This window comes from Sphaerodactylus townsendi, linkage group LG03 (assembly GCF_021028975.2).
Source record: "Sphaerodactylus townsendi isolate TG3544 linkage group LG03, MPM_Stown_v2.3, whole genome shotgun sequence".
Taxonomy (NCBI): Eukaryota; Metazoa; Chordata; class Lepidosauria; order Squamata; family Sphaerodactylidae; genus Sphaerodactylus; species Sphaerodactylus townsendi.
In genome coordinates this window covers 98121093-98265271 of record NC_059427.1, presented here as the reverse complement: position 1 = coordinate 98265271, position 144179 = coordinate 98121093, and the positions used below count along the sequence as shown (strand labels likewise).

The 144179-nt window shown below is 41.8% G+C and overlaps 1 protein-coding gene and 1 non-coding gene across 3 annotated transcripts; one reads left to right on the top strand and one right to left on the bottom strand.

Moving 5' to 3' along the window:
- Window positions 1-30962: 30962 nt before the first annotated feature.
- Window positions 30963-114463, bottom strand: ADRB2 (adrenoceptor beta 2). Of its 2 annotated transcripts, none has more exons than XR_007244090.1 (2): window positions 112507-114463; window positions 30963-32379 (listed from the first exon to the last, which is right to left on the bottom strand). XR_007244090.1 is itself a non-coding variant. In XM_048491746.1 (2 exons), exons 1-2 carry the CDS (start codon window positions 113979-113981, stop codon window positions 32345-32347), a joined length of 1239 nt encoding a protein of 412 aa, XP_048347703.1. In that variant the 5' UTR covers window positions 113982-114463; the 3' UTR covers window positions 30963-32344. The 2 variants fall into 2 exon arrangements, 1 of the variants encoding a protein (XP_048347703.1); XM_048491746.1 differs by having other exon boundaries at window positions 112778-114463.
- Window positions 114464-125242: 10779 nt separating this feature from the next.
- Window positions 125243-125344, top strand: LOC125430383. Its single transcript, XR_007244163.1, has one exon. It is a non-coding gene; the product is annotated as a U6 spliceosomal RNA (small nuclear RNA).
- Window positions 125345-144179: the final 18835 nt, after the last annotated feature.

Genomic DNA, 144179 nt, shown 5'->3' with positions numbered 1-144179 from the left:
GGTTTGCAGGGAAAACATGCTAATTTTAGATAGTTCTTTAAAGAAGAGACTGTGTTGTCTCAGAGGTTGGTTTCTGATAAAGAGTGGGAATTTTGAAGCAACTCACTATGAGATTCCTATGATTGGGAAAAGGCCAAAAATTCACCGCAAGAATAAAAATTTGGCTAACAATCATCTCTGCATCCAGGAACTGACAACTGAAACATGATAAATGTATGAGCTAAACAAATGCTATGTGTTATACTGGTATATAGTTTTACATCTCTTTACTGGCCACATTACTTTATCAAAGAACATTAATAAAGGTTATTGTTTTTTTCCCTGTTTACCTCAAGCCTCTCCTGAAATTGCTGCATTTAGAAGCCACTAGATTTCAATCTGTCAGGTAGAGGCTGAGATAGAGACCACACTGGTCAAATAGCACACTACATAATAATCCTCTGCATTTAAAACTCCCAACTTTACAACTGCCACTTGTATTTGAGGCATCTGACAGAGAATTTCATCTTTTAAAAATTAATTAAAGATACTTCCTCAACAAGAATTCTCCATGTTTCAGTCACCTGATTGATATACTTCAAATTTCCACATGGCATCACATATAACAGCCCATTTCTTTCCACATTCAAAAAACTGCTTTATTTTAAACCTGTAAAAGGCAGTATTTCCTGGGCTATTGGCACCAGCAGTTTCTTATATCTGAAGGGGAAGCAGAGGAATTGCAGGAGTTTTGTGATTCACACTGGAATTGCATCAGCAACCAGACTACCGTGGAAAATCCCCCTGGTGTGGAAGCAGCCCAGGTGAACCAGACCTTGTCAATGTCTATCTACGGCAGGGGTAGGGAACCTGCGGCTCTCCAGATGTTCAGGAACTACAATTCCCATCAGCCTCTGTCAGCATGGCCAATTGGCCATGCTGGTAGGGGCTGATGGGAATTGTAGTTCCTGAACATCTGGAGAGCCGCAGGTTCCCTACCCCTGACTACGGTAATTAAAAAGAGAAGTGTAGTACTATTCCTGGATAAATAGAGCCAAGAGAGAGGAGACATATATACATATTGCCCTCCAAATCTGTTAAGAGGCATCGTCACTTCCAAAATGGGGCTCCCACAGCCACACGCCTTGCATCTTTGATGCCTATTCCTAATTTAGACACAGTGTGACTATTAAAACCAATGAAAATAATTTTAAAAGCTCAGAACAAAATTACCATTGATGGTCCAGGTACGCTTATAAGAATGGGACTTCCTCAGAATTTGAGGAAGAAAGTGAGAGCCGGAATAGTGAAGTGGCTGCAGTGCTGAACTTTGACAAGGGAAACATAGGTTCAAATTTCTATTCAGTCATAACGCTCACAAAATGACTGAGGCTAAATCACTTCTGTCAGCCTAATCTACCTCACAGTGTTGTTGTGATGATAACATGCCACTCAAAATGCCTCGGAGGAAGGGCAAAGTAAACATTTGGCTGAAGGGCAAGATAAACATTTACAGAATCTGTAATAATTGAATTAAAAAGAAAGTGAAGCAAGTAAACTGCTTTGGTTTGCCTTGAGGAACATAGGGAAACTCTCTGCATTTATTGCACAGAGTGGCAGATTACAAGCTAACATATATTGGTTCTGCACACTGAATATCTGTCATTGTTAACATCGAAAGGGTTGCATACCCCACTCCCCAGCACATAATTCAGTTTGCTTCCAGTCAAACTCTAAGCAGATGGATAGGAATTCAGAATGCCATAGCTGCCCTGATTCCATAATTAGGAGTGCTATCACATTCCCACAGCTCCCATACCTTCCTCCATCTGCTGACTTCTTTTTCTTCTTCTCTTCATCCCAGTATCTTGGATACTGTTTCAGCAGTATCCAAGTTGCATACAGTGGCCCAAGGAAATATAGTATCAAGTGTCATATACGCTGAGGACTACGTTTCTTAAGATGAATTGAATACATTTTTGAAGTGCACTGTTGAAACAGCATCAATGAGGGTGAAGGCTCGCTCACCCCCTCCAACAGCTAATTAGCCAACTGCTTCTGCTGTTGCCAGTGCCTTTCTTTGAAACAGCAGCACAAATAATTCAGGTGGTAGGAAATGTGAAGGAGAATGGAGGGAAGGTTGGAAGGTTCTTTGAAACACAATGCAGCTAAACCACAATTTGGGGCTATAATGCTAAGTTTTGTATGGATGGCGAGTTGCCAAAGTCTATAATCTGAGTGCAGGGAATGAGAATTTCAGTAGCTATACTTTTTAATGTGGTTTATGGGTGTGGTATAAAAAGATATTACACTTTCAGTTTTTTAAAAATATATACTGCTTATTTTGTGAAAGCAAGAACATTGACCCAATGCATCCCGCCAATCATCCAAAATAATGCCCAGCAGGGCCAAGATTTTAGATTACATACCCTGAGGGGGTAAATGTTGTTCTCTCAATGTATTACAAATTAAGAGTTGTATTTATCTGTCCATTGACATTTGCTTTAAAAAAGCAGCAAACAGCCCTGCTTGAGGAGGAAAAAACTGCAGCCAAATAACTTTGACTGTGAGAGTGATTTTAAAATAACAGCTGTTGAAAGTTCAAGAGCATTCCCAGTCTTTACTCTCAATGGTCTCAAAATGTAACATGGATGTTGGGAGGCAGTTAGAAGCCAGTGAAAGCTAGTGGAGAACAAGGCTGGGGCAGCTGCTCCACAAAGTGTTTCATTTTGATTTGCAAAGGGCTGATCACATTCAGAACAGGTCTTTTATTAAAAGCCATTTTTTACAAAGTTGATTTGTTAATTGCCTTCATTGCAAGCAGTGCTTACTTGGAAACTTTAAAAGCAGCTCTATCCATCTAGTTTTTATTCATTCTTACTTACAGAGATAGGTAATGACAAAAGGCTTTTTTGAAAAACATTTTTTTAAACGCTCTGTGATTGGAACTGGCCTTTGAAGATTTTTAATGGGCAATAATCTACCTGAGAATCCACCAAAAATATAGATGATGAAATTTCTTTCTCAAAGGCAATCTTGGTAGAAATATTTGCTATAATTGTTGGTTCTGGAGAATGGGTTAAAGAATTTCCCAATGTGCACTGCAACATCTATCGTGCCTGAGTCTCTTTCCTGATGAATGAGACTGGTATGCTTTCCTTGCTGATACACTCTTTATCACAGCACATGCTCCTTGTAGGAGCTTCAGCCTATCACCCAGTGCATTTAATTTCATCCTATAGTAGTTCTGATACAGTTTGAATCTTCACAGGAGCATTTTATGCTCTCAACCTGAAAAAAGGACCAGTAGCTGAAAAATGGAATAGGTTTCTTGTACTCTAATGTCACTTGCTGGTCATTGAAATATTTTGTTATCATTAGAATTGTGGGAACAGATGGTTTTTATCTGGTATGGTGCATTTATATTGGCCTGTACTCTCATTGTTCTATGATGCAGAGCCACGTACAACTAGAACATGACTTACATAGACAGGGGATTGAATCCAGCCTGCTTTTTCACTCGTTCTCAGCCAGGTTTTCTCTTTAACATAGCCCCCTTCCCACATGGCTTTTGTCCACACAGGTCACATGATCCCCAGAAAACCTTTTTTGGATGGTGAAAAGTTTATCTCCTTTTTTTACCAGCCAAAAAATGTGTTGGATCTAGCTCAGGGACTGAAGTCATTATTCAGTACTTGCCACAGCTGGAGAGAGCTGCTGGACCCTTTTCTCCATAGATGCTGAACCTGATACATATAGTAGTTTATCCTACTCAAAGCAAGACTCTAATAGCAAGTCAGAATAACCTTTGAATAGGACCCAAGATTGATGGTAGTTTGGGGTAGTATCATGAGTCACTTTTTCTTAGATGTCAACTATGAGACTGATCTGAACTATTTACTTTTTTATTACAAGTTTTATTATTTTTCCTCCACATGGAGAATGGATATCATTTTGTGCTTTGAAATGAACTTCACACACTGGGCACATCAATATTTATTCTCCAGTCAACCTAATCTGCCCCTGCTGCTTGGAGCCACTTCAAATTATTCATATTGATTCAGCAACTGTTAATGATTTAATACAGTGTCCCTTAAAGCTAGCATTTAACAGGGAAATTTGATTGTATTTGTTGTGTTATGTCTCACAGAACATTCTGTCATTTTGTAAATGAAAAATCACCTGATTATCTTTTTAATACAATTTTCTGTCTCTGAAGAATTTACATCTTGTCGCTTAGTTGAATGGTGTATTAACATATTGTACACAATTTCATGTCCACACACTTAAATAATGATGCAAAGCCACTGAACAAACACTATCTGAAGCAGATTGGTATATTTTAGGGGCCTCCAGACACACTCCAACATGATAAAATTCTCTTCTGTGTGGTAGAAGGACTGAAGCAAATAAATGTCAAAGCTCAGCAATGTTAAAATAGCACAGAGATCTGTTACGTTTAGCCACAGGAAGAACATGTTGGTAAAATACCAGTAATGTTATTTTGTTGTGTGGGTTGAATTCTAGAGACAAAATGTTAAATGGTTTGAAGTTATACTATCCCAATTGCTCCTACTGTATCTGGAGATAATTTTTCTTTCACTCATAGTGTTAGACCAACTGATAAATTTGGGTTTAGAAACAAAACCACCATGGATCACGAGAAGAGGAGACTAGTAAGAAGCTATGGTGATATGTTTATTCATAGCTGTAAGCTTGGTCGAAACACATAATGCTTATTGGAGTTATCCTGACAATACCCTCCTGGTAATAGCCATGTTTCTTGATATATTGGAGGCATTTGTTCCTTTGACAAGTTATTGGGAACTGCAGCCCACTCCTTTCTCTTTGAAATTTTTGCTAGAATCAAATCTTCATCTTTGCAAGGGAAGGCGAGGGAGGGGTGGCATGCAAGGGAGGGGGCCCAGCATCTGGTCATGGCCCACCCACCCTAGCGGAGGGAGGAGGAGGGGTGGCATGCAAGGGAGGGAGGGGAAGGGGCTGTCAAGAGTGCTTTGATTGCATATTCCTGCATGGCAGATGGTTGGAGCTGATAGCCCTTGTGATCTCTTCCAACTTTATGATTCTGTGCTTTAAGGTACCACAAATCACCTGTGCTATGGTATCAACTGTTGTTTCATTTTCAGTTTATATGCACACTTTGCTGTGCATGTTCAGAAGACTGCCAGCACATGTTTGCCAGTGTTTGTCATGGCACTTGAGCAGTTTTAAACCAGTTATTGTTGTTTTGTGAAGAGCCCTACTATTTCATGTTTTCTAAGCATTCCTCATTGCATTGGTCAGATTCAATAGCCTGATGCAGTTGCAAATCTTCCTTTAGACTATCAGTCAGGCACTAACAGCCGATTCCTACAGGCACACTCATCACTGGATGATGGCAAGATCAAACAATAACATGAGTATATGAACGTACTATCACAGATGTATCACCATGAAAAGAACTCATCTCACATTGCCACAAACATGTTTTTTGGTGTTGTCATTTTATCTTGGCAGCTACCAATCATCAAGTAACCAGTGAAGTGATAAGAAATCATGTATTTACATGTGTAAACCAGCCCTGGCTAAGGAACTTGCGAGCATAATCAGGCTGTGACCTCTACTGCTTTTCCATTCTTGTCAGGTACATTCTTGGACTCATCGTAACTAAACTGTACACAGAATTGTCCAGAGTGCCAGTTCAGAACCATAGCTCACATTTCTCTGGAAAAAAAACCCAGCCTCTTGATAATAATACAAATTTATTTGGAAGCCAGATAGCGAGAGGTGAACAAATTCTGTTATTGCCTGTAATGGGGGCAAAGAAGACCACCAATAAACTCCAGGGTCTTTAGGCAGAGGCAGGCAATAATTGGACTCAGCTTGAAGGGCCTTTCTACCATGACCACCAGGGACTCTGACTTTTGACAGTTTTTTCATGTGTGGACAATTCACAGAATGCAGTCCACTCATGTAATTTAGGAGCAGGGTCTACCATCACAACCCTGTTCTCCCCTTGTGACCATGTTGTTCTTGTATATTCCTTTCCCCTTAATTTTCTACAAATCGTCATGAAACCTTTCATTGGACTTTCTTATTCATCAGCACAACAAGATACAAATTAGAATAAAATTAAACCTCTCTTGAAGGCACAAGTGATTTAATAATTATACTTCGTCCTCATTAAAGACGAAAAGTGGAAAATATTTATTCACAGATGAGTGAGCCTGGCTGGATCTAGCACTGCTTGTTGAGTAAGAAATGAAAAAGAGACTTCTGGCTACAGCCCTTCTTACTGTGGGTTTCAGTTGGGACCTACATATTAGAACTCTAATATTTTAATATGTATCTATTATTTATTATAATTATATCCTGCCTTTCTTTCATTATGAATCTCAAGCTGGTATGCATAAAGTCCCCAAGAGTTCTTCCACTCAAGCTATATCCACATCCAAGGCTCCTCAAATTTGAGCAAGCTTGCAGGGTCATGTGACTTTTTAACCACACTCTCAGCCCCCAACCGTTTACAAATGTCCAATGTCACTCAAAATCTTTTACTGGCAGTTGACTGTGTCTTTTTTAAATCAGAAAATAGGTAGGGACAAGGAGCAGAGCCTTTTTGTGGAGGCTCCTTCATTATGGAATTCCATCCATTAAAGTCCCATAAGTGTGCTTGCTTATTGCTGATCAATTGGTGAGACCAGACCTGCAGAGACATTTTTAAGGGAGAGAGAAAGATTCATATTTTATATCTATATTTCAAACATGTATATTTTAATTTCTCTTTTAAAATGTGATATGAAATGAATGTTTTAAACAGGTGTGAAATAACTTTGCAAAATAAATAAAAATAACATTAAATTGGCAACATAAGTCTGGATGTGTATAGATGAATGTCTAAACGCATTCCCTGCCTCTATAGGTCACAATCATATTGTAATACAAAATGCTCCTTACATCTATGTAGGTGACTGACTCTGCTAACTTGCACTACTGTCTACTGTGGAATAGGAATAAACTGGAATACCATGAAATGTTTACAATGTTCAAGTCTCATGAACTATGTTGAGAATATACTTTTCTGTGCTTTTTGTATCACCTTGGATTTATATGTGTGGTTTTGTAAATACTTTATACAGTAAAGTGTGGGTATTCAACAAGTATTGTTTCTCTGTGGTCAACAAGAGGGTCCTACTTATTTCTCTCCTTCTTAGCCCCTTTGCTGAAAGCTCCAGTACCTTCCCTATATGTATGTCAGTGATGTCAAGTTGCAACTGACTTAATGGTGTTCACAACAAAGGCCTTTCAAAGCAAGTGAGAAGCAAAGGGGTTTGCTGTTGCCTTCCTCTGCAAAGTCTTCTTTACAGGTCATGCTAGCTTCCCTAGCCCCCCCCCCCCTCCCCACAGGGCTCTTGAAAAACAGGTAAAAAGTTATATAAACAACAGCCTCATTGCTTATGAAGCCAGGAGAATTTTTCATCAAGCTGGAGTGAGGTCTGACTGTACATGACAGAAGAAATATTTTTCTTAGAATATCAGGATAGCATCTTCAGAATTCTCAAGAGAAAGGGCTTTTTTTGACTTGCACCTGGCTAGGGAAGACTGGTGCCATGTTGACAGACTTAGAAAAAGAACCATGACTTCAGAAACTGGCTAGCAGAGAGCCAACAAAATATGGCAAGAAATTCTGTAAAATTAAAATGATATCACTTCTGCCTTAAGAACATAAACATAATATGGTTAAACCCAAGGAAAGAGCATTATGCTTGCCATTCCCTTTTATTCATGCTTTGCTCAGCAGCTGCAAGACATTTTATTTTGCTCACTATGTAGTTTTTCTTTATGTAATCAATATCTTTAATTACAAATGAAGGCCTTTTAAAAATGAAAGTTGTGCCTCATTGTAGTAATTTTACCAAACAAAAACCTAAACTGCGTACATGTTTAGAAAGAAACAAAAAGAAGGTTGGAGAAACTCCTTAACTCCTGCCTGGGTCTGAAACAGTAAATGGGCCAGGCTATAAGACATGCCCATACTACACTCATTGTATATTGAAGGGGGAAGGCAAGGATGAACATAAGGGTGAACATACTTGAAGATTTTTATTGGGAAGGACACTAACAGTCAAATCCAGAGTGGTCTGGCAGATGGAGATGGCACTGGTTCGGGGCTACCCGCCCTCTCCAAAGAGCTTTCCTGCGGCATGGGAAGGCCAAAACAAAAACAAAACCAGAATCCCCAGGGAGAATCTCCCATATGGGAAAATAGAGATTCACCATGGAAAATGTGATGCATCTCTGTGTCCGGCCCCCCAATGCATAAAGACTCGGTTGGTAGTGGAAGTTGACTAAGATTGGCTCCACCCCCAGAATGACGGGCCTGGGAAGGGATGGCAGCTGCTGGGTTGGGGACCATGGAGCTGCGTGGCGCCTGCCTATTGGGGTAAATCTCCCCTCTGCTGGCACATTTGTCCCTTGTGCCAGCAGGGTGGGTAACCTTGCTGGCACAGGCCTGCACCAGCTCCTGTGATGAGTCCAGCCCTGCATCCTCTGGATTGGGCTGCCCAAATCATAGACCTGTCATTTTACTTGCTTCTGATAATGTCAAATGGTGAAAGATCTTTTTTTCTGTTGGAAATTGTAGAATGTAGATTGAAAAAGCTGCAGACAATTGTAAGATTTCAAAGAACTAGGAAATTAGCCATGTAACCATGGAGAGGGGAGGCTGACTTGCTTTTTGTGAAAGGTGAAGCACCTGTTAAGAAGAAACTGCTTTTGAAATGGAGACACATTTTCAAAACAGTTGGCATCAACTGTCCAGGGGGGAAAGGCAAATAGTCAGTAGTACTAGTGTAAGCTCTGATTATAAATTCATGTTCAGCACATGAAGCAAAAAATGAATTATTCCTTCTTATGTATTTCTATGCTATTTCGACAATCTGCTCACATGACAAAAGAAAGTATCCAGATGCTGCTTCTGATGCCTCAAAGCCCAATTGTGGATAGCTATATGTTTCTTAGTTTGTCTGCAGAGTGCAGGTTGCTATGGCTGTGAAATTTGAGCCACAAGGCTGATCTGGTCACTCTTGCCCTCTGCAATATGACAAACATCAAGAGGTGTGAGATTTCCATTACCTCCTAGTGAAAAACATCACATGCAGCAAACACTGTCCAGGAAACAATATTTCAGGGCCTGATTTTCAAGATAGAGAAGACACATAAACATTGTTGTGGACTCGTTCCACATTTCTCCAGTGTTCCATTCCAAACGTTTGGAAAGGCTACCTTTTCCTCCACAGGGAGTTTCAATTCAAGGGGGTATGATAAAACATCCTCATGGGCTGCTTTTGAAATCATAACATTGGTGGTGGAAAGTGCCATCAGGTCATGGCCATCTTACAGTGACCCTGTAGGGTTTTCAAGGTAAGAGGTAGTTTGTCATTGCCTGCCTCTGCATAGTGATCCTGGATTTCCTTAGTGGTCTCCCATCCAAGTACTCAGCAGGACTAACCCTGCTTAGTTTCTGAAATCTGACAAGATCAAGCTTGCTTGGGCTATCCTGGCCATAACGGTTGGACAAAGGAAATAGGAATTCATCTGGATTCATTTAAGAAACAGATCTTTCCTTTATCGATTCTTGTTTTTTGGAGCAAAGTTTTTGGAAAAAACTGTTTTGAAAGTTGGAGCAGGAAGAAATTAGTCGATTATTTCAGTAAGTCTTCTTGTACCGTACAATTTACATTGTAAACTGCATATATTGGCTGTAAACAATCTCATTAAAGCATCATACCAGCATTATTTTATAAAATAAATTATCTTTGCGGAAAACATTTTGCCAGTTCCTGGGATTTTTTGCTGTAATTTCAGAGATGCAGTGATTGAACAGAACCCAAGTTTATTATACAAGGAAGACAAGTTTGTATTGATTTCAAATTCCCCTTTGGACTCTATTGTTCACTAGTGGCTTGGACTATGTTACAATTCAAAACACACAGTCACTAGTGGCCATAGCAGCCCTGTTTTTGTGATTCTATACTGGGACAATTATCTGAGACTGCCTCACGTAGCCATATAGAATTATGGAAGTTAAACATAAATCTCTTATAGAATGAGTAGCAGGGCCAAATGTTTGATAAACTTCTAGCCTTACCTTCTTAATCCCTTTAGACCTTGCCCACTATGTTGTTTAAAATAAAAAAAATGTGTGGATTCATATCTTGGCAATGAATTGCCTGCTGCACTCACTGCATGTACAAAGGCCTCAGAGACAGTGGTGCAAAAGACAGGTCAAGGTCCAGTGTTAGAACTACTTTCCTGTAGCCACAATATTGTGAACCTGGGAAAATAATTAAATAATTAATACTAATAATTAAAAAGCTGTTTGCATTATGTATGAATATAAATTTATCTACTTCATGTTTACTCCGCCTTTCTTCCCTATAGGAATCCAAACCAGTGTTGTCCACTCTTCCATTTTATTAGCATAACAACACTGTAGGTTAGGCTGAGGGAGTATGTGACTGGCCCACATCCTAGTCTGACAGGCTGACCACTGTACCACACTGGCAGGCCCTCACAAGTACCAGCTTCTTCATCACAGGGAATGAGGAAGTTACTCATTCAACTCAAATGGGAGCTGCCAACAACATTCCTCTTTCTGCACTCTACTTTTCTCAAGGTATTTGACAACACTAGCAAATCAGTTCTCCGTGATTGTGTCTGACCTGAGGATCTGCACCCAGAGTCTTCTCACATTTACAATGAAATCCTAAGCAGGTTGACTCAGAATCTTACTAAAATCTACTCAATGGGACTTACTCCTAGGAAAATATTCTTAGGATGGCAGTGATACGTTCTTAAAAAAAACTTAGCACCAGTACTGAGACTCTGTCCCTCCCAATAGCTACAGAAGGAACTAATGCCTCTTATGTAAACTCTGGGTTAATAAGGCTTAACAGCTCTCTCCCCCCCCCCCCGGTTCCTGGTAAGTGTGGACTGAACTTGGCTTAATGTGGTTTACAAGAAATCATATTGACCAAATTAATAGCACAGACTCCATAGGCAAACATAACAGGCTGAGTAAGGGTAAAATAAATTGGAATAAATCCTCTTTTTCTGACATTGCAATTATTTCTTAAGATGGATATGAGAGAAAAACTATCCAGATCTTGATGTTTCATTCATTTTGGCACAAAAGGGGGGGTTTCTCGGGTTCAAACCCCCATTACATGTCCGAAGCTCCGCCCACCCCCCCTCCCCCGTTTGTGGGGTTTTTGTATTTTTAATTGTTTTTTTATTTTTGGTCTTCAGGGGGCGTAGTTTTTAGGCTAGCAGCACCAAAATTTCAGGATTTGTTGGGAGACTCTCCTGATGATACCACCCAGGTTTGGTGAGGTTTGATTCAGGGGGTCAAAAGTTATGGACTCTCAAAGGGTGTGTTCCCCTCCCCTATTGTTTCCAATGGGAGCTAATAGAAAATGGGGGCTACACCTTTGAGGGTCCATAACTTTGGACCCCCTGAACCAAACTTCACCAAACCTGGGTAGTATCATTAGGAGAGTCTCATAAAGACACCCTGAAAGTTTGGTGCTGCGAGTTTAACAATTGCACCCCTGACAGCAGGTATCCTGCAAATTTCCCCAAATTCTCCTTTTAAATCCACCCCCTTCGGCATGGATTTAAAGGGAGAATCTGAGGTCCCCAGTTTAAACATTGAAAGTGATGTTGCTTCAGCAACATCAAAACAGCATCACTTTCAATGCTGTTTTAACTGGGGACCCCAGATTCTCCCTTTAAGGTGCATTTAAAAGGAGAATCTGGGCTCCCTAGTTTAAACACCATTGAAAGTGATGTTGTTTGGGGGTGGATTCTAGTATCACAGTGGCTGTCCATTGGGGGGGGGCATGCAAAACTCAGGTTTTGCACCAGGCTCCATTTTCCCTTGCTACGCCTCTACCCAGAGGGGAGGGCAGAAGGAGCTGCCAGCTGGGAGCCCAGTTGGTGGGGTGGGTGGGGCAGGGGAGTTTGCCATCCCTGGCCTTGGAGAGCTGCTTTTAGAAGCACTGAGGCCGGGGGTGGGGCTTGGGGAGCCGTGGCCACACCTCCAGGGGCAGGTGGGGGCATGTCCCCACCCTCAAACCACCCATAAAAATCTATACCCACATCACTGCCCGCTTTCTTAATATCATATGCATTTCTGTGGCATAGAATGGCACCAAGGAGATGGCCCATTACCAGCTTATTTCATAACCTTTCTCCTGCTCCCCTAAGGAGCAAGGTATAACCATTGTTCCCACACAGGCACAATTACCCTGTAAATTTTAGTACTATACTCCTAGAATGGAAAGCATTTTACCACAACTTTTCCACTCAATCAATCCCATTAGACATAACATACACCTGTAAATGTATAATATATATCCAATTTTGAAATAATGTGGAAATCTGTAACATTTTTGCTCTTTTCTGTATGACCCCTTTATGTGTAATCTCTGTAAAGAGAACTCTCTGTCATGTTATGATGTGATGTGTGTTATGCTGCCACAAACATACACACAATCTAGCACAAGAGCCTCTCTCTGAACCACCAATCAACCCTGCCTCTTCAGGGTACAATTGCCATCCAATCAAAACATACTTCATTTATGCATTAGCCCATCCCCTCTTTTTTGTAGTACACACACACACACAGACACACACACACAAACACACAAACACACAAACACAAACACACACATGCAAACAACAGAACCCCAAGCACAGATCATCCAGTGGATCATATATTGGTCCAACTGTCATGTACTTCCCATTGACGAATCCAAGGCTCAGTCTACGAGGAAGACCTTTGCATACACAGACATATGTGTGTGTACAAATACATGCGTGTTTGGATTCCATGGTATTCATTTCCAAGGCAGAATATCTATAGATTTTCTCTGGGTAAAGGCTCATGTCGTATAAGAAATGCTTCCCTGCATTGCAAATTCTTTCAGAGACCTTGTGTTGATCTGCCTTTTTGACCCTTTTTAGGTACACACCCCACCACAAAGGAATCAGAATGTTCAGTAAGAATTGTTGCCTAAACTTAATTGTGTTTGTTCTGTTTGAGTTGGTCCATCTGAATTCAATCAGTCTTATTTCCTGGTAAGTGTGCTTTAAGATAACTATCTTGATAGTTTTGAAAGAAAAGCACATAAACAGACTGAAACAAATTGGGCAAACTTCCTCTAGTCTAAGTGAAGACTGAATGAATTTTCCTCTACATTTCTCAAGGGGAAAGATCTTCCTTCTATTTGCATGCCAAAAAGACTCCAAATTAAGCAAAGCAGGTGTGTTATTTCTCTTTGGAAAAGTGCATCTAGACAGCCAAGTATGTGCTTTTAAAGATTATGTTGCAATTAATTTCATTTGATGTAAAAATCTCTCCTTTTCTCTTCCAAAGTTTTGTTGAAATGGAACTGTCTGCTTTAACATAGCTCTCTCTCTAATGTAGGAGAAAATTATTGCTTCTCACCATTAATTTCCATAGTAACCAATTCACCAACTGCAAGCTTTCACAAAGAAAGACCATGAGATGCAAATGTATTTCTTTCCTGACAAGGACAATTGTTAGCCTGGGGGACACAAAATGAAAATAATATATCGGTGTACAAATTTGGTCTCTTCCCCATAAGGAAATTCAGATCTAGGAAGAAATGGCCCGATTGTGAAATGATATAATAGTCTATTTTCAATGCTGGCAGAAGCAATACATGGTATACTGCTAGGTGAGGTATAATACAAAAGTGGAGATTTTCCATGCCCTTCTTGGCCATCAAATAGTGATTATCATTCTTGAATTGTCAGTGGCAAACCTGCAAACATCACCAAAATTTATGCTCCTGAAGTATATTAGGCCTTGTAGAAAAGTTAGAAAAGTTATATCTTGAGGGTTTTGTATGGCAATTATTTCCACATTTTATGAACTGGACAAAGGAGAAAATAAATTAACTCGCTAAATGCCCATCAACTTGATAGGCTGAATATGGGAGATCAGGTTGAGGAGAGGAGCAAAAGGAGGAAGTACATATCCTCTCCTGTTAATCCACGATGATTCTGAAGAGACAAAACATGATATAAATATTATAAATACACACATATATACATATAGCTTGTCAGAACTTTGTGGAGGCACAACAAGACATAATCATTTCTTAGTTTCAGTAGTTTTTCTAGTCTGCATATCTCCTCCAACTGAAAAAGCAACTATCACCAAATCATGAAAGCTGTGAAACTGCTTTTCTTGGTTCCAGTTTGCCATTCAGTGAATTAAAGGAAACTTCTGCTTGCAATTTTTTCTACTTTCCCACTGCAGAGTCCCTGGATTCATTCCATCCCAGGCTGCTTGCAGGGTTCCTGAGAATCAGTGTTTCAGATGCTGTCAGAGAATGGTGTCTGGTTTCTAAAAACTGGCCAGCACTGTTGTTCAGACAAGGGTGATGTATTTTTAAGATAAGTAATTGAGACTGGATCAGCACCAGTGCTGTCCATTTGGATAAGAAACTGGGGAAGTAGCAAGGAAGCTGGCAAAATCCTGGAGATTTAGAGCTCACACAGCAATGGAGCTGTCCAGGCTGGAATACAAACTAGTCAGACTCTAAATAAGGATTCTACTAGGACTTGGTGGTCCTCTTCTCTGGTTTGCTTGAGTGGTCACCCTGACCTTACCAAAACTCTGGTGAGGTGAAATGCTTCTGTTTCAGACAAGACCCTTGGGGTGCAGCTGGCATTATGTGTAGACTTAGGCAGGCATTTGATGACCAATGAGATCAGCTCCTAGGCCCACTCACAGTCACAGTGGCAGTTTCTTACATTTTCCCTTGCTACGTCTGGAAGAATCAAGTGAAGGCATGGGAGGGATTGCCTCCTTCCCAGCTCTTCCTACCTCTCTCCCTCCCCCTCTGCAAATGATTCAGCCAGAAGATGGGGGTAAAGGGTAAAGGATGCTTGCACTTTGTTTCTCCGTTGTTTCTGATCTCTGGTTGATTCTATATTTCTATAGGTCCAGTCCAATTACATTGTCTGTTGGATGTCACATCCTGTTGATTGTATTGACCTATTCTGTGTAATCCACCTTGAGCTCCAGAGGGAAAGATGGAATACAAATAATGTAAAAACATACATTAAGCTGAAATTCTGGATATCAGCTGCAAGTCAGAATAGACAATACTGATCTTGATGGTCTGACTCTTTATAAGGCAACTTTGTTTGTACATTATGCTGCTTGGTAGAGAAATGTCCACTTCTAACAGAATCCTTCCTGAATGGCAGACAGAATTTTGGTTCCTAGGATCTAAGTTACCATGTTGTGATAATGTGGTCCATCAGGAAAGGCTTTGACAGGTAATTTGTTGTCGTACAAGCAGACAATGTTCTGTTAAGAATAATCCATACAAACTGATGTAAACATTGAATATCACCTGCAAGGAGTTCTGAGGAAACAGCGGGGAAGGATAAATATTTCTGAGCCATAGTGTAATATACTCCCTATTGGAAACAACCATTTCAAACTCAAGAAAGTGTCCTAGCATGTTTAAGTGAATAAACATTGTCTATATATGGGAAGGATGTTAGACAATTGATTTACAGCCAAATAGAATTTGATTCTGGTGGGTTTCCGGGCTGTGTGGCCATGGTCTGGTGGATTTTGTGGATCCACCAGACCACAGCCACACAGCCCGGAAAACCCATCAGAACCAGTTGAATCTGGCCGTGAAAGCCTTCGACAATACATCAAATAGAATTTGTTTGTAATCTTTTGAAAATATAAGAATAATATAAACTAATTTGTTTTGTTTTGCATGAAGACTATTTTATGAAAAACAATTTATTCATCATCTGAAAACAGGCATCAAATTGTCCCAGAGGGGGAAAATGATAGTTTGTTTATAATCTCCTACATCTTCATTCTCTGCATATTCCTCAGTCTTAATGAGATTGGTTACCCTGTGGTTTTTCCTGTCCATCTGTACCATCACTCTTCTATAAATTACAGTTTCAGTCTTTTGGTCATTTTTACTCCTAGTTTTGTTCAAAGGAAAACTGAAATGAGCACAAAAGATGACATTGACCAAAAAAAATCTGTTAATTTTCTTTTATTTTCTCCCTGGTGTCTCTCCTGCTATTCTGTTCCTTTAGTGCCAAAGGGAAATACTTAATAATGTTGTTTCTTGGCAGCTGGTGGCATGCTGTAAGGCTACTCTCAAGGGTTTTTTTAATTTACAAAACCTACAGTGTACCCCTACAGAGCATCCTACTAAACTCATTGACTTCATGAACTTAGAAAGGTGCAACTCTCGTAGGAGTGCGTTGTAATACTGAGGTTTATTTAACTCCCACACTACATTAGTCAAGGACATTTTTGGTTCTGTAAATGGAACAGCTGAGAAATAGAGTTCTGTTGGGGTTCCAGATGGAAGACTGGTGTTCTCGCTCATTAACAACAGTCAGATTCCTCCTAAACTAAAGGCTGCAGACTTAAATTGGTTTAACAGACATTCTCTCTCTTCAAGGAATGCTGAGAACTGTAGTTATTTGGGAATGAGGCAGGGGAAGGATTCTAATAAAGAATTCTCTGGACTGTCATTATCATTCCTAGGACTGCATAGATCAGAAATCCTCTAGAGGAACTGTGGTACTTTATGATACATTGCCTGCAGATCCAGTACCTGGCTATACCTTGATTTTTTTTAAAGGAAGATGAGAAGGGAATGAACTTTTTTCTTCCTTTTTCTAAGTGTAGCTGTTCTGTGTGGTGCTATAGAAAGTACAATAGATGTGATATTGACTGATTCAGATCACATGCAATTTTGACTCCATTAATTTTTACTTTTAAGGAAAATTTATATAATTTTTCTCTATAGGGGGTTACACATGAGTACATAATATGTTACCTTATATATAATTCTCAGGAACATGTGATTAGCTGCATTCTTGAAAGGGAAGAAGCATGGCCAAGGCAATGAGAAAAATAATGTGGTTATTGAATTCCTTTTAGCAAGTTCTTTGTTCTTTCAGGAGCGTACATTTAGATATGCTGGGAAAAAAGCCAAAAAGCTGATTTTTTCCTCTTTTTCTCAGCATTTTGGGTATTTCACTGAAGCCAACCTAAGACCTGTAGCAGTGCGGAGGTTGAGAGAGAGAGTCTTTCTCCCGGAATGCTGCCCTGTCTGACCTGGCATAACAGTGCCCTGAAACGTAGGAGTCTGTTTCAGAAACTCCATATTGGGACTATGTCTAGCAAGAGTGTCTCAAAAACTCTGCCCCCACACACCCACAACTTCATGCCTGGCCCATACTCAGGAAATAATATTTGAATATGGAAAACAGCACACCCTGGGCTAAGTCAGTTCTCTTTTGTCTATATTTGTTAAACCTTTCCTTTGTTAAACTCATCCCCTTGTGATCATCTTATGTTGCAATGCCCATTAAGGGTCGTTACCTGTTTTGTCCAACAGCCAGCAAAACCCATCAAAGATAATGGGTCACTTGGGTGCTGTGTGGTTTCCGGGTTGTATGGCCGTGTTCCAGCAGCATTCTCTCCTGACGTTTCGCCTGTGTCTGTGGCTGGCATCTTCAGAGGATCAGAAGATGCCAGCCACAGACGCAGGCGAAACGTCAGGAGAGAATGCTGCTAGAACATGGCCATACAGCCCGGAAACCACACAGCACCCAAGTGATTCCGGCCGTGAAAGCCTTCGACAATACGATAATGGGTCAGCCATCAGCTCAATGGTCTGATACTCAAGACCATTAGCTCACCTGGAACAGCAGGAAGAATCTTTTGTTCAAGGATTTCCTTGACCCCAAGACATGCTTTTCCCTATAAAAACCATGGCTCAGACCCAAGTCAGTTGTTCAATATTATCATGCCACCATGGTGGTCTGTAATATTGTTCCATCTGTGCAGATCATCCAGAGCCTAGCCATTAGGTCTCTGTTTCCTGGACATCCACAAGACTGGTAATATAATCTTTGGTATCCCATCCCTTCTCTCTCTCTATCTTTCACCTCTAAATTATATCCTAGGAAACCTTGAATGCATGTGTTTTTACCCCAGTAACTGTGTGAGTGAGTGAGAATTTATTTTATTCCATTTGTTATTTTCCCAATAAAATCCTTTTAAAATAATTTAATTTTTCTCTGTTGGTTTCTTATGGTGAGCTGAAGCCCGTATACATAGGCAATCTATCTATCTATATATATAGCGATCAAGTTACCCAACGCTCCTCAAGCGACGCTAAATGATCTTGTGCTCTATAGCTAATTTCCCCAACCAAAGAGAGTCCTTGCATCCCACCATTTTGGGTAACACCACAGCCCATAAAAGGGTACAGTGTGAATTTAAAAAATGTTTTAAAAAGTCAATTCATGAGACTGGTAATTGGGATTTAAATTTTAACTCCCCTCCCCTTTAAACTTACCATGGCTGGTGCTCTGCCATGCTTTGAGGTGGGTTCTGCTGACCTGGAGAACCCCCCCCCCCCCCCGCGCGCCTTTTGCTGGATTGCTCTGGAAAGAGTGATCGCCTGTTGTCCTTTTTTGCCCTTTGTCAGGCTTCCAAGGCAACAGGAATGAAGGCGAGATGCATCTTGAAGGGATAAATAGGAGAACTCCCGGGAGTCTTATTTTGCCAATAGCTGCAATGCATTTTGCATTGCATTTTTGCTTGGCTGCTGCAGTCCTAATGCGAACTGCAACATCCTAGAGGAAAAGAAGAGGAGAGGCGTTTGTATTTATGCCCCACTTTTCTCAGGTGCAAGGAATCTCAAAGTGGCTTACAAACTCCTTCCATTCCTCTCCCACAACAGACACCTACTGAGGTAAGTGGGGCTGAGAGCGTTCTGAAAGAACTGTGACTGGCCCAAAGTCACCCAGCAGACTTCATATGTAGGAGCAGGGAAACAAATCCAGTTCACCAGATAAGAGTCAGCCACTCATGTGGAGGAGTGGGGAATCAAGCCCAGTTTTTCAGATTAGAGTCCTTTGTTCTTGAGAGTCAGCATGGTATAGTGGTTAAGAGCCATGATGCCAAATGGAATTTCCATGTTTAGAATTAATATATTTCTAAGTACCCATTTCAGGGAGGGTGCAATAATGGGAAGTCTTGGGACCCTGCTAGTAGAACTTGTTTGGCTATTGTGGGAAATGGGATGTTGGTCATGGCCATTAGTTTGAACCATCAGGGCCCTTATGTTCAAGCAACACATCAGCCCTACTTCTTAACTGTATCTCCTCAAACTGTAGATAGGATCTCACATGATTAATGCTTCTCCACACAAAAAGAACAGAAAATTAGTACAGAGAAGGGACCTAGTTTGGCTTTCTCTCTGTTCATAATACAGAAAACATTTATGATTTTCAGCACACAAAAATTAGATGCCCTTCATTAACAGGAAAAAACAGAAATCTGTTTTCTATTTAGCAAAGTGCAAAGATGTGTACCTAAGATATGTACTCAATATTTCATGTTTTCTCCTATTTCATGGTTAGTCAGCTTGTTTAAGCCTTCCAAATAAAGGTTAATATGCCAATTAAAATGCTCCAGTGCCATACAGTTAAATATCACTAGCATGTGGAGTTCAGTGCACTTTAAAGCATCAATAAGCACGTTAAAACAATATGAACTGGATGAACAGGAAGCATGGCTTCCCATTTCTTTAGTGGATATCCATATGGGTAGATTTATTGCATACTCTGATGTGCTATCATAATGCAGATATTCAGCAGATTTCAACAGAACTTTGACTAGATATAGAACATTCCTCTTAGTACCATCTGCTCTGTCCAAAACAGAAGACTCAGAGGAGGAGGAGTACCACTTTCAATGCACAGAAATAAAAAGCATCATAACACTTTGTCTAAATTGATTGTTTAACAGATTAACAAGCAAAAAATAGATTAAAGGAAAATTATTGGCTTTCCACGTTTAAAAGGAAGAGAAAGAGTCATTACTATCCATGCCTATCTAACAAAGCAAAGGTGGGAATTGATGGGCTCTGCTCTTAATCAAACTGCTTTGGCAGGAATTGACTTTTTTCGGCCTTGGCCTTTACTGTCAGTCCTGATTACATAATCTGCTCCAGGTCCATGGATTGCATTGGTTGCCTGAATTTCAAAACAGAATGGCTGCTCTGTGAATGTACAGAAGGCCTCCTCTATCGTGTGTTGGATGATGACATCATGATGTATCCTAGCAAATCCTTAGTCTAGTTTGCCTAGAAATCTGCAGCAAATCCAATGCCAAATTTCAGCAGAATTCAGTGAGCCCTTACATAAAAGCTTTCCATTGTGCAAAAGCCATGCAGACCTGGAACAATGTTCTCAACCTTGAGCCAATGTTAAAAAACATAACTCCAGTTTAGCTCTGTGTTACTTTTTTCTGTTCCTTCAGGTCCACAATGAAAATATGTTCTATTGACATTATAAAAAAGAATAAACACAATGTATGTTTTTCTTTACAAGTTTCTGTAGTATGTTTTTAATAAATATGTGGAAGCAGCAGTGTGTATCTTACCATTCCACTGGGTGAAGCTCCTTCCACTTTTAGAGGCCCTCCCCTAATTTCGGTGGCTCATAGCCTGGAGGAAGAGCTACTTAATTTGGAGTAAGTCTCCTTTAGGCTAGAGGAGGTGTCCCTAAGATATAGGTCAATGCACAATTGGTAGAGATTTGTTGTGGGATGATGGGGGAAACAAAGGCTCTTTGATTTCTTACCATCATTCATCCAGTGGATGCGGCAAAGAAACCTCTGTCTGGTGAGGCAATGTCAGCCCTAACTCACTTGGTACAATTACCTACAGCTTGCATTAAGGAGGTGGAGAAATGTTGGTTCAGGAGTTTCTTTCTCCAGGGTTTGACAACAATATTCAGTAACTCTCCTCTCCCGAGGAGTTACAGATTGGTTGCATTTGTATTCTGGTTTTTTTTTTCCAGATTTTACATTTTTCTGCAAACCTGGGGCCCTTTTCTTCCAAAAGCACAAGGAAGCATATCTGGATTTGGTTTTATTTTCATAACATCTTTGTGAGGTACAGCAGGCTGAGTGGCAATGATAGTCTGATGAGCTTCAGGGTTAAGAGGGGATTTGAATCCAAGTCTTCTTGGTTCAAGCACAACACTCTGTTTCATCTTTTCCCATCCTCCCCTTATCTTGGCTTTTCAGAGACCCTTATTAACCTCAAAGATGGGAATGTTTTATAGGAGTAATGGAACTTTAATTATTAATGGAGATGATTGAGATGGACCTCATCAAAGCATCCATCAGCAGCTGGACAGGCATTGATTGCTTCTGCCCTACTGATTCTTATTGCTCTCAGTAACAGCTGGAGCTGTTGAAGTTAGATGGTTTTTGCAATTTAGTTTTTGCAACCGAAGACAAAAAAACCTGAACAAACCAAACCTCCAATTAGCAATTCTGAGATCTAAAAAAAAAGGAAAATGTGGTAAGAATGATAAAGTGGCATATTGCTTCTATCTATATTGGTGAGGCAAATTCATAAGAGCTTATTTGAATATACTATTCTATTAACAACGAAAAGGGATATAATTATGAAGTGAGGTACAACAACAAGAGAGCAATCGTTTAATGTACAAAAGAGTTATTTGGGTTTAAACAAGATCCCCAAAGCAAGAGAGTTCTTTTTTCAGTGGAAAAGTTACAGGTGGTTCTTTGAGCACAGTGCTTCCATTCTAAACCATTTGGCTAACCTAGAGATGGGCACATTTTTGGAAACACATGGGATGAATGGGTCCATTTCATCCCTGGAAATTAGCCTATAGGAAACACCTCTGTTTTTTATCCAATTCTTTTAAAACAAGATTTAAAAAACCAAAGACGTTCTGCAATCTATTTGCTTTTTATTCAGAATATCCCTTAACCAAATAAAGCTTAGGTTAAAATGAAGTATTACATAAATGCAGGGTTATTGATCCATCAAAGGTCTCCCAAAAGTCTGAAACTTTCCTCCAGCCAAGAAATGTGGAATGGGATCGATAAAATGTACAATTGATATCAGGACATTCAGACATCATTTCTCTGGGCCAGTGAAAAGTTGTAATGCATCACACGCAGATCACTTTCACAATTTATGAGTGATTAATAGAAAAACTGTTTTATTTCTCAAATGATGTTAAATAGACCATAGCCTTGCAGCTTCCCATGAACCCTGGTGAAGTGTGTCTATCCACCGCCCTACCATCTGGGCTCTGACTGTCAATATGCCATATAGAATGAGTGCATTGGAACTCAGTATAGAGATTCCCTATGTTTAATTATCAATACCGGTAAATCTAATTCACAATGTGGCCAAATCTGTGGATATTAGGGGTGTGCACAATTTTCCGCCAATATTTTTTGGGTTTGGCTTTTAAAGACCTGAAAGTTTTCCCCCCACAAAAGCCCTCCCCACAAAAAAAAAGTTAAATCCCTATGCTGGGGTGTTTGTGTTTTTTTGGTGTTTTGGAATTTTTGGGGGTCATTTAAAGCCAGTTCCCAAAAATCCCAAGCCATAGAGCTGAATAAGAGATTAGATAAGCCGACCCCTGCAATTCAGCTCTGTGGCCTCCCCTGCTGTCTTTGAAACCCAAGTGGGCTTCAGAGGCAGTGGGATAGAGTTGAGTGCAGGGATCACATGAGCCTGCCCCTGCATCCAACTCTGCTGACTGGACTGTGGGGAAAGCTTAAAAAAGCCAAAACACTTTTCAGCTTTTTTGGGCTTTGGCTATTTGGCTCCTTCCAAATAGCTGTTTTTTTTTTATTTTTGGCCAAAAATAATCAGATTTTTTTCTGGATTGGCTATGTCTAGATGTGCAGTCCTAGTGCATATTACCTTCAGATACTGGAGGCGTGGACAGATCTTTCTACAAGCCTGAGAAAGCTCCACGTTAGCAGAAAAATCTGAAATCTCAAAACAAAACACTGTGAGGTTAAAACCACATCATATTTTGCAATTGGACCAGGGTTCTAAGTCTCTTGGACTGCTGATTGCATCCTTGATGAGCTGCCTCATAAAGTTCTCTCCCCACCCCCACCCCCCATTTAATAACTGCCTGACAGAGTCTGAAGAAACTACAGACACTGGAGAAATTGTTTTCCTGAATGTTATAACAGCTTCTTAGAACACAGTTCTTGGTGCTAACCAATTCTGGCACTTAGAAAATGTTTCCTCAGCACTTCCGGGGGCATCATCATATCTAATTTTCAGCATGGCCCCATTAGTAGATGCTTAATTCCAGAGATTGGAGCCATGAACAGACAAATCTTTCTATAAACCAGAAAAAAGCCCCAGGCTTGCAGAAAAATCAGAAATCTGAAAAAGTACAATGGAGAAACATGTCAAATTAATAGAAGCAATGCCTGTAAGCAACCACAACAGTATTATCAGTGTTCAAGCTGTAGTTCATGTCACGAAACAACCACCACCAAACAGAGACAGGGCCTTTTCCATGACTGTTTTGGTCTTTGGGGGAGGACACTTTGAGGCCAGATTTGGCAGCAACCACTGAGAAACATGTTGTTATCCAATCTGCCTGACTGAAAACCAGTGTGGTGCAGTGATTACAATTTCAGCTTAGAGTCTAGGATACCTAGATTCAAATTATTATTGAGCTGCAGAAGCTCATTGAGTGGCCATGGGCCAGTCACACTCTTTCAGTCTAACCAACCTCACAGGGTTGTTGTGAGGGTTAAATAGAAGAGAGTAATATAAGCTTCCTTGGATCTACGTTGGGTAGAAAGACAGAATGAAAAAATATAGTTGAAGATGGGGGCAGATAAAATGTAGGTTGATTGGTGGGTGGGAAAGAGTTAAGGAAGCAGGGAAATGCTAGGATATGGGGACTGTCAGGAGGAGGACAAGAGGATATAGTGTGAAGAGAGAAGATACCGGGCAAACTGAGATGCTCTTTGCATGTTGTTGTTGGTACCCCAGTGCACAATTGGGCTGGCCTGGCAACTTGTGCTCTACAACTTGGACAAACCTTTTACAAGGTCGGAGATGAAGGAAAATGGAAGGGGGGGGGGGAGAGATAAGTTGGCTAGTGTGTGTGAAGAAGGCAGGCTTTAAGGGAAGGGAAAGAGAAAATAGTAGGTAAGGGGAAATGAGATGTACCACACAAGTCCTTGTAGATCCCTGATGTAACATCAAATTCTGTCCTTAAGACTGTCACAAGGCTGGGTTTTAAAGTAGCTCTATATGTGACCTAGACAGTGTTCACTTTTAGTTGAATAAAGTTGTAGATGTTTGAATGCATTATTTATTTGTTTAAATATTTATGCCCCACGTTTCCTTCAGGTTCTAGACAAGATGTCTCTGCCTCCAAGCAAGGCTACATCTCCAGGTGTCTTTGCTTGACTATTATAAACTCATACAACCTAACCTTCATTAGTAGTGATTGCTAGGTAAACAAAATGGTGTGAATTAACAGTTAGAGATTCAGCACAATCACTTTTATTGCCCTGCTCTTAAAAACAGTTACTATGGCCGTTTCCGCACGGCCGTAAGGGCGCCTCCACGCCGGCAAGAATTCCGCCGGCGTGGAGGCGGAGGCCGTTCGCATGCAAGCATGCGGGCGGCCTCCAGAGAGGCCGGCAGATGGGAGGCGGCTCCGCACGGAGCTGCCTCTTCCCCCTTCCCCGTTCCACTCACCGTGTCCCCGTCGTCGGCCTGCTGGCCATGCGGCGAGCCCTCCCGCCCACGGGCGCAAGTATGGCTGCGACGGGCCATTGCTAGGCCGACGCACGGGACACGTGAGTGGGACGGGGAAGGGAGACTAGCGTTGTTCCCGGCGCGGTATTGTCTGCCCGCATCGCGCCGCCGAGAACACGCTTCTCAAAACAACCCTTTAAAGGGTTGTTTTTTAGGGCGACCCCTGACACCGCCTCTGGGGAGGGGAGCATGGTCGAAGTCGATTAACGCTGCTGCGTTGCAGCAGCGCTGCGCCTGTAACGGGGTATGGCCTGGGGGCGGCGCTTACACGCTTCCAGGCCGGGCTCATAGCTTTTTATCTGGCCCGTCTCGCAAGATGAAAGGGCCTATCACAATACAGATTCTATAACCCTGGCAAACTTGTGCTTTTTGTGCTTTAAGAACAGGGGCAAAAGGAAGTAGGTGATGAGATTTGGAGATATGCTAAAACCCAACTGGGGGCAATTTTATGCTTGTGAGGAAACTCTGGTCAAGAGAGTGAATCAGACAGAGAGATGACTGATATGGAAAACAATCCTTTGTGTGGTGTGTACATGAGCAAGAGCTGTTTTCCTGTTCAGAAGATTAAATATATTAATAAAATGGTCCCACTTGGGCAGCATTGTTTGCAAGTGCTGTCGGCTTCGTCAGCTTAACAAGGCTCTTTAGCTAAAGCTTCATAAAGCAATTTTACACAGACCCATCAAGACCCATTTAAACTGCCATAATTCACATTTGCACATCTAACCATGAAAGGATGAAGCTGAGGTTTTTATTGCAGTTGACTCCTAAATGTAGGGTGGAGCAACAGCTATTTTAAGAGACTGTGAAGAGGTTTTAGACTTGAAACCTTTGAGAACCATTGGAAAATATTTAGAAAGATTACAAAGCAAATCAGTGGATGTTAAAAACTTATTGTTTTGGAAAACAAGAGTTTGTCATTTTTGTTTTGTGTCCTTGCAAAATTAGCAGTAACTGTAAAGCCCTTTAAACCTACAGACCAAAGTTATTTGCAGGAGTCAGTATGACTGTTAAGTAAATGCTGTACTGATCAATATACAAAAAATCCCTGTCTCTCTTGCAGGTTGACATTGAGCCTGAACATGGCTACATGAAGTGCCATGACAACTTTCTACAAAAAGCATGGAGAAAACGGCTCCTGTTGCAACAAAAAATTAAGGTTCCTTGCAACACTCTGTTCTCGCATAAGCATGGTGGGCATTTCATGACTCATGCCTGAGATGAGTTATACAGAGGGCCTGAGTCAGTAAGTAGCAACAGTTGTCTTAGTGAGATGTGAGACTTATGAAAGGAACAAGTTCTAAGTAACATTAGGATGATGAGTAATTCAGGTAGAAACCTGATGTCAGTAGGTAAGGATTTAACTTCAGCCAGAGACAAAAAAGATGTTGATGATCTACTGTCATGAGACTTCTGAAATTCTCCTCAGATGAATTTCTTCCTGGATGTTAGTGTTCTGAATTACCTGATGAAAATGAGGTTTTTCTTTTTCATTTCAGAAACTTCATTTGTTCATTATTATTTCCACTCATTTTCATCATTACATTTATTTTTGTTTCATTTGCTTACTATGGAAAACACATTTCTGGATGTAATTCCCTTGTTTTCTGTTTAGATTGCATCTAGCACCCAGTGTGTGGCTCAGCCAAATTTCCCATGGACAGGAGAACAGGTCTCTCCATATAAACAATTAAAGATATAACATATTTCTAGTTGTAACTTTGTTTCCTTGCAATTTTTATGATTCCTTACAACATTAAGAGAAATGGGACAAAGAGTATCAGTTTAATAAGCAATAATAATTCCCACATGGCATAGTGGACAGATGCAAGCATTTGGCACCCCCTCCCCCACTGCAAGGCAAGTAGCCTTTCAGAGCAGGCAGAAAGAAGGATTTTGGATAGATGCCCAGCAACCACCCGGAGTTCCCACCCAGTGACACACCACTTTTCTGGCTCGCTTGACCCTCATAGGGGGTTTCCCTCTCTCACTTTTTCTTTGGAATGCTACCAAGAAGGTAAGTATTCCTAGCTCCCCTCTGTGTTGCTGTTCTAAGATTTTGCCAAGTGCCCACTTCTGCTACCCAAGTTCATGGAATGGTTTGCGACACTTGGGCACTCCCTGGGAAATGGTAGTTTAGCAACTGACCACCTTCCTCCCCGGACAGCTGATTTCAATAGTGTGCTTGACCAGTGGAACTCTATGAAGTATGCAGAAAAACTAACTGTAAGAATTTGTTAAAAATAAAAAGCCACCACGTGTACTCTCTGCACAGAAATGGACTGAACAAGGAGTCCAAAGGATAGATGTAGACAAGCGCTCCTCTGTTTCTCAGCCCCACGCATGCCCAAGCTGATCTTGTTCAAGGCAGGCTTTTTAACACAGAAGTTACAATTTTCTGAAAGCTTTCCATTATCTTGGAGTCTTTATACAAGTAGCCTGCCCTTAATCTGGTCAGGGTGGCAAGGGTGGCCATGAAGATTCAGCTCAGGTGTGAGAAGTCCATCCTCCAGATGGAATCAGCCAGAATGGACCTGTAAAATGAATGTTTCTCTCTCCACACCAAGAGAGTTTATCTCTTCTGTTTTCCCACCCCTTGTGAGTCAATTAATCCTTTCCCAAAATCTTCAGGAAGACAAAGTCAAATCTCTCATACTTCTAGGTGTCAGATTCCAGCTAAAGTGGAAGCTGGCTGTTTCATTATCCTTAGCCATGATGGCCATTAGTATTACCAGAGCTTATATACACATTCACATCAGTAATATGGAAGGCCCCAATGAGCTGATTGAATTGCAACAAAAAGTATGTACTCCAATTGTGGAATTAATTTAGAAATTCTCCTATTTATTCTGAAGCACAGAATGAACTGCCTCTCAGTGTTCCCATTCATGGCTTGCAGAAGCAATAATTCAGACTGCATTATCAGGAGCGATTTGATGAGTCCCTGTGTGGGAGCAGCAGAGCACAAGCCTTTCTCTTGTGGTTTCTCTTTCCCCCATCACATTCTGGGACATTTATGCTTCCCTGGCATGTTTTCTCATAACTGATCTATAAAACAGGAAGCCTCTATGGCTTCCTGGGAAAAGGCCATCGGCTGGTTATTTGCATTGGTTGCAGAGAGCAGAATGGGGTTCTTAGTACTTCACTGAGAAGAATACTGCAGTGTTTGTGTGGTTAACTGGATGTGCTTTTTGAGTGGCCCAAGGGCAGTGGTTGCACGAAGTCATTTGCTCTCCCAGATTTTGATTGGTTCCCTCTGTGTATGGCTAATGTAGAGGAGGCATGGTTGGGGTAAATGCTGACTGGTGGACAGAAGTAGAATGTCTGTTGATGTTACATGATCTCTTGTTTAAAACAAGATTATTTAGTCATCTCTTGTGCTGTTTCATTATGCTTATGGTGATATAGCGATTTATGCTAGCATTATTCACACATTTTGTTTCACAAATTGCAAGCATCATAGTATCAATGTTACTTCCTTAGTAGTTCCACAGTGCTTCCATGTTTGTGTTTTGCATGGTGCTACCTCCATTAGCACTTCTCATTAATTTGAAAATAAATGTGGTTGTATTATTGTGTTGGAGTTGCCAGGCATGGAAGCAGTTTGACCAGTGGTGTCTTGTGTTACCACATCTAGAGAATAACTGGAAGTCCTAAACAATAATACTGTAACAATGACATCCCTGGGCTATCTCACATGTAGTTTGTTAGAACCGTAATACTTGAATTAATATCTCCCATAAGGGATTTTCTTCCAGTATAGAAAACAGTTGCTTTTGCCTTTGCTTTTTCTGTCTTCTGACTTAGCAGAAATTGCGGAGGGGAATCTCTTAAAAGGAGAATTTGAATACTTAGCACTTACTTACTTCCTCCTTTTCTTGCTTCTGTTCTTTATGTATCCTACTGTGATGTGAGACAAATCCATTTGAGCTCTGTTTTTCTCCTATCCTCTTTCCACCAAAAGGTAACCCACCCTTTAAATCATAGCCAGTTTGCTCTCTCCTTTTGTTCAGCTTTCATTGTACCCATTATCCTTTACTTTCCAAAAAACAATTCTTCTGTTCCTTCTTGTACTTTAAAAGTTGTAACAAGGAAGAATTTCCCCAGTTTTTTGCTATTCAGCAGAAATATTCCTATGCAAATGATGTCAAGTGGTTATACAGAAGTAATATGTTGAACTAGTGTACACATTAAGTGCTTTGTCTCATTCAAAATGCATTTTCTTGACTAACAGAAATGTGATATGTGGTTCTGTCATATTGGATTTTCTTCCCTTACATCATGAACGTGTATGCTTTTGTCAGATTAGAGGCACCCATGAAAAACTGGAAACAGCCAGGACATTCTATCACTTGCAACAATCAGCTGACTGATCTCTGGTTTTCTTGATACAAAGCTTTTACAAGTTTGGTTAGTCAGCTCTGTGACTATAATGTTAAATTTCAGTTGTCACGTATACAGGCAATTAGAGACTGGAACATGGATCTGTTACCAAGACCCCTTTGATGGATTTATAGATATGAGAAACAGCAAGAAGGCTCTAGTGCAATCATGGCAGATCACTTACTGAAGATTAGGAATAAGAGGATGCAGACATGGCAATGTATGTAAACTATGCTATTGGGGGTTGGTAGAAAGTAAAGAAAACCCTGTAACTTTTAACGTTCATGATAACATCCAATCTTTATCAACCCACTAGTTGTCAGTTAAATAACTTCTTGATTTCAGTAAAAATTACTCCCCATCTCATATGACCACAGTCTAAATCTGTAGTAGGATAAACCATACATGTTCTGTTGGGTCATGCTGCTTCTATGGGACAAATATGAATAGATGGTGGTCAAGTGTCAGTGACTGATGAAACCGGCTTAATTTCAATTTGTGTCTCCACAGCTGGTTTGTGACTGACTCACAGCTTATGACTGCAAGTCATAGTGGAGAAACTCAGCTGGAGAAATATGCACAGATAAACATAATAACTTCAGTGAGACCAGGGTGGTTTATATCCACTGAGGCTTTAGGCATGCAGATTATACACAGTGAAGGCATACAGTGGATGGCTATGTACTAAATCAGATTTGTTTTTCATACTACACATGGCGTAACCAAGAAAGCAGCACTGGGAAGGAAATGCAACACAGGAAAGGTAATGCTTCTGGGGAAAGTTGCTAATGAAGCATATATAGAAGTACTTATATAGTCCCTTTCCTGGACCTGAACAGTTAGAAGGAAATGGCAGACTGCAAATCTATAAGTAAGTAAATGATCCTTCAAAGATTTTAAAAATTGTAATGCAATATTGTCAATTTTATTTGGATGGAGCCAGTGGCTCATTGCACTATAAAATTTGTCATTGCCTTCTTCCTTAGAAAAGAAGAATAAAAGGCTAGAAAAAAGTCCTGTTCAGATGTACAAACTGTGTACAATTCAACCTCCATAAAGGGAAATAGGAGTGCTTCTGCTGCCCACCCCCCATTATTCATGAGTGCAGATGAATTCCTGTAGGAAGCCCTAGATGCACATGGGCATTTTTGTGTGGTTGTAAATGCTATGAAAAGCAAGGTTCTAAACACATGTACAAAACCTATGTTTAATCATTTGTAGGCATGCAGGGCTTTCTGAAGACTCAGGTCTACATGCATGGAAGATCATGGGTAGGGCCACAAGCACAGCCTTGCTCCTTTCTTCACATTGTGTATATCTGAACAGTTTTTTTTAAAAAAAAAACTCTACAATCTCTTCTTATGGCATTATGTAATAAATAAATAAATACTTGTCACAACTGTACAGCAGCACAGGTGGAAGCCCAGTGTGTCTCAATTTCACAGCAAACATTCCCAGCCTGGATTCCTTTCTTCCCCTCCTGATGCATGATACTTCAGGGTCCAGTAGCCAAAAACCAGCTGACGAGTAAAGGTTTATGTTGGCACAGTCACTCAGAGTAAACATCAATACAATCATTTGTCATTAAAAATGGCGAAGATGCCAGATGCTCTTCTGGCCAATATCTTTCCCACATTTTTAGCACAGATCTCTCCATCTCTTTACTCATACATGTGAAGCCTGAAAGACTTTTTGATTCTGGGCAACATCTCACTGCTTGCAGGAAGGATGATATTTAGGTGTCAAACTCGCGGCCCTCCAGATGTTATGGACTACAGTTCCCATCATCTCCTGCCAGCATCATGCTGGCAGGGGATGATGGGAACTGTAGTCCATAACTTCTGGAAGGCCGCAAGTTTGACACCTGTGATTTATTATACAATATTCATAGACATCTGAAAATAATTTGTGAACAGCTCCAGGCATCCCTTAAGTCTTATGGGACAGAGTCTTTAACAAAATAACCAACTAGTGGCTTCTGCATTTTTAAGCCGAGCTGGAAAATATTACATTTTTACATATCAGTATTGGGAGAGAGGCTTAGGTATAAAACCACAACGTGAAGATTCTTTCCTCTTCCGAAGCCACCCTCTGTCACTTACTCCCATATTCTCCTCCTAGCAGAATCCTCCCACCCCAGCATTCATCTGTCTTTTTCAAACACTGCATAGAGCTTCTTTCCCTCCGTCCAAGGTATGGAATGGTCTAACTGCCTCCTTGCAGCTGGGACAGGACCTGACGGCATTATCTGAAGGGAGACGAGTAATTAATTTCAGCCCTCTCAAGATTCGAAAAGAAATATTCAGTTATTCTGTCACCATTTTAGGCTCATGCATGAAAAATTGGCTTCCCAAAAATGTAAATGATGAGCATCTGGATGTTGAAAAGTAAACAAAAAATAAAAATAGTGCAGCTGCCTTATAATCTTGGGCCCTTCAGGTCCCCAGTTCCGGTCCTTTCTTAGACTGCATGAAAGCCATATCATTAAGAGCTGTGTCTGAACAAGCTGAGGAAAAGTTGTTAAATTCTATCCCAGAGTGATAATTTACCCACAGCTGTATGGTATCACATGACTCTAGGGACGTTGGCTTGGGAAAAAAGGAGTCAGTAAAAAGCTTTCAGACGCTAGCATATAAAGCACAGTATTAACCAACTGAGTTGTTGTGGTGCCTCTGTGTTTATTCCTTCCAAGGTCCTTCTCACATTTGAATGGCTTGGGCTGGCTATAGATATAGTCATCATCCCAGCATTCTACTGCTTCCACCTGGAAGCCAGATGTTTGATGTTTCTTCCACAAGTGAATAATGAAAGAAATGTACTCTTGAAAATGTTCAGTCTCTTGAAAATATTTGCTGTAGACACAGAGTGGGTGAGAAACTTGTTAACTCTTATGGCGCCTCTAGGGACTCACATCTTTTGGCTTGGGGAGAAAAAACCGTTCACTATTGTACTGTGTATGTAGTTTCCCCCAATCCTACCTCAAACATGACTGTTTTACAGAACTGATTCTGTTAATGTAGTTGGGTCCTTGAAATGGTTCATTTGCTTCACTTTCCCCACATTTCTCAGTCTGGTTTCTTGGCTTACTAGCTGCCCTTTCTGTTTCTTCTCCATAAAGAAATGTCTGGGGAAAAGGACAGTAGTTCCCCATACTGATAGAAGTAGGGCTGAACTTGGGTTTGTCTCTTCACAGACTTCTTTGAGTTGCAGCTGGTGAGGAGGAATGCTTGGCCCATTCAACTGTCAACCATTCCAGGACATCCGGGAATCTCTGGAAAGTAGAGAGAAATATGGTTGGTCAGGTAGGCATGAGAAAGCCCCCTCAAAGTGATGTAGCCCAACTGTATTTTTTTGAATGTGCCCTCACCCAAGGTTACAACCCTAATTTTGCCAGAACCAGTAACAAATTATATAATTGTTTCCAATGCAGGTGAATATGTGCTATGGAAACATAAGAATCTGACTATTGTTTTGGAAGATCAGAACAAAGCTGTTTCTAATACAATATCCTGCTTCCCACAATGCTCAAATTGTATGGCTCCATGAAGACCACCGTCAGAGAATGACTGCTTCAGCCCAGTATATGCTGCTTGCAAAGATATACAAAATGTAATATTTATTTATTGTATATATTTATATTTTTTATTGTCCACCTTTCTCACCTGGTCTTAAGGAGGGCTACATAAGCCCCTTCCACACAGCACAGGGAGAGCGGGTTGCAGTCGGGATAAAGTAACCTGCTCTCCTGTTTTTGCATTCACATGCTCTATGCAGGCAGCGACCAGAGCCCATGGAAACAATGTGGGTTGCTGTAATGCCTTCACATTGAGGCACATCTTTTTTCTTAACTTACCTCCCTCCACTGTGTAGCTAGGCAGGCAGGCAGGCCTGGACCCCCACAGCCATGCTGATGTCTCGTGATGGCATGAGTCATCCCTGTAACCCTTTGCGGCTGTGCAGCTGCAAGGTGGGGACTTTTTAAAAATGGGAAGCGCGGCTGATTAAAGTGCCTCCTGGCTAGCTATTTGCTCGCAAGTGGCTGCAACCTAGATTTTAACAAAAGAATCACGGATAGTGTGATTCTCAAAAAACCTGGTTCGGGGGACTTAACACCGGGCAACCTCGCTTTAGGGGCAGGATCTGTACAAAGTCCCCCCCCCACCCCATGGGTTTTTTACTGTCCATATCCTGGGTTTGTTGGCCTGTGTGGAAAGGGCCACAGAGTGGGTCAATACAAACAAAGAATGGGACATTCAATAAACAATGCAATAGGATCAGGGTTGTAGAAACAACCAGAAGTATAATTACAGAACTCAAGCAAAGTGTAAGTGTTAACGTAACACATTAAATAATGAAACATTCTATAATAGGATCTTAGTTTCAGCAAGCTATACACAGTAGGATAGACCATAGTCCCTAATAATTTTTCCAAGCAATTTTGTGAATTGTTTAGTACAGAGGAAATCTATTACCTGTGTAGAAAATCCCACTTGAATAATTCAATTTTGCATAGTTTGTGGAAAGCCAGGAGACTGGTTTCCTCAAGGAGACCATTTCATAAGGTGGGTGGGGGCAATAGATAAGGTACATGTAAGAACAATTTTGATTTTGCCCATGTGCAGGTTGGCAGCTGCAGAAAACTATGGTGGTGGTGGACAATAGGGGATATGGCAGTCTTGCAAATATGAGTGTCCAAGGCCTCTTTGATCTGAGATTGCAAATGCCTTAACAATCCAGGTGCTCGGGAGCAAAAGCCGCAGAAGGCCATTTCTCTCACATCCTGCATATGAGCTCCCAAAGGCACCTGGTGGGCCACTGCAAGTAGCAGAGAGCTGGACTAGATGGACTCTGGTCTGATCCAGCTGGCTTGTTCTTATGTTCTTATGAAGGGCTTAACAGGTGATACCTAATAACTTCAGTTCAGCCTGGTAACTGATGGGCAGCTAGCGAAATGCCTGCAAGATGGAAGTAATATGCATGCCTCATCTATCTCCCAACAATAGCCAAGCCATAGCATTTTGCACCAATTGGCACACTGAATTGATTTTGAGAAGAGAATAATGTGCAGTGTATTGCAGTAGTCTAGTCTTGATGTAACTGTGGCATGAATTCAGGTTAGGGATGCCAGCCTCCAGGTGGGACCTGGGAATTCCCAAGAATTACAGTTATTTCCAGACTATAAACGTCAGTTGTCCTGAAGAAGATGGATGCTTTGGAGGATGGACCCAATTATGTTGCACCTCACTGAGGTCCCTGTCCTCCCCAGACTCCACCCCCCAATCCCTAGAAGTTTCCCAACCTGGATCTGGCATCTATGCCCTGCTAGTGGTTGAGCGGGACCCTGACCATTATAATCCAGGTGGTGCAGTAAGATGCATTAAGGTAAGAGGCTATCTTTCAGGATAGGCTGAATTGCAAGAAAGCCTTCTCTGTGAAACTGGATTAACTTGCTTCTCCAGTAATAAAGCTGGGCCTAGTATAAACTCAAGACTCTTAATTAAAAGAGCAGAACTCCATCAAAAGTGGGGAATACCATGTCCTTCAAGACTGCCAGCATGGTGTGGTGTTTAAGAGTTGTGGGCTCTAGTCTGGAGAACAGGGTTTGATTTCCCACTCCACCATGTTAAGCCTGCTGGATGAACATAGTTCTTTCAGAACTCTGTCAGGCCCACCTACCTCCCAAGATGCCTGTTGTGGGGAGAAGGAAGGTAACTGTAAACTGCTTTGAGGCTCCCAACAGTAGAGCACAGTGAGGTGTAAAAACCAATCCTTTCTTCCAACCAGCATGATCTCTGTCCTTTCAGAGTGTAGTTTCAAATTTTCACTTTCAAATTTACCACAGCAGTGAGACAGTTATTCATCAGGGGATATTAGCAGAACATCACAAACAAGAACTTAGTTTGTCAAATTTTAACACATAACCTTAAGTGATTCAGTATATACAGTTGCATCTGTGGCATTTTCCCCTCAGCTAAGAAAGTGAACCATCCCGGTTCGGCCATGATTTTTGCATGGCTTCTGAGTCTAATTCAGGCCCGCCCCGCAAGATTTCCTTTATTCCAGGCCTTTCAAAAAATGATGAAATTGGAGGTTCTTTTTTTAAAAAAAACGTGCTGATCCTGCTCCCATGCGGGAGATGGACCAGTTTATTTTTCCCGCCTCACCAGCTGCAGCCAATCAAAACGGCAGAAAAACAGGACACTTTGCGCATCCGCAGCAATGTCGACAAGGAAAATGAAACTAAACCAGGAGCTGTGCATAATCACCTGAAGTTCGTCCTCCCACCTGAACATGCTGCCGGGCTGCTGTGTGGAGGGAAAAACTGAGATGGAAACATCCTAGTATGTATGATCCTGGTTTTCCCCTGGGATATTTTGGCCATGGGGGAAACATCTGTAAAACAGGCCAACACAGGAAGAGATGTGGGCTTTCCAGAATCAGTATGAAAGGAGGTTTCAGTTTTGTGGGGCAACTTTGATATTCCATAAGTGCAGATAGACGTTAATCATTAACTTTTCCCTCATGCCAGTCCCCCTTCCCTTGGTAAACCGTGGCAACACCAATCAGGGACCCTCAGCTTCACACATCCCTTGTCTGACTGTCTGGGAAATTCGTTTCATTTTCATTTCGCATGCAACCCAGCCTACTTTCTAGAGGATTCTGAATATACTGAATTATTACAACTATGCAGAATTCTAAATCGCTGGGGTGTTGTGTGGTTTCTGGGCTTTATGGGCTAGTAGCATTTTCTCCTGATGTTTCGCCTGCATCGGCCAGCCACAGATGCCTGCCATCAGGAGAAAATGCTACTGAACATGGCCATACAGCCCGGAAACCACACAATATTCTAAGAACATATAGTGATAAAATTTACTGAGATAATTTACCCAACCTTTTTTAATTCCCACTCAGCTGTGCATTGTCTTCATATCTTTATGTGCTATTTAATTAAACATTTCTCTATTTTAATCCACCCAAGTAATAGCATGACAGGAATGTAATAAAACTCCTATCTATAATTTTTCACTTCATTACTTTCTTTTTTTTCCTTTTGGCTTTTCCATAATGGAATCTATTCTCATATTCATACTAATAAATCCTTCCTTTATCAAATATCTCCATAGACTTCTTTTTGGTCATTGTAACTGTTATGAAATCCAGCAGATGGGTATGTATTTATTAGAAATATTTTATCATCTTCTAACCTTCAGGTATTAACAACTCAGGGTGCCATAACTTCTGTGTACAAGGTCTCTAAATCCTGCCTTGCTCAGGAATTTTACTGGCTCTCATTATGGGAATGCCATACATAGCCACCTACTCCAAAGCCTCTTGAGCTTATGAGTGGCCATTCGTTTTCTATCTGCTGTGCCTGAGGCCAGGAGTGCCTGCTGGTGGACACAAAAATCACAATTCATGATATCACAGCTCAGCACTCTTTAGAGCTGTTGGCAAAGGCCGACTGAATTACAGTTTGTGCCAGCAGTGGAGCACTCTGAAGGCCACTTCACCATAGTGTCCTCTAAGGCACATTGGAGGCAGCCAGCCAAGCACCTCAGGAATATTTGAACTGGATCTTAAGAATTTATTAATGAAGATATAAAAATTGGGAAGGCTGCTGATCTGATCAAAATGATGTCTGACTCTCATGGCAGCTGGCCAAAGCCTTCTGAGCTGGCTTACTTTGGCACCTTGGTCTCCAGTTGCATTTTCAAGAATATGAATAGGGCCAGGGTAGCCATAGCAGACAGTGGTGATTTCCCCACAGCAGAAATAAAGGGTCCTGGGAACATTTTAAAAAGCACTAGTGGGGCCCGGCCACGAGTTGCTGTGGCAATTGTCCTTCTCATCACAGTCTGCAACCCACACAGATGTCCATTCAGGTCCAATGAAACCCAGCATAGCCTTTGGGGAGCAGCAGTGGCATAATGGCTAAGAGCAGGTGCACTCTGATCTGGGGGAACTGGGTTTGATTTCCAGCTCTGCAGCTTGAGTTGTGGAGGCTTATCTGGGAATTCAGATTAGCCTGTGCACTCCCACACACACCAGCTGTGTGACCTTGGGATAGTCACAGATTTTCGGAGCTCTCTCAGCCCCACCCACCTCACAGGGTGTTTGTTGTGAGGTGTGAAGGGCAAGGAGGTTGTAAGCCCCTTTGAGTCTCCTACAGGAGAGAAAGGGGGGATATAAATCCAAACTCCTCCTCCTCTTCCTCCTCCTCCTCCTCTTTCTCTTCTTCTTTTGGGGTGGTCAAATGGAATCCCTCTTTCCCTTTTCAATTCACATTATTATATGGTGCTATCTTGGTTTTTAGTATAAGGTAACCCTTTCCATTCCACAACGGAACTGTCCAAAGTGCGAATCCTGCTGTCCATGAGGCTGATTGACACGCACAGTCCTGGCTTGGGTAAGGCAGAACTGGGGCAAGGAGGCTATCCCAGTCAGGCAGCAGAGGCAGGGGGGTGAGGCTTTTTAAAGGGCCACATGCAAAAGAAGCAGTGGCAGTAGTGTTGGTTCGCCCCCACCCCGCGGATTTTCTTAGAAGAAAAAGGCAAACTCCAGCCCGCTTTTAGTAAAAGAGAGCTGTGGCGAATATGGGTGAGGAAGTGGGTAAGTGGTGGTTGGATGTGAGGGAGGGCAGAGTGAGGTGTGTGAGGATGAGCTGGATGTGTATTGTGTGGTAGCAGTGGGTGAGGCACAGAGAGTGAAAGTTACTCATGCGGTGAGGGGGGGAACTCCCACCTGACGCCTTCACACGGCAAAGTGTGTATGTAGTTTCACTTCCACCTCGTATTACTCTAACAACAGTATTACTTCTTATTTCACTGTTTTCAGTGCTCATCTCTGCCCATCCATGGCGCCGTAGAATATTCTAAGGTCTCTCATACCAAGGCCTCAGGCCACAGACAGACAGGCTGCACAAACATTCTAAGGATGACAGGTAAACACAGCCAGCTTCCAGGAGGCCTGGTGCTTGCCAGGAAAAAAAGACGCTTTACTCTGTGGGCTCTTGGTGGTGTATGGACTTTTGGTGATTTGAAGGTCCGATTACCTGCCCACAACAGGGAAGGACATCATGTGAAAATTTGGGGGTGATCCATCCAGCTGTTTCGGCGTTAGGGAGTCACCAACAAAAGGATGGTTAGCTTTTTATATATATAGATTTGGGGGCAGAAGTTTGTACAGCCATCTTCCCCAAAATGTCTTCAAACAAAATGTTTTATTTCCCCCCCAAAAAATCGCTAACCCAGATCGAAGACATTTCCCGCCTGCTGAACAAACAAAAGCAGGCAGGAAATGCTTTATTTAGCCAACCCAAACCTCCCACTTCCATTTTTGCAACTCATGCCCACCATTTTGTGTGCTGCAGCAGAGATTCTCTGAAGGCTCCCCGGAGGTTTCCTCTGCTTGTAGCTCATTTGCACATGATTTCAATGTAAAAAGTAAATGAATAAAGTTTGTTTTGTCTAGTGATCCTAGGCACCTGTTGTTTTTCCTTTGTTGTTGTTATTTTGAGGGGGATGTCTGTGAAGCTACAGCAACACTATTACAGAAGCTGCAAAATGTTCATAACATAGTATTTCAATTTCTCTTCCATTTAGATAAAATAAATGTCTTAAACCTTCAAACAATTTTCATATGGTTTATAATTTGTAAACTATCATTATTATTACTTCCTAAAATCAAATGTTTGCTATTCTAAATTAGTTGCAGTCATCTGGTGATGGTGATGATAATGGCCCTTTCCGCACAGACCTTTTAAATGTTTTGAGGTGGGAAATAAAATGTTTCCTCCATAAAGTTCCGCATTGATTTTACTCCCTTTGGTTCCTAAAACATTGTATTTCCAGCCTGAAAACATTTTAAATGAATCCCCTTTTTAAACCAATTCTCTGGTTGAAATATTTTCAACACTTTTTCAGTTGCTGTGCAATCTATGTACTATGTTTCCCATGCTTCTCTGCTTCCCTGAACTTCCTCCTCAGTGCCATTTTCTGAGCTCACTCAGTTTCCTGATTATTTGCAGCATTTCTGTTTGTTCTTTCATGGAGGGGGGGGGGCAATCTTCAAAGCATTGAGTCTTCACGGAGTGCAGAATCGCAGCAGGAGACTGCAAAGCACTGAAGCATCAATTCAACACAGAACTCACATAATGGCAGCCAGGAATCGTTTAGAGAGGATGAATGTGGACACATATTGTTGTAAAGGGCAGGGGTGGTAGGCTAAAAATGTTTGGAAACATTGTAGGGGATTTGTGCGGAAAGGGCCCCAATCTTCCGTGAATGGGTGTTAATATTATATTATTGTTCTAAAAATGAGCAGCCCATATTTCCCAAGAAGATATGTCTCTTGTTGCTGAAGTTATGTCAGGCCCTTTCCCCACTCACTGTTTGCTGCGTGCTACTCTCGCCGAGTAGCGCGGGGTCCAACTGCACTCCCCACTACAGAGGCGGCTACAACGCAGCCGCCCCGACTCTGCCGCTCTTGCGCCCTCTCAGCATGGGTCATTCTGGCGCTGCTCAAAATGGCGCCTTTTGATGACCCCGCGTAGGGCACGGGGCAGTGGGGAAGCCCGGGGAACACGACCCTCGCGCTAAAAAGGTCCTGGACCAGACGAAACGGACGTCATTTTAAAAGTGGGGAAACGGCCTCAGGTACAAGAAGACAACATAATTGTGACTGTGCTTCTTTCTGTGTAAATCAAACATTACTCAGATTAGATACTAACATAACCCTATAAAACACTTGTGAAGCTGTGCACAAAGCTTGCATTTTAGTTACAACCGAAACAAGCTTTACTTGAATCTGCAAAGTAATATTAAGGCTGAGAATTTCCTGCACTAATAATTGTTTTGCCATTTCCTTTAAGTAAAGTTTTGCAGCAATTGCTCCCAGTATGATCTTCTCTCCTAGCAAATTCTTGTCAGAGAATTAACAGAAAATGAGGATATTAGATAAAACTGAGGTCAGGACAACTTGGAACATTCTCCAACTCTGGTCATTTATTGTTTAAATACTCAGCATCTAGCATTTGCTTTCATCTTCTTCAGCTAAGAAATGGTTTATTTTTGTAAGACTGCTGGAGCTGAAGAGTTTATATACAGCTGATCACTGTTGGAGAAAAGATCACTGAGATCACTTAAGAGAAAAGACAGTCCATATTCTGTTTATGTTCAGTCCATTTTTTACACTGTCACACTACATGTGCCATTTACATTTTTTGGGCTGACCCCAAAGGGACTATGAGATGTGCCCTTACAATCCACAATACAAATATAAAGTTTGAGTTAAAAACATACAAAATTCAATGTTAATACATATTAAACATCCTACAAAACTAACAAACTAAGAAGGTGGCACCCATAGCTAACGTCATTCTGCATATTATATGAAAAGTAATGTTTTCATTGGGAGTCAAAAACACAATATATCATGGTGTTGGTGACATACAACTAGAGCAGAGGTCTGCAACCTGCGGCTCTCCAGATGTTCATGGACTACAAATCCCATCAGCCCATGAACATCTGGAGAGCCACAGGTTGCAGATCCCTGAACTAGAGGAACCTGATGGAACAATGGAGAGTCCAGGTGGAAGGTCCAACAAGGGAGGGAAGCCTCTGTAGAATATCTCAACCTTAAGCCTGGTGGAACATCTCTGTCTTACAAGCCCTGCAAAACTGGAACAGGTCCCACAGAATTCAGTCTCATGAGACAGAGAGTTCCACCAGGCAGGGGCCACTATGAGAAGGCCCTGGCCCTAGTTGAGGTCACCAGGAGATTGTTTCCAGCCAAGGGTAAAGCTCTCTGTGTTATGGACCAGCCAGGTTCACCTGAGCCCAGGGATTTGGAGAACTCTTCAGATGAGGAGCCAGAGGGTGGCCCAGTCTCCACCCCCACAGTGGAGCTGTAGGAGGAGATGGCCCTTGTGAGGTCCGACCCAGGGCCACAAGTGGAAACCAATGCAGAGTTTGTGGGCTCAGACTCTGAGCCACCACTGGGGATCAGCTCAAGAGTTCCTCAGCTGTAAAATTACAGATAATGATACAAGAATTCAGCTCAAAAATTGTCCAAAGATTGTGATGGAAATTAGGGTATTACTGTTACAACATTAATACATCCTTTATTGCTACACACAAAAGAGGAATAAGATTAAGAGAGATAACTTTTTTTAAAAAAGGAGATGTGTTTTCCTAAACATCTGTTTTATAAAGTAAAAAATCAGATGTTGTGTGGAATTCTAGCTATCTGCAGCTTCTTGGGTATCCCAGAGGGAAATTCAGCTTTTATGACCTCCCTCATCTCTCTAATCCAGAAGTCAAATTTGGCCAGGTTCACTAAATCAGACACTTCAAAACAAAAGTCACCTGAAGAAAACCCTCTCAATGTCTGCCTTCCTGGACTTACCCTGCTTTCCTCTAATGAATGTCTCAGTTTGTTCCAACGCCAAATGAGCTGCCCTCATTCCAGAGCAGGTTCTGTGTCAGGCATTTTTAAGCGTAGGAATGAGATTGCTAGTAGGCCCATATACCTCTCTCTCCCTCAGCTACTCCTGGTTGGTAACCTTCACCTAAAGGGAACCTGTTCTCTGAGAGCCAAGAACTTCATGCATTGAGCAGACGAGCATAGTTTCTGCTCAGTGAGCAGATAATCAAAATACATGTGACATTCCCTGCAAATCACTAGATAATCTCTACTCCACTGCTGATGTCCTACCTTCATGACTGGCTGTTTAAAGATGCTATACGGTTGAAATCAGGTCCTCACCTGAATCTGTACAGATTTCTCTAGTAGTAGGATAAAGTTATACATTCTATTCTTTCTTGATATGGAGCATGTATGTCCTTGTTCAGGAAACTCAACTACATGGGTTCTCTCCTGGTCCCCCACAGCCTCTCTTGCTGAACTTCCAGCCTCAGTTCCCTTGCTGGATGCTCTGTTCCAATGCACTGGATGCAAGTCCCCAGGAAACCTTTGTGGCTTCTTCCAGAGTCTGACCGTTAATGAGCTCTGATATACAGCAATAAAAGCACACTAAAATGGTGTTTAAAGATTACTTAATTAAAACCCTAGGTAAAGCAGAAACCTTTTCATCTGGTACATAAAAGATGAAGAGTGTTTTGCCGACTGAACACAATCTCTTCAGTTCCTAGGCCTTGTGTGTGTGTCTCCTTTTCACAGCAGAGCAGATTGCGGGCTTGTGGAATTAGTTACAGTGTTTGATCCTGGGATTAACTTTGACCCCATCAACAGATGCACACTGCAGTGGGGAGGCAGAGAACAGGATGAAAAGGTGCTATTTCTTATGAAACCAGGGGAAAACCAGTTTATTTTCCCAGTAGGGATTCATCCAAAGAAACAAAGTAGTAGATCAATTATATGGGGATGCGTTGATTACAAGCTTTCTAAGGATACAGAAACATCTGAGATTGGCAAGAATGTCCAACTTCACAGAAATTAAAATATTGTTCAGGGTGGAGGAAGACAGCAAAAAGGTATTCATATGTATGGGAAACTTGAAATCATTGTTTTAAGTAGACTTTGTTAACAAAAAATTAGCCTTTTGTTAACATTTTTGTTAACATTTCAAAAAACATTTCAAGTATAGATGATGTTGTATGGTATTTGAAATTATAAGATATGTTTACTTATTAAGTGGGCAGCTATTGTTAGGAGATTATATTAAATCCTTTAAACACTGGGGTGCTGGGTGGTTTCCGGGCTGTATGGCCGTGTTCTAGCAGCATTCTCTCCTGACATTTCACCTGCATCTGTGGCTGGCATTTTCAGAGGATCTGAATCCTCTGGATCTGTGGCTGGCATCTTCAGAGGATCAGATCCTCTGAAGATGCCAGCAACAGATGCAGGCAAAACTTCAGGAGAGAATGCTGCTAGAACACAGCCATACAGCCCGGAAACCACACAGCACCCCAGTGATTCCGGCCGTGAAAGCCTTCGACAATACCTTTAAGCATTGATTCAGAGCTCCTTCTTAGCAGGGGCTCCTTGCTCGTGACCTGCTTATCTTTGAAGTAAGATATTTTTATAGACTCATGTAATTGTCCTCCTTTAATGCTCTATGTAACAATTATGGATGGTATACATTTCTATTGATTTAACCTGTGTTAACACTGCAGTGTTTGAGAGCCAGCATGGTGCAGTGGTTGTGTCCTACTAGGTTCTGGAAAATCCAGGTTCAAATCCCCATTTTCTGCTTGGTAGGTGACCTTAGGCTGGCCACATACTCTCTTCCTCAACCCTGGCAAGTATTTGGATGGGAGACCTCCAAGGAATACCAGGGGAGTGATGCAGAGGATGGCACTGGCAAACCATCTCTGAACATCTCTTGCCTTGCAAAACTTATGGGGTTGCCTTAAGCCAGCTGCTTTTTGTTCTGACTAGCCTGATCTGTTCAGATCTCAGAAGCTAAACAAGGTCAGCCATGGTTAGAATCTGGATGGGCAACCTCCAAAGAATACCAGGGTTGTGACATGGAGCCAGGCAATGGCAAATCACCTCCAAACATCCCTTGTCTTGAAAATCCCTTATAGTAGTGGTGGCGAAATATTTGCATTCTCCAGAGAGGTGGGATTATGGATTGATATTCCTATCAGCCTCGCTGCCAGCATGGCCAACTGGACATGCTGGAAGGGACTGATGGGAATTGTAGTCCATAACATCTGGAGTGCCAAAGGTTCGCCACAACGGCTATAGGGTCACCTTAAGTCAGCTTAATGTCTCTCACAAAAACAAACACACAAAAAGAGTGCAGCGTATGTGTGTGTGTGCATAAAGTCCACCAAGTCACAGCTGATTTATGGTGACCCGAGCACGTGAGAAGCAAAGGTGGTTTGCCATTCCCTTCCTATGCACAGCCTTCCTTGATGAACTCTCTTCCAAGCTTAGCTTCCAAGATCTGACAGGATAAGGCTACACCATGCTGCCTTCCCTCCCTTAAGACTGCAGTAGTTATGTTTTAATAAAAGCCTAAAATAGAAGCAGAGATTCTCTAATAGTACTGCTTGTGTACTGTACCCATAATGGACTTAAAGTGTTATTGAGATGTATCTCTTCTAGGAGTCAAATGGTCTGATATATGAAAGCTAACTAGATGCCTAAGGCTTCTTAAGTGCATTCCTGTATTTGACCTGACTTTTGTCATCCAGAACAGCTTGGCATATACCCCTTGGGACATATACTTCTCACTTGGGCTAATCAAGATATATATGATATATGCTAACAACTCAGTGAATTCTTGTCAGCTTTGACACACTAGAAACAACTAGTATATTTTCCAAAATTCCAAGGATCACAGGAGGGTCTGAACATTCCTGTTTTATAAAAAATAGGCTTGTTATAAAATTACTCTTCTACTTGAAAAGTTGGGAATTATGAGAAATGCAAATGTAAGGATTGTGGTAATGTCTGAAATATGTTTTTACGAGAAATATTCAGTTACAGCAACCTTCTGGGAAACAAAGCATAAGATATTTTTCCCACCCAGCTGCCCATTCTCACGTCATGTCATTTTTGTTTCTGCTGAGCTGAGATTGCCATTTCAGAAATGTCCTCCAAAGATGTTTTATCCCCTTGGCAGCAACTGTGAGTGCCATTTCATGTTGTACAACGAAGGGGCAGAAAGAAAGTGGATTGTTACCTTCACAGAAAACTGGCACCCATGTGACTGACAAAAATGGAATAAAATAGATCTGGATTCAAAAATAATGAATCTAACCTGATATTATTATGCTGTGCAGAATCCACCCTTGCTCTCTCAGCAGCTTTTGCTACTATAGACCATGGTATTTTGCTGAATTGGCTCTGGGGAATAGGAAAGACCAGATGCAAGATCTGGGGATGCTCCTGGATTCATCACTGTCCTCTGTGGTTAAGGTGATGGCGATGGCCATAAAGGCCTTCCAGAAGCTTCATCTGGTTTGCTAGCTCTGCTTATTTCTGGACAAAGAGGACCTGGCCAGAGTTTTGCATGCTTTTGTATCCATTTGATTGGACTATTGTAATGCGCTGATTGGATTATTGGGGGCTGCCCTAGAAGATGGTCTAGAAGCTGGAGTTGGTGCATTATGCAGCAGATAGGCTGTTAGCTGGTACATCTGGCTGGACACACATCACACCGGTCCTTAAGGAATTGCACTGACTCCCAATCACTCCTGGGCCCAATTCAAAGTGTTGACATTGACAAATAAACTCTTAAACTGCTTGGGCCCTGCCTATCTGAAGGAGTGCCTGGCCAGACACTGAGGTCACAATGGCGCACTTCTGTGGGTACCTCCCCAAACTGAGATGTGGGGGTAGGGGGATGCGTTAGGGCTTTCTCCATAATTGCTCCAAGGCTCTGGAATAATCTAGCATCAGAAGAAACCCCAAGCGTGATGAAGTTTAGGCTGGGTGTGTATGTCTAATTTTATGGGTCCCCAAAGGGAGTGACCTATCTTCCAATGGAAACAACTGAAAACTTCATTGAATAGTTGGGAGCATCTCCTTCACCAAATGTGAGTGCTTCTAAGGAGAGGACCCTACAGCTATCCTGCAAATTTGGAACCTATACCATGAAAAACAGCTTCCCCCTCCCCGAGCCATCACATTTCCCCGTATTTAATGGACCAATTTTTTTCAGGTGTCTGAAAAAAGTCAACTGCCCCTTCCTCCCAATTTACTGGTATAGGTATTCAGCTTTTAAAAACTTTCCTGAAAAATTCTGGGTGGGACAAACCCAAATCCTAAAAATAGTGGGGAAAATGGCCACAACCCTAGAAATAGTACATTAGTTGGTTCCTCATAAAGCGTTAAGAATATTATTGGCAGGGTGTGGTGTGAGGGGGAGCAATGATGATATGAAACATGTGAAGAAAAAAGTCCTTTTCATGTGGCTGCTGTGCAAAGGGGCCTTTCACATGCATATCCAGCTGTGATGGTGTTCACAATGACTCAGTTACATGCTACTTGGGGTCTGTGTGAATAAAGCAAGCATACAGGAAGATACCAATTCTGGTTGATGCATCTCCCTGCTGTCTGTATAAAAGAAACCTGAGGAGTGTTTTACTGGAACTAGATGCTAATTTTGCAAGGAAACACTGGATTCAAGCTTTCATCAAATTAAAACTCAGGGCTCAGTTCATATTCTGTTTCTTCTGTGTGTAAGTTAGAATGGCTTGTCCCCAGCAACATGCAGACCCACAGTCATCTAGGGAATCATTACTAATGTAATAGATGCCTTTTGAGGTGTGAACCTTAAGGTATCATAGCGGCCGCATTACAATGTTAAACATCTTGCCATAAAGTTCTTGTACATTTACACACACTTCAGTAAGTATGAAGGTGACACACCACTGTCACATAAACGAACCAGAACGTTGCCACTTGGTGGTGCTCACATGCCAAGGAACAATATTGTTTCTCACTTCTCCTCCCAGGAAGGGACAACTCTTGACGCTTATCATGAATGGGGAACATCTGCAAGTCAGCAGGAATAAACAAAGTAAAGTTCTGTATTTATCTTCTTTGCTTACTTTGCCCTTAAACAATACCAGTGCAGTGACTGGGAAAGTCTGTAAATACTCTCTGCCAGTGTATAGTTTTAATGAGTCTCCATACAATCAGTGAACATTAATTAGCCTTTGAATTATAGCTTGCCTGCAAATCTTCTTTCAAAAGTAACAGCTTATTTGCTTTTCACGTAATGAATGGGAAGAAGAGCTTTGGTATGGGAAGAGAGCTTATTGATTAATACTGGAAGCAAAACATTTAAAATTTCCTCTCCTGAATTGGAGCTTACTTTCTTAATGACATGGATGAAGATTGAAAACTGGAGAACAAAAGCCTGCTTGGAATTTACTCCCTGGAACAATTACTTTGCGCTGATTCATGGCAAGGCCATTCCTGGAATGGTCATTTGACCATTTGCTTATAAAAAACTAAGCTAGAATGGGTGTCCAGGAATGGCAGGTCCACCCCCACATTCACCCCCAGAAGAGACTGACAGGTGGTAGCCTTGTCCAGGTACCATAGAGGCAGGCATTCCAACAAGTGCTTGCGAGAAAAGCAGCTACAGCAAGGCCATGTCTGATAATGCAACTACAGTAGCCTCAGAACCTGGCAAACCCAGAGGAGGCCTCATATGGGAGGTGCAGCTCAGGCAGAAGGCTATACCTAAGAACAGATCAGGCCAGTAGTAGGTGGGCCATCCTAGGGCCTGTGAAGGAAGGCAGAGCAGAATCTCAAAACCTCAGGGGAGGATGGGACAGGTAAAGAGCAACACCAAAATATTTCAAAGAACAACATTGTTCACTTATATTATTATAATTGATGGACCCTTTATATTTAGGCCTGGAATTATCAAAAAAATACCATTTGGGTTTTGTTATAGCTAATTTTTAGATGCTCTGAATCATAGTAAGAAGACGGTCCTGCTAGCATTCTGCTGAGGCTACTGTAGTGAGGGATAAAATGACCATAGCATCAACATAGAGCAGGAATCAGATTTTCTGACCAGATAGGAAGGGTGAATAGACAGAACAGGGAAACTCGTGAAAGGGTGGGAAGGAGAATAGGAATGACCCAGCTAATTACAGACCAAATCAGTTTGCTTAGCACAATAAGTAAACTTTATGCTAGGCACTTGTACTGGAAGCTCAGGGACTGGCTTGAACCAAGCTAGGTTTCTAGCTGAAGGATTCAGAGAGGGATATTGTACTTTAGATCACTGTATGGTTCCAGACGGTTTATTGGCAAAATATTCTTCAAACGCCACAGTATCTCTTTATGTTGCTTTTATTGACTTTAAAGCAGCATTTGAATCAACCTCTAGAGATACCTTATGGGATAGATTGAGTAGTACTCCCACTGACAGACGGCTCCTTTTTTCTGGTAAAGGTTCTGCATGAAAATAGAGCTATCAGAATTAAATGAAACCCACAAGGTCATCTTACTAATTTAATAAGACAAGAAAAGGGTTGAAGAAAGGCTGCATCTTAGTTCCATTTTTGTTTAACTTCTATATCAATGACATACTTTCCCATCTCAATTATCATCCCCCCAAAATTGATGGAAACCATATTTCTCTGCTCCTTTATCAGATGACTCAATTCTTTTTTCGAGGACTCCTATTGGCCAAAGGAGTGCATTACTCTCACTAGCCAATTATTACCAACTGAGCTAGCTAGAAATCATGAGAAGACCAAAATAATGGCTTGTGCAAATAAGTCTAGAGTACATTCATGAAGACTAAATGGGATTTTTCTAGAACAGGTCTCATTTTATAAACATTGTCTTTCAAGCCTCACATTCTAGGAATTCCCATATGAAACATATCCCAATGAATGCACAGAAAAGTATAGAATTTATATAGAATTTATATAGAATCTATAAATATATAGAATTTATATAAATTTTAGAATTTATATAGAAGTATAGAATTTATATAGAATCCAACTGTATAGAATTTTTTCTAGCAAAAAGGTGGTCACTGTGTTCCAGCTGCTATTAAGTTATTTAAAGCCAAAGGACAATTATGTTTTGCTTCCAATTTAGAGGTATTATGCATATATTGTCAATCTCAGTAAACAATGCGGGGAAAATGGCAGAACAACAGTGAACATTTACTTTATATACCTCAGGGGGGATCGTAGCTTCTCCAGGGGCTTCACTGAGCATTTAAAGAGTTAATCAACTGAGTGCACTCAGAAATTGTATTTTGTTCCCAATGAGGAAGGGGGTACAGATTAATTGGTTCAGTGATATAATCTAAATAAGATCTATTATATATAAAAAAATGATTAAACCAAGATTCAGTAGAAATATTACATGAATACTATGATTATATTTGCCAGTCCTTGTACCTTGAGCTATCAGTTCCCAAAATCTTTCACCTTTTTTTGAGAAATTCTAGAATCTAACTCCTCCCATTTCACAAGATATTATTTGATTTTTTTTCCTTTCTCTTATAGGATGAGTAAAATTGTATATATGTTGTTGAACTGATTGGGCTGATTTGGTTAATCTGACTCTATTTTGTAGTGTACAAAGAAGCTGTTTCATGTATATACATTTGTCATCAAACCATGATCGCCCATAGGAAACCTGGGTGGGAAATTTATAGGTAGCAAAATATGGAACTAACAATGTATTGATGTCCATGAAGATCTTGATAATGTATATTTATGTCAGATCTGTTTTGTTTACTCTGGCATCTCACTGACTCCAAGTCTAGGGTTCCCCTGCACCAAGCTGGATCCTATGACTGTCTTTTGCTAAATCTTTTTTGAAGGGAGATAGACTTTCTCCAATGGAGAATGACTCCTTTTGAAGGTGAAACACTTCCTCTGATAGAGAAAAGTTGTCCTTCAAAGAAATAACTCTATATTGAAAGAAGAGTTGATGGAAGACAGCCAATGGATCCAACCCCATGTATCTGTATAAGTGCACAGAGATGTATTTCTAAATTTACAAAATATTTGGTCTTATCGATCACTAATTGTTTTAGTAAGGAAACAGGAAGGAAGGAAGGAAGGAAGGAAGGAAGGAAGGAAGGAAGGAAGGAAGGAAGGAAGGTGAATTTTACCTAGGAGACAAAGAAGTAAATTGATATAGATTTTTACCTAAATAAAATTCCTGACAATAAAAGCCAAACATTCAGAACCATTATTTAATGTAATAAGATTTCAGGTTTAACTGTGAAGACAGTTAACTGGGCAATGTTACATAAATGATGCTATTGTATTCTGAGTGCCACTCATTGAAGGTTTATGCTATTAGTGTTTTAACAGCAGGAGACCTGTACTGAGATGCTTCTCGGGGTTCTGTTTCACAATGATTGTCCCAGCCAGCCTCAAGTGCACCATGATATTCTATTAGTATGGGCAGGGGGTATCGTGAATGCCTGCCTGGAGCTGAGATGGTATAGGGTTGCTAGTGGCAATCAAAAGGGGAAGCATTTTGCAAGGAAATTAAATGTGACAATTGACATTTAATGACTGGCAGTGTAACCATGGCAGGAGGGGATGGAAGCAATTAGCCTTCTGCATATAAGCCCCAGAAATGAAGTACAATATTCACAGCAAAGCACTCATCAACAACTGAAAGTACTGTGTGTAATTATTTTAATTTCCCTGACACTGATTTAATCAATTACTCTGCCTTTCCTTTCCCCTCAGTTTTAGAACTTTTTGCATTGTAGATAATAGGAATGTAGGAATAAAAGAAATAAGAATGACCTGCCCTCCATGGACCAACTTAGTTTTTCTGTACAGTAAGGAAAAAAACTATAAGTCCATGGAGGGCAGGTCAACGCAATGCTTCTCAGTGGAGGTTGATGGGTCTTCTCATATTTGTGTGTGAGAGCCCCTCCCTTCCCCTGTCTGGCCTCTGTGCAGGCCAGATTTAGGCCTCCCCAGGCCTTGCGTGGAGGACAGGGCTCAGCCTGCAAAGAAGCTGGGAGCTAGGCTCCCAGTTAATATATGATACAATCCCTTAATGTAACCAGTATTTTATACTGAGTCTCTGTATCAACTTCAGATTCTCTAAGTGTCTGTCACTCTTAATGCATGACTTCCGATCCTCTTAAGAGAGAAGCATATCAAATGTTGTATCCGGTATCAATCAGGAGTAGAAAACTACTAATCCTGGATAGTGTTGTTGGGTATAGCTGGTATCCATTATATATTTGATATATCACACAATATTTCACAAAAGAAAGCATTTGTCTTTTTTGAAGGAGCATGCGGCTTATCATATCACTCCCATACACCGATGGTTAGTGCTGTCAATTAGCTGCACCAGGTGGGTCTCTTTTTATCATCTGTGTCAGGTGAGATTAGCAGTGTCCTACTTGTCCAAACTGATTTAGCTAGAGCGATCCAGACAATGAACATACGAACATAAGAACTAGCCTGCTGGATCAGACCAGAGTCCATCTAGTCTAGCACTCTGCTACTCGCAGTGGCCTACCAGGTGCCTGGGAGCTCACTTCTATGCAACTCTGGTCACATCTATGCAACTCACTCTATGCAGAGCTGCCTTTGGGCTTGCTCCAGAAGCTCCAATTGGCGCAAAATGCGCCAGCATGGATCCTTACCAGGATCTCGTGGAGGGCACATTTACAACCTGTGCTCCTCCAGCTACAATGGCTCTGGGTGGGGACTGAATCAAGTCCAAAATTTTGGGGTTGACCTTTAAAGCCCTTAAAGGTCTGGGACCATTGTATCTGTGGGACCACCTCTTCCAGTATGTCCCCTGATGGATGCTACGATCAGCAAATAACTATCTACTGGTTGTCCCTGACCTGAAAGTTGTCCTGCTGGCCTGAACCAGGGCTTCCTTGGCCCTGGCCTCTACCTCATGGGATGCTCTTTCTAGTGAGAACCCGGACCTGCAGGCCCTAATGAAACTCCCAGGATCTGTAAGAAAGAGCTGTTCCACCAGACTTTTGGTTGAATCAGCTATAGTTGTACCTTCTGAATGGCCTCCTCCTTCTGTTTATATTGGTGGCATTATTTAACATTTTATTTTATAGTTGATTGTACTTTGATATGTTGGAAGCCACCCTGAGCCTGCAATGGGAACAGCGATATATAAATATAATAAATATATAAATAACTTTTCTTCACACAGGCATCTTCCACATAGGGATGGGGTTTCATGGTTTCCTCATAGCTAGTATGGCTGCAAAATAAGCACAGAAGCAATGAGTATTCCACATGGCAGATTTCTGTGCAGTTTCCCTGTCCCAATACCCCAGCAGTGGCTACCACCCCATAGCCCAAAAATGCCCCTGACATTTTAAAAAAATCAGCACTAGAATATTGTTATATCAATATATTGTTGTGATGGTATGTGCAACAGGCTCTCTGAATTCCTAGCTTTCATTTTTAAGTGTAGATTTCTATCTCCTTACCTTGTATAGATATGCCCCACCTTTTTGGTATCTCCACAAAGAAAAGGATAGAGACTTCAATAAATTACAGCTGGAAATTCAGAGAATCTGTTGCATCGTTATAACGTGGTATCATTATGATGTGGTAGGGGAAGGAAATTATTTCCATGAGGGAATGGTAAAAGAAAATGGCTGCCATGTGAGTTGTAAAATTCCAATTTTCCCACACACACACAGCAGTCATCCCAGCTTTACTGGCATCTTCCCCAAAACTCTGGAGCAAAGCAGGTACACAAATGTTAAGAGGTACACAAATGCACCATGATGTTGGGGGAAGCAGGAAAATAATTGCTTCCCCAAAGTGAGGAAGCAGATCAGTGAGGAAGACACCATAGAGGCCTTATATTCATCTAACTGAAGTTTTTTGTATGAATACAAGCCTGTTCATGGATTCTACCTGGGATGCATCATACTGCAGACTTCACCAGCAGTTCCAACCTTGGGACATATCACAGAGGAAACTCAGAAGAAAACAAACATCAGTCAAAACAGGCTAGCTACTGTATAGGGGGAACACTAAAATATAAGGTTTTAATTTTTTTTATATTTCCAACACTGCTGAAATCAATATTTGGGTGGAGGAGGTGTATATAAGCCCAGGCCAAATGCCTGTGTCCATTTGGGACATGACGCAAAGAGTAAGGGTAGTGCTAGGGGATGATGCAAAACGTCTGGTGTCACAAGACAAGGTTAAAGGAGTCTTCCTTATCGGCATGTGAACATTTTAATAGTTGGAGTAAATTATTTTCAGCTCTTTCAGATGAAAATGGATCATGACCCTTTAAGGAGGAAACATTTGGCTCCATGTGATGGAAATATTTCTCCAGATGTAAGGCAATAGTTTGTGGAATTTGAAAAAGCTACAATTCCCACCAGCAAGTTTAACTGTTGGAACTATTTCTGGGAAATGTTGCTTCCTCATGACCGTATTCCTGGGTTTCTTTCAGATAACATGTTTATGAGATACTGATAACCACACATGCAGCCCAACCCCTTGCCAGTCTGGAACACACAATCAAAGCTGACAGATGGCCATCCAGCTTCTGTTTGAAAACCTCCAAAGTAGGAGACTCTACCATGCTCTAACGCAGAGTATTCCACTGTTGAAATCCCCTTACTGTCAGGAAGTTCTTCCTAATGTTTAGGTGGAATCGCTCTCTCTCTCTCTCTCTCTCTTTTGTACTTTGAATCCATTACTCCTTGTCCTAGTCTCTGGAGCAGCAGAAAACAAGCTTGCTCCCTCTTCAATATTTAAACATGGCTATCATGTCACCCCTTAACCTTCTCTTCTCCAGACTAAACACACCTAGTTATTTAAGTCTCTCCTCATAGAGCAAGTATGCCAGACCTTTGACCATTTTGGTTGCCTTCCTCTTGACACACTCCAGCTTGGCAATATCCTTCTTGAATTGTGCTGCCCAGAACTGGAAACAGTATTTCAGGTGAGGTCTGACCAACACAGAATAGAGTAGTACTATTACTTCCCTTGATCTAGATACTATTCTCCTACTGATGCAGCCCAAAATTGCATTGGCTTTCCCAGAAGGACACTGTTGACTTATGGTCAGCTTGTGGTCTACTAATGATTCAGTATGGATGTGTGGCCCTGCACTGATGGATTTGCCCTTCTAGAGGCACTTACCTCATCAGAGGGGCAATTGAACTGGTGTGGCGGGTGGCCACTGTGGCTCCCTGGGACACCCAGACACAGTGCCGGCACTCCCACATTGCCACCAACCCCATCGGTACAGTGAGGTCATTGTGGAGGCATTCCCAGGGATGGAGCTGACAGTCAGATTCCAATCTGGGTTTGCAGCAGTTGCACCACTGCCCTGGTTCTTGAACTTAAACCAACCTTTTGGGTGTGAATAGAATAGAATAGAATAGAATAGAATAGAATAGAATAGAATCTTTATTGGCCAAGTGTGATTGGACACACAAGGAATTTGTCTCCGGTGCATATGCTCTCAGTGTACATAAAAGAAAATACATTTGTCAAGAATCATAAGGTACAGCACTTAATGATTGTCATATAGGTCTAGTAAGCAATCAGGAAACAATCAATAGTAATAAAAACATAAAATGTAAAATCATAAAATAAAATGAAATGTCAGCACAGGCTATAGTCATACAGTCATAATTGGGAGGAGATGGGTAATAGGAATGATGAAAAAAAGTGGAAAAGTGCAGTAATTATATAATAAATATATAATAAACAGTTTGACATTATCGAGGGAATTATTTGTTTAACAGAGTGATGGCATTCGGGAAAAAACTGTTCTTATGTCTTAGTTGTCTTGGTGTGCAGTGCCTCTGTAGCTTAACGCTTAGGAGGGTAAGAGTTGAAACAGTTTTAATGTCCAGGGATGGTAGGGTCAGTAAATATTTTCACAGGCCCTTTTTTTGACCCGCAGTATACAGGTCCCTAACAATGGAAGGCAGGTTAGCAGCAATTGTTTTTTCTGCAGTTCTGATTATTCTCTGAAGTCTGGTGGCTTCGATCTTGTTGGGTTGCAGAACCAAACCACACAGTTATATAGAGGTGCATGATGACAGACTCCAATGATTCCTCTGTAGAACTACTGTATCAGCAGCTCCTTGGGCAGTTTGAGCTCCTGGAGTTGGCGAGAGAAAGCAAACATTCTTTGTTGTGCTTTTTTAATGACATTTTTGATATTAGGTGCCGTCCATTTTTAGGGTCATGAGATATGATGGAGCCTAGAAATTTAAAGGTCTCTACTGTTGATACTGTGTTGTCTAGTATTGTGAGAGGAGGTAGGATGGGAGGGTTTCTCCTGAAATCTACCACCATTTCTACGGTTTTAAGTGTGTTCAGTTCTAGATTGTTCCAGTGGCACCACGAGGCTAGTTGTTCAACCTCCCGTCTGTATGCGGTTTCATCGGTTTCCCCTTTTGGGTGTGTAAATCCATTAAGCCGTAGGAGGGCTTTGCAGCAGTGGAGGGTATTGCATTTGTCACCCTCCCCACACTGCCAGAAAGCCGTCTGGAAGCAGTAGGATGAGGCTGCAGTGGCGCTGTCCCTGACCATCCTAGACTCTGGATTGGGCTGTTAGACTCCCAGATTCCTTTCACATTTTATTAATGTATTTATTTTTAGATTTATAGGGCTCAGGGCGTCAAACATTCCCAATAGGGCTCAGGGAGGCAAACATCAATATAACCAGGTAAGACACTACAATAAAACAATAAATAAATAACAAATAAACAAAAAACAAATAAAACAAAAATATATACTGTTGTCAAGCCAGGTGTCACCCATCCTATACCTGTGCATTTCATTTTTTTCTAAGTGTAGAATCTTACATTTATCTCTGTTGAAATTAATTTTGTTAGTTTTGGCCCAGCTCTCTAATCTGTCCAGATCATTTTGAATCCTGCCCTGCCCTCTGGGGTATTAGTTACCACTCCTAATTTGGTATTATCTGCAAATTTGATTAACATGCCCTCTATTCCATCATCCAAGTAATTGATAAAAATATTGAATAGCACTGGGTTCAGGACAGAACCTTGCCAACACCCCACTCATCACTTCTCTCCAGGATGAAAAGGAGCCATTGGTGATCAGCCTTGGGTTGGTCAACCTATTACAAATCCATCTAACAGTAGAATTGTGTAGCCCACATTTTACTAGCTTTTTTTGCAAGCATATCATGGGGAACCTTGTCAAAGGCCTTACTGAAATCAAGGTATTCTACATCCACAGCATTCCCTTCATCTACCAAGCTTGTCACTCTATCAACAAAAAAGATAAGATTAGTCTGGCTTTTTTTAAAAGAAAGCTATGTTGACTTTTAGTGATTGTGGCATTCCTGTTTACATGCTTTCAGACTGTCTGTTTAATGATCTGCTCTAGAATCTTTCCTTGTGTTGATGTCATGGCTTACTGGGTAGTAATTGTTTGGGACTTCCTTTTTTCCTTTTTGAAGGTGGGGACATTATTTCTCTTACAGCCTGCTTGGACTTCTGTTCTCCAGAAATTCTCAAAGATTATTGCCAGTTCTTATAGTTCATCAGACTCTGGATACTCTGGAGACTTGGAATATTCCAATACTATCTTTTTATTTATCCTGTGCTGAATTTCCCCTATTGCATCATCTCCTCCATTTCTCACAACTTGAGCACTGTTTTCCTTTTGGAAGAAGACCGAGGCCATTTTTGCATGACACAATTACACTGGGGTTAAACTGGGATCATATATACCGGGGCTATTTTATACCAGTTTCTGCCCACGCATGGCTCCCTGCTTCTGCCCAGGAGCAGATCTAGGACCAGTAGGAAATGTTCCAGTTTACTCCGCATGAGCCAGACTTCTGTATTTACTTGTACTTACTCAGAAACATGTTTGAGCATGCCCAGTGTACCGTGTTCTGATTGGCTGTTGGTTTTGAGTGGCAGCTTGACTGGACTTCAGAAGGGGGGGGTCATGCGGCTGGGTGGGAAAAATAAACTTGGTCTGCTCCTGATTGGTGTTTTTGTGTGCGTGCTGTGGGAATGGAAGAAATTGAGCTGTGTTTTTAATGGTTTAAAATAAGATTTTGCTGTCAGAGGGAGAAAACTCGTGAATAAATTTGCTGATTGATTGATTGATTGATTGATTGATTGATTGATTGATTGATTGATTGATTGACTGACTGACTGATTTAAAATAAAGCTTGTACTGAGGAAAATAGACCAAGTGATTGTTCTGATTGGCTGTTGTTTTTGAGTGGCAGCTTGAATGAACGTCAGGCAGGGAGATCAGGTGGCTGGATGTGAAACATAAACTGCTCCTGCTCCTGATTGTTTTATGCACAGTACAGGTACAAGCAGGGTCACACCGGGACTTCCAAACTGGCGATTTCTGAAAATCCCAGTCTAAGGTAAATATTGTGGGGCAACTCTAGGGCACCCCCTGTGCAGCTTCAGGAATCATGCAGAATTCCCGGGTGCACAGGGATATTTTCCATGCTCACCCCGGGATATTTTGACTGTGCAAAAATGGTCCAAGACAAAGAAAGCATTGAGTCATTCTGTCTTTTCTCCATCCCCTGTTACTATTTTGCTCTCTTCTCCACACAGAGATCCTACCATTTCCTTGTTCTTCCTTTTGCTACAGACAAAACCAAAATATCCTGTTTTATTGTTTTAAACTGCTCTAGCAAGCCTGCACTCATTCTATACTTTAAGTTTTCTGACTTTCTGCCTACACATGCTGGCTATTTGTTTGAATTCTCCTTTGGTGATTTCCCCACATTTTCTGTTTCTTGTAAAAGTTCTTTACACATCCATCCCAGTTTCTTTAGACGCCTCCTGCTTTTCCTCCTTATTGGAATTGTTTGAAATTGTGCCTTTGATATTTCACTGTTAAGACACTCCCATCCATCATGCACTCCCTTCTCTTTAAGTATTCTTAACTAATGGATCACACCCAGTAGTTCCCTCAGTTTACTGAAATCAGTTTTCTTGAAGTCTAGAACATGTGTCTGACTATGCTTGGATTCCACATTTTGCTATATAACACATTCCAGGAGGACATGGTCACTCCCACTTAAGGATTCTTCCCCTTCCAACCCATTATCCAGGTCCTCACAGTTGGTTAAAATCAGGTCTGAAATAGCTGATCACCTTGTTTTCTCTTCTACCTTTTGAACAATGAAATTGTCTGCAAAGGCAGTAAGGAATTGGTTAGACTTTATAGTCTTGGAAGAGTTTGACTGCCAACAAATATCAGGATAATGGTAATCTCCCATTACTACTACAGCTCTCCTTTCTGAAACTTAGGTCATTTGTTCCAGGAAGGCATCATTTAAGACTTCAGTGTGGCTGGGGGATCAATAATAGACCTTACAATGATTTCACTGTTGTTTTTCTCCCCCTTAATTTTTACCCAGATGCTTTCAACCTGGCTCCCAGGGTTCAAGTCATGGACCTCCTCACAGGCATAATCATCCTGGACAAATAGTTCTACTCCTCCTTTCCTATTTAGTCTATTTCTCTGAAACAGCTTATACTCTCAATTATAACATTCCAATCATGAGACTCATCCCACCAGTTTTCAGTGATGACATTCTGTCATATTTGCTTTGCTGTGTTAAGAGTTCAAGTTTGTCTGCATACATCTGCATAGCTTTTACCACAACTGCCATTTCCTCCCATTCTCCCGGCTACTGTAGAGATACTTGTAGGTCTTATGCTGCCAGTCTCTCAATTTTTCCTTTTTGTCATCTCTGGAACAGATGATATCAAGTAATTTACAAGTATTCCATGGTGAACATCAATCAGAAAAACACCCATAACCCAATCTGAAAGTATGTTCACACTAATATTCTTGTCATATTGAGCTTCCTTTCAATAATCATTCTTCCCTGTTCTTGAATAAGTTTTTCCCATAATACTTTCATATCTTCACACTCACATTCACAGGTCTAAATGAAATTGCTCCTTGGCTGCAAGGACTGTGAATAAGGAAGTTGCTAAAAGTCTGAGTGCCGACATGATGAGGAAATGGCTGCTGACATCTTTGCCTGAGTTATGTTGAATCAGATAAATGAAAGAATTACTGCCACTGACTCCATGTTGCATCACTGCTTGAACTCTACCCCTGAACTGAAATCACCACTTCAAGAATAGCTCTTAAGCACCAGACAACATACAGGGCCAGTTCTCCAACCACACCATTCAGGAGATTGTTTGGCATAGCATAGTCAGGATATACTGTAAGGGATAAGCTTTTTCATGGCCATAGATAGTGCAGGAGATGATGGACTATGTTGAAGGAGGCAATTGGTGTATCTTGTTTGGGCTGATAAAACAGTTTTAACCAACCCATGCAATCAGTATATGCCAGCCCAACTACAGGAGCAATGCTTTCAACTTGGAGATTACCCTAGAAGTGGTGAGCATACGATATCAAGCAGCAACCTGACCTAGAATGTAGACATAGGTTTCTATTGCAAACAAGAATTCATTTGCCTCAGTATATGGCTTCCAGGCTTCTTGTCTGGGGGCTTAAACTAGCAAGATTAACAGAATGAAGATCTGTCCTTTGATATAATGCTTCCTCTGCTCAGGACTACAGATATAGTGTCATTAAGAAAATTAAACACAGAATTTGTACAACTGAATCTATCTGTCCCTTGATATATTTTAAAGAGACCAGGAGATGAGCTTGTAAAGGAGGCTGACCTCAGGATCTCACAATAGCAAGCTGTAGCTCCAAAACAACAGATGTAACTGATGACAGATGCAAGCAACACTGAATGAACTGACCAGGAGAAGCAAGTCAACACAATGGCCATAGGATTGTGCTATTAGTCCAACATTCAACTTTCTGAGAAAAAGGTATGTCCTCTTGCGTTTCCATTTTTTTTGCCTCAATATATCAACCAACTGCTGCCTCCAAGAGGTTCCCAGTGGCAGTGGAGCACGCTTCAAGAAAAGGGAGAATTATCCCCATTGGCTGCCCTGAAACTCCCCTATGCAGCCCAATGGGAGGAGCCACACCAGCCACACCAGTAAGTCAACACCAGCCAATGGGGATGTTCCTGGCCTGAAACCCCTCAGGAAGCCAACTACAGTTAGCTCCATCCCCAGGAACAAACCATCAATGCTGGCACAGGCTCCTGCAGAAAAGGAGTGCCGGCACAGCGACTGTGATGGCATCTGGCAATTGTGGAGCCATGCAGCTTCCTAGCACCGGCATCTGTGCCCCCTCTGCTGGCATACTGTAAGTGTCACGACACTGGCACTGAGGTCACACTGGCTCCACAGCCCTTTTGGTCCCCCATTCTGGATTGTACTATGAGTCTAATTTATAGCCAGGGAATTTTCTAAAGTAATTGTTTTACCAATTGCATTTAGACAGACTATTCTTAAATAAAGCTATTGGAAGCTCTTTACCCAAAACCACCCCTGGAGTGGGTCCAGCTGGACCTTTCACAACAAAGTGGCATCCTTGAAGAATCTATTTGCTCTTATGATGCAGGTATGTTTGCTGTTAGTAATGTCAACTACATGGGTGGTGTGAACTCCTGTGGGAAAAGTGTTTTAGCCTAAATCCAGCAGTTTAAAGCACTTTCAGAACCTCAGTGTGGTGTTACTATATTAGATATTTGGATAAAAGAAACTTTCTTAGGATCTCACTGACCTAGGAATCCATAGGAGATACATTACTTTGGAATGAAAGAACTTAGTTAAGAAAGCTTCCTCTCCATGTTTTTAAAAATAAAAAGTGCTTCAGTTTGAAGCATGCTCCAAGAAAAGGGAGAATTATCCCCAGCTGTCCTGAAACTCCCCTATGCAGCCCAAAGAGGTGGGCCACACTTTTAGCTGGTGTAAGTCAACACCAGCCAATGGGGATGTTCCTGGCATGAAACCCCTCAGGAAGCCACTTTCCTGGTTTATTTATTGATGTATTTAAAGATTCATACCCCACTGCTCCAAATCTTGGGTCTCTCCACAGACAGTTTGACTTCACATCACTTAAAATCCTTTCAGATCAGGCCTTAATAAATATATGAAAGTGTCTTATACTGTGACAGTCCATTGGCCTCACAATAATTACTGCTGACTGTCCAAGTTATTGGCCGAAAAGGCCTTTCTCGACACCTGCTACCCAAGATTCTTTATCTGGAAATGTCAGAAACTCACCTGGCACTTTCTGCATTCAAAGCAGATGCTCTACCATTGAGCCAACTTTCTCATAACTTTTTGCAGGCATGAATGGAGCCTTCTCTGCATCTCCTGCCTCATTCATTCATTCATTCATTCATTCATTCATTCATTCATTCATTCATTCATTCAGTCAGTCAGTCAGTCAGTCAGTCAGTCAGTCAGTCAGTCAGTCAGTCAGTCAGTCAGTTTATATACCGCCCTCCCCTGGAGGGCTCAGGGCAGTTCACAACAGAAATACAAACAATAAACCATAATAATTCCGTACTTATAGTACTGGTCCTCAATTTAAAAGCAGCGCTCAAATTTTAACCTTTCCATTAAATACAGTAAAATGTAGATAAAAATACAGATGGCGTCCCATAATTTAAAATTCCCCTAAAGGAGGGACAACAGGGGCCTCGATGTTGAAAGGGGTGCACATATCAGCAGCTGGCATCCTCAGATGTAACTTCAATGTATAAGAACACTGAAGCATATGCCCGTTGTGCACAATTTTCAGCTTGTCTGTGTGCTTCACTGTGGGATCTCTCTGTGTTTCCTCATTTACACATGAGGAGGTGCCCCGCTGCTTTCCCAAGACTAGCCACCATTTTGCCCCCTGCTTCTCCTGCATCCAAGATAGGGTAATTGTTAGCTGCCAGTTTCTGATTTTTTTTAAAAAAAGGTAATTCACTCCTGGGACAGATCAAAAGTGCTTAAATAAAACAAAACCAAAAGACCCCTATTGATCCCCCTGAAATGCCAGCAGAACTGCTCTTGCGTGGGAGGGAAAGAGAGGGAGGAGCGGAAAAGCTGAATGAAGAAAATTGCATGCTGCTCTGCTTTGCTTTTTCTGAACAGGCAGGGAAAATGTCATGCTTTGCCCATTTTTGGAAACCATGGGGCATCTCTGATCTGTGATGGGGGGAGTTCTGAAGTGGGGAAAACATGTGCACAATTGAGAATGTGACTTGAAGGTAATGTACACTTGACACAAAGAGACCAAATGTGTGCAAAAGGCCATTGTTAAACATGGAAAATGCAGCAGTATGCTGTGCCATTGGACATTCAAGTTTCTTGATCCAAGCAGAGAAATATACACATGCACACTCTACAAAAAAGATTGTGAAGATCCAATAACTGAATCCAATAACTTTCATCCATCTAACCAGGATGCTCTTTTGCTGAGGCACAGCTAGTGATTTCATACACTTTGAATTCATAACCTACAAAATATTGTTGGTTGCTGATAAAAGAGGACAATTATGCTAAGCATTGCTCAACTGAATGCCAGTGTTATTACAGAGGAGACTTTTAGCACTCTCCCTCTCTTGATCTTCTCCTAATTTTCAGTAAATGTCCTATGCTTCCCTGTCTCTCCATCACATTAAAACCACTTTTCCAAGATCAAAATTGCAGGAAAGATTGTCATGAAAGCACCAGATTGTCATGAGAGCAGTTCTAGCTTTGTACAGTGGCAAGTTCAAATCCCCACTCTGCCATGGGAGCTTGCTAGGTGACAAGCCCATTACAAACACTCTAAGCCTAACCTACCTCACAGAGTTATTTGTGACGATAAAACGGAGGAGAAGATACCAATATATTCTGCCTTAAATTCTTTGGAAAACAGGTGAGATACAATTTGCTAAACAAATAAATTCAGTTTCCCTTCAGTGGCACCAGGCTACATTCATGGGCTGCCTTACCTCTGTTCAGTTCCTGATTTGTATTAATTTGTATGAAACCTCCAATTCCTCTGAATGTTTGAAGTTCTCTCTTCATGCTAGGTCCCAATGGTTCATGTCCCTGGTGGCAGTCTCTATAAACATACACTGGTCTCAGCGGAGACCAGACTCAAGCATCCTTCCCATCTCTCCTGTTCTTTCATATGCTCTGAGGATGTGGCTGTGCACCACACTAGATATCAAAGCCAATAAGTGAGTGCTTTCACATTACTGGGTGCTTATTGACATGTCACTGGCCAAATATGCACAGCACAAATAAGACGTCCTGGGGACATCTTAAAAAAAGCCTCCTGCCCATTTTTTTTCCTGGACAGCACAGGCAAAAAGGCATCAGAGGAGAGAGGCATTTTTCCCCTGCCCAAGTTTAAAGCTCTCATGCCCGACTTTTTACGGTGCTGCAGTGATTCTCCATGTCTGCAGCTATTTGCTGAAGGTTTCCCTGGGACATTTGCTCTGCGGCCTCTGAGGCTGGGTGTCTTTTCAGCCTAAAACGTGCATTGTACTCAGCTCATTCTGCCATTTTCAGCATTTTCAGTCTTCCTTTTTAATATTTTCGATGAACTGTCTTCAAAGACTTGCAAACATGATATGGAAATCTGCATGGATTCTGAAATCATGTCTACATGTCTTTGAAGTCAGCTCACTGAAAATTAAACAAGGGAAAACTCTATATTGCCTGAATTAGTATAAGTTGAATACAACCTTGTACCTTTTGGGTTGAAAAGGTGTCTAGCAGTGGAGCCTGCAGAGTAAACGTCCTGGGGAAACCTTCAGCAAATAGCTGCAGGGACAGAGAATCCCTGCAGCACCATAAAATGTCAGACGTAAGAAGTGGAGGAAACTGATGAGAGAACTTTAACAGTCAGGCAAAAAAAAAGATGTCTCCTCAGCTCCTGAGCTCTGCACAGCAAGAGGAGATGACTTGCAGATGACTTGGGGGAGGGGAAGGCTGGTTGTTTTTCATTCTCAGGACCTCTCAAGCTGAAATAAGGCGCCCTGAGGAAGTCTTGGGGAAAAAGCTGTGCGGACTTCCTTTCTGAGATGCCATTTTGTTCTGTCCTCAGGATGTCTTATTTGTGCTATGCATAATTGGCCACTATGTCTGCAAATGTTACAACTAGCCATTTACTGATGTGACAAAGTATGTTGTGTTTACCTTTGTGCAGCAAGATGTATTCATATAGTACAAATGTAAATCCATTTTGTAATCCACTTGATGATTATCGTTATCAATGTTGAAAAAGGTTATGAAAAATGAATTGGTTCAGCCAGGCAAATGCCATCATCCCCCAGTTGTAATTTGTTCCCCTAACAAAACCTCAGGAATGGGTCATTTGGATTTGAGAGCGCACTTTCCCAGCCTTTTCCTGTACTGGCAAATATGGGATAGAATGCATCTGACAAAGTATATTCTAGTTCAGGAAAAACATTTGCCATAATTCATTCATTAGCCAGAAGACTCTTTATTTCCATTGTAGACTATGTACATTCTATGCCATCCTAAACACAGCTATCGTTTTCTAAGCCCACTCATTTCAATAGACTGGGACTGCACTGTTTCATGATGCAGCAGGCTTTTTCTCTGACAGAAAACTGCAATACCATTCAGCTGCTAAGGTCTGAGGGATTTTCCTTTTGTGCCTATATTTATCTTCTCCATTCTCAGACTCTTATTACTGATGCAAGAACAAATCCAGAATGTGAACTTCATCAAACTATGGCCTGCTTCTAAAAATGCTCTTCTTATCAGACTTCAACATGGCAACAGCTAATGTGTGACTGAGCGGGAATAGCTGCCCGTTGACTTTCTCCATCAATTTAATTTGCTTTTTCTACTTGCTTGAGGAAAACCACTTCCATACAACAACCACTCAATCACCTACCCATGAGCACACACAAAAAGTACAGCTGGGCCAAAACTTTGTTGATTGTAGTTAACTTTCTTCCATGATTGCAAATCCCTTTCTCGTCTATTTTTCCGCCTGACATGAGGGCAAAGTCCAGTGCTAGGAAAGATGTTATTTTGTTTGTCTCTTTAGACTGTTCTGTGTACTGTGTCATTTGGAATATATTTGTTAGGACTGCTGGGGTTCAGAGTCCATCTTGATAGAGTAACACTTTGACTTAGTACAAACATGCATCAACATTTTACAGTAGAAGAGGTTGTCAGATCCCAAATGTGTATTGCTTACAGCTCCCTCTTTCTCTAGAAATTAGTGACACTTGAAAGGATTCCTCTTTTACTCTGTTCTAGTTATCAGTGGATACTATCTTTTTTCATTGAAAAAATGTTAAATAGATCAACTTTGAGCCAGCTATTAGAGCTTTGCTCCTACTGGTGCACATACACATACAAACATCCATCTTCCCCCTTGAGCTGAGACAGGTCAGCTTCTCAGAGTTTCTATGGTGACTTAACACAGCCACCAGGGGACTACCTTTGAACAATTAGCACCCTCTGGGAAAATATCAACCATCTGTTCTGAGCCATTAACCTGACCAGCATGGTCAGCCAATAGTCACAGTAATACTATTGCAGATCGTTCCTGAGAAAATGAACCCAGTAGAGGGCCATAACAACATCCCAAGTTGTCAAAGGAAGAAGTAGATACTGAAACAAGACAGCTAAAAAGAAGAACACAGATTACAGAAATATGTTTTCATTTTGATGGTGGTCAAATATGATTTATGCTTTTCTGTCCTGTGGCATAAAATAACTCCTTTGAAATATCGATTCAAACTGAATTGATTGTGTGAGCATGTGTTTGGGTGTGTTGATAACATTGCTCTAGTTATGATGAAGAGTAAAAAGGAATACCAAAAATACTTATCATGCTTCATTTTGCTGGTTGTTGTGTGTTTTCCGGGCTGTGCGGCCGTGATCTGGTAGATCTACCAGACCCTGGGCACACAGCCCAGAAAACCCACAACAACTAGTTGAATTCAGCCGTGAAAGCCTTCGACAATACATGTTTCATTTTGTTTGTATTTGAGTGGCGTCCTGAATCTTCAACTGTACCTTGCTGTTCCAGACTCTTCATCTGACATTAGTAACTTCAAATTAAGCAACAAGAGTTAGAAATTAGAGTTTTTAAAAGTCCCTCTCAGGGTAATAAAAAACCCTTAGGTTTAACAATTGTAAACTATTTCAATCATTTCCATGCAAGTTATGGTAATTCTCTTGTATATGATTACCACAGCCAGGTTAGTTTTCACTCTCTGTGTGTGCACGCATGCACACCATCAAATCACAGCTGAGTTATGGCAACTCCACAGGGTTTTCAAGGCAAGAGATGTTCAGAGATGCCTTGCCTTTGCTTGCCTCTGTGTAGGCTGAGAGAGTTCTGAGAGAACTGGGATAGGTCGAAGGTCACCCAGCAGGTTTCATGTGGAAGAGTGGGGAATTGAATCTGGTTCTCCAGATTGGGGGTCTGTCACTCTTAACCACTATACCATGCTAGACATTGGAAATCAAGGATCTGCCCTGCACCTCAAGAGTGGAGTGGCATTTTTTTTTCATTAAATGAACTTTATCATAATGAAGTCAGGGTTTGTGACAGTTGGATGTTACATGGTCTGCCATAATTAATCATATCCAAAGTACCCACACATAAATATTCTTTGCTGTTTATGTATACTAATTATTCCTTTCTTAGAATCTTAGAATTTAAAAGTTAATACATTTGTTGGTGGGGGAAGATTTTTTTAAAGTTTGAATCTGAATCCTAAAATGTTGCCAACCTTAACTTTTTTGTTACAGCTCTGCAATATTTGTCACCACAGAGTAAAAGATGAACAACAGGTTTTCTGTCTTGAATGAGATGTTTCCATCATACTCATAATGAGCTTGGTTAAAATGTGCCAAGTCTTGTTTCATCCATCCTTCTGACATTTCAGTAAGTAAAGCTTCTGACCTGATTCTAAAACACTTGATATCACTTGCTGTGTAGCAAACAGAAAATCAGCATGACACAATAGAGTCTATAAGTTTTAAAATGTATACACAGGACAAGTAAAGACCTGGATCTCATGGGTGGGGCAAGAGGAACACCCAGCTTTAAGCTTCTTCTTTGGCTGTGATTGCACCATCTCATCCTTCAGGCTTTTTTTTTTTTTTTGCCAAAAAACATTTCATAATAGAGCTACATCAAAAAAGGCCAGCTACTATAACAAACATTTCTAGTCAGCATCAAAAAACTCTGCTGCATCCTCCCATGGGGTTAATGTTCATCTATTTAAAAGATGTGGCACAATAGATTGTGCCTTCCTTCAGCAATGTCATCATGTTTCCCTTGTGTTTCCTGATTGCTTGAGATTACTCCAAGAAGGAGAAAGAAGTCCTAAACTAGAGGGGGGGCGGGGATTAGCCACAGCACAGGGAAACAAACAGCAATGAACAGGATCTCAAAAAGATTAGCACTGTCACACATTGTTTTGTTTTGAAAAATCAGGTGGTATTACAAAGCTTTTCCCAGTGCTATCTTGTCCAGCAAACATTCGGCACAGCCTTGTTTAATCATCACCAACTTAATCTGGGTCACCACTTACCATGTGGATATACTTTAAAAAACTACACTTATTAGTGGCATCATAATTTCAGTCATAGCAATAGAGTATTTGGCTGCTGCTCCAGCATATTTTTTCCTTCCCATCTAGGAGTATTACCTTCAATATTTATGAGTCAAGAAAGTAATGACCTACTGTTTTCCAGCTTAGATCTTCTGTAGACACTGGTTTGGATTCTAAGTCTTGCTTCTGTTTGCACCCCTCGTTATCCATAACAAAGCTAGTCCTCTGCTGTACATCACTTTCCTCTGGTGATAAGTGCCTTTTGGCCCATTGAACTAACCTGGACTTGTGTGATCAGGAGCTCCTAGCCTTTGAGGAGCGCATTTTGAAGCAGTGGATGCCCTTTGCCACAGGTAGGATCCAAGTCTTAATACTATAAATCCCATATCATCCCAAGTATGCAAGAGTTGAGTTATTTAAGCTAAAGCAGGGGACTCCAACCTATGGTCCTCCAGATGTTCATGGACTATGTTTCCCATCAGCTCTGCCAATTGGTCATGCTGGCAGGGAATGATGGGAACTGTAGCCCATAAACATCTGAAGGGCCATAGGTTGGAGACCCCTGAACTAAAGCATTATGCAGAATGATAGGTTATGATAGTCTACAAGAGGGAAGCCATACGAAAGTTTTCCATCAATTCTACCCAAATCTGTTGGACACACGGCCATGTCTCAGAAGCATTCATGTTGTGATCAGAGATCAAAACAGAAGAGGCTGTCTGACTGAACAAAGAGATTGTCTCAAAGAATTTAGCATGGCAGTGAATTAGTATTTATTATTCAGCTTTTGCCAGAACAATAGAATTAAACATGTTTAAAATATTAAAATAAAATTACCAAAACAAACAGAAAACATGCAACCATTTGGCAGGCCCAGGAATGTGGCAGCAAGTCAAGGGGATTTTCTTAATGGTTACAACTTGTAGTTCTTATTGTGAATATTTAAAGAGGTAGGTAGATGTTTTATTGGTGAGTATATTTGTATGCCCTGATCTGGATAGCCCAGGCTAACCTGATCTCTGAAGCTGGTCAGGGTTGACTCTGGCAAGTATTTGGATGGGAGGACTCCAAGGAGCACTAGGGTCATATCACAGAGGCAGGCATTGGTAGACCACCTCTGAATGTTTCTTGCCCAGAAAACCCCACAAGGAGGTGCCATAAGTCTGATGTGACTTGAAGGGACTACACACACGTGCACACACACATATGTAATAGAAAAAAAGCCTACTGAACAGGGAGGAAAATGGCAGGCACCACTATAGAGAAAAGTAAATCTTGCTACTATCCATCTGGGGTAATATAAATACTATTTTTTCAAAGTTCTATGTTTATTAATGTAGGAAATAATGATTTGGACAAAAGCGACACTTAAATAACATTATAAACACTATCAGAGAATTAGAAGGGGTGGAATGGGAAGAGCTAGGACCCGGGGGAGGATTTCACATAAAGAAAGTCCGGGAAGATATGGCGGTTTAATCGGTCATCTCCTGGAAGGGGCACGCCCTTGCACTGACGCATTCATGCTCCCCAGGCACTTACCCTGGTGGAGGGGGCAGATGCATCGGTGGCCACATGTCCCACAGCTCCACCACCACAACACCTGGACATTCAGGGTGCAGGGACCCGTGGTGGGATTCAAATAATTTAACAACTGGTTCCGGTGGTCGGATTCAAATAATTTAACAACTGGTTGTTTACAAGCACCATTTTAACAACCGGTTCTGCCGAAGTGGTGCGAACCTGCTGAATCCCACCGCTGAGTGGGGCTGTGCTGGTGTCCTGCTCAGATGAAAGCATGGGAGTGTTCCCAGGGGCAGAGCCAGCATTAATCAGCTCTGGGGTTTAGGGCTGGTTGTGTGGTGCACCGACCCTCAGACATACGCCACTTTTGGGGGGCTTTTCAGCAGTGAGAGAGTTTTGGGGGTTTTTTCTGAACTCCCTGCTCCACCGGGAAGCCTTATTGGAGGTGGTGGAGCGGTGCCATACTGGCATCATGTCCCATCACCTCTGGGTTTGGATGGGGATGCCCATCTTTAATAGGCATGCAAGAGTGGCAGGAATGCAATTTTGCTTTCCTATATCAAGAACAACTGTTGAACTTACAAGATTAACTTACAAAATTCAACCTTCCAGTGGTTGAATGTCATCTGTAAATCCTGGATCCTGGATGCCATTTATTTATGGCCTTAGACCAGCATTTTAAAAATTTAATATTACTCCAGCAATAAAATTCCTACATACAGCAAGCTTTTGATCTGATATACATTTGTAGCACTCCAGCCACTATTTTTTCCCAGTGAAATATGCTTGGGAAAGGCTTTTCATATTTTTTTTTTGTCTTCTGAACCCCCGGAGAAGGGAGATTTGGTGTTAGCCTGTTCTTCCTGCATCAAAGTGGAGTTTCAAGAGGACTCTGCTAGTTTCTAGTTAACCTAACAAAATGGTGAGAAACTCCTGCCAATTTTTAAAAATATTATTTTTAAAAATTAGACCCTTCTTTCTGAGGAAGTGTCTCCAGAGTGGATGGGTACCTTGGAGTCCAACAGCAGTTTGCCTAAGATGGAGAAATGGCACACTGTTCCTTTCAGCCCTGTGAGTGAAGAATTTTGAGGCTAAAATGTCTATAAAGAAAAATTAGCAAATGCAGTTAGGGTAAAGAGGAGGATTTCTTTAATGAAGTACAGAGGATTGCAACCCAGTATTTTCCTCACAGAATGGAATATATTTGGGGAAAGCTTAACAACAAAAAGCTGAACCTCTCCTAAACATAAATTGCCATCATCCGTGATAGTTGGAGATCTCCTGATATTACAAAGGATCTCCAAGTGACAGAGGTCAATTCATCTGAGAAAATGGCCACTTTGGAAGGTGGATTCTATAGATTTATACCCCACTGAAGTCCCTCTGCTCACCCAACCTCATGTTCCACCTCCAAAATCTCTACGTATTTTCAGCCTGGAGCTGGAAACCCTACATAAACATAGGGAGTATCTTCCCCTGCACTAGCTGCAAGGTATGTGTGTGGTGACGATATTTAAAACAAGGGATGGATTGTTTTGTAAATAGTGGAAATGTCCATTACCTGAAGTAAAAGAAGACTGTGAGCAATCTTTTTAATTTTTGGCATTTAAGCATACCTTGGTGCACAGTCAATAAAGTGGCAGGCTTTGAGGAAGTGACTAAAACACCACAATTAGTCTTTCCCATTTCTATGGCTCAACTTTTGTCACGTAAATTGCCTGCTTGGAAACCATTCATTAGGCCCTGCTTTTGAAATAATATACACTGTGCTTTTCGGCCTGATGAATCCAATGGGTTTTTTTTTTCTTTTCTACTGCTGCTTATGTAACAATGCCTTCCTTGGGACTGGGCTTTTAGAGAAAGATTATGTTATTATTCAAATGGAAGAACTATCAGAAAGATGGGTTTGAAGAAAGTTAGGCATAAACAGAAATATCTTTGTAATTAATGCAAAGAAGACTATAGAAAAATGACTATTGAATATTTCATGAAAATGATCACCTTTGGTAAATATACAAAGTCTGCAAAGAAAATCATTTACAGAAACACATGAAAACTGCAGCTATTCCATGTGTGAATTTACTTTAATCACACAATCAGTTGTTCTCATATTATCACCTCTTACCACAAGCAACTAGTAACCTAACATTCAGGTATCAAACCTATCCCAGGCCAGCTTTAGCATAAACAGAACATGGGGATTCATCTAGAAATCTAACCCTCTGAAATAACATCTTCCTTCCCTTAAAGATAAAGCCTGCTTACTTTGTGTGTGTGTTTTTTTTTAAAAAAACGCTTTCACAAGATTTGAATTAACAGATTTATATGGAACTGCTTCATATTCTATCTGAAAATAGGTATAACAAGAAAGTTTTTGATACCTGCCCAGGATGCAAAGTGGTTATTAGTAGGCAGTTCAGCCAATCATCTCAACAGCCATTACAGAGACTGAGATAGCTAAATATTATCACAATTTTAAAGATAAAAGAATCAAATGGCATATATGGTGGAAATTACTAGATCAGAGGCAAGAAAGAAGCTGTGCACATACATTACTACACTCCTTTACATTTCTAAGGATCAGCGCATTTTTCCTTTGCCACGTAATTGTTCCCAAAGCAGTACTCCAGAGAGTTGCTTTAAACATAGCTCTTGGAAGATGTTTCATATGTCATTAATTACAGAAGAAATTAAAGTCAGTCTGATTATAGCAATATTAGATATTCAGGCCAACGTTTCAATATTATTGTTATTTGCATGGGAACAGAATGCATCACCATTCCAAATAACCACCATAAGTCACAGAAACTGCTATTCCCATTACCATTAGCATAATAAGTAGATCATATTATAGAGTGGGAGATCTGCAAAAGAAAGTTGTCGTAGATAGTCTAAAAATCTTGCCATATTTTGAATTCCGTCCTCAAGGGAGAAGTAAATCACATTACTGGTGGATTTCCCTGCCTCCTCCCTCCCCCCATGTTGTTCATCATCACTCTATCAACAGGTAGTTGTCTCAGAAATAAGTTATGCATGCTGCTATTTGCCAATGGTACAATCATGATGAGAATCAGAAAAATGCCTGACAGGTATAAAGGAATGAAAGATATTTTCTTTCCACCATAGAACAGTGACTGTAATGCCGACAGACAGCAATCTGTCTGCTCTACACCCTTTCCAAGAATAGATCTGCACACATTTAGGAGCAGCCTGGGAGAAAAAGGTTGATTGCTCTTAAACGTAATGGGACACACCCAGTGGTGGGATTCAAATAATTTAACAACCAGTTCCCATGGTGGGATTCAAATAATTTAAGTAGTTGTTCACATGAACCATTTTAACAACCGGTTCTGCCAAAGTGATGCAAACCTGCTGAATCCCACCACTGGACACACCACATAAAACTAAAACAAATACTGGGCAAAGTTTGAGAATTGAGGAAAACAATGGACCAACTGTACAGTTCCACAGATAACAAGCATTGCAATAGGGGCCAACTTAAGAAACATGACAATGGAGACTGTTTTTATTAGACCCTCCCCCAAAAATGAGGAAGAGGAAACAAGCCCTTAACAAAATATCAGCTATATAGATTAAAGTGGCCATAATCCTTAATGTGTGGAAATGGGCTTTATTTTCATGGCATGGAAGTAAAGAACAGCAACCCAGTAAATACAGCCCTTTATTAAAGGGATAGGACTTTTTTCCTTCCAGGCTTTTTGGCACAGCTATGGTCCCTTCTGCACATGATTGATTGCAAGTAGATTTTGCTATTCTGCACAGTAAAATCCAGCTTCAAAGTGCACTGAAAGTGGATTGAAAGTGCACTATTCTGCATGTGCAGAAGGGGCCTATGTGAGAAAGTAAAACTCAAGCCATTTTTTATGCAGAATGCAAGAATATGAGTAAATGCAGGGGAAAGGGGAAAGTAGGATTTCATCTTCTTGCATGAACTTATCCTCCACACATTCTTGAGAGGCACCTCTGTGAATACAGCTTCACATGGATGTTCAAAACATGATTTGTACTGTCATTTCTTACATTATATGAATTGTGTATTCACAGCCACTCATGACAAGGTATATACATACGTGCAAAAGTGCACTGGGATGAGTGGAGCTTGGGAGCAGGATCAGATGTGATTTCATTCCTCCCCTATATGCAGTCATTTGTACCATACTTGAAGGGGTACAGAAGGCTGATATATTCCAATTCTGAGAGTCAAAAGAAGAGTCATAGCAGCAAATTATGTGGGAAAGTATCCACCCAAACTATTTATTGCTTACAATGCCATAGACAGGAATGCATCTTAGCACTGCTGTCTGTGCACATTGTGTGAAGCAGCCAAAGGTGTCTGAGCAACTACTTAGTAGCAACAGTGTATCCAGCAATGTGGTGAAGCAGAAGCACAGTAACATCAGTCACAGACCAGGAAAGGGATTTGGGCGTCTTAACTGATAGTTCCATGGGAATGTCAACTCAATGCATGGCAGCTGTGAAAAAGGCAAACTCTATGCTGGGGAGAATTAGGAAAGGAATGGAGAATAAAACTGCAAGGATTGTCATGGTGGTACAACCGTACATGGAGTACTGTGTTCAGTTCTGGTCGCTACATCTCAAAAAGGATATTGAAGAGATAGAAAAAGTGCAGAGAAGGGCAACGAGGATGATTGAAGGATTGGAGCACCTTCCTTATGAGGAGAGGCTGCAGCGTTTGGGACTCTTTAGTTTGGAGAGGAGACGTCTGAAGGGGGGATATGATTGAAGTCTATAAAATTATGCATGGGGTAGAAAATGTTGACAGAGAGAAATTTTTCTCTTTCTCACAATACTAGAACCAGGGGGCATACATTGAAAATGCTGGGGGGCAGAATTAGGACTAATAAAAGGAAAGACTTCTTCACACAATGTGTGATTGGTGTTTGGAATATGCTGCCACAGGAGGTGGTGATGGCCACTAACCTGGATAGCTTTAAAAGGGGCTTGGAGGGCTTCTTATGGAGGAGCTTATGGAGGAGCTCCATAAAAAGGGCTTCTTATGGAGGAGAAGTCGATCTATGGCTACCAATCTTGATCCTCCTTAATGTCAGATTGCAAATGCCTTAGCAGACCAGGTGCTCAGGAGCAGCAGCAGCAGCAGCAGAAGGCCATTGCTTTCACATCCTGCATGTGAGCTCCCAAAGGCACCTGGTGGGCCACTGTGAGTAGCAGAGTGCTGGACTAGATGGACTCTGGTCTGATCCAGCAGGCTAGTTCTTATGTTCTTAACAGGCCAGAAAATTGAACAAGCAAGCTTAGAAAAACAGACTGCATTGCTTTATGTAACAACCCATGAAAAAATACAACCATGGGTGTTAAGCGTCTCCTGTTTTAAGGGAGCTGCTCCCTAGCCTGCCAACGTTTCCACAACTTTAAGTGCTTGCAAATTATTTTGCACTGCGGAGCAAAAATGGACATGATTTGTTAATGACACTAACTATGGTTAATGTGGTTGTCCCAACACAGACCACAGCATGAATTATGGTGCTTTAGGGAACAATGTGAAGATTTGAAATCATGGTAATAAAATTTATTAATCACAGTCAGTCTTAATTATGGCTTTAAATGACATGAATGTAGGCATCCCAGCTTAATTATTTCTTTTTCCTGGTGCTAACTTAGTACACTTCTGAGTTACAGGATTGCTTGACTAGAAGAAAAACAATTAAGCCAGGACTTTGAAAGCAAACTGGGATTTGAATGACTGTATGTAAGTTGGGAGCCTGGTTTCAATAAACCATGGATGTATTTCTGGCCTTTGATCATTTTTATTTATTTAATTTCTACCCTGTACTTTTCCAGGGTTAGGTATAGCAGGAAGGAAGCTCTGTTCTTGTGTCATGCAGGAGAGGGAAAAACCTATAGCAATTTAGACACTTGTGGTCTCCTTGCATTGAGCACATATTCTCAGTTATGCACATGTTTTCCCCTCTTTGGCATTCACCTTGCCTCCAGATCAGAGAATACCTGTGGTTTCCAAAAGCTCTGAAAGAGTAACTTTTCCTCTCCTTTTGCAGGGAAAGTGAAGGAGATTAGCATGCATATAGCTTTCTTTGGGTTTTCTTGCTTCTCTCACCCACACCACAGCAGTTCGTCCCACTCTTCAGGTCACCATTTCAGATGGATCAGAAGGGCTTTTTAAATTTTTCATTATGAAGATCTATTGCTGGAGTGATAGACCCAGCGAAATTGACACGAAATTGACATGGTCTAGCAAATGTTATTCCAAAGATGGCAGGGGAAAAAGGCGGCAGGCAGCTTCCTCAAATGGAGGAAAGACAAAGCTCCAAAGACAACAAGGAAATGGCGGGTAGGCAAAATTGAGATCAACTCAGCAAGGGACACTTCACAAGAGGAGAATCCCTGTGCAAACAAAAAAAACCCCACAGGAACCCCCCCCCCCCCTGTGAAGCAAGCAGCCATGGGGTAAGTAGCGTATACATAAATGGTCTATGAAATCTGACATAATTCCAGATATAGGGGATGAAGATATTCTTCAAACAGTGCTGAAATATCTTACAGATATCTTTAACCTTCGATACAAGCAGTGTATTTGAAATATGTAAGAGTCAAAGTAATGCTCAGTTACCAACATGTTTTCCCTGGCTTTTTAAACCCAAAAACAGCACTGGGAAGCTGCAGTTTGAAGATCACACACACAGAGGGGCACTTAACTCTTTCCTGGCCCTTCCTTGTATGTGATCTTTTGCTCCAATCTGCAGCTTTGCACGGCTGCTTTAGGTCTAAAAGAAGGGATAATATCTATATGATTGGCTGCCATGCATAGCATAACACCGTGATTTGAATCCATCCGAGTAGTTTCCATGGACAAAAGGATTTCTGTCCACTGAGCACAACTTTTTCACCTCCTCCCTCCTACTGTGATCCAAAATGCCTCCCCAAATACTGCCCCCTAAAATGCTGCTTTGTCTCCCACAAGTAGGATTGGGGGGAGCGTTCTGGGCTGCTTCGGGATGGTGAGGTGAGAAAGCTGGATGACCGATGGAACTGTTCCATCTGGGGAAGTGCATTTCTAGTCACGTGCTGGACTCAACATTTGGTACCCAAACATGCTCATAATTAAAAATTGTTCTTCTCAGCAAAGGGAAGAATGTGTGTATTTTTCGATTTATGCAAGGTTTCTCACAGGAAACTAACACTTTTATAGCCCAAAGCAAATGATGGTGTGGAGATATTCATGAAAAATATGGGCAAAACAAGGTATTAGCAGTTGACATAAAACATGAAACAGGAAATATTTACATTTCTATGTAACTAGAAGTGCAATATTTTGCAGACGAGATTAAGTACATAAAATTTCAGTGTAAAGAACCACACAATTGGTGCTCTAGCAACCATAATTCCTAACAGAAAAGAGCAATTAATTTACTTTAGCTGCCGTTGCTGCCTGGAGGTGGGGCAGAGCGAGGGGCAGGCTCAGTGCTGGCATCCAGGCCAGCATGGGGCTGGGCCACCTAGCTGCTGGCGCAAATGAGTGACATGCCTGGGGGAGGCAGGCTGTGGCCTTACATGGGCAGGCCAAGCCATCCCACACCTCTTCTCACTCCAGAACTGATGTCTTCTCTTCTCTCTCCCTCACATCACCAGACAGCTGTTTATCAGGCCACATGGTGCAGTGGGAAAACGGCTTTTTAGGTTAGTGCCTCTAGGGCAATGAAAGGAGACCTGAACTAATGGAGAAGAACATGTAAATGTAGTTCCAGCATAAAACATCAATGTGCACCAAAGAGTATGAAAGTAAGACTGAGTCATAACAGAGTGAACTGCAAAAAGAAAACATCACACATATGTATTTCTGAACATTTAGGCTGTGTGACTCCTATACATAGTACACAGTTGGCAGCTCCATTGTGTGACATTTTACAGCTCAAATTGGCTGTAGCTGCATCACCATTTTTGTGTCCATATCACTTTTGACCTTGATAATGGTGACATCATCTCACAGCTTATTACATTTGGATATCTGATGATGTCACTGTGGACACTTTGATTCACACTGAGGACAATGCCGTCTGAATGGACCTTACTCTCCCTTTAAATTACCCACAGTGGCTTTTAGTGACATCAGCACATACCCTGATCTGCTTGGCTACATGACAGCATCACTGCTACTAGGAAGAAAAGCATTTTTAAACATAATGATGAAGCTACAACAGATGATCTGTTGTGGAAATTCAAGCTTTGGAAGCTCATTTGGGAGATCTTTGGGCCCCTATGAAGGACCTTTTCTTGTTGAAATGTTTGCTGTAGAACATTTGGATCACCCCTGGTAGTGAGAGTGCAATAAGTGCAGTTTATATGAAATAGCCCACCAGTCTAGCTGTTGAGTGTATATTCTGGTAGAATAAGAATTTATTAGGTGTACAGGGTTATAGTGCCCTGCTATGGAGTGATGTATTAGTGTTCTTGTCTCCTTAATACAAAATTCAGAGGACTAAAAGCAAAGAGAAAGAGAGAGAGAGAATGGCAAACGAGGATAGATGACTATTTAATTTGCTCAGTAATCATGACATTTGATGCAATTAAAAATTGGGTTTGAGTATTTTTCTACCAGAAATAACATATCAATTTGAGCTATTTGGATTGACTTACGATGCAATTTGAGTTACACCCAGTAAGTCAATGGGCTTAGAAGTGTGTCACTCTGTTCAGGACTGCATGGATAGTGCTATTCAAAGAACACATTCCTGGGAGTAAGACCCAATAAATCTGGGACCCCTTTTTCCTGCCTTGATGCCAATTATGAAAAATTATAACTGGAAAGCGCAGCTGGAGACTCACCTTGGTTGCTGTTGCTGTTTTTTACTGTAAGGCATCTGGCATAGCTGGCCCATGCAACTCCTTTTTGGTGGAGAGGGCTATTTAAGGGTGGAGCTGCTTAGCCTGGCACATCCACCACCACCACCCCGATGGCCACTTGTCAATCACCCTAGTCATGCTTGCGGGTCTGTCCAGTCAGTTTTGGGGCATCTGTTCCTCCCAGTATGAGTTTAAGCTGTTCACGCTGCCTTTTTGGCCTTCTTTGGGGCATTCTGCTGCAGTGAATTGGTGTCTGGTCACAGGACAACTACAGTGGTAGGGCCCTTATGCTGGTAGACCTATGGGTAGAAGGTTTTGAGGTGCACATCCAGCTCTGGCAGTCCAAGATGGAGCAGTGTGTATGGGGGACCAGGGTGGTCCTCAGGGCTTCCCCCTCATGGGTAGCCCTGTCCTGTAAGGGACACAACTGACTACCTTTTGGTTTGGCTACCGATTCAGGGCCCCTTCTTGATATATTCTGACTTCAAAGCTATTAGAGTGTCAGGTGTGGCATGGGATATTTGCCCCTGACAGAATGGATCAGGCCAGATGGAGGATGTGCAAGGCTGTGGAGCATTTTGTGGAATCACTGCAGGGCAGGTGTGTCACCCACCCCGACAACTCATTTTGCATGCCGGCTCTATATCAGAAAAACGGTCCTGAATAATACGTTCAGTTTATAAGTGGGTAATTCACTTTATAAAGTTTGAGAATCACTGAGATAGGCTGATTTGTAGGGGGCTGACTTGGGGGAAACCTGGAACAGAACAATGGGTGTAACTTTCAGATCTAGCATCTTGCAGAGAAAGTTACAGTCTGTAGTCTGTAGAATCATAGTTGGAACCACAAGGACCATCAAGCCCTAACCCCCAAAATGCAGGAAAACACAATCAAGTCCATGGATACTTTGTGCTCCTCATTCTCTCTTTATATATTCCATTCCTTCCCAGCCTTGTAAAACAAGGTAGAAAACTGTGTCAGATTCCTAGATGTCAAAAGCGAATCAACAATCTGGTTGAAAAGAAGAAGTGTGCCATTTCGCTTGCCATACTCAAGGGAGGGGGGCATTTTCATTTTTTCAACAGCAGAAAAGGCCAGAAGCGGTTAACTCTCCTTATCTTAGCACCCTTCAGCCATGCAACATCTTACCACTAATATTTTTGCTCAGGTTAAGAAACAGACACATTCTGAAGGTGGGATTTTATTGGTAGTTTGAATTCTCCCTACCCATACATAGGTCATAAATTAAGACAACCTTGCAAATGTCCACAGAAGATATTTGCACACAAACCTGCCAGCTCGCATGCCCATTCTAGTCATTTATGGTATAAAAGAACCAACTGTAACAATTCCATGCCTTGATGCCTGAAGGTGACTCTTATTTATGACAGAAGACAAATGACTATTTACGAGACTGAATTAAGGTCTTGGCTAAACCTGCTAAGCGTCAGAGTGAAATATGCATTCATTTCCAAAAAAATTTTTTTTAGCAAAAATGGCCGTAGGTGCCATTCATGTGGCCAACTAAACTGAATGGTCGAAGCAACACATTAATGAATGCCATTCATACATCTGTGGCCTTGCCTGCAGCCTTCTTCCTCCCCTGTCTGCCGCTTGTTGGCATCAGCAGTCCAAGCATGTGAGGGAGGGTGGGTCAAACCAGCCGTCCAACCAGCCAATATGACTGTGGAAGAATCATCCCCCCTCCCTTGCCTCCCTCAATATCTCCAGCACTGTTTGCAGTGTGGCTGAGGTGACTTTTCGGAGGCTCCTGAGAGTGCTTGCTTGACACTATGATATAAATGGACATGGTGGCGGAAGGGGGGGGGGGCAGATCCTCCCACTTACCTGTTGGTTGGCTGGAATTCACTTGCTGGGCCAGCATCAGCAGCCCCAGCTTGCATTGCAGCTGGGAGTGGAAGTGGAAGAAGAAAAGGAGAAAGAAGTGAAAGGGAAGAGGAATAGTCACCATTTCTACGTGAATGAGTATAAATAGAAATGAATACAATAGCGAATGAATACAGATGATTGTTTCGAAAGCAACAAAATAGGCTTCCCAAGTTCCCTCCCAATCTTCTAGCATTAGACATTTGATCCAGAGTTGCTACCTAGCCAGGCCAAACCACTACTCTACACTTTGTAATTCTTTGAAGAAATACGAAGTGTGGAGCAGTGGTTTTTCCTGGGCTAGTAGCAACTCTGGAGCCAATTAGTGGCATTATACCATGAAACCAAGAAAATCCCCTAACAGGAGAAAGAGCATCGTGGTGTAATAATGCCAATTTCAATTTAAAAAAACAAAATCTGATGTCCATTGCAAGAAGTTCTGAAGGAGGTTGGATATTGGCACTGATACTTTATGACATGTGTGAGAAAACATTGTCATTACAGAAAAAGAACATGTTCAAATTTGTTTGAATGCATCGAAACCACTTGCTGAACAATCAGTCCCCCGCTCACAACTGGCAAGCACCATGTGAAGCAAACCAGTGGATGCTCCAGCATACCACAGCTGAGACCATTAACAGGAGAGGAGGCAGCCAAAATTCTTTCCATCATGCCTGGACTCAGGCATTGCTGCAAACCTTTTTTTCAAGCCACATTTTAAAAGTGGCATTTGTGTATTTTAAGTAGCGTTAAATCCTTTGACAGCCAATTTTGGGCAGAAAAGCAGAGTGAAAATACAGTAAACAAAAAATAAATCACTGCAACTGTAAGTCTCCATATCAAGACTGAGATAAATATAAAAAAGGAATTAGATAGCAGAACAGAATAAGGTTGTTTTCCTGTCATCTCTTTTGTTTGTGGCTACATTACTAAATTGATTTCTAATAAAATGGCCACAGACTAAACCCTTGTGTCTAATTTGCCCATTTTCCCCTGCCTCTCTCACAAGTTGCATTTCCTCATCATATGAACTGTGACTCCATACCATGTTTGCATCTTTGTGGCTCAATAGAGCCAAGCCAGGGGATGAGTACAAAGAAATATCTTTATTTTCATGAAAACCATGGAAAAGCAGCACTAGCTGTTATAAGGAAAAAATGGCTAAGAGACCGCAAGGGTGGGGGAACCCATTAGTAAACTTAATTAATAATGGCCTGGAGCCCCTTTTATGTTTGGACATAGTAAACATTCTTAGGTCACATTGGGTTGTGCTAATGTGTAAGAACAGTACTTGCTTATAGCTTAGGCATGGGGGTGCCTAAGCACCCAACCTATTGGCAAAACAAAGCCCACTGTTGCCAAGTTTAGTTCTGTGAGATCTCTGTTTTGATCAACGACTACCAGGCAAAGACTTTAAGCAAAAAATTCCAGGAAAAATGCAAACTTCAGTGTTTACCACATGAAGTGAGTGTGAAATGAAGGATGAGGCTGAAACACTTACGAAAAGGTCTACCTGGAGAAGAGTCAATTATGAACAAGGTTGCTGTTTGTTACCATTCACAGAAGAAGTCCAGAAAAAGCTTGACTCTGATCCCAGCAACTGGTGGCTCTTGGATGATTAACTTATTACTGAGACATGTCATAGCCTTAGGGTGCAAGAAAAGAAGGTTTTGAAAAGTTGTCTGTGACACAAATAGCTAAAAAAAGCTAATAGCTTTAGAACACTGAGAGCTGAAAAGATGCACAGGAGAGTGGAGTGGCCTGATGCAAATTATTATGGAGAGTCCTGATAAAGTAAATGAAGGTAGAGCATCAAAATAAATGAGACACTTTCCTGAAGGACAGATCAATAGCCAGTGTTAGCCAAAGAATGAACCTTCTATTTCTGTTCCCAAAATCTATCCCAGAACTGAGTGCTGAAAACAGAATTAGCAGTCCATCCATTTCAGACGTTTCGCTTGCACTTTTTCCTGAACTTTCTACTATTGGCTACTAACAAAGGAGTCACAGCTCAAGGTATGTTCTGTTATGGTAGTATTCATTCCTTTGTGCTAGTGTGATGCAATTGTTAGAGTGTCAAACTATTATCTGTGAGACTATGGAAACTTGCTGACTGTTCTTGAGATATTTACTGCCATTCTCTCTCTCATATTATTAACCTAGTACTTCAAATGGTTATTGTGGTAATGATAAAATGTAGTCAGAGAGAAAATGTTTGAAGCCATTTTGGGTCCCTATTTGGGAGAAAAGAAGAGTATAAATAAAACCAATTCTGAAGTCAGACTCCACAACAGGTAAACATAGGAAGAAAAGAACTGGGCATGCTCCTTTGACATGTTCTTTAATCTCAGGGGGAAATGGTTTTTCTAGAGTATTTAACAGGTTTTAGTTGGGCTCATGGACTATTCTAATACCCACTGTGGTTGTGAAGGCCAACAACCAAGACAATAAACTTACTACTACTACCACCACCACCACTTATTGTTTGAGTAGACCTTGGATAGAGATGGCTTCTCATTTTATGTGGAATTGGGAGACCAACTATGTTCTCTATGGGAACTGTCACACATGTGAGGGTGAGATCATTGTTTTCAGTCATTCAGCTGTGTAAAACAGCACCCAGGGATCACCCTGAGCACTGGCCCCCACAGCTATGTCCTGCCCCTTGAAACTACACCCTGCAGAGGTGCAGTTGAATGCTGGCCAGTGGGGCTCACTCCACTGCTGGTTCCAGTGGTAATATTGATACAAGTGCAGCTTAAAGAATGTGCAGACTTTGACTACTAGGTATAATAAGATCTGTGCCTTTAAGAATTAGTTGATGGACAGAGTTAAGGGAACCAGGCCCAGGAGATTCTCTGCAGAAAAGCTCCATGGCGAGGAGTGAATGCCTCTTCACATGTAAACAAAGAAACACAAGGAGACTTAACTACAAGCCCACTGCTCAGAGAAGAGTCCCAAAGTAAGCATTCCATGCATAATGTGCCTTTATATTCATAATGCCTACTTTCCCCAATGCAGGGAGGACCAACTTTGATACAAGAGGATACTGGTCTGTCAACCAAGGAAGGGGCCTGATCTAAGAAATCAAGTATCTTCTCAGTTTGAAGCCCTCCAACCTAAAAAACCCTCAGTCTCTACAATGGCAGAAGAGCTGTCTGCACAGGAGTGGGACTGTTCTAGTAGATCACTGAAGGACTCATTCACATCCTTCCTTTTCTTCCTCAGCTTCTTAAATTTGGCAACCCTAACCCCAATGGTACAAATTCATTCCATGATAGCCAAGAGCTGCTTGGCTTGATTGCAAACCCACAATTTCTGGTAAATGGTAAGCCTCCCAGAGATATACCTTGCAGAAGAATAGTGTCTTCCCACAGGCTCTATTTGGCCCGCAGCTTTAGTATTATTGGGGCAGTCTAGCAGGATGAGAGCTGAATGTAGTAAATTGCAAATGTACTGGATGAATTTTATAGGTGCTTGGTTTGGTAAAGAACCATGGAAAAATATTTGGACATGATTCCATCATCATCCTGACATAAACATCACATTCATACACACAGAGAGAGGGGGTGGGGGTGCCTAACTATAATTCTTCAACAGGAAATAATCTGGTATTGGGGGCTTCATGAGGACAGCAGGATGCTGCCATGTGTCCTACAAACTGTTCTGCTGCTTCATGTGAAAAGATACCTCCTTAGCACCTTCTTACTTGTGCTGGATGATCCATAAGCAGAAACCTGTTTCTCAACACATTTGCTTGCTGGATACTTTTCCTGCAAATCCCAAAGAGGCCTCTGCAAGAAGTCAATGAAACTTTAACAAGACTGGATGTTTATGATGCTGACAGTTATTTAAAAAACCTGAGTTTTCTCTTGGTTAGTGTTGCTCTTTCATCCCCTTTTTGCCTTTCCCAGCCAAAATAAATGAGCTGTTCTGTGCTGAGACTTGGTTTCACTTCCCTGAATACCCGTGCTGCTCTCAAATCTGAAGCCACTAAGCATCAGCTTGTAAACTGAGTTTCTGACCTTGATTATGCCACTGTCATTAAGGACACATCCATCTCCCCTCCCCCTTCCTCACCACCGCAGCATGGTTTTTGCACAGTTTGTCATCACCCTGTGGTTGCGCGTGAGATCTGACCACAGCTGACACTTACAAGTCCACTAGCACATTGGCACAGGAAGGGCACAGAAAGAACAGCTTGTATGTTATTCTGCGGGTGGCAGGCTAAAAGAAATTCATTGTTCTAAGTACTGCAGTGGTACCTTTCTATAGAGTTTCCTTGATAAAAAACATGGCCCTTTTGAAAATGCATGAAGAGCACAGCTACACGTTATATGTAGTTCCAAGATTCTTTCTTCTAGACCACCCCCCCGCGCCCCGGTAAATACAAACACTGGGAGATTTGATGGAGGGCAAATGGGAGGGAACTTCTTAACCTTTTTATCACATATCATTTTCCTACTAAGAACTTTCCCCTCCAAAGCTGCTTTGAACCCACAAGTGAAAACTTACAAACACAGATAAATCTTCCTCTGCAGGGATAGAATCAGCTTGGTGGGGGCAATCTTCAGCAAGAAAATGATTTATTTGTTTCATGAATAGTCTTGTGCAGCAACAGTAAGAAAACTCTCCCATAATGCCAGTCAACAGCTTCAGGCCACATCCCCAATTATTGCATTTGTTAGAAAAAAAAAATAAGAATGATGAATTGCAGTGCATGGTAGATGATTTAATAGCAGATTAAGCAAATCGTCAGCTTTGTTAAGATGTTACACTTAAGAACATAAGAATATAAGAACAAGCCAGCTGGATCAGACCAAAGTCCATCTAGTCCAGCTCTCTGCTACTCGCAGTGGCCCACCAGGTGCCTTGGGGAGCTCACATGTAGGATGTGAACGCAATGGCCTTCTGCGGCTGTTGCTCCCGATCACCTGGTCTGTTGAGGCATTTGCAATCTCAGATCAAAGAGGATCAAGATTGGTAGCCATAAATCGACTTCTCCTCCGTAAATCTGTCCAAGCCCCTTTTAAAGCTATCCAGGTTAGTGGCCATCACCACCTCCTGTGGCAGCATATTCCAAACACCAATCACACCTTGTGTGAAGAAGTGTTTCCTTTTATTAGTTCTAATTCTTCCCCCCAGCATTTTCAATGGATGCCCCCTGGTTCTAGTATTGTGAGAAAGAGAGAAAAATTTCTCTCTGTCAACATTTTCTACCCCATGCATAATTTTGTAGACTTCAATCCATATCCCCACTCAGTCCTTGCCTCCTCTCCAAACTAAAAGAGTCCCCAAAGCGCTGCAACCTCTCCTCGCATAGGGAAGGGGTGCTCCAGTCCCTCAATCATCCTTGTTGCCCTTCTCTGCACTTCTTTTTTCTATCTCCTCAATATCCTTTTTAAGAATCCGGATTTGACCAGAACTGGACACAGTACTCCAAGTGCTTGGTCGCATCCACTGGCTTTATATAAAGGCACTTGACAATCTTTTTGCAGTTTTATTATCAATTCCTTTTCTAATGATCCCCAGCATAGAGTTTGCCTTTTACAGCTGCCATGCATTGAGTTGACATTCCCATGGAACAATCAACTAAGACACCTAAATCCCTTTCCTGGTTACCTGTGACTGACTAGCACTGGACCCCTGTAGCCGTATGTGAAGTTTGGATTTTTTGGTCCTATGTGCATCAATAACTTTACATTTTGCTACAGTTGAACTGCATTTGCCATTTCTGAGCCTTACGCTCCACCTAATTTATCAAGGTCCGCTTGGAGCTCTTCGCGAGAAATCCTTTGTGGTTCTCACCACCCACCCTACATAATTTGGTATCATCTGCAAACTTGCTTGGCCACCACATGCTACCCACCCCTACTTCCAGGTCATTTATGAATAGGTTAAAGAGCACTGGGTCCCAAACGGATCCTTACTTGGGGACACCACTCCCCTACATCTCTCCATTGTGAGAACTTCCCATTTACACCCACTCCCTTTGTTTCCCCTGTTTCTCCAACCAGTTTTTTAATCCATAGGGAGGACTTCCCCTCTTATTCCCTTCATTGCTGAGTTTTCTCAACAGTCTCTGGTGAGGAACTCTTGTCAAAAGCCTTTTGGAAATCCAAGTAGACAATGTCCAATCGGTTCACCCCTTGTGCACATGTCTGTTTTACACCCTCAGAGAACTCTAGTAAGTTTGTAAGACAGGATTTGCCTCTGCAAAAGCCATGCTGACTCTTTCTCAGCAGGTCTTGCTTTTCTACATGTTTTATAATTTTATCTTTAATGATAGATTCTACTAATTTACCAGGAACAGATGTCAAACTGACTGGCCTGTAATTTCCCGGGTCCCCCCTAGATCCTTTCTTAAAGATTGGTGTGACATTGGCCATCTTCCAGTCTTCAGGGATGGAGCCTGATTTCAGGGATAAGTTGCATATTAAAGTGAGAAGATCAGCAATTTCATGATTGAGCTCTTTAAGAACTCTTGAGTGAATGCAATCTGGGCCAGGGGATTTGGTAACATTTAGTTTATCAATGGCTGCCAGAACTTCTTCCTTGTCTACCACTATCTTCACTAGTTCCTCGGATTCGCCTCCTAAGAAGCTTGGTTCAGGTAAGTTGTTGAAAGGTTATAAAAGCATTATATAAAAGGTTATAAAAGTAAGTTGTTGAAAGGCTATAAAAGCATAAAGATGATACAGGGTTACCAGGCTATGCCAGGCAACAACTGGGAATTTGGTGGGTAGGCTGTTGAGGGGTTCCAGTGTTTCATACAGCATGCAACTCTATGGTAAAGCAATAGAATTTCTAGCAATTCCTAAAGCTATGTGACATCACTTCTAGTTTTTCCCTAGAAATGCCATTACTTCACACATGACACCAGTATTTTAAAGTTTTTAGTGAGGCAGTTTTGGAGAGGCAACAGGCAACAAGGGGCACTAGCAGGAGGTCCTCTGCCAGAATGAGATCTGGCAATCTTAGGATGATGGGACATACTTTTGTAAATTTGATGCTCATGTTCAGATGAAGAAGCAGGAAAGGAAGAAATGTTATCCCAGAGAAAACTCTATTATTAACAACATGGCTAGAACATGTCCTATTTATAACAATAAATTGTCAACACCTATTTCCCTTGTTGCTTCCCTGATTAGATCATCTGATTTTAGACTGTGTTTTGAAACAGGAAATTTCCTTTTCAGAAAAGTTGAAGTTGAGGTGTTATGGTAATCAATGTCAACACAGTTATTTCCTATAAGTTCATTCCAGTTGAAAATGATTATGAAATACCAGTTTTTCAATATTTACGAGAAATGGAGGAATGCTTTGAGGATTTCAACCTGAAATTCTGTTTGATTGCAGTCTTAAAATGCTGTAGACTGCAATCTGACTTCCTAGTAGTAATCCCCAATGGATGAAATTTGGACTTCCAAACAAACCTGCTTAGGATTGTTTTGTTTGAGGTCAATTGTATGCAGAGTTACCCCAGGATCAGTACTAGGAAAAGAAATGATTGAAGAACATGGCTTGCACTTTTATTTCGGTTACACTAAAACCCTTCTAATCCATTCAGTCAATGGCTGTAAACACCTATTGATTCTGTCATCAATTGTGCAATGCAGCCTGGGTTTTTTTTGACGTGTACAATCAACTGAGCCTTACTTGTAAACTAATTCTGAATTTATGACAGCACAGTAGGCTACTGCTAACCCTGGCTCTGGAGATGAAAACTCTATTGAGTAAAGAGACAATCATAACAAAAGCTACGGACCTGAAACTATATCATGAAGAAATATTTCAATATTGGCAAGGCAGATTTGGTGCTATGACAGTGCATTACATTGGAATTGATTTTTTTAAAAAAGCGAGTTGTTCCCAGTCCTCAGACCATTTCTCAGAGGGAAAAAAACAATGAGGGGGATTTCATCTGGGAGCAATTTCTGAGGAAACTAAAGCATTTCCCCCAAATATTTAGGACTTAAAGTCGCAGGCATAGATTGAGATCTCCTTAAACTCATCAATAAAGCTTAGTAAGAATTCCAGAATCAAGCTACTCTAACCAAACACAATCCATCAACTCTAAAAGTCAATGGAATGTGCCTAGGTGGTAATGAAGAAGATTTCACAGTATCCCTTAACTACATAGTTCATATAGTACAAAGGCCTCCTGCTGTCTGCACCCCTACCCAGTGGTGGGATTCAAATAATTTAACAACCAGTTCCAGTGGTGGGATTCAAAATTTAACAACTTGTTGTTTACAAGCACCATTTTAACAACCAGTTCTGCTGAAGTGGTACAAACCTGCTGAATCCCACCACTGCCCCTACCCACCCACCCCCTTGCCCCCAGTCCTGTAAAGATCTTCTTTTCCATTTCCCTCCTGAGCCATGCTTTAGCATTAAAAGGTGCCTCAGCGACAAAAGAGATGGGGAGTGGAAAGGGGAGTTCCAGGACACAGGGAGGAAGGCAGGAACAGAGATGAGCAGCTTGGAAAAAGATGTGTGGACATCATTTACACTCACTTCTTGCTGCTGCTATTGCAATATTTTCATTCCTCTCTCTGGAAACAGTCCATTTGGTACATTAAATCCATGTTTTGTTGTCCTGGTTTTTTTGACCATGCAACTATCTTTCTCATAAAAGCCTTTCAATTGCTTATGCAACAAACAAAATTTCAGGTTCAAACCTTGAAGCTTCCCTCACTTAATTTTTTTTCTAAGTTGTACACATTTTTGCAAGTTCAAACTTTTTGTTTTCAAAGTAAATCCAGGTATATGGTATATAATCACAGTTCATCACACTATATGTTAGTGTTCTGTTCCCCAAGCAAACTTAAAATCAGGGGCCTTGCACTTGGCCGGAACGGAGTGTGAGACTCACAGACAAATAAATAACAGTTCAAAAATGGTTTAATAATATTGAAAGTTTAAGACTCTGACTCCTCCCATGAAGTCTATCTAAATAAAGAATATTTGCCATGCTGGAAACGTTTGGAGATGGTTTGAAGAACTTGCAGACATCAACTCTTTTCTAAACTGCTTCTAAGGAAATCTGTGCTGCTGGTACTGCTTCTGAGATCTCCCAGTGTCATCTACTTGGACTCTGTTTCCTTGTAATTGTGTTGAAACTGGATTACTTAAAATATCATGGATCTTTTACAACTTAAAACATCTGAGATATTGCTGTCTCCAGCCTTTCCCAGACACCTGAACAAAAAACAAAATTGTAAAACAGGAACTGCTAACCAATCAGAATGCTATAGTACTTTGAAACTAGAGGGCTTCTTAAAGGGACAGGGTCTTACTAAGTTTCCCTCCCACAGAAAACTGTACAAAAAACAACTAAGCCCATTCTAACAAGGGTATGACTGAGGCTTAAATAAGGACAATAGTGAGGGTATCTCTGGGGGTATGACAGTTAGCACTGTATTACAGAGTACAAATAAATATTCAAATAAAAATGCAAGATATTATTGTATTGGCAGTGACATGGACTGCTCTGGTATTTAGGCAGTAAATCTGTGGTAGAAGTCATTTTTACCATAGAATTTTTGTCCAAATACCAGAACATTCCATATCATTTTTGGTGTATAGCCAAGCCATGCCAGGCATTCCCATGCTGTCCTTCCCCACCAGCCAGCTGGTCATTGGTGGGGGGTGGCACTGGGGGCAAGAAATTCCCCCACTCCTAGGAATTTTGGCAGCCCTTACCTATTCCCACCATCTCCTGTACCAGTAATAAGTGACAGTAAGCTGGTCCCCTGGGAATGAATGGTGCAGGAGGACAAAATAGCAGATGGAAAAGGTGTGTGGTAGTTCTGATCCCTTTTCTCTTTTTCTTGTTTCTGAGAGAAGAGGGGTCAAAAGCTCAAGGGTATGAGTTTTATGACCCATCTGTGAGTTTTATTATTTATTCATTATTTATTTAAAATATTTATATCCTGTCTTTCCTTATGAAGGCTGCTGACAAATCATAATTAAAATATGACCATTTTAAATCAACAAAATAAAACGCCCAAATAACTCTCTCCTAGAAGAGATACCTGCAATTTATACCTCACTATAAGCGCTGGCAAACAAATAGCCTTCTACTACCTCCTAACATCTTCTAAAGATGATGCCCCCGCCTCCTTGGGGAATCAGTTTCACAAAGTGGGAGCTACAATAAAGAAAAGCATGGGCTCTGGTATTCTAAATGGAGGAACAGCTGGCAGGTGACAGTCTGTGAACCATAGATGGCACATGGGGATATATGGAAGAAGACAGTCCTTTAGATATATGAGTCCTAGGCCATGAAGGATTCAAAGGTTATAAACAGCACCTTGGTTAGAGCTCAGAAACAAAATGGCAGCCAGTCTCAGACCAATAAATAAGTAAGACACATTCTCATTGTCTAGCATCTGACAATAATCAGGTCTATACTCTGTCTCCGATAAAGATGTTAGTACGATCAGTTGAGGTGCAGCGGCTGAGAAAAGTGTATGCTTCTGCATTAGTATGTTGTCCCAAAAGAATATGAGAATTATCATTCACTTTTACACTCTGTCTTTATCAAAACCATTATTTTGTGCATTATTCAATGTGGTCCTATGATACAAAAGCATTTATAGTTAATTTAATGACTATCATCCAACTTTCAAAAGAATGGGTGAGCAGGGCTAGGTAGGCAGTAGACCCAGACAGAGCATTTTACAACAAAGGAAGTCCATCAAGTTGAGTTCTTCAGGAGCAGCAGTGGCATAGGAGGTTAAGAGCGCGTGTATCTAATCTGGAGGAATTGGGTTTGATTCCCAGCTCTGCCGCTGTGGAGGCTTATCTGTGGAATTCAGATTAGCCTGTACACTCCCACACATGCCAGCTGGGTGACTTTGGGCTAGGCACAGCTTCTTGGAGCTCTCAGCCCCACCTACCTCACAGGGTGTTTGTTGTGAGGGGGGAAGGGCAAGGAGATTGTGAGCCCCTTTGAGTCTCCTGCAGGAGAGAAAGGGGGGATATAAATCCAAACTCCTCCTCCTCTTTTTCCTCCTTTTCCTCCTTTTCCTCCTCCTCCTCCTCCTCTCCTCCTCCTCCTCCTCCTCCTCCTCCTCCTCCTCCTCCTCCTCCTCCTCCTCCTCTTCTTCTTCTTCTTCTTCTTCTTCTTCTTCTTCTTCTTCTTCTTCTTCTTCTTCTTCTTCTTCTTCTTCTATGGTGGAGGAGTGTACAATCTACTAATATATTTTTGTAAGACAGAGTATAACCAGCAACTTAACCATCTGAAAACAATTGCCTAAGACTATACACAGGGTTTCTCATTAATAGAGTTCAGATCGTGGTATTCTCTTGTCCACATTCCAGATGATGTCAATATTATTTACCTTTCTTTCCAAAACATACGCACTAGGATTTTTAGGCAGTTAGCTAATGCTTGCCATTCCTGGTCTGCTTAGTGTTTCCATGCAGTCTATCAAATTACAGTCAAGCAGATACAGAGTAAAACTATTTGGTAACATGCATGGCTTATCATCACCCATGGATTATGAAAACAGAGACACAGCTTCAATGCTCTCATAAGATTTAGATTAAATCAGCAATACTTGTTCCATGATCATCCATGAATTAACTGACAAGCCACTGCTGGCAAAAGGGTTAATCTCTGTAATACGTACGGTTCCTCCTGTACTCCACCCCTGAAGACAGAATGAAGCATATCCTTCCTAACACAGAGTCTACATATTACAATAAATAGTTTTATATGATTACAACAGTGGGGAAAGGCTACTAGGACTGAAGACCTTGGACACTGAACTTTTTACTTCATGGAAATTTCGTTTTCACACCTAAAATTCAATTTGGTAACATAAGCTGTTCTGCAATTTTTAGAGCTATGATTTGCTTGCAGAAATCCCCAGTTTCAAACACCTCAATTCCGGACAAAGGATCTCAAATTGCAGATATTGGGGTAAGATCTTTCTCTTCTTGAGATCCTAGAGAGCTGCCAACAATCATACAAGGCAGGACTGAGCCAGATGAACCAACAGTCTAACTCAATAAAAAGTAGCAAAACATATTCTACACCCCTGCACACCATGCAGTTGGGTCTGGCATAAGAAAGCCCTCATGCTTCCCAGATGAGAATCTGGTTCCACGCCATAGCCCAGTTTTTCCTCATACTTGAAGCCATTATTTCTGAAAATCTAGATTTCTGTATATCCATTGTGATTTTATCCTTCCTCTGATGACCATGACTCAGAATGAAAAAGTAATGGAACACAAATTAGAAAAGGAACACTAGCAAAAAAGGAAGATACATAGGACCATTGGGGAAACATTGGCTCTGGTTACTAAAATGCTACAGAAATTGTACAATCAAACTGGCTGCATTGCTATGATGACTAGGTCAGTCAGATTATGTTATTACTCCTACAGTATTTTGTAATCATATGCTGTATTACATGGGTGAACACAGTGGGATTTACAGCTAAGTAAACATATATAGGATCAGGGTCCCTGTATGCAAAGCATTTTACAGTCTATTAATGCCATTTAATCCTCACTTCAGCCCTGTTGAGTATTTCAGATTGAGAAGTCAAAATCTGTCAGAGAATCTATGACCAAGAAGAGTGTTGAGCTGTGCTCTCCCACATCCCGTTCCTAATCTTTACCACTTAGATGAAACTGGCTTTCAGGATCCATTTTTAACAATCAAGACTGGATTTTTGTTTATGGTCTGATCATGGGAGTTGTTAAGCTCTCTCTCTCTCTCTCTCTCTCTCTCTCTCTCTCTCTCACACACACACACACACACACACACACACACACACACACACACACACACACAACTGGTATCCTAAAGCATTCTTATGAAAACCAGTAGTCAGAAAGAAGATGTAATTTGAATGTTGATGATTCTGCGGGCTTCATATTACCCAATTAAAACCATTTACAAAAGAGAGGGCCAGTTGATACAAGGAATCTCTAGGACATGCACAGGCCTTTTTCCAGTGCAGCTCTTAAACCACTTTCAAGTGACAAGAATGTGAAAAGGCTCCCATTGTGGTGCTTAGGGCTAGGTTTCTGATGAGTTATTAATACTTAGAGCAAATAGATGCTTGAACATGCCCATCTTAGTAATTTATTTATTGGCACAACTGTCAGAGCTTTTAAAGACTACCCAATTTTCCTTTGCTACTTCAAGGGAAGATGTCTCAATTCCATACCAAGTTAACATCTACCGATCTATTGTGCAGCACTGTAAACTGATATTCTGAAAAGTCTTAAGTTTGTTGAGTAAGGGGCTAGGAAGGGGAGGTCTTCTGCAGAACACTTGTCCCTTGTTTAGTAGGAATGTAATAACAAAGAAGATCCAACCTAAATCACACCTATTCTTTAATACAATTAATGTGACTAATGTCGCTGCAATATTTCCCAATAATTGGGGATCATTGGAAATCTCTCTGTCTAGATTCACTTTTCCAGCCAGTCGGAGGGCCAGAGAGGACAGTGACTTGGCAGACTTGTGTTAGAAGTAAGCAAACAATAATAATCTAAGAGTGGATTCCACAGAGGAATTTGAACCGCCTCCTAGCTCCTGGCCTGCTCATCAGACTGAATCACATTCCATTGATCTTCACGTGATAAGTCCAAACAAATTTGGATTTGTAGTTTCATAGTTCAGAATATGGCTTTCACAGGTATTCTGGCATGTACTGAAAGATTTCTTATTGCTGGAATTGCCTGTCATCCCTGACGGGTGATTTTGTACAGTGAAAGAGCCTTCTGTAAGGGCCAAAACTGCCTGTCAGAGCATAGTTTCTGAACTCTGACCAGCCATTATAACACTTACATAACCTTCTTTAAACGCCATAGCAGCACAGTTGTGCAACCTCTGCAAACACTCAAAGGAGGTAAAGAGGGAGTTGAGGAAATGGGTGGGTGGATCTCTCTGGACTTTTCCACACATGCAGAATAATGCAGTTTCAATTCACTTTCAATGCCCTTTGCAGCTGGATTTTACTGTGCGGAATAGCAAGATCCACTTGCAAACAATTGTGAAACCACACAGCACCCAATTGTGAAAGTGGATTGAAAGTGCATTATTCTGCATGTGCGGAAGGGACCTCTGTGCTCCTGGGATTGATTCTGTGTTCCACTGAATTTGTAGACATCTTCAAATCAAACCTCCAAGAGTTGGGAGGGACTGAACCATAAATGGGATGGAGCTCTAGGTATCACACAACCAGAAAATGCAAATCAGAAATTTCATCCCAATTGAGGAAACACAAGTTACAGGTGGAAATGTGTTTCTCAATTAAACTCATGGAAATAAACAGTATGAAGAGGGGAATCCCAACAAATGTTATAACCATAATAAAGAAGACAAAGCAATATTGAATTGAAAACACTGTGATTAAAATTTCTGTGCACTACCCCATTTTCATACAAATGTTGCTTTTGAAGTCACACATAATGCTTTTTAAAGCAGTTCATCATTATAGTCAGAAGAGCAAGATGAAATCAATGACATGATCCACTGACAGCAAAATATATCTTTAAACTGTGAAAGGGAACTCACACATCACACGAGACTGTAGGATCACTTGCCATGCCCTGGCAACCATTAGGAATCCAGGGACAGAAACATGGTTAGCAACGGTGTGGCATCTCTTCTGTGGAAAACCTGGAGGTGATGGCAGTCCTCTCTAGGAATCTCCAGGATCTTTATGATAAAACCACAGAGTTTCTGATTATTCCTTGAGAGGAATGATGCCACTTCCAAGTCTTCTGAAATTATTAGTAATGATGATTACCATTTTGGATTCTTACTAGACTAGAGTCTCAGTGCTCATAGACATAGAAAATGTCAGCCTTAGTAGAAAAACATTGTTATGTGAGCCAGATTTATGGTGTAGATTAGGTATAGAACATAGGATATTTAGAGACATCTATCATTCAGATCCTGTAAATGCTGCTTCCATTTTTAGTACTGGCCCCACAACCATTTGATCAAAATAGTTTAAAGACGTGTTTAAAATGTAATCAGAGAGGAGAGAGAAATTATTTAAACCAGATCTAGTTAAAATGTGACCCAAGAATTTTCAAAATTCTCTGTTTAGGTTTAGATACTTTCAAGGAATTTTCAGTGCTGAGTATGACAGTGTGGTACATTTCTCATTCATTCCATAGGTTATGCATGGAAGATAAGGTTGGCACATGGCACTTCCCTTAGAACATTTTGTTCATATATTCAAAGAATGTGTAACAGATACACATAAATCACAAATGGCACCTCGGCAATCTAGTAAAGGTACAATATGTATTGGGGGTGGGTGGAAATGGAGTGACTGCTAGGGAGAAATGAACAGGATGTCCCTTGACCTGATCTCACAAGGAATGGATGAGACACACAAATAAAAGGAAGACACACAGAAGATGACAAATGAGATATGATTGAAATTGAGATACAAGGCCTGAAAAAGAAGGAAAGAGCAAAGCAATGAGGTAAAGGTAGTCGCCTGTGCGAGCGTTGGGTCATTACTGATCCATGGGGTGATGTTTACAGGAGGGTTGCCATTGGCTTCCTCAGTCATTTAAAATGGTAAGCTGGTTACTCATTTTACTGACCTCAAAAGGATGGAAGGCTGAGTAAACACAGAAGATGCCTATTTACTTTAAAAGATGACCCTTTAAAAAGTTCTGCACCAAGAATATTTGTATTCAATCTAACTGAAACATGCCTATGAATATAATATGGCTCCTACTTTTTGAAAGTGGATTTTGCTATTCCACACAGTAAACTCCAGCGTCAAAGTGGATTGAAAGTGCATTATTCTGCATTCCACTTTTGCACTGCAACAATACAGTTCATTAAAATGGCTTTTTAGTTCTTTTTGGTGTCTGAGCTTGTTGACCAAACTTGTTTCTTGAAGCGGTCTAAAATTTATGATCCCTAAAATTCCCTTTAGATGAACAGAAGGAGTTATGTCCCAGGCTTTCACCCTTCCTACTGTCAGCAATTTTTTATTCCACTCTTTATTCTACTCTTTCAACATTCCCACAAGGCTTGTCTTGCAGGATAAAATGCTGGAGCCAGAGAACAGTCAGAAGCACTACTTGGGTGCTCACAAGGTTGACACTTACTACTACCAACAACCTCCAAGAGCATTCAGTTGCTTGCAAACGTCAGTGAGTTAGATTTATACAGTATTCTGTAAAGCCGATGGTATTCCTGAATCAAGATCCATGCAATCAGGAGAGAATGGACAACACCAAAAAATCAATGGGATTACACAAAGTTCATTGGGAATGCAACCAGCAGAAGTCAAGGCCCAGTATCAACTTGGCAACATTAGGGTAGTTGAAGGCCCTAACTTGGCTTCTTGCATAAAGAAGGCTCCACCAGTAAGCTGATCTAAAGCATCTGATATGCTGACAGTACCAATTTGCCTATTGCTGGTGGATCAGCTGATAAATTCTTAATCTCCCCTACAGCTCCTGGAACGGTTCCATGTGCTCTTAAGAGAGCACAGAGTCATAACATCACTACTCAGTGTCCTGTGTCAGTCTTGAATGAAAGAGGGGAGTACAGCGGCTCCTGATGTGCTAACTTTCATGAAATTCAGTAAAACATGACTCAGGAAGCTTGTAACTGTATACAACATTGTGAAACCTGTTTTACTGGCAGTTTAAAAAGGCTTACTTCATATGAAATAATCTTACATAGTTTTAGACTCCAGCAACACAGCTGACAATAATAGATCAACAGCCAAACAGTCAAGCAGAGACTATGTTCAGCTTCTATCCAAAAGACCACATGATTGCTTGACATAGCCACCTTCTGCAGACGGCCAGTCTGGACAGAAATATATACAAGAAGAGTAGAAACAAGACAGCATTTTTCAGCCCATCTCCCAGTATCCATACATTAAGCAAGCCTTCTGTCTGATATGTACAGGCTATCAAGCATGATCTGCACCCTTTTCTACAAGATACAGGTTACACTTTTAGAGCATATGCACTTTGGGGTATATATGCATGCAACCCTCTGTGCAGAAGTCACAATGAACATGTGTAGACTGCAAAAGGCATCAGCAGGTATGATGCCCACCCCCACATTTTAACTATTAACTTAGAGCTCATGTAACTCAACCAGGCTGTGGATGCGCAAACTCCTAGGCACCCCAGGAGCAGCCTGAGGCCAAGTATGGGTCGGACAATACCCAGGTGAGGGAAGGTGGGAAGGACCAGGTCTCAGCGGGTGGGGCCGGGGAGGTGGAGTGCCATATAAGGGTTACAGTCGTCCTTTGTTTATTCAAAACCAAAGCAGGTCTGATTGCCAAGAGCAGTTTTTTGTTTTAGACAGTCCAATCAATTGTAAGAACATAAGAACATAAGAACAAGCCAGCTGGATCAGACCAAAGTCCATCTAGTCCAGCTCTCTGCTACTCGCAGTGGCCCACCAGGTGCCTTTGGGAGCTCACATGTAGGATGTGAACGCAATGGCCTTCTGCGGCTGTTGCTCCCGATCACCTGGTCTGTTAAGGCATTTGCAATCTCAGATCAAAGAGGATCAAGATTGGTAGCCATAAATCGACTTCTCCTCCACAAATCTGTCCAAGCCCCTTTTAAAGCTATCCAGGTTAGTGGCCATCACCACCTCCTGTGGCAGCATATTCCAAACACCAATCACACGTTGCGTGAAGTGTTTCCTTTTATTAGTCCTAATTCTTCCCCCCAGCATTTTCAATGAATGCCCCCTGGTTCTAGTATTGTGAGAAAGAGAGAAAAATTTCTCTCTGTCAAAATTTTCTACCCCATGCATAATTTTGTAGACTTCAATCATATCCCCCCTCAGACGCCTCCTCTCCAAACTAAAGAGTCCCAAATGCTGCAGCCTCTCCTCATAGGGAAGGTGCTCCAGTCCCTCAATCATCCTTGTTGCCCTTCTCTGCACTTTTTCTATCTCCTCAATATCCTTTTTGAGATAAAGCACCCAGAACTGGACACAGTACTCCAAGTGTGGTCGCACCACTGCTTTATATAAGGGCATGACAATCTTTTGCAGTTTTATTATCAATTCCTTTTCTAATGATCCCCAGCATAGAGTTTGCCTTTTTCACAGCTGCCATGCATTGAGTTGACATTCCCATGGAACTATCAACTAAGACGCCTAAATCCCTTTCCTGGTCTGTGACTGATAGCACTGACCCCTGTAGCGTGTATGTGAAGTTTGGATTTTTGCCCCTATGTGCATCACTTTACATTTTGCTACATTGAACTGCATTTGCCATTTCTGAGCCCACTCACCTAATTTATCAAGGTCCGCTTGGAGCTCTTCGCAATCCTTTGTGGTTCTCACCACCCTACATAATTTGGTATCATCTGCAAACTTGGCCACCACGCTACCCACCCCTACTTCCAGGTCATTTATGAATAGGTTAAAGAGCACTGGTCCCAAAACGGATCCTTGGGGGACACCACTCCCGACATCTCTCCATTGTGAGAACTTCCCATTTACACCCACTCTTTGTTTCCTGTTTTTCAACCAGTTTTTAATCCATAGGAGGACTTCCCCTCTTATTCCTTCATTGCTGAGTTTTCTCAACAGTCTCTGGTGAGGAACTTTGTCAAAAGCCTTTTGGAAATCCAAGTAGACAATGTCCAGCGGTTCACCCCTGTCCACATGCCTGTTTACACCCTCAGAGAACTCTAGTAAGTTTGTAAGACAGGATTTGCCTCTGCAAAAGCCATGCTGACTCTTTCTCAGCAGGTCTTGCTTTTCTACATGTTTTATAATTTTATCTTTAATGATAGATTCTACTAATTTACCAGGAACAGATGTCAAACTGACTGGCCTGTAATTTCCTGGGTCCCCCCTAGATCCTTTCTTAAAGATTGGTGTGACATTGGCCATCTTCCAGTCTTCAGGGATGGAGCCTGATTTCAGGGATAAGTTGCATATTAAAGTGAGAAGATCAGCAATTTCATGCTTGAGCTCTTTAAGAACTCTTGGGTGAATGCAATCTGGGCCAGGGGATTTGGTAACATTTAGTTTATCAATGGCTGCCAGAACTTCTTCCTTGTCTATCACTATCTTCGCTAGTTCCTCGGATTCGCCTCCTAAGAAGCTTGGTTCAGGTGCAGGAATGTTCCTCACCTCCTCTTGGGTGAAGACAGATGCAAAGAATTCATTCAGCTTCTCTGCAATCTCCCTGCCATCTTTTAGCACACCCTTTGTTCCTTTGTCATCTAACGGGCCTACCGCTTCCCTTGCTGGCTTCCTGCTTTTGATGTACTTGAAGAACTGTTTGTTGCTGGTCTTGATGTTCGCAGCCATGCGTTCCTCATAATCCTTTTTTGCCTCCCTTACAGCTAACTTGCTTCTCTTTTGCCACCATTTGTGTTCCCTCTCATATTCTTCATCAGCCAAACTGGACTTCCATTTTCTAAAAGACATTTTCTTTTTCTGATAATTTCCTCAACCTCTCTTGTTAACCATGGTGGCTTTCTTTTGGACTGGGTGCTGCCTTTTCTAACCCGTGGAACACATTCCAGCTGAGCTTTATTACTGTGTTTTTAAATAACCTCCAAGCATCCTGGACAGTTTTGACTCTCTTGATTTTCCTTTCAGCTTCCTCAAGCATCTATCCCCCTCATCTTTTGAGAAATTTCCCTTTCTGAAGGCTAACATATCTACATTGGTAGTTGCCACCTCTTCGCATGCTGAGATACTTATTCTTACAGCATTGTGGTCGCTGTTCCCTATCGCCTCCCCCACCCTGACTTCCTGCACCAGGTCCTGGGTCGCACATAGAATTAGATCTAGGATCACCTCTCTCCTGGTTGGTTCCACAACCATCTGCTCTAAGCCACAGTCATTTAGCATATCCAGGAATGCTCTCTCCTTACTATGACCTGAACATGCATTTTTTCCAGTTTATATGGGGATAGTTAAAATCACCCATTACCACGACATTTTTGTTTTTGTTCGCCTCTCTAATTTCTTACTCCATCTCAGAATCCTCTTGTGCCCCTTGGCCGGGGTGACGATAATATATTCCTAATATTAAACTGTCCTTCACACCTGGTATTGATATCCACAGTGATTCTGTAGGGGAACCAGCTCCCCTTGCATTGTCTATTTTATGTGATACTATGCTCTCTTTGATGTAAAGGGCAACTCCACCCCCAATGCGCCCTGTCCTATTCTTCCTATAGAGCCTGTAGCCTGGTATAACAGCATCCCACTGGTTCTCCTCATTCCACCATGTCTCTGTAATGCCCACTATATCAAAGTCCTCCTTCAAAACTCTGTACTCTAGCTCCCCATTTTAGGTGAATGCTTCTACTATTAGCATAGAGACACCTGTATACCCTGTCTCTGTCCTTAACCTGGGATTTATGTGTTTTACCCTCAAGTCTTTTGTAGACACTATCCCTTGTCACGCGCACATTGCTATGTTCCTCACTTGTATGTGGTTGATTTAGAAAAACCTCTCTCTGTCTGCATCCCCACAGATACTGTATTCCCAACCGAAGTCACCTCAGCTCCTGTCGGCTTTCCCCCAGTGATCAGTTTAAAAGCTGTTCTGCCACCTTTTTAATGTTGAGCGCCAGCAGCCTGGTTCCTCTTTGGTTAAGATGAAGTCCCGCCCCGCTTGTACAGGCCTACCTTGTCCCAAAAGGTTCTAGTTCCTGACAAATCTGAAACCCTCTGCCTTACACCACCTTCTCATCCACGCATTGAGACCCTGTATCTCCGCTTGCCTAGCCGGGCCTCTGCGCGTGGAACGGGTAGCATTTCTGAGAACGCCACCTTGGAGGTCATGGACTTCAACCTTTTCGCTAGCAGCCTAAATTTAGCTTCCAGAACATCCCGGCTAAATTTACCAATGTGGTTGGTGCCAATGTGGGACCACAACTACTGACTCCACCCCAGCACTGTCTAAAAGCCTATCTAGACGGCTGACATCCGCAACCTTCGCACCAGGCAGGCAAGTCACCATGCTGTCATCACGCCTCTCACAAACCCAACTCTCTACATTTCTAATGATCGAATCACCCACTACAAGGAGCCCCCCACCTCCCCGAGGGGTATCCTCAGTGTGAGAGGATAGCTGATCACCAGTTAAGGAAGGGATCCCATCTAAGGGAGCATCTTCCCCCACCTCAGACTGGCACCCTCCATCCCCAAGGCCTTCATTCTCCATGACATCTGAAGAGATGTCACCTTGGGAGTGGGACCCGGCTGTTAGGTCCCTGAAAGCCTAGTCTGTCACCCTCTCTGCCTCTTTCAGCTTCTCCAGGTCTGCCACCTTGGCTTCAAGAGAACGCACACGTTCCTTGAGTGCCAGGAGCTCATTGCAGCGAGGGCACACCCATGACTTCTGTCCTAGTGGCAGATAGTCATACATGTGACACTCAGTGCAAAACACTGGAAAGCCCCCATCCCCCTGCTGGCTTTCTGCCTTCATATCTGATTTGTTTAGATATTTAAATATTACGCTTTTAGTCACTGCCCCCCTGGAGCTATCTGCACGTACTATCTGTCAAATATGTCCTTATTAATTTAAAAAAACAAAAAAATTGAATTAAAATTGCGCACGCCGTTAGGCGCGCGCCGCTGGTTCCAGAGACTGAACTAAAGCCCCACCTCTCAGGACAAAAGCCCCACCTCTAGGACAAAGAGGAACAAGAGATGAACTCTGTTAACCCCTGTTAAGCCCCACCTTCCAGATTCAGCAGCCTTACAAGGAGAAAAAGAGATAACCCCTGTTAAAATACACTGTTTTAAAAGCTGTGGCTTTGAGAAAAGCCCTCCAAAATGAACACCAGCAGGTCACTCTGCTCTTCCTGGCCAAGTCTCTTCTGCTCTATTTTAACCAATTACCTGCTAGTTATAAACTACCAATCAAAGATTTTCCAACAGGCATACCAGTATATACAGTTTCCCCGAAAATAAGATCTACCCCAAAAATAAGCCTTAGCATGATTTTTCGGGATTTTTGGAGGATGCTTGAAATATAAGCCCTACTTCAAAAATAAGCCCTAGTTACAGATTCCCCAGCACAGCTGATCTGGTCACGTGGGGGATGCAAAATCATGGGGGGGGGGAGACGTTAGAAAAAATAAGCGCATTGCACGTCAGACCGCATTATACAATATCATATAAATAAGCAATATTCAGTTTGCATGACTCACAGTAATATACATATCAGTGAGTATCAACTCAACCAATAATAAACTGCAAAGTCTCATAGTCTGGCGGGTCGTCACCCTGCTCTGGCACTAATGGAAAATACAGTCCCAACCCTCACAAGAGTCCTGTAAGTGTTGTATTGTGGAAAAAAAGACATTCCCTGAAAATAAGCCCTAACCATCTTTTGGAGCAAAAATTTATATAATACCCTGTCTTATTTTCAGGGAAACAGGGTATTTTGGTCGTACGTTTCATTTATATTTTCAAAAGGGCTCGCTTTACAAAATGGTTTTTGAAGGTTCTATCCAATCTCTTTTTCAGGCCACATGTACATGTGGCAACTGTATACATTGTTGAGGATTTCTAATTTAATTCTTTTAACCACACGAAGGCACTTGCTTCTTAGTATGTCATCAAGTCAGGTAATGTTAGAGAAAAGCTGACAGAAGTCATACTGATCTAAAAGTACAAATCCAAAATAAATCTACATAATACTTCTTATTAGGACCAACCAAAGGAAATATAATCGTGTGCATCTGATACATGCTTTTCATGTTTAACCAGGACCTGACATCATGTCCTGAGGAATTTTCCTTTCTGCTATAAAATATTTTTTTTGCAGCATCCAACCTGAGCAAGAATTCTAGTAAGCTTGAAAGCTCATACATATGTGTCATTTGGTCACCCCTAATAAAAGGTATTAGCCGGATAGTGTTCTGCTTTGCAAGAGAAAAAACCTGAAATGCTTTGCTTCTGGTTTGCCCCTTCCTCATTTTCTAACTGGATAGTTCTCATTAACCAGCTTTATTTAGTTAGATTGTCCCCATTATCCATGCTTTTCCTGATTAATGACATGTCTCTATTTTCATATGACTCCCAGTATTAAATAAGTCTCACTCTTACATCAAAATGTCAATTTGTTTTGTTGTGCCTTACTCATTCAAGACCTCAGTCCTGTGTGTGCTTATCTGACTGAATTCTGCAGAATTTGCTTTAGGGTTGAACTACATGTATTTTACACTGAACAGAAAAGCAGCTGTGCAGGTCAATTAATTGCTGTTTTTTGACATGTTGCCTGCCCTTTTTCAGTAAGATACTAATCCTCAGAATCTATTCCTTCCAATGTACTAGACAGCTGTTTCCAAACAGAAAAGAGATTTGTCATGCAGTTTCCTCTCCAAAGCCTGTAGCAACGTGTCTTTCCTTTTGCATCTGATTCAGGAAAGGCAGGGCTTTTCATTGCTGCAATAATTTGGCCTAAGCTAGGGAAAACAAAAAAAGGGACAGCACAAGTTGAAGGGGTTATGGAGGTTCATTATGGTATGGGAAATGGCTTGCTAACTGCAAAGCTGTGTTTGTGTTCAAAGAGTAGATGACCAGCTCGGGGAAAGAACTAAATTCTGTTTGCTCTGCAAAACAGCACCTTCCATGCACTCAGTAGATCTGGAACCACTTCAGGCAAGAGAGACAAGCAGAAAATCAGAGACAGATCACACACCCATCAAGCATACAATGGAGATGCACCAGTCAAGAGACAGAAGGACTGATTGAGTGCTGTTCCAAGCTAACACTGGAGCAGTAAACCACAGAAAGTAAATCAGTGCTTTAATATACACAAAACAGAGCAATCTATGCATCGTGAACCCAAATAGCTCTTCATTGGGGGATACATTTCAAGTATCACTATGAAATTCATACACTTGCTATTGTGCAAACGCCTGAAAGGCTTGCTTTCAGGATTGGTGCTAATGCTTTTGTTTCATTAAGATGTTTATCTTTCGTATAAACCAAATTGAAAGATAACCAGTGCCCAGCTATTGTTATTTTACAACCTCTTTTAAGATGTTTTAGCAGCCCTGACTCAAAATAGCAGTGATTCAGATGACAGAAAAAATAAAATAATATAGTAAAACAAAGTGCTTTGTCCCCCTCTACTGAGGCAAAGATGTGTAGGCCTGAAGAAAATCTGAGTTTGTAAATAACTCTTTAAAAAACAAAGCAATGCTATTTTCTTCTCTGATGTTTTTTCCCCTCTTAGTACTCTAAGAAAGTTCTTATTAAAAATATTCTGAATCAGCCTATGTCTGTTATTGGTTACTAAGTCTTTCAAGCAGAAAAATATCTGAACACATTACTAATGGCAGCATTTTGTATTAACAGGGGGTCTCTGACAATAAAAGAGCAAAGCAAAGCTACTTAGCTAGGTCAGAGCAGCACAACCAGTTTCTGCCTTGCTGCTCAAATAATAATTTCAGGTAGAGGGAAGAACTTTCCCATCAGAAGTCACATGACATAACTCAGTGCAAATCACCTTTTCCCCTTAGATTTTCATTTAGGGATGAGCAGATTCCTGCAGTTCTATTCCATTTACAACTCCATGTTTCCTTACTTTTTGAGATCTGATTAAAGACCTGCCAAAGCTCGCACACTTCAGTGGAGCAGACATTCAGGAAGAGAGGGAAAGCTCTTCAACCTCCACCCCACCCCACCCCTTTTCTCCCAGATTTTCTCCAGGTGTCTGTAGAGACTGTGGGAACTGTGAAGGAATATTTTCCAGAAGTGCACTTGTGCAACCTCACAATTTGGAGTGCAATCCTATGAAGCGGTATAGGCAGTCAATAGACTGGAGTAGCTGCGTAGATGGTGTAGTTAATTACCATGATGGATTTGCTTCCATGACTTTCTTGTTATTGTAACTGTTATCCAAACAGTTCAAATCTTTCTCTATGCCCCAGATTTTTAAAAATGTGCAATTCTAGGCTTTAAAAATTCTCTGGAAGCACTTGGTGTAAATAGATAGAAACTGAACTTAGTTATATCAAAAATCCCAAGGATTCAATCCAATCAGCAGTTGAAGGGTGTGTGTGTGATTAGATTGCAAATTCCCATCTAACTAAATGTTGAGGTCATTTTTCATTTTGAAGTGGGGGTGGGGGCAAAGCTAAGGCCTGGGTACAGCCCCAACCTGAAGCAAAGTTACTGTTATATCAGAAGAAGTCAGCAAACATCAAGCAGCCATATCCTCTAATGCCTGCATTTTTTTTCTACATCAGTGCCTCTTGTTCTCTCCATTTCCTCCTTTTATATTTTCTGGACATGTCTTCATTTCACATTCTCATTTTGTTCCCCTGTTCCTTTTAGCTTCTACTAATCTCTACTCTTCATTACATGTAACAAGCTAATGTTCCCAAAGGTGATGGAGGAGAAACCTATATGCACACATTTTTAAAGTGCACACTTATTATATTTTTAATTTCTGATGCTCAGAGCAGTGTGTGCGTGTGTGGGGGTGTGACAAGTAAGGAGAATCATTGCTATGGGAAGCTTAAAATAGCTCTAGTCCAGAAAGGTCAGGAAAGTTTTCTGTCCTGTAGTTTATGATGGACAAGAGGCTTTCCGACACTACTGAGGGGGCACACACAGCCTCCTAAGATTTTTCAGATCTAAGTTCATTTTGAACTACAAACCTTCCCCTCAGTTTCCAGGTGGTCTACAGGTAGCAACTGTATAGGTCTTCGGTTTGCTGCTGTGAGATAAGTATGATGGTGCGCAAGAAGATTGTTGAGCCCTTTTCCTTGAATCAAACTAAATTGTACAAGGTATACTCATCACCAGAGACAGATCTAACAATTGAGCACTCTCTTCTCTCCCAGAAATAGAGCTAAACTGCTCTGTCTCACTACCAGGAAGAGCTACCCTTCACTCTGTTCTTTTTTCCTGAGCCAAACACACACACAGACAGACAGACACACACACACACACACACACACACACACACACCCTCTCCCTCTCCCTCTCTCTTTCTTTCTCTCTCTCTCTCTCTCTCAGGCGGAACTCAACTTTCCCTTCCCCTATTTACTCCAGCATCTCATCCCCCTTCTTGAAGGTGATTGGATGTTGGAGCAGCGCTCCTATGGGCTCATTTGAATGGCTGAAGACAGCCTCCTGCCCATCACATAATCCCCTTTCAGAAACTCATTGATACAGGTGAGATCTTTTTCAGGTCTCTGCCTGGTCAATGAGGCAAGCTTACTCTTCATTCCACACCAGTAATGTTAATAGGCAATATAAACGGTTTACAGGAGCAGAATAAAACAGTTAACGGTAGAGTAACACTTTTCATACTTATATGTATTTACAAACCATTATTTTATTTTGATACAGACAATAGCCATCTGAATGAAACATCAGCGACCACATTTTCATGCCCATGTTCATGAATGACATCAAAATCCAAGTCTTGGAAAATGCAAACTCCATCAGAGAAGTTTGCCATTATTATCCTTAGTGCTGCGGAGCTATCATAGGTGGATGCCACACAGGGCAAATAATAATGGGTACAGGATGCTATATAAACAATTGCGGGGGGGGGGGGTGTTCTTTGCACAGGTCCCACCTCCAAAACAAGCCTTTCCTGTTTTATTTCCTTCAACCTGTTTTTTTTGGAAAATCGTTAAACCGGTGATCCTTTTGAAAAATCCCAGGTTGGAGCTGCACCCACACAAACAGCCACTGCCAGACAGGAGGCACTTTATTTCCCTCCATTCCACTCTGCTGTCTACAATCAGGGAGAATCTGCCTGCCATTTCCATTCCATTCCAGGGAGGCCTCTTTTTCTTTTGTGCGATGTACCTGCGTAGCTACGCAGGTGTAGCCAATCTTATTGTGGAATGATCGGCATGACTGTGGGGTTGCATTTCTGTATGCCTGCGTAGCTATAGATGTATAGCAAGAAATTTTAAAAAAGAAACTTCTCTGTGTGAAGGCACAAATGCAACTTGGATTATTTCCATGGGCTCCAGCTGCTGCCTGCACGGCACAGATATAAACAGGTAAAAGGAAAGCAGGTTCCTTTATAATGACTGCAACCCATTGTACATTCGCTGTGCAGAATCAATCATAGTGTTTGGTGTACATGTTTGGTGTACAGAGTAGTCCATAAAGTCCTAGTTTCCCTGGAGCACACCCAATAGCCAAACACTCAGTCTCCATGGCTGAAAGATGTCCTAGCAAAGAACTTCCTGCTCAGGAATGACACTGGGAATATCTATCCAGAAGGGCCATACTGACTGAGTAGTGCCCCAAACCCATAACTTCAGATGCTATTAGCTCTTTTAACCTTTCAGGTAGCATGTGGCATTCTGATGTCCAGTTCACATTATCTGGTAAAGCCTTTTTAGTCAGGTCTGACGATGGAGCTGTGATGACACTAAAATTGGAGATGAACTTCTTATAGAAGCCAACCAAACCCCAAACAGATCTCACTTGATATTTGGTCAAGGGCACCCTGATCGCTTCAAACCTGCACATCCCTGGGTTGATTACTCCTCCACCCACCATGTGTCCAAGGTTCTTTTACCTGTCATAGGTCTACCTGGCATTTTCTTGCCTTTGTAGGCAGACCAGCCTTCTTAATCAGCTGTACAAAAGTGGGGAGGTGTTTTAGCCAAGGATTTGGATGAAGATAACCACATCATCAATCCAATCTAGAGCAAGCTCACCCACACACTTGTTCATTAACCTTTGGAAGGTGTCTCCAATATTTCTAAGCCAAAACTGGAGGATTGGGGATTCGAACAGACTGGCATTGGTGGTAAAGGTAGTTTTGGGTTGGCCTTCTGGCTCCATTTCCACCTACCAGTAACCTTTGGTAAGGTCCAGGGGGGTTTCCACCCATCCCTTGTAAGCTTTTCCTGCTTCACACTCTTTACAAGCCACAAAGCAGGGGTTTAATACATTAAAATAGCACAGCTTGTTTTTATCAGCAAGTTTGGTAGCTTACATCAGTTATTTTATCCACAACTGCAAAAAGCTCTTCCCAGGCAGTTTGCATTTTTTTTTCCCTTTTAGGTCACAAAACCAATACTTTGTCCCCTGGTTCAAAACATTTCTCTCAAACCCTCGCATCATACTAGTTCTTCTATTTAGGCTGGGAACGATGAAGATTCTCACCTGCAGCTGCCAGCATCTCATGCAGAGTGTTCTGCAAGTCTTCCACATAATGCACAATGCTCTCTGGTTCAGGAATATCTTTTCCTTCCCACTTCCCAATCTGATATTGTTGAGGAGTCTTCACATACACATGACCACATGACAGTTCAAAGAGGCTGAACCCCATACTTTCCTGTGAAACCTCTCTGCAGGCAAACAGCAGGTACTACAGGTGCATGTCCCAGTCACTTGGGTGCGTCACAAAGTACAATTTGATCATCCTCACCAGTGTTCCATTAAACCTTTTGGTAAAGCCATTCATCTCTGAACGATATGGGGTGGAAGTCAGATGTTTCATGTCACACATGACCCAAAGCCACTGCATTATAGTGGATATAAAAGAAGTTCCAAGATCATTCACAATCTCATTAGGAAAACTGCAGAAAATCCGCTACAGTGTGAGCCTTGCTGTTGCTCAAAGGCACTTGCTTCAGGAAATCTTGTAGCGATTCAATCTAGTGTCAAGATGCATCTGTGTCATCTTCTAGTGGGTTTATTCAACAGATGTCAATTCCCATTTTTGTAAATGGTACTTCTATTATGAGCAGAGGCTGCAGTTTTGTTTTGGTTCTTTCTCTTAATTTGCAAACACGACACATCTTGGCAAACATGACACATCTTGCAAATGTCTGCCACATTTCTTAATATCCCAGGCTAATAAAAATGTTGAATCATTCTGTGCTTAGTCCTAGCCACGCCCAAGTGACCTGCAAATAGGCTTTATTGTGCCATTGACAGTAACTGTGATCTGTACTTTTGTGGGACAATCAGTTGGACTTGCCTCTCCCAAACAACTGCAAACTTTTTTCTCAGAAACCCTTTGCATAGCTTGCCTTCCTTAAACATGAATCTAACAGGATGGGCACTTCAGGTGGACTTTTTCTGGCTACTTTTTAAAGTTTTATCAGCTTGCTGTTCTGCAATCAGCACACCAGGCGGTATATTCTCCCCCAACCAGTCTGGATCCCTTGCTTATGGGCTTCTGTGTTGCAATTTCTCTCCCCCTCTGAGGAGTTCTAGGTGGTTGCAGGCCTAGTTGCTGACTTTTATTCAATATTTTACTTTAGTTTCTGGTCATTACATTGATCTATTTGACATGTCTAGTCAAATAAATGCCAATGTGATTTCTCCCCTTACTCCCATCTCCCAGTCTCCTGACCAGTCCTTGTGTACTATTTGTATGCTAAGACCATATTAAATTGAGGTCCTCCCAATCTTTTTATAGCCATTTCCTTTCCAGATAAGTACTGTTCTGGTTTCACTTGCTCTGGCTTTATTAGAGTGTAATCTGGACACCTGCAGCAGCCAGAGGCAGTATGACAGGCTTTCCAGAGGTGAAGGGAGGGAAAGAAAAGCAAAAACCACCATCAGAAAGCCCTCCATTGGGTCCAATGGACTTACATCACCCAAAGGGAGGCGTAGGTCCTCGGCTAGAGCACAACTGTCCACAAACTCAGAGTGGAAACAAACTAATGTTGGCTCCACCCCCAGGAATGTCCTACCCATTCCCCATGCTGATGCCTGTTCTGGATGGCAGAACAGGCCTGCAGTAGCCTGAACATCTGGTTTCACTTGCGCTGGCAGAGATGCCCCTTGGGCAGCTGGAGGGGAGGAATACACCAGCACAGTCCTGCACCATTCCTAAACACATTGGGCATCTGGGTTGGGCTGCCTGAATCACTTGACTCCCAAATCTTTCCAGCTAAAGACTTTGGTATTGTTCACTTCAACTGGATCTATACATTCATTTGTAATCCCTTTAGGCACCTTCCACACACCAGATACATGAGAGGTTTCTACTTCAGAGGGATTTGATGTTTCTATCCCCTTAGTATTTATAACTGCCTCTACTTATATAACTAAATTAGTTGCCTTACAAGTCCTGAGTTATTTTTCTTTACTATGTAGCATTTGGGTTCGTTATTATGAGGTAAATGTTGTGGTGCACAAGGAGCTTATTGAGATAACTGAGGATTAATATATAAGCAACTAATATTTATTTATTTACAGGTTGTTTTTTAATGAACAAGCCAGCACACAGGTCTCCAGGTATACAAAGTAGTAACTTGGCCAAGGCACAAAAATTTAAACTGATTAGACTTCAGAGAGCAGTTAGACTTTTCTGCAATGCTTTCAGGCATAAACAAACCTTTACTGACTAACCACTAGGTTGGATCCCCTCTCACATAGGATTCCACACACACCAGCCTGTCCTTTTTCCAGAGTCAGACTGAATTGTACAAGGTCTGCTTATCCCCAGAGACAAACCTAACAATCAAACCCTCTCTTCTCTTCAGAAGAGGTAGAGAACAGGTACCCTTTATCTCTTCTTCCTGAGCCAAATTTGATCTCTCCTTGAGGTAGAGCTCTTATCCTGAGAGTTCCCTCCAACATATTATCTTGAGGGGGATTGGACGCTGCAGCAGCACTGCCATGGGCTCCTCTGAGTAGATGACTTTCCCTTCAGGGGCAAGACAGCTTCCTGTACGGCCTTCCATCACCAAGTGGAGAAATAATAAGAAATCCTCATCCTCTAGACAAAATGGGATGTCAACATGTGTGCTAAATATATGTGTCAATCTGTGCAAAGGATGCAGATTACATTATTTCCTGTGCTTTGCTTCTGTTAGCCACTTTCATATCCCCTTGACAATCATGCTTTGCAAACACCAACAGATGTTAAAGAAAAAGCAACATATAAACTGTCAATGAAAAGCTGTGTCATCTGCAAAATTGTTCAACTAAAGACCATTGCTACCCAGATGCCCGGGGGGCGGGGGGAACTATGCTTGCCTTCTACCTTCTGCTTTCATGCACCTGTTGACACATCTCAGCACCAGTTTCCTACTTGAGAAGTTTGCAGGACACACAGCAAACAGACACAAACCCGACAGAGAAATGAAACAGGACAGCATCAGGAAGTCTATCAAATAAAACCACACCAAACTACAGACGAGTAACAAATAGGCTGGGAGAAAGGGGGCCAATTCATCATCTGCAGAACTGTGAAATGTATACAATCTCCTCTTTTGGAAACCAATCACCAAAAACACTAATAGTATTTGAAAAGGGATGTGGGCTCCAGCACCAAGCTAGCAGCATTTCCTTTCATACTTTTGCAAATTCAGCCATTTTCACCCACAGACTTGTTCTGTTGTCATCAACCAACAAAATGCCTTCTATAGATTTTCTAGAGCTTGCTTCCAGGTGCCTCTTATGCTTTTTAAAATACAATATTTAGGAAAATGCACCTCTCCTGCACCCCATCTCTTCTTCTTTCTAAATGCATTTTTAATGTTTAAAAGGTTTTTGCCAGATGAGGGAGTCTTGTGCTGGGGTAGGAGGGAGGAGAGTTATTTCAAACAAAAATATCTATTACAATTATGGGTTTGGACTTGACATATCACTGTCTCACGAACTGCAACAAGAGGTGGACGCAGCACTCACATGGCAGAATGGCACTTGGCTTACTGGCCAAAACAAAATGCATATGTACACCATGCCCACACCCATAAAACTGAACTGAGATGCAGAAACTGCTTGAGCCCCTACAGTAAAGCTTTATCTCCAAATGAAAATGAAAATAATAAAGCCATTATGTTTCTGTAGAATCATCAGCCTTTTAGGGGAAATGTGTTCACAAACACTGACCCTGTCGTTTTTCTGTCAGCATGACATGGCCTTACCAAATGAAGAATAGCGCCCCTCCTGAACATAAGCAAAAAACAAAGGCTGTCTAACCAGAGGATCTGGTAGGATAAAGGGAAAGGAAATGTGAATCTCATACACTAATGGCCAAACAAGCCCTTTATTTAGTTTGACTACCTGCAGGGAATGACAAGAACAGCATCCGGGTGCAAATTCCACAATAAAAAATTATGCAATTTAACAGATCAATCTCATTTTTATTGCAGAATTAATTCCCTAAGGCTCCTCATGGGTTAGCCAAAAAAAAAAGAGAGAGAGAGACATTTTGTAGAGGGACAATGTTCACAGAGTTGATGATAGTTTACATAGCTTAACACCTGTAAAATTACTCCATAAACTTAAGATGTTAGCAAAGGGACCTCAGATGGGAATTGCTGGCGGGCAACTTGTTGATCCAAAGTGACGAGAACCCTGCTATGATTGCTAAATGCCTTTACCTTCCTGTCGCTGGTGACAAGACTCCAGAGAAGAACAAATGAATCCATTTGCAGAATAGCAGATATAAGCCCTCTGTACTCTATAACAATATGTTATTTTTATTATAGCATGAAGCAAAACATTTCACCCCATCCAGATCTCTTGCTATCAACAACAGACAGAGGTCACCTGCAACTAAAAGTTCTGGTTAACAGTTTTACAATAAGGAGACTTATTCCTCCCTAGTCCCTTGGCACTTCAAAGCACTCTTTGCCATCTGTCAAGGGTCTAAATATGGAAGCATGAGTCCAGTGCAGGATATCCAGAAACTACAAAGAATCCAATTAATGAGCAGGAGAGTAGGTTCACATAGTTGCCAACTAATGCTAGGTACAGTCACCATTTCTCAACGGCATAAGCACCTATGATTTCTATAATGCTGGCAAATGAAAATGTGATAACATCAAAGCTGTATGGGTGGAAAATAAATATAGATTTAATATGAGAGAGAGTTGAAAGATATTGTGCTATTCTCAACAAAGAACTGGTATTCATGAGGATTTTGGAGACTATTTCTGCACCGATTTCTATAGAGTGGACTTTCTGAAGGTAAAGAACTTGGAATAGTCAACTACTATGAAGAATATGTTCAAGAAATTCAGTCACTATAAACAACATTTTAAAAATGTAAACCATTGACTTTATAATACTCAAAAACCTAACACAACCAATTTTTTTAAATAAATCCTTAATTTTATAATCTCCTGACAGGAGGACATCAATAACATCATTTTTTCCCTTGAGCTAAAGATTTCACATTTACCATAGCAGCTCAGTTCAGTATTTGTCCTATATCAGTGAGGTAGATGGATACAGTAACATCATATCACAATAATAAACACTCTTGTGGGCTGATCGCTAAAATACCTTGACTCTTGGCTGAAGAAAAGACTCTAACATGAACTCAGGCAAATCCAAATGCTCTTTCCTGAAGTACTTTGCATAGCCTACTGATGAACCAGCACAGGCCACCTCCCATAGACTGGTACAACTTGTGCTCAGTTTTGTTTGAGCAAAAGCCATAACATTAGTTTCCCTGTTTAAAAGTCATATGGGCATAATGAAAACCCTGCTAAGGAGGAATCATGTGTATTACACTCAGTCCCCTGGGATTCAGTACTACCATGCAAGACAGTACCTTTACAGTGTAAAAATTCTTCCCCCGAAGGGGGGCCTCCTTCTTCGCTCAGCAGTTTGTTAATCTTCTCTTCTTGCATAGGATAGCCATTGTGATCCCCAATGAAGTCAGCTTTCCCATTGCTGTTTGAATATCCATTGACATACATTTTCAGGGCAGACCTCCGGAAGCAGAGAATCTCCTGGAAAGCATACCTGAAGTCTGGGCTGCGGCAGTAGATCAAGGGGTTGAAGGCTGAATTGACATAACCTACCCAGTTCAAAAAGATGTACACAAATTTGGGGATGCGATTGGGACAGATGACGTAGACAATATTGACTATGAAGAACGGGAGCCAACACAACGTAAAGGTGCCCATGATGATGCCCAGGGTTTTTAGAGCTTTGTGTTCCTTCAGGAAGAACTTGGACGCTCTCCTGTGACTCACCCTTCCATCATTCTGCTCCTGCAGGGCAGTGCTGTGCTGATGGAACCGCCCTTCACATTTGTCTATCTTCTTTAGCTGCTTCTGGGCAACTTGGAAAACCCGGGCATAGACAAAAATCATGACCACCAGAGGGATGTAGAAGGAGATGATGGAGGAAGTGATGGCATATTCTGAGTTGGTGAAGAAGTCACAACAGGTGGCATCCTTGTAGCATCTGTGGGCCTCGTCGTCATTGGCTCTGTGCCACTGCATCTGGATAGGCAAGAAGGATGTCAGGATAGACACTATCCAGACAAGCAGGATGACCAGCCTGGCTTTATTCTTGGTCAAGAGGCTTTGATATTTAAAAGGAGAAGTGATGGCAAAGTACCTGTCCACGGCAATGACGCAGAGGGTCTCAATACTGGCCGTGACACACAGCACATCGATAGAAGTCCAAAACTCGCACCAGAAGTTTCCAAACTTCCACGTGTTCAGCATGATGTGACTGGCCCCGAAAGGGACAACCGCAAGCCCCATCAGGAGGTCCGCACAAGCCAAGGAGGTGATGAAATAGTTGGTCACGGTCTGCAGCCTCTGGAATCTGGCGATGGCAGTGATCACCAGCACGTTGCCGAAGACGATCGCCAGCACAATCAGCGACATGAGGATGCCCATGCCCACGAGCCAGCTCTCTGACGGGGTCGGCGGCTGGGTCGAGTTGCCCGCGCTCTGGCCGCCGCTGGCGTTCGCGCTCATCGTGGGGTGCGCCAAGCCGGCGGAGCACACCGTCCCCATCCCTCTAAAAAGTTCCGATCCCCTCCGCAGCCTCGCGCGCCTCCCGCAAGCCTGGGAAAAATGCGCGCTCCCCGCACGGGAGCCCCGCTTCTCAGCGCCCCCTGCGTGACCGACCCGGCGTCCCCGACCACTTAACCTTTGCAAGCGCTCTAGTCTCGGCTGCTCCAGGCACGCTGGAAAAGAGCCAGGGTCGCCAAGTGCACGCAGGGCTCGGTGGGACGGGCGCGCCTCATGCAGCCGTCGGCCTTGGAAGTAAACTCTGCGGCGGGTTCCCCGGCCAGCCCCCGTCCCCTCCCTTCGGGCACCTTCTGCGCGCCCTGCGAGTAATCTTGGCAGCCCAGAAACTTGTCCGGAGCCCGTTATGTTTAGGAGGACATAAAGAAACTCCCAATTGTGACGTCAAGCAGCCGGCAGCCAATTAGCTGCCAGGAGGGGGACACACAAAAGACACACAAGCCGTGGCTGCCTTGCGACGCCGGGAGCGCTCGGCTCCTGCTGCTCGTCGCGCCGGGCCTCCGCTCTTCCCCCAATCCGGTCTCAAGCCGCTGCCCGATCCAGATGATCGCAAAGCTTCCACTTGAGGCGGTTGTGTTCTGGTGCCAGCTCTCCGGCTCTCGAATATTGCAGCCTGGAGCAGGCGGTCAGTCAGGCTGGAGTGCTGCCTACCCGGCGCTTTTCTGCCCCACGCGTGCTACGGGTCTCTTCTGGAAGGAGCCCCGGGTCCTTCGGTCACGATCTTTGCAGCCAGATCGGAAGAAAGGGCGCATGAGGCGCGCTCCATCCCGCTCGGTGGCTCTGCGAAGTGAGGCATTTCGCGGGAAAAGCAGACAAGATCGGGACTGGGAGGCGTGCATCGTCGGGCTTCGTCTTCAAGTGCTGGAAACTGCCAACCAACCTGAGTCGCAGGCGTGGCAAAGCCTCACCCAGGAACGTGGAGTCCGGAGACAGGCTTTGCAGCTCACCTGTTCAGACCCTTGCGGCTCTTCACCTGGATCCCTCTCCCCGACATTCCTAACCTCACTTCACTTTACCACCTCATGTAGTGGTTGGACTCCTTCAGTCTTGTCCGCGCGTCCAAAATCCCGACATCATTTGCAACCATTTCCACTAGCAACCCAACTCAAAACGCCTCTTTCCCAGAGAGGGAAATCCTGTTCAGGAAGGAAGTCTCGGGTGTCAGAATAGGCTGCTGGTATTCGTCAGCTTGGTTCTGATTATTGTGGATCAGTCCACAGAAGGGGCAGACTGCGAGGCCAAAACGGCCCTGGAAAAGAGCCATGCCATTCTTACTGTCCTGCACCCATGGATGGAGAGCTGCAGGACTAGCTGAACAGAAGGAAGTCATGCCTTGTGCCTTCTCCTTGGCCACACACCAGGCTCAGGCTGGCAGAGCAAGGTCAGATGATGTTGCTGTGCCTGTGCTCCTCTTGCGAGTTGTCTCTATGCACCACCATGCCAGGGCTAGCTGGGTGGGCACCACCCTCCCTGTGATCCTCCTTGCTGGCCAAACTGGTTGTTTCTCCTAGCAGGCCGAGCTGAGCACCACTGTGTACCCATTCTATTCCTTGCCTGCTACATCATGCCCAGGTTGGTACAGGGGGAAGCCAGGCCCTCCTGTGCCTGTGGTCCTCCTTGCCTGGGGAAACTGGGTACCACCAGACCTGGTGTACTCCCTGGTGGCATTATGATGCCTGGGGCTCAGGGACATAGGTATAGATTTGTTATGGGGGGATTCAGAGGTGGGTCTCTTTTCCACACCTTCCCAAGCCCCCACCCCCAGCCTCAGTGCTTATAAAATCATCTCTCTGACTCCCCTGCCTTGCCCCCCCACCAGCTGGGCTCCCAGCCGGCAGCCAGCAGTCCCTTCTGCCCTCCCCTCTGGGCAGAGGCATAGCTAGGGAAGATGGATTTTGCCCCCCCCCCCCCCGGGTGGCCGCTGTGATGCTGGAATCCACCCACAAGCAGCATCACTTTCAATGGTGTTTAAACTAGGGAGCCCAGATTCTCCTTTTAAATCCACCTTAGAGGGAGAATTTGGGGTCCCCAGTTAAAACAACATTGAAAGTGATGCTGTTTGGGGGTGGATTTTCCCCCACCTTGAAACAGCATCACTTGCAATGTTTAAATTGGGGACCTCAGATTCTCCTTTAAATCCATGCCAAAGGGGTTGGATTTAAAAGGAAAATCTGGGGAGTGCCTGCTGTCAGGGGTGCAATTGTTAAGCTAGTGGCACCAAACTTTCAGGGTATCTTTAGGAGATTCTCCTGATGATACCACCCAGGTTTGGTGAAGTTTGGTTCAGGTGGTCCAAAGTTATGGATCCTCAAAGGTGTAGCCCCTATCTTCTATAAGCTCCCATTGGAAACAATGGGGGATGGGGTGCCCCCTTTGGGAGTCCATAACTTTGCACCCCTGTGACCAAACCTCACCAAGCTTGGGTGGTATCATCAGAAGGGTCTCCCGAAAGATCCCTGAAATTTTGGTGCTGCTAGCCTAAAAACCGTGCCCTCTCCAGGCCAAAAACTGAAAAAACACTTTAAAAATAAAAATAATAATCCACAAAATTCCGACATGTAATGGGAGGGTTAAACCTGAGGAAGAAAAAACCCTTACCTACATCCTTGGGGCTAGCTCCTCCTTGCTCATCCAACCTGTGCAGGTGTGTGTCTGTGACACATCTTAGATTCCAGAAGAGACAGAGAAAGGAGAAAATGGACAGTTGCTGATGCATCTGGGGGTGGGGGTGGTGCAGGATCTCTCTCCCAGGATTGGATATGGGGTGGAAGATCTGCTGCCCTATTTTGGACTGTCTGCTTGCCTCCAACAGTGCTCTACTTGTACGCTGGCAAAGGTAGCAAATAGTACAAAACTGCCATATGTCTCCAACCTTCTATCCTCCAAAGGGAATCAGGCCAGGTAAGGGCTGCCCATAAAATTATCTCAGAACTAGGAAGTAGGAAGCATATTACAGTATGTAACACATCAGCAGAGGCGTTCCTCCCATTGGGCAAAGGGGGCAGTTGCCCAGATGCAGGTTCATTTGTGGGATTTGTTATATTTTCAGTGTTTTTTCATTTTTGGCCAGCACACAGGAGCGTAACGAGGCAAACTGTAGCCCTGGGCAAAACCTGAGTTGGATGCCCCCCCCCCCCCATGGGCGGCCACTCCACCACAACCAATTTTTTTTGCACCAGGACATTGGTGTCTGCAGGGGGTGCATTGTTAGACATATCAGCACCAAAATTTCAGCGTATCATCAGGAGACTGTCCTTATGCTACCTCCCAGGTTTGGTGAGGTTTGGTTTAAGAAGTCCAAAGTTATGGACTCCCAAAGGGGGTTCCCCATTCCCCATTGTTTCCAATGGGAGCTAATAGGAGAAGGGGGCTACAGTTTTGAGGGTCCATAACTTTGGCCTCCCTGAACCAAACTGCACCAAACCTGGGGGGTATCATCAGGGCAGTCTCCTGATGAGACCCTGAAAGCTTCACAACTGTGCCTTCAGAAATGTGCCCCCCCGCCTGCAACTCCATTGACAGCAATACAGAAAACTCAACGAAGAACAAAGATTCTTGGACAAATTTCTGGGATGTTCCTGCATGGGGTGCATTTTTGCATGTATAGGCACCAAAATTTCAGAGTAGCATCTGGAAACTGTCCTGATGGGACCCCCCAAGTTTGGTGCATTTGGTTTAGGGGGTCGAAAGTTATGGATTCCCAAAGGGAGTGCCCCCATTCACCCCCAAACAGCATCACTTTCAATGTTGTTTAAACTGAGGACCCCAGATTCTCCCTTTAAGGTGGATTTAAAAGGAGAATCTGGGCTCCCTAGTTTAAACACCATTGAAAATAATGCTGTTTGGGGGTGGATTCCAGCATCGTTTAAACTAGGGAGCCCAGATTCTCCTTTTAAATCTACCTTAAAGGGAGAATCTGGGGTCCCCAGTTGAAATAACATTGAAAGTGATGCTGTTTCCCCCAATTGGGGGGACTGGATACAACATAGCAGTAATAAAACATTTTGAAAGCATTTTAAAATGTTGTCAAAAATATTTCTGCTGTGTGGCATGGCCCATTGCGGTGTTCAGATTTGTGATGGTGACTTTGAAATGACCTGGTGGAAAAAAATCATTGTTTGGTCACGGTGGGAGAGGGTGGCCGCCCCTGGGGGGGGGGGGGGGCATCAAACTCAGGTTTTGCCCAGGGCTCCAGTTTGCCTAAGTACAAAAAAAACCCCAAAACTTAATTCCACTCATGCCTTTTCTCTCTTTCTCAGTCACCATAACAATGGATTACTCCCATACGCAACAGGCATTAGCAGCTCCAGTGTAGGGATGAGCAGATTCCCAAAGCTCAGTTCTGTTTAGGGTTTGAGTCTTCTCCGCTCCTGCAGATTCAGTCTGGATGTCTTCTGCCAGTGTGCGTGAGGCCTTAGCATGCATCATTGCAATTCTAAGAACTCAACACTAAGAGAGTATTTCTCGAGAATAGCTTCTTAAGAGTGTAGATTGGGTTCCACATTCTGGCAGTATGAGGCATTCTGTGGACTTTAAATCAACACTTACAGAAAGTAGTGTAAACACCAGAAATGCTTCCAGTAAACAAGAATTACACTTGAAAAAGGAGTTTGGACACTTAGATTTTTAAAAAAATCAGTCACAGTTTTAGTGCTTATTGGAAGACTGGATGGAATATGAGTCTATGCAAACAGCAGTTCCAGAAACATGGGGCCATGATTCAGTTGTGAAGTCAAATCTAATCTGATCTAGGCAAATGCTCTGTATTGATTCAATTGACAATTCTTTTACTCTAGTTTTTACTACAGTTTTTACTACAGTTCTTTCCCAACTCTTTTGTCCATTGTAATTATCTTACCTACTCTATTGTACACCACACAGATTCCAAGAGCCAAATCTGAACTTCCTTCAGTGATAGCTAACTACTACAGAATGATAAATTAACAAGAAGTAGGCTATCTTTTTACATGCCAGTACAGGATCATGGTTTCAAATACTGCAGTATGGGAGAGCATTCAGGTAATCCAAAAAGGGGGAAAAACAAAAAAAATACTTTGTTGGTATTTTTTCTTCTCCCAAAAAAGGTGGTAATAAAAAGGAGGCAAATAAGTGGATCCCAAAAATGCATATTTTCTTCAGCATTCTTGGAGCTGCTGCCTCAAAAAAAAAACCCTCTCCCCTTCCTCCTGCAGAACCCAGCCAGAGCTCAGCCTGGCCAAGTCCAGCATTTAACTGTGTTCTGCCCACAAACACCGCATGGAATTGAGGGGAGGCAGTTATATGGGCTAGCTAGACTGGGCCCAGCTTTAAACTGCAGGTTTTGAGTCTATGGTTTAAAGCTGGACTCAGCCAGGCTGAAAATTTCTGGGTCTATTAAACCTGAACCCAAAATATACCAATTAATATTTTTTTTTGCCCACCATATACTGCAGTCCTAAACAGAGCAATATCATTTTAAGCCAATTAATTTAAATGGATTTAGAAGGATAAATTGTTTTTAGGTTGGTACTGTAAATGTCAAAGGTGAAACGATAGTGCTTATTTTGTTGGACTTCGGGAAGACGGAAGGGGAGCTGAGCAATCCTTGGGGAGAAGTTTCCACGTAAGCATGTTGTTTATTTCTGTTGCATTCTCCTGTTTTTGGTTTTGATCCTATAAATGTCTTTCTGTTGTTCCCAGTCATTCTCTGAAATATGAGCACTTCACTGAAAAGCCCAATTCACAAAGAAGAAAAAAATGAAATGTGGGAAAGAGATTTCCTTGGTAGCTTAATTCAAGATTTATTGTTAGTGAAGAAAGACTTACTATTGGGGGAGTCCTGGACAAAAGGCATGAGTTATTTCTTCCTATTTATTTTTGACTGAACTTCTGGACATTTTTTTGCGGGGGAGGGAGGATTAGGTTTGGCAGCCAATTTTTTTTTTCAAATAAAAGGTGTCACCATGGGGTCGTTTGCTGACCCAGAAATTGCTAACTTGTTTTTGGAAAATTTTGAGTTATTACATATTTGTCATTCTAGCAATTTCTTTAATAAGTATATATTGAGATATTTACATTATATTGATTATTTTAAGGTGTAGGATTTTGTGGAGTGGCTTAATACTCTACATGGTAGTGTACAATTTACTTGTAATATGGATACAGATGAAATTAATTATTTGGACACCACAGTTTTTGTAACATCTGATCGTAGGCTGGCAATGAAACCTTTTCCAAGCCTACTGTTAGAAACAATGCCCTCCACTTTAAATCATATCCACTTACAAGAAGAGCATTCCTTACAGCCAGCTATTAAGGGTGAAGAGGAATTCTACTTGTGAACAGGATTTCTATACAGTTGGCCAAAAAATGATCGGACAATATTATGATTGAGGATACCCAAAATATGCTCTAGCCTCAGCTTGGAATATAGTTAAGAGTACTGATAGATGGAAACTTTTACAACACCAGGGTAGGGAACAGATTTCTGGAGTAACATGCGCATTGGACTACTCTCATATAGCTATTGACATCAAAAGTATTATTTTAAGACACTGGTACATAATACCTAATGTGCCAAGTTGTGATGTGCCTCCTTGAATTGGGTTTAAATGCACAAAGAACTTGAGGCACATATTAGTGCATTCTGATTTTTCTTTTGAACCCCATTAGAAAAGAAAAATGAGGGGTCATTTCCCTTGTGGCTATTGTGCCAATTGTGTGCTATCTATGAATATCAGAGTCTTCCAGCATCCCAAAAGACACTTTAAATGGGAATTGTGGACACTGACATGCCAAACAAAAGTGTGCATCTATCGCATACAATGTGTTTGCCTAAAATTATATATTGGAATATGCACAAGATCTCTAAGGTTATACATTTCTGAATACAGATCAAAGATCAAGCATAGGTGTTTAGATGTCCAACTGGTTCAGCATTCTCTGGATGCCTACCACACAGAAAAGGATGTGTATTTTTGTGTGTTGTTTGAATATAAACCACATTGTTGGGCTGACATTAGGAGAATATTATTACAGACTGAAGCCAAGCTAATTTTCCTGTTCCAAACTCTTGAGCCTTATGGATTAAATCATAACGTGAACTTTGGGGGGGGGGGTGGTTGTATTATTTTTGTAATATTTTTGTAACAGTTTTTTGTAATAGTTTTAGTAATAATGTGTGAAGTGTTTGCTATATTTTTCTTTAACACTTTATTGCCTCTATAATTGCTTGCAATTGTTTGTTTTTATACAGCAGCTTGTCCTTTAAATTGAGCTGTATTACAGGAACAAGCCTTACCATGTTCCACCCTTGCCAGGCTCTGTACCAAAATACATGAGCAATCTGGCTATGCCTTCTATTTGCTGATACTTCATGTTAGCCCGACTGAACATTTTACCAACTGCCTATACTAAAGGTAGATATCTTAATACTCCAAAATGCAAAATACGTTGTTCTTGCTCAGCAGGTCTTCCTGAGACGGCAGTACGCATACTTCACTGTTGTAATAACCTGGCATCCATACTGTCACTTTTAATTGAAGCTTTGTTGAAGAAGAGACCTGAGAGAAGTGACCATGAAACAGTAGCTTGCTCAGTGACCAACATCCATATATCACAGAAGTGGTACCTAGGTTCTTATTTAAGACTTTTAGTTCTTATGAGTAATTTTAATTAGTCTTAGTATTTTGCCTAAACTTATCCTGTATATCTGTTCCATTTTGTGTACTTATGCCACTAAAGGTTCTGAATTTGAATTTGCCTTACCATGTTAATAGGTTATGCACCTTCATACATTTTAGCTGGTCTTTTTTGTTGATGGATTTAAGCAAGCAGTTTAGAGGGACATGCATATGTTGTGAAAGGTTGCTGGCCTGGCTGTGTTTTACCAGATGTGTTGAGAGATCAAGGGTTTGATTTATAGAGAGTGAAAGTATGTTTAATTTATGACATGTCTTTCTTGGTAACATGTTCGTTTTCGCAGTAGAGTTGAGCATTGTTTATTTTATCTTTAGAGCATTATTCTTCATTTTATGAGCGTCCTTGAGACAGCATTACTTCTGTAATTTTTTACTGATGTAATTACTTATGTAAAGATTTTTCCAGCACTGATGTTACAATTCTATACTGAAGAAGATGGGACTTTGTCTCCTAATGAAACAGGGATGTTGCTACCCGGAATACCTATCTATTATGTATATTCTTGATGAACTGTTCGATGCGATTGAGAAACTGTTGTTTCTCTTATACTGCCTTTGAGGACTGTATTATATGTTCCCTTGGAATCTTTGGCTGTCTAGCCTTCTATAGCACAAATTATTTCCATTTAGATTATGCAATCGTTTTTAAAGATGCAGGTGTGAACATTGTTACATGTCCTGGTTGTATTTTTGTCTTAGCAATTAGAGTCTCGTTCCTGTCTGTGTTTCACTTTGCACTTTTGCAGAATAAATTCCTTGCACTTTTTGTTTCCTTTGAGTAGCCCGGTATAGTGTGCTAAAGACATTTGCTGTTGTTTCCCACTATACCATTGTTTTGCTTTGGTTTGATAAAGATTACTGTAGACATGGAGGTGGGTAGGAAGGCAACAACAATCCCTGCAAGGCAGTGCAAAAAATGTGCATGTACAATTAGACTCCAAATTATTCTCTCATAAAGGAGCCAAAGAAACTTAGGTAGTAAATCTCATCAGAATATGAAATGTGTGTGTGTTTGTAAGCAATGTTCCTTTTAACAATTGGAGGCAATAGCAATGAAGACACAGTGGGGGCAGGATGCAATTGTTGTAAAGGAGTGTATAACCCTGAATTTTAAAAAAAATGCACAGTTGAACATTTCATGTGGTTCAGATACAGACAAACAGTGTGCTGAACAACTGGCTCTTACGATCACTGTCTTTGAACAGAGCTGCAAGTCAGGTCAGTAGTTAACCCTGCATTCCTGGTTTCTTATGCTGGGAAATAGAAAGTAATCTAAACTCCCTGTAGCTTTAATAGCTCAGTAGCCATTCTGGCCATTGCTAGGCAACCACAAGAATACTACCAGCCTTCAAGTCTTGGGCGGATTCCGCATGGGCCAAATACAGCGATGTGAAAACGGTGTGAAAACAGTGTAAAATGGTTTAAAATGGTGTAAAAGGGTTTACATCATTTTCACACCGCTGTTTTTGGCCCATGGGGAATCCACCTTGGTTTCTGTCAGTAAATGGCAAGGGGAAGAGACAGGGCCCTTTCTAGGCCTGTCTTTTTCTTTACGGGAGAATTCAATGGCCTTGTAGCAGTCACTGGGCATTTTGCTGCCATTCAATCTGTATGACTCACCCAAGCTAGGTTGCATTCTGCTGTTCAGTGTTGTGAAGTAGTTAGTACTTCAGACGAGAATCTGAGAGACCTAGGTTTGAATCACCACTCTGCTGTGGATGACCTTGGGCCAGGTAGACATTCTCTAGCTCAGCACTAGCAACTTTTCAATATCGCGACCCATTCTTTCTCCCAAAGGTCAGGTTTTGGTTATTTGAATCAATGCTCTGTTTGTTTTCTTCTATCTGCTTTCCAAAACATACTGTTTTGTGCACCTGACACAGTTCCACTTGGATCTGAACATGTAGCCAAACATTTCCACTTGGATCTGAACATGTAGCCAAACTCGTAGATCTCTACTTGGTAGCAGAATTGTGTGGTTTCATAGAAGGCTGCAAGTGGGGCAGGTATTTGGTCCAAGAAATGTGCTAAGCTCCCACAAACCCAGGGCTGATAAGATTTCAAAGCAAAATGCACTTAAAGGTCCCTAAAATAATCACTGTACCAATTCACTCCTAAACATGTTTACCCAGAAGTAAACATTTCTGTGCTAAATGGGACATTGTATGCCTTGGATAAAGCCGATGGCCATCTGAACGGGCATCAGTATTTCATAGAATATGCATTAACATCTCCATGTTACATGAAAGCCTGTTTCTTAAAATGGGAAAGTTCCTTAGGAATTTAGAAGCAGAAGCAGCTGCTATGTGTATGCTTAACCCTTTCCTTTACTAACCATTTTTATCATCCATAAATACACAAAGCTGCCTTATACTGAGATAAACCATTGCTCCATTTATCTCAGGAATGTCTGCTCTAACTGTCAGTGGCTCTACAAAGATCTTTCTCATAACTTGCTCTTTGAAATCATTTAATGAGACGCAAAGCATCTTCTCTACCACTGAGCCGTGGCCTTCCCCAGTAATCTCTCCTTGCAGTCCTTCCACAGGTGGGTGTTTCTTTCCTTTTCTTTTGTTTTGTACGTGAGTTGAACCCCTCAAACTGAGAGGAGAGGGGCAGTATAGAAATCTAATAAAATGAATAAAATAAAATAAATGACTGGAACCCCACAGAAGTAAAAGCTTTGGAGTATTCAGCTGCAATTTGGAATGAAGAAATGGCAAGTGGGGGACCAACTTCAGTGGTGGGATCCAAAAATTTTAATAACAGGTTCCGATGGTGGTGGGATTCAAACAGTGGCGCCGCCGCACACACGCACCTCCAGTCCCTATTGGGCAGGGAGGTTGCTTTAGTAACCCCTTCTCGGCACTCAGAAAAAATTAGTAACCACTTCTAGAGAAGTGGTGAGAACTGGTTGGATCCCACCTCTGACCCTTCCCCTGTCCCTTCTGCCTTTCTCTCAGTGGTGCTGGGGCTCTTCTGCATATGTAAATGTGAAATAGCAAACTAGCCCTAACTCCAGGATGGACTATTTCATATTACTGAAACACAACAATGAATCTAGATTAAATGATTTGGAGGACATATATCCCAAAGTACATGTCTCCCAGGTTTCTCCCTCCCTCTCACCAGGAGGTTTTTCTCACAGCTTAAATAATCTTCTGTGGGAAAGGGAGGAAATGGAGTTTGGAGGATGCACACCTAAAGACTGTATTTAAATAGTAGTATTTTGCTGCTTTTCTCTCTTATTCCACCATGGTTTGCTGTCTTGAGCAAGACACCCCATTCTGTACCCACTACAGTTTCATTGTGAATGAGCAAACTGAAATTATGTATTTCTGTGTTTTTTGCTTCACCTGTGTTGGGCAGAATACTTATAATAGCAAATCTGGTGGCCCCATGTAGTGTCCCAAAATGGGCCGCCAACAGACATCAGTGGTTTTTACAGTACTGCATAAAAATAAAATGTAAATTAGGGCAGGGAATTTGATATCCTAGAGGAGAAGATTAGGATTGGAAAAAATAGATTAGATTTATGGTCAATGACCAATAATAACAAATAACACTTTTCTTCAGCAGCACAAATACTAAAATTGGAATGATATGGAAAAGATCAGCATGGCCCCTGTGCAAGGAAGTTTAGCAATAACGGATGTGCCCACTCTGGTCTCCCCCTACCAGCTCAAAGCTTTAAAGCACTGTAGTCACTTTGTAGTTGTAGCTAAACATCCTAGCAAATGAATTAATTAGGATTAGAGGAAAAACATTTCATTTAATCCTAATTAATTGCACGCTGTAAAAATTCTTTAATGTCAAAGGAGTTAGATTGGTTTGCCAACAGGTCTAGAGAAAAACGTTCTGTTTTCACATGCTTAGCATGTGGGAATGAGCAGAGGAAGCTTTTCATGGAATGGAGATAAATAATACCCCCTGAAAACATCTAATTAAATCTCTGTTGAAAAGGACAGGATATTTTTCTTCCAGCTAGTTGGCAACCCTAGGGATAGAGCCCTGGAAAAGGCTGGCATTGCAAGAGATGGGACCACTACCACCACAACTTATTTGTATCCAGGTACGGGTGGACAGGTGTGCTGTTGCAGCAGCTCCAGGCATTAGCACCTTAACACCCAGTTCTCAGCATTTCTGTAGCAGAATACAACAACCCAATTTATTAAATGGCATGAGTGAGAATGTTATCCATGTATCAGCTCCTGCATTGTACCTAGGCAGGAAATGTTCCAATCTAACCATGGGATTAATACAATGCATCTAAATCAGAAAATCCAAACATGGATCCCCCACCCTCCTAAAGAGAGGACTGCCAATAATTAGTGTCACCCTCTGTTTAAAATTCTCTCCAATAGGCAAGCCCCCCTCCCGCTATTTACATCAGCCAACATAATTTAAAATAGGGTATATACAACCGCTATGTTCTGTGGATTTACAAGTCCAAGGATGCAGCTTCAGGCATGGCTTTGTTTAGTCTTACAGACACACACAAAGGAATGAGTAAGACCAGGCAACATTTTCTTTCCTGTGAAATGGACTTCAGGAATCCAAATGTGTTGCTATTTGGAGGGGCATTGGATTGCAAAGGCCAGCAGCATGATGTAAGATTCTGTTAGGCTTAATTGCTTCTCTATGCAAATTGGCATTTTCAGAATTCACAATAAAATGTAGATAAGTCATTTTACATTGCCAGTCTCCTCTCTGCACAAGCTCACCATTCCTATAGGTCTGAGACAGCTGGAAAAAGCCAACACCATTAAACAGGGAATGTTTATCTTGGAGAGACTTTGTGCTTTTTTGAGAATTGTGCCGAGTTGGTCCATTGAGTCCTTTGCCTGCAGCTTGTTGGGCCTCATTGCCTCAGCCATCCATCTGAAAAGGGAGCTTTGCTCCCATCAGGAGCCAGGGTGATTGGGTGGTTAATGCAGTGCATCTCAATGCCTTGTTTTTAAGTCTGGTCCTATGGAGTTGCATTGGAGAGAATGGGGGAAGTGTCACTCTGATGGTGGTCAGGTCAAAGTCAGTTTTACTGTGATTGCACAGCAAGCAAAAGGTCTAGCTCTGACTTGATCAGAATTGGGGGCTGGAAGCTGGCCCTGCTTACTATCACCTGCAAATCTCTTGGAGTTCACTGCTTAGCCGTAGTCCTTTTTTAAGTGTGTTATCTTTATTCAGCTAGCAGGAAAACTCAGAAAGCATTTGGGCCATTATTAAGTTATAGCTTGCAGTGATAGCTACTGATCAAAGCTTGACATTGCCGACAAAAGCTACTTGTAAATATTCCCAAATTCACAGTTGGATGGGTGCAACTGACTTACTATTTAGAATCCTCCATTCTACAATGAGCAATAGCCTGATTTGGAAAAAACAACAAATACCATTTTAAAGGGAATTTACAGGAAAAATCTCAAAGCTATATTGGAAGTATTATTCTGCCTGGCACTGTTTAGCAGGGTTGTGTTAACCCATGGCTGACCCACTAGGCCTGTGGTGGCGAACCTATGACACTCCAGATGTTCATGGACTACAATTCCCATCAGCCCCTGCCAGTGGCCATGCTGGCAGGGGCTGATGGGAATTGTAGTTCATGAACATCTGGAGTGCCATAGGTTCGCCACCACTGCTCTAGGCTTTCACATACTTTGGGTCCCCTCCATTACATTAGTCTTTCACCCCAGAACAGCTGACAGCCTGACCCTTATACAATAGGTACTAGACCTCAATCAGAGCCGTTGCGAGGGGGGAACATGTGTGCCCTGCGCCCCGCCATGACCCCACCCACCCCAGAACACCCACACCACACCCACATACCAGCACATTCCTGGTGCAAGACGCCCCGCCCCCTGGGTGCTATGCCACTGACCTCAATACATAGCCCAATATCCATTTTGAGGGTCTTCTGAAGAATATAACCTACAGTTTTAAAATATTTTTATTGTGCAAGTAGAATCCTTCGGGGAAGCACATTTTGAGAGTATAATTGTTCAATACTATAATATTTTGAAGTAAATCAAATTGTAATTATTTATAAAACATATAATTTATGGAAACAGTTAATTGTGTTATTAATAGAAGTTTAGAAAGTAGAGTTTAGAAATAAGAAATACACTCGCAGTATTCACATGATCACCCATACTCAGTTGAAGTCTGCTCACCTCTTTTCTCACAGTGCAATCATTCTTCCATTCCTTTCCTCTTTTGAAATCCTGACGTGCTTGTACATGTTGGCTGCCATTTGTTCTTTTTTAAATTTATGAATAGTAATTGTTTTGTCTGGTTCCAATGGCTTGTGGGAACACTGAATCACACATATCAAGATCACAACTGGACTGTAATGCTGATGAGGTGTAATAAGGGAGGAAGTGGCATGACATCACAACCCTGCTGCTAGTGTGCTATTGTCCTGCTGTGCCTCCCACCCCTCCCCCCACCCGGGCATTGACTCAAAACAAACCTCAGTTGACTACGAGTGTGCCCTCCAACTTCTTAGGACTTTTTTAATATAATGACTGCTTGTTCAATAACATTCCACAGGTAAGTGATGAAGTTTACAATAATAAACATTTCATAGAAATGGACTGAAATAAATGGAACAGTAGATACAAATTGAAACAAAGCATCTCCTGCCTTTTATTTCTCTCGCCTGAATATTGGAATAGAGATATTGTCAAAAAAGGAACCTGTAAGCAACATGGCATTAAAGTTACATACATACATACATACGTACATACATACATACATACATACATACATACATACATACATACATACATACATGTGTGTGTGTTATGAGAGTATACATATGGATAAATACATATGTAAAAGTATTCCTATGGCACAGAATGCAAAGTACCTTTATCCAGTGGAGCCCTACAGTGCTGATAGCAGTGCCTCAACAACAACAACAACAACAAAAGCAGGCTTCTAGTGTTTACAGGGCCTTAGGCTTCAGCCTAGTCAGTTTTATTAATATTATGGCCCAGCTGGTTAGATTACAGTTACCACCATCTCTGCATTCATATATCACCACATAATGCCCTTGGGTATTTTTATTAGGAAAGCAAAATGTAAATAATGGACAAATTGGGAGATGGTGCAAAGAAAAAGAGAAGAGTTTGGAGTTATTTATACCCCACCTTTTATCTCCAGTAAGGAGTCTCAGTGGCTTACAAACTCCTTTCCCTTCCTCTCCCCACAATAGACACCTTGTGTGGTAGGTGGGGCTGAAAGAGTTCTGAAAACCTGTGTCTAGCCCAAGGTCACCCACCAGGCTTCCCATGCAGGATTGAGTTCACCAGATAGGAGCGCACCTCTAATTTGGAGGAGTGGGGAGTCCACTGCTTTTAACCACTGCACCACACTGGAGATATAACAGGAGCAATAAATGATTTAGAATACAAGAAGGCCTTGTACCTTCAGAAGGGCCAAAACGATTTAGAAAAAAAAAAACAAGAATCCTAAAATGTTGTCTATAAAAACACACACACAATTGGGTTCCTGAGCCATAAATGGTTGAACAAAAATTGCGTTTCATAAAGGTAATTTCTATTGGTGGGGGAGGAAACTTTCTAGATTGTATTACATAATACAGCAAATTTGCTGTTAGAACCCTGCTTCTCAAATCCAAAAACTTTGTTTGAAAAAACAAAGGGAGAGTTCAGTATGAAACCACTGAACTCGAATTCCTTGGACTGGTACTATCCAGCTAGGACTCAATAGGGAGTTGAGTACTGCTCCGACTAGAGTTAAATTAATTTAGCAAATCTAGCAAGATTGTGTCAACACCTATTAAAGTTGTTATGACTGGTCACTGTGCTTATCTTGTGAACTCTTGAGCTTTGAATAGAATTGTCACAGACTGTACTTGCATTGCATAATTTTCACTGGCTTTTGATCCCACACTCTGCTACTGCATTCATTAAGGTGCCACAGGATTCCTTTTTAAACTACAATAAATTGCTTTTAAAAGCTGTGGGATCTGATTCAAACCGGCTTTGAAAGAAACAATACAGAAGCAGCTGTCACAGAGGTATCATTATTCTAAGTTTACGTTTGCACCCAAATTTCAAGTGCCAGAGCTGGGACAAATGTTTTGTAATTGTTTCAAGAAGAGGCAGGGAAGGAAGATTTTTCAGGTTGCCAGCTCCAGGTTGGGAAACCCCTGGAGATTTAGGGGATGGAGTTTGGGGAGGCAGGGTTTGTGTTGCTAGGCCAACCAATGGTGGATGGGGGTGCCTGTTTTTAATGAATGGTGTCCCTACCAAAGCTGCCAACCCCCACAGAGTAACCTAGGGATGCAGTGTCAAGAAGGGGATCCCTCCACTGCATTTGCTAGAGTCACCTATAAGAACAGAAAACCCACCTGGATTTCCCCTTGCCCACCCCATTCCTGCAAGTTATCTTGCTGCACCTTTCTCCAAAAGAGATTAGGAGAACAACGCCTTTCAGCCTGGGAAAACTGTTCCCAAATCCTACTCTGCCTCCAAGACAAAGAATATGCAACGGCCTATTAATCAAGGAAGTTCCTGCTGGACAGGAATTGACTAGTAATCCTATTTCTAACTAACTCCTCCAAAATACTACCTCCCTACATTTGGCTTTTGTCCCAAAGCTAAAATTAAATTAGCTTCACCCTAAAACATTAATTCTGTCCTGGCACTTCTTGGTTTGATCCATCCAGTCTAAGTACCAACCTTTAGCAACCTCTTATCGTAAACATCTAAGTACCTAACCTTTTGTCTCCTCTTCAGAAAGTTATCCTTGCTTTTGTACCAAGAGCCTGGCTCACTTTGCATAGTTTGAGGACCCATTTCTGCCTATAAGTAATCTCCTCACCCAGTACTAGGTATTTAGTATTATCCCAGACATCTCTCTGTCTGGTATACTATCCCCAGTACTGCTTTTTCTCCCCTGTAGTTTAGTGCAGGTAGCTAAACCCTGCTTCTCAAATCCAAGCTTCTTCAGGAACAGTAAATATTGCCTCTAATTCCCGGCAATCCCTGGGCCTATCTCCTCAACTCTATATAAAATCATAAGATTGTGAATTTTCTGCTGCTTTGAAACATGTGTTTGTGTATTTTATTTTCCTTTCCACAAAACTGCTAAATTGTATTCCATTGTCCTGCGGATTTCTCAAGGAAACTGATTTCTGAAGACATAGACAGAAAAGATCTCGAGTGTACCCTGCCTCTTGCTAAGCAAGGTCTGACCCTGCTAATTCCCCACTCATAAAGGGGCAGACCCCAGGACCTAGGGTAACAGTAGGGGGGGAATTCTAATGCCATAGAGTCTACACTGCCACCCCCAAAGCGGCCATTTTCTCCAAGGTGGCTGATCTCTGGTGTCTGGAGATCAGTTTTAATTCTGAGAGATATCCAGGCCCCACCTGGAGGCAGGCAACCCTGGAGACAGTGCAGCTCATGGGCGTAGCTGCCACAGGGATGTCCGGGGACAAATGCCCCAGGCACCTCCATGGGAGTCACATGGGGAAGGGCAGAAAAATCACCCCCACACTTTTAGGAAGGAGGAAGGGGGTGGTTGGGCCTTGGCGCAATGTGCATGTGCTGCCCGGGCCCAGGCCTGCCCAGGTGGCATGCACACATCGCACCAAGGCCCAGCCCACCTCTCCTTCTTTCCAAAAGTGGCTGGGCCTCCACCACATGGCATCCCCCCATGGAGCCCCCACGTACACCTTCCACTTATCTGAGTTCAGCTGGCTGCAAAAAGCAGCTGACTGGAAAAGCAGCCTAGTGGAAACTACACTTCCCAGGGAGACCCCAGCTACTTGCAGAGCAAGTTGGAGGCTCGCATAAAGGTCTCCTAGAAGAATAGTTCCTACCAGAGCTGCTTTTCAACTTTCCAGCTGAACACTCCAGGCTGAAAGGTGGGAGGAACTGAGGGGTGGGGAGCGGGGTGCCATGGGGGGGAGACCCCACCCGCACTTGGGGGGGTGGGGCCCAGGCATCATTTCGCTCTGGGTGTCATTTTTCCCCCTATGCCACTGGTGCAGCTTCTCAGGATTTACTGGGATAGGCCGAACTCCCCCAACCAGGCAAGAGTCAGGGCAGGATGTAGTTAGGAGTTAAACCAGCGATTCCCAACCAGGGTTCCGTGGTACCTTGGGGTGCCATAAGCATGTCCCAGGGGTACCGCGGCAATGCTACCGGCCCACCTCACTTTTGTGGTGTCTCCCGCCAGCACCAGCAAGGACATGGAGCTGGCCCAGGAGGCAGGGCCTGCTGCAAGGTCAGCAGCCAATTCCCGCAAACCCCGCCTCCAGTGCTTCCCTTCCCTCGGAGGGGAAGGTGAAGGGGTAGCAAGCAGGGGCACTGAGAGGGGAAGGTGGGGGGGATGGCATGAGATATGAAGAGTGAGGTCAAGGGTACCGTGATGTTGAAAAGGTTGGGAAACACTGAGTTAAACCCCAGAGAAGAAGCTCAAGTGCATTCATCTTTCCAAGCAAGGTACATTCCTGCCTCCTCAATGAGAATGTTGTCTGTGATGCTTGGAGAAAAAGAAATTAAAAGAGCCAGCTGAGGAATGGCTGCTGAGACAGTAGTAATCAACAGGAGTCTTGTGGCATCTTAAAAATTAATGTTTTGTTCCAAAAGAGCCCATCTCTTCTGACATAATGAAGAAATGTTTTTGAGTTCCCAAAAGCTTATGCTAGAATAAAATGTTGTGAGTCTTTAAGGTCATAAATCAAAGAAAAAAACACAATACTATAGGCTACAATGAAACATACTTGCAAATTGTATTATAAGTGTGTGCAATTATTTAATGCAAAGTGAAAAAGGAAATAAAAATGCAGCAAAACCATCAAGCACAGAAAAAATAATACAAAAGAATCCATACAATATACAAACGTCCTCCGGAGACATCAAAAACATACATTTGGATTCCAATGAAGTTCATGTCAAAAGCTTGTTGAAGAGTTATTTGGGCTGTGTTTCTGTCTAGATGTATTGGGATATCTTGATACTTTGTTGATTGGCTTTAAGATTACAAAGAGTGTTCCTTACAGTTCATTCAGGCAAGACAGAGATTTACACTTTTGGCTGAAGAAGCGGGGCCTTTGACCTGCAAAGAGAATTGACCTGCAAAGGAGAGAATTAACAAAAAACTTGTCCGGTCTATTTTCCAGTTTTGATATGAACTTTATTGGAATCTATAAGTAAGTTTTTTGAAGCCTCAGGAGGACATTTTTAAATAGTATGGATTCTTGTATGTGATGTTGTCTGTGCTTGATTGTTTTGCTGCATTTTGTTATTTACTTTTGCACTTTGCACTAAATTGTTGCACACGTTTATAATACAATTTGCAAGCATATGTTTCACTGTAGCCTACAGAATAGTGTTTCTTTCTTTGATTAATGGTTCTTTTGGCAACACTATACTGTTGTGAATTTGGACTTACTATATATTGTGAGTCTTTAAGGTGCCACAAGATTTCCATTAGTTTTTGTTTCAGCTGGCTAACAGTAGCTGCATTCTCTTTGCAACTTTTCTTTGCAGCGTGGTGAAGTGATTAAAAGCAGGTGGATTCTAATTTGGAGAACTGGGTTTGATTCCCCACTCCTCCACCTGGCGGAGACTTCTCCACACTCCTACATTTCTGCTGGGTGACCTTGGGCTAGTCACAGTTCTTCGGAACTCTCTCAGCCCCACCTACCTCACAAGATGTCTGTTTGGGGGAGAGGAAGAGAAAGGAGTTTGTAAGCCACCTTGAGTTTCCTTACAGGAGAGAAATGTTGGATATAAATCCAAACTCCTCCTCCTCCTCCTCCTCCTCCTCCTCTTCTAAGTTGGGCAATTGTTTTCAGTAATTTTATGGGACTTCTGCATACTCAAGAATTGCTTTTACACATGCCTCATTGTTATAGGACTAGACATACTATAAAATGATCCCCAGAATGTTCAGCCGTTGGCATAATGCTGGTGACTTGGGATCTCTACAGTCTTTAGGGTTTCATTGTCCATCTTTGTTTCCTTGATACTTTTTCACTAAATTCATTAATAAAATTGTTCAACCTATGGCCCAATCCTATGGAGGGGGGCACAAACAAGACTGTTGGAGGCAGCATGGGGCTCTGCCAGCACATTTGCTCTCTCCACCAGCATAAAGGACACTCCTTCCAGTGGAAAGGGCAAAGGCACAAGTGGCTGGGTGGCCCGCAGCTTCACAGCAGTGAAACTGGGAAGTGGTCACCACCACAGAGGAACGCTGATATCCCATTGGAGGCTGGGGGAGGGATGGGGTGTTCCCAGGGTGGAGCTGACATTACTTGGCTTCCACCCAGGGTTTAAGACTGGGAACGTGGTACATCCATTTAGGCAGGTTTTGTTTGATTGTTTTCTGCCTTGCTGTGCTGTCTGAAAGCCCTCTCACCTCAAACTTTGGATTGGGCTGCCCATCATCTCAGTTAGTTTTCATTTCCATTGGTTTCATTGGGAAACCTTTTTCATGGTATACCTTCTTCCAGCATCCAAGAAAATTAAGAGTAAACTGAGGGGAGAAATCCAGAGATTTCCAGAATCTGTCCAGGTATCTTTCATGTTTACCTTCTATCTAAACATTTTAACTGGAAATGCTGGGGGTTTGAACCTCAGGCCTTTTGAATGTAAAACTGATTCTCTACCACTGATCACTGACCCTACTCTTAATTTTAATCTTAAATTAGGAAGCAGTTGAGAACAAATTTGAGGTCAGCAATTTCTACTGGGTATTTATGAGCTAGAAGGAATGAGAGAACCTTTTTACCACTGCTACCTCTCTTCTGTCCTTCACAGAAAAAACGGTGAATATTTGCACACATTCAGTTTATAAATCCAAAACTGCAACAAATCGTTATGTCACACACTTCTGAGGTTTGCAGCATCCATAAACAGAATGATTGTTCAGGGCAATTCTAATTTTGTGACCCTGTGTAAATAAAAATTATTTAGATAAAGTAATATGAGATTGTGTGATTTGAGTCAGAGCCTAGTAACCAAGCGTGGAATTGGAGTGTCTTGTTGCAGAAGGGATACTTCCTGCATTTCTTAGTTATCTAGTACTTGAGATGGACTCATGCACAATTGAAAGCTGATATGTTCTCAGGTTTCTGTTGTGTGCTGGCTGCTATGGAACCCATGAGTCCCAATGACAGGGCACAATTATTGTACTGGATTAAAATAATAAAGACATCCATTGGCCCTGCCTGACATAAAGATCTGTTGCCTGGCTTGCCTGGCTTGACACTTTCAAGCTGTTGCCTGGCTTGACATTTTCAATTTGATTGTGGCTTTGTCCCACTTTCAAACAAAAGAGGTTGTCAAGAATCCTGCATCATGTGTGGCTGGTTGCTACAGTAACATAACAATCTCACCTAGTACCATTTTCCCCGCTTTCTTCAATCCTGGGTGGGGCCACATGAGATTTTCAGAAGCTGTGAATCATTAAAGAATGAGCTCTTGTGTGCTTCTTGGGGCTTTTCCACAAGGTTTTTCCCCACTGTCAGTTCTGGCCCTATACTGCTTCAGTTTTTCCTCCAATTTCTGCATTTTTTGTCTTCAGTTTTCCCTTTTTTTGGAGGGGTGGATTATTTGTTTTTTCTCTTGTTCTTTTGAAAGCATTTTTACCCTGATATATATCTGGACACCAGTGTTGAGTCAACTTTTTCCTTGTGCATAATGCTTCCGTTGGTTTTCTTTGCCCCATCTACCACTACCCAACTCCAGCCTACTTTTCAACGACTGGGCTGTCACCATAATCAAACCACACCTCCCCTCCCTTTGCCGTGACAATGAGTGATTTGGGGGTTTATTATTTTTAAGGCCCTAAAATATAAATATATTAATATTTTAATTTAAGCATGTTCTCTGAATTCCCAGATTTATTTTTTTAAGAAAGTCTCTATCACCTTCCCTGGCAGAGATATGCCCTTTCTCTTATATCTCAGTGAGTGAAAACTTGCTTTTTTAATGAATGGTGGGAATTCAGAGAAATTGCTTAAACTATCATAGAAAACTACAGCAATCTATTGCAATATTAAGGCCTTAAAACAAATAAGTCAAAACAATAATATTCAAAATATCCTTGCATTGTGAGCTGTGTTGTGGTCATGAATTGGCTTGCATAAATCATATAGGCATTAAATAATCACATCTAATTCTAATAACATTAAATCAAGATATCTAATGTTCATTGTGGCCACATCTGTGGACACTTAAATATAAAGACAGACAAGACTGATCTTTCTACAAACATGAGAAAAGCACCAGTTATGCTGAAAAATCTGAAACCTAGGAAAAATACAGTGGTTAAACCCAACCAAACGATAGAAGAAGAGTGTGTTGATTTAAGAAACAAATGTCCTCAGTGAATGTGGGTGGGTGAGATGAAGTGAAGAAAACAGATAAGTGAGGAAATGGCTTCCAGGAAAATGGAAATTTCAAACAGCTGAGTGGCAGCAAGCAGTCCACCCTAGTGGCTGGAACTGTGCAAATGTACCAGTCTTTTCCTGGGAAAAGGCTGCTGGAGGAAGGAAGACAAAGCTAAAAACAGGAGGATATGTAAAAGTAAAGTTTGGTGGGTGGGTGGGTGGGTGGGAAGGAAAGAAGAAAGCAGGAAAAGGGGAGAGTCTATGTAAGCCTTCACTGGAAGGAAAAAGGAAATAGTGGGGGAGGGGGAAATGAGGTTCCCCCACAAGTTCTTGTAGATCCTCCACTTGGTATTAATGTAGTCATTTGTTTAACTTAAAAGGCATGACTAGTATCGGTAATGAAACATGTTTGGAACAAAATTAAATGCATATACATATTCCACACATACAAAAGTCAGTGGCTCCAAACCGGAGAAAAACCTGAGGGGAAACTGTGCTCAGTTCATATATGGCTTGAACATTGTAAAGTGGAATAACTGGCATGATGAACCAGCTAATTATGAAGATCGTTGTCTATCATTGGTACTTCATTCATTCTCTACATATCCATATAACAGCCCAGGGGATTCTTACTTCTTCAGATCTTGATTCCTACAATCTTGTGCTGTAGCTGACATTCACCAGTTCTGTGAGTGACACAGAACATATCCTCATAATTTGTTGGTGCTGTGGAAAGGTAAGGTTTGGAGTGGCATGATGCAACTCCACTTATCTTCATCCTAAGGGCCAGTAATTTATTTACTAAGGTCAGGGCTGTAGCAACTTCTCCAGCTCTTGAGTGGCAAACAGACTCATATAAGGAGATGAATTCTGCTTTAGTCTGCTGGCATGTTTCAGAGCACAAGAACACTGAAGAGCCTTGTCACACCTTAAGTTTTATGGTGGTGGAAACTTTTGCAGACACTTCTAAAGTATTTTGAATGTGGGCCATTCAAGCTGTGGTTCTCAAACTTTTGAAGTAGATTCATTTTTAATACTTACTATACTTCTTGGAACCCACTCGTAAAATTACTCCACACTGCTCTCTCCCTCCCCAACATAAAACACAGAAATCTTATGTCTGTTAACACTGAACAAGCTTTTTATTTTTCATAGTTAATATTCAGAAATATTGTATATACTTATAAACATGATTAGTTTTTATAAATATATAAATTCAGCAAAAGGCAAAATGTCACCTGTTTTGCAGAGACAAACCCAAATTAGCCACTGGACCTCCCATCCCAGCTCATACTGTTCTTCTTTATGCCATTGCAACCCTAGAGAGTCCCGAGACCCACAGTCTGAAAACCATTGCATTCAAACCAAAATTTGAAAAGCACAATGACCAGGAACTGGAACTGGATCCCAACGCTACTGCTAGCTGGTGCAAGAGTATCCAAATAAGACACAGGCAATTTTTGTTTCAAGGTCAGCCCCATGTGGAATGTATTGAATTAAAGAGGCATGCATGGTGTGGTTGCCAGGCCCTTATTCTTCACAATATATATATTAGAGATAACTAGAAAGTTACTTTTTTATACAGTCACAGCCTGAGCATCCAAAAGCAAAGCTTGGTCCAGCATTCTTCTGGCATAGTTAGAAAAAAAATTAATTATACCCCACTCTGTGAGAGGAGCTGTGATAAACAGAACTGTCTTTTCATTATCCTGGATTCATCTTACTGCATTGGTGGTGGCTTCAGTGACCACTTCATCTTCAGTGGCTCCTTCCACTGTACCCTGAACCTATGTTTGAGTTTCATGTAGTTGAAATAGTGAGATGGAGCTTCATGCAAGGAGGTGCTGAAGTAGAAACAGGGAACAAAATTACCCTCAATAGTAGGCTGTTTGCTCATGCATACATCAGTTAGCTCTCTGGCTTGTATTTGATTCTGTACATTTTAATATTTTATTTAGTCAACCAAGAATTTAATTTAATGAAGTTAGATTTGCTACATTTTGTTTACCTTTATTAGATTAGCTGAGTTGGAAATTATAATTATATTTTTTCTACAATGCAATTCTATGCAAAGTTACTTCATTCTGCCAAATGATTTCAACTGATTTACACTTGAGTAGTCCTATATAGAACTGCACAGTAAAGATGACTTTCAAAATACAGTTTATCTTTACTATTTGTAGCAAGGCTAATGGTGTTTACAGACATGCAGTTCTTCCTGAGAAATCCTGCAAAGAAATCATACAAGGAGATAGGGTTGCCAGCTTCCCCTGGCAACTGGCAGGGAGTGGGGTAGGGAATTATCAGGTGGTGAGGGTCCTTGCCAGCAATGTGGCACCACTCAGACAATCAGAAGTGATGTTGGCACATAGGGATGCTACTGATATCTGCCCTCATTTTGGTGGCATTCCTCCCCACCCCCAATGTTCAGCTGAGTGTCAGTGGGGAACACTCATTGGGTGCAGAGAATTCCCGGCTACCCACTGGGAGCCTGGCAACACTATGAGCCCATGTCACATCCATCTAGATCTTGCCAATTACCTTTTAGAAGAAACTGTACTAGGATACTTCATGATCCTAGGAACTATTCTCCTCACAAAATCATCAGCCAGTCTGAAGTCGTTCCACTCCCTTTGCTCTACTTTTGGCACATTGTAGGAAATGTATCGAAAGCATATGTGCAAAAGCACTAGCGTGCAAACAGAACTATGTTTTTGGCAGCTGTCATAAGCATATCTACATTCTGTACTTTTTATCACCACTATTATCTGTGAATGCTGCTGCTCATCTTCTTTGCCTTTTTTCCTGAGATCATCATGCCCAGAATTTTCTGTTCTTCATGCAGAATGAGGTAGGAAATGGAAATTGAGAACTGTGAGCTGAGTAAGCTGTATGTGTCACAAGGCCTATTTGAACCTAATTAGCAGCTACCTATGCCTTGTGCTTGAACTATGGATTTTGTTGAATCACACAGCTCATACTGCATTACATATAGAGTAATGGGCCTTCAAACAAGACCTTAAATGGGGCTTAAAAAGAGGTATTTTGAAACATTTAATGTTCCTGGTGTGGTTCTTTCACCTTAGGGGGGCGGTTTGTCTACTTGTTTCATATTATTTGTAGAGTGATACAAGCTAAATCAATTACAAGGCAATCAAAACGAAATCTAAACCAGGTGAAAAACTTGTCTTACAGAACAAAATAAAACATTAATATTGGAGAATGAGGACAAAATATTAGAATTAGAAGATAAGATGGAAGACCTGGATAATAAACAGCATACAGCCAGTATAAAATAAGTGGCTTGAAAGAACAAAATAAATTGACAAGAATGAAGAAGAGTTGGATTTATATCCCCCCTTTCTCTCCTGTAAGGAGACTCAAAGGGACTGACGATCTCCTTTCCCACCCTCTCCCCAACAAACACCTTGTGAGGTAGGTGGGACTGAGAGAGCTCAAAAAACTGTGACTAGCCCAACTGCAAGGTCACCCAGCTGGCGTGTGTGGGAGTGTACAGGCTAATCTGAATTCCCCAGATAAACCTCCATAGCTCAAACGGCAGAGTGGGGAATCAAACCTGGTTCCTCCAGATTAGAATGCAGCTGCTCTTAACCACTACACCACTGCTGTTCTGTCATAATATTGTGAACATTTGATCACAGAAATGTCAGGATTGGATTATTTAGAAACAGTGATGATTTGCAGAGTATTTCATGGTAACTCTGAAGTAACAAGGCAAAGAAAAATCTGTAGAGATATAATATTTGTAAATATTAGAACATGTGATGCCCTGTTGCAAACTTTATGGAATAATCCTTTAAAAATAGAAGTTATGCAAATGTTCTCAAATATTTCTCCATGAATCATACAGAAATGCAGGGATTCAAGATTCTTATTTTTGTTCTCCCCATCAAGTCACAACTGGCTTATGATGTCCCCTCTGAGTTTTCAAGGCAAGAGTTGTTCAGAGGTGGTTTGCCATTCCCTGCCTCCACATCATGCCCCTGATATTTCTTGGAGATTTCTTTATTGAGCAATGAAGAAGAAATGGAATAGTATATAGATGGTGGATACCTATTAGGTTACATTTTAAACACAAGGGAAAGTCTAATTCTATTAGAACCATAGAAGAAAAAAACTAATTGAACTGTTTATTTAGTTCACATCCCATAGAAAGCGATTATGCCATGTTTGTAATTACCTAGGACAAGATCAAACCTAATCGAATAGAATTAGAATAGATGAGGAAATAGGTGATACCCAGAATAAGTTTAACTATGTAGGAAAAGTTAAGAAAATAGGTAAATTGTAATAAGTTAAGTTTAGATCAGGATTGTATTAGCTTGTTCTTGTCTAATTAACATGAATGCCTAATTAAATATGAAAATTGCTTCAGTATATGTGAATGGTCTTAATCAACCTTGTAAAAGATACAAAATCTCTTTATACAATTGAGTAAGAGCCTGGCTGGGTGGTGACAATGAACTTCTAGCCAATCACCATGCGCTGGTGAGGCATGCGATGGCTCCAGTGCATGTGACTTTGAGGTGAAGCACATGACAGCTCCAGCTGTCAAGGTGTGGGACAGCTCTGGCAGTTCACTCCCACATTCCCAGCCAATCACTGCAATGCAACCCCAGTGCCTGCTAACTGAAAGGTGGCTTCTTTATTATTCCTTCCCACTACCTTTTTCTCCATGGCAGACTTTTTTTCATTCCCTCCCGCCTTTTCTTTTCTCCTCCCATTTGATCAAGATATGAGCTTGAGGCAAATCGAGTGTAGATCCTGCACACATGGGGGGAAGAACAAGGATGGAACATAGAGCAATAAAAGAATGAAAGGGAAGGAGAAGAATTCACTGTTGGGAGCACACACACACACACACCCCGGATTGGTGTGAGTGTGTGTGTGTGAGAGAGAGGGGGGGCAGGCAGAGAGGGGGCAGGCAGAGAGGGGGAAGAAGCGAAATATCAAACCTTGACCAAGGAGGGAAGAAAGATGGAAGGGCTTGCTCCCTTCAGCGGATGCACTTAACCCACCAACAGCTGCCTAGAGCCCTTTCTTTGTTCATAAAATGGCCTTTACTGTTAGTCTTTTACAAGCTTCTTAAGAAAAGTACTATCATAATATTACAAGAACTGTATATTTAAAGAATCTCAAGTAAAACAAAAAACTAGAGACATTCAAATGCAATTACAATGCAAATGGACTCCACCCAGGCAAATGCAATTACAAACTCAAGTGCAAATACAAGTGCAAATGTAACTGCAAATGAACTCCACCAAGACACATCTAAATGTGCCTCGCCCCCACTCCCCAGCTGTGATGTGGACAAAACATATATCGCATCACACAGTCATTTCACACTATGCACAGAGAGAAAGACATCTTACATTGACATACCTCTGAAGATGCCAACTATAGATGCAGGAGAAACATTAAACTGCAGGATATAGCAATTAGAAGCAACAATTAAAATCTCACCAGCACAATAAATGTGATTTTTTTTTCAAAAAGTTCACAATCAATTGTACCACATCATATCTGAATGTGTGTAGGAACAATTTTGTAGCTACATAAAACAATTCAGATGTCAATGAAAAGAAATTGGATGAAGAACTAACAGTCCAATCAGAGGGGGGGGGGGAGAATCAACTTGTGGAGGTGATGTGGGCCTGCAATGGTGGATTTGCCCTCCCCAGGGCATTTATCCCAGTAGAGGGGAAAACATGCCAAAGGGCGGAATTGCAGTCCTTGGGATGCCCAGTTGCAGCACTGGATGCCACATCCTGCACCACCAGCCCCATTGACGCAGTGGGGGCATGCCAGAGGCATGCCTGGGGGTGGAGCTGATCTTAGTTGGCTCCACCCTGGCTTTGCAAGCAGTTACACTGTGGCCCAGGGCTTGGACTTACACTACTCCTTCAGGTGGCAAAAGTGTATTAAGCCCTATAGAGGGGTCTCCGGTGACCGGGGGGGGGGGATTAGTTTTTCTACTTCCCTGCATCACCATCCTGTCCACCTGTAGCTGGGGATTGGACTGTTGATAAGACAGTTCTGGGCCGCAGTAAACAATTTTTACAGCAACAGTTTTTGGTATTTAAACAAAAGGTTTTAGCTAAACTTGATAAAACTAAGAAGGAACTAGATGTAAGATCATATCAGCTGAAAAATAGTTACTAGATCTAGAGGATATTAAACAAACTTTAATGCAACACTCTAGTAAATTAGACAAAATACAAGGGTTGTAAGAAAGCGTGCATAGAGGCCCTTAGAGAAAATAACAAATTCAAGAAGGTTCACAGAAAATAATTTTACTTTTGGGGGGAGAGACTTCCTCATTTATTTTGAGATCTGACTTCATAGAAAATATATTTATTGAACAAGGCCAGTGAGTTAGATTAGATTTGCAAACCAGTCAAGTTATACACTAGATACATTAGTAGGATTTCAGAGTCTATATGTTAAAGACCAACTGTTGAAAGCTGTTTGAGATCAATCAAATGAACTAACTGAAAATCAAAGAGGTCCATTCTTTTCTAGTTGTTCTAGACCAGGGGTAGGGAACCTGCGGCTCGAGAGCTGCATGCGGCTCTTCTGCCCTTGCACTGCGGCTCCACGAGCCGAGCCACTGGCCCCATCCTTGCCCGCGGGCTTCCCCTCTCGCCTGCCCCATTGGAGCGGGGCGGGCGCTTTCCCAGCGGCCGGCAAGGCCGAGCCACTGGCCCCATCCTTGCCCGCCCCGCAGGCAGCAGGGCGGATGCATCCATGCACTTCTCAGAATGAGCAGAGTAAAAGGTAAAAAAACCCCAATATATACAGTGTTATCTTTATTTTAAATGTCAAAAATTATTTGCGGCTCCAAGTGTTTTCTTTTCCCATGGAAAACGGGTCCAAATGGCTCTTTGAGTGTTAAAGGTTCCCTACCCCTGTTCTAGATCAATCTAGTATACTAACTGAAGACAAAGAAGATCAATTCAATACTAACTTGCCATTTTCAGTGTTATAAAAAAGGAAAGAACTAAAATGCACAGCCTGTAAATTAACCGATCAACAAGATACACTGTAGATGGGGTACTCCATTTAAGCTAATGGTGAAGTGAAACAGCAAGTGGTATATTATTAGAGGCTTTTTAAAAGAGGCAGATTTCATTCAAAAGCTGAAATGGCAGGAAATTGAGATTGTTACTTTTAATGATGGCTGATAAATGAGAGAAGTTAAAGGACTTGTTAGAAAGAACATCTCTGGAATTGCCAAGGATCTCTTGAAATCTATTAACACAGAAGAAGGAGCTACAGTACCACAGCTATCTACTGATCAGAATGTATCAAGTAAATACCTTCAGGAGATAGTCTGTCTCAATTATAAACTAGCATAGCATATTATTACCATTTGCTGTGTTTCCCATGGAGGGTTCCTCTGCCTGCATCACAGCCGCCACCATTTCAATGTGTAAAGTACATGAATTTGCCTTCCAGCTCCATGCATGTGTCATTTTTCTTTTTTCTTTTTCAATGAATCAGCAGCCATTCTCATATCCAATCTCTGTAGCTTTGAAAACACCACTTTATTCATGTACTTTATACATTGACATGGTGGGCAACAGTGCTGCAAGCAGAGGAAACCTATGTGGGAAGCCCTGGAAATGGCAGACAGCACAGAGGATCTCAAGCGACAGAAAATGGCAGGCGGGACAGAGCAGCAGGGGAAATAACTGTTTTGAATAGCAATGTTTCAATGTTCCATGCTATGCGGACAAAGAAAGCCAAAATGGTTCTTTTTAAAATGTTTTAAAATGTTCGCAGAATGTGTTCAATGGTCTGTGCAGAAAAAGCCACTGTGTGGGCCTCAATTTTTCTTAGGCTTCACTTTTCAGCAAGATGGCCATGTGCACAGAAACTGTGAAGCTAGAAGTACATGAATGCCTGAGAATTTTTCAGAAAAGTTCTGAAAAGTACAGAGCAGTCATGAAGAAAAACTGGATTCATTTAAAGGCCTATGTTTTGCGAAAGAAGACGAATCTCTAGATGTGTTTTGACCTAGTGTCTTAACCTTGTGCTTCCACAAGAGAATATATCTTGCCCCATGGTGACAAATGACTGGGCCTTGGCCTCAGAATGTACAAGCTCAAA

What these genes read in the sequence shown, in the direction of transcription:
- ADRB2 (XM_048491746.1), bottom strand. Translation starts at nt 113,981, where the DNA reads ATGGGGACGGTGTGCTCCGCCGGCTTGGCGCACCCCACGATGAGCGCG. An exon ending in AGAATTTTTACACTGTAAAG is followed by an intron (nt 32,380 to 112,777) that starts GTACTGTCTTGC and finishes TCTACTTTCCAG; the next exon opens with AGATTCCCGGATGTCCTGGA.